This window comes from Hippocampus zosterae, chromosome 3 (genome assembly GCF_025434085.1).
Source record: "Hippocampus zosterae strain Florida chromosome 3, ASM2543408v3, whole genome shotgun sequence".
NCBI lineage: Eukaryota > Metazoa > Chordata > Actinopteri > Syngnathiformes > Syngnathidae > Hippocampus > Hippocampus zosterae.
Genome location: NC_067453.1, coordinates 20,019,521 through 20,133,292, shown reverse-complemented (window position 1 = coordinate 20,133,292; position 113,772 = coordinate 20,019,521). Strand labels below are relative to the sequence as shown.

Genomic DNA, 113,772 nt, shown 5'->3' with positions numbered 1-113,772 from the left:
AGCGCGAATCTGCTCTCTCTGGCCTTCGGTGCGCATGAATTTTCCAAGAACTGGCCCCGCCGTCGTATGACTGAAGTCGGAGACCTTTTGTCTGCGGAAATCATAACCTCAGGCCTGCGTCGTTGAATATGTAGCAGGGAGGCTGTAGATCAGAGATGTCACAGCCTCTACCCGCAGGGCCGGAGCCAGTCTGTTCTCACCCCAACCGCTTCCCTTCTCTTTAATTGGTTCAATTAGTTAAGTATCCATATACATTATGGTCCATGCATTTTTCATGACTCCGCTTAACGCTCTGTTTCAACAGAACAACTTCCGGCTATGATTTGCCATTTGGATGAATGTCAAGGAGGCTAAATGATTGCGCTAATTGAGTAATTAAAAGCAGATGTTGGAGCGAGAGCCAACAGCATACACTCGAAACACTTTGCCCTCCAGAAATCCGACAGTGTTTTTGACACCCCCGTTATGTATGCTTATCCCAGAGGTGCCCCTATTATAACTACAGTTTCACCCTCGTGATTATTCAGTTGAAGTCTTTGCTATTGAACCACAAATGCTGTTTTGATACCATTTGGACCATGGGAAATGGTCCGGAAAAGAAAAAGCCCATCACGCTGCCTAATGGCCAGGAGTCGGAGGCAAAGCGCGACTCCACCTATCATTCTTACCCCCCGCTGTCCTGTGGTGGGACGCCAGCGGTCTCCGCGAGACTCTTTGGAAGGGAGATGATGCTACGTTGAAAGTAATTAACGTTGGAATCGAGCCAGTAATGGGAATCGGTGTGCCATCAAATCGCCAAGGTGCGCGGTGTTATTTCCATGGTTTTGACAGCCAAGGTGATTGGAGCATTGCTGGGAGGGTTTACAAAGTGCCGATCAATAAATAACCATTTTCCTATTAAAGAAAAGCCACTTGGACATTGCCATTAGGTAGCGATTGCTCGTGGCTCTTTGGTTGCGGACCGGCGATGACGCGCTAATACGACGTCGGAAGGTTTGTGTCATTAAGCCTTTCATGCACAAATAATAATAGCCCACATCAGTTTTTTTTTCCTCAAGTGTTTTTATTAGTCTTTAGGCAGGAAAAATAATAATAATGGCAGTGGATGACAAGACTCATAAGGGTCTATTGTCGTGGTTGATGCACAACTGTGACATTATGATTAAAACAACATATGAAAAGCTGACCAATTTTAATAACCGCTACCCCCGAAAAAATAACGTCTTTTCCTTTGCTACTTTTCTGCCTTTTTAACATCCGGTCATCGGAGGGCAGGGTTGGGGTGAAGTTGGGGATGCGCCGATGCCACTTTTTTTTTCAGACAGAGTGCTTACATTTGAGTCGTTGCCGATACCAAGTTCCGATACTTGGTCGTGCCATTTCAAAGTTCATCATCCATTTTGCAGTGTGTCATTTGCAGTCTGCAAACAAAGTGTTCTTTGCCTTTTTACCTTCAAGTTTCGCCAAACAGCTGACATATACCGTAGCTCTTGCTGCATCTACCTACCCGGACGACAGAAACAACAAAGCGTATGCAGGAAAAGTGGCGAAGATTGAATGACTGTCCGTGTTTTATGTTATGTGTCATCTTATAATGTGTTGTTATTTTATCTTAAGAAACCTGCCTCGGGACTACGGCTGAAAACGAGCATTTATGCTAAGTCCGGCGCATTTACACTGTTGCGTTGATTAATGTACGCTGTCCCACTGAAATAAATACAGAAATAAATATTCATTCAGCTGAGGAGCAAACAATCGTTTGCAAAGGGATTTCGAATGCAGCAAAAGTTGCACGTCAGAGGTTGTCAGGGTTCATTCAAGGTCGCAAATGTGCGGCAAACAGTCGCGGGACAAGAGAAGTCACTACAACTGTAGGCGAACATCCGGTGAAGTTTTTGCGAACATTTGCGACCTTGAACGAACCCTGGCATACTATGATGTCAATGCGCTTTTTTTTTGCCCTTCGTTGGCAGTTGCAATCGTCCGCCCCTCAGCGCGACAGGAGCTTTCACAACTTTGTGTGCCTTTGCAGCAGTGGCGTGCGGTGAGGTTCATGGTTGGTGAGGCTGTGACTCCTTTAGTGTCACATTTACAAATATATAAAGCAAAAAAGGTCGCTTATTCAATTGGCTAAACATTATATTTGCCACATGCAGATATACGGCAAGCAGCACGAGCCAGTTGCATGTATCTACCCAGTTTGTGATGATTACGCAATGCAATGTGCATTCAGAGGTGAGGCTCTGCCTCACCTGCCTCCCCTGACCGCACGTCCCTGCTTTGCAGCTTTGAGTGAGACCAGGTTTATTTTCGTAATCCAAATTAGCCCTTCAAACTCACATGTGCGAATCAGATGTGTAAGGAGTAACTGGAGGGGAGGGGGCGCCGGGGTAGAGGACATTTTGATGACAAATCTCATTGTAATACATGTCTGGACCACTAGCGTGGCTAATGAACTTAGTAATTACTCATCAGTGGTTGGGAGGGTTTTCGCCGGGGCGATGAGAGCAGTGGCTGCTGGGAGCCACAGGAATGAAACAACAGGCAACAATCAACACAGTGTCTGCACAACAATCAATCATGCCTGTCAGGCCCTCGCAATCTCAATCATTTGTTGTCGTTTCTCCCCAAATGGCAAACCTTGTAAAATGTACCTAACGCCGCATTCCCAAAACCAGCGTTGCTTGTGTACATCTGACGATATCCGCCTGCCCGTCAGTCCGTCCATTTGTAGAAAGCCGTTTGGCAAAGACTCGTAGAGAATTTGGATCCCGTAACGATCCGTTCTTATCTGTCCCCCGTCTCTGTCGAGCAATCCCAAAAGTGTAAACACCGTGCTGCTCGTCGTGTCTTTCCGAGCATCCGTTAAACGGCGCTGATATTTAAATACGATTAAGAGCGGCTTTGGTGAGTAACGCTGGACTATTCACAGGATGCTCCTTTCTGCCGAGCTCTAAATCGTGCTTCTTAATTCCCAGAGCCACATCTCAATCATTCTCCTTGCTAATTTGAGAGTCACCCTCATTTCATTTTAAACGATTCATTTTTGGCAAATTTGTAAATGGCCCCGATGTGTGTGCGCGCTACAATTTAGTCAATTACTCTTTCAGACGGCGGGACTCCCGGGACCCGGAACGTACACCGCCTGGAGGTACCATCTCAATAATTGTTTCAGAAAAGTTGGAAATGAATTGCTAACGCTCTGTTCCACTTATTGAAATGTCAATTGGAGCCAAGCCACCTTTTTTTTCCTCCCTTCCTCCTCTCTTCACGGAGGTGGTAAGAATGCCACCCATCTTTGTGCTCTCTAATCGTTGCTAACACAATAGAAGTCATTTTCATATCCTCTGAATTCATATCCGAAACTCCATCTGCCCAATGAATATCCCCATTGGAATAATGCAACAGGGTGTGAGCACATTTCTGTTGTCACTCCGCGTTAAGAGACTGACGCTTCCTTTCTGTGAAATACTCTATGGCTTGACTATATAAAGTACGTGTACTTAACTACTCATTAGTCGTTTAAAATTAAGACATGTTATTCATCCAAATGAAGTTTTAATGGGTGCTAATTAAAAGGAGAGTCCGTCTTTATGGAATCAAACAGTGTGACCCGTAGACCTCAATTAATGAAGTTATTATTAGGCAGTTTGGCAGATCTGGCTCTTGCTCAAGTGAAATGTAAAATATGTTTCTCCTTGTTTCTTTTTTTTTTTTTTTTGACACGTCACAAGGTACCCCCACCCAAGCCCTGAGCCAATTAATCCATACCGATGAGCCTCGTGGCTAATTAATCAAAGTGAAGGGAAGCGTGTTGCTCTCAGGTAAGCTTTTATTTAGAACTATTATGCATTACTTGTCACTTCTCCCCTGTAAACAGAATGCACAATGAGAATTTTATAAAAGTATATGTACGCTGCTTCTTTCATTCATATTTTCACATTGAAAGTAATCAAGATGATGGCTGCTGAATGAAATGACTATAAGTTGATGTCATGTGGAAAGGACTTGATTCAATCATTATTTAATTCATAAGAAATAAACTGTTTGAATCCTCCGTGCTCGGATATTCTATATATTCTTCAAGTAATTTAACTCGACCACGTATTTTATTTTAAAAGGGGAGAATGAAGATGTTTTTTTTCGTTCCCCTCCTTTTTTATGTATTTATTTATTTATTTTTCAACTCATCAGCAATAGAAAATAAAAATACTTTCACCGGACACTTCATAAGGCACACCTGCACGATTGAATAAGATCCAATTAACCCTTTCAGGGACAGTGGTGGGCTGTTGAGTTGTTAGCGCGGTGACATTCACAGTGCAGAGTTACCGGGTTTGATTCCAGCCTTCCTGTATGGAATTTGCATGTTCTCCCTGTGCCCGCGTGGGTTTTCTCCGGGTACTTCGATTAATTCCGAAAACATGCATGGCATGCTTATTGAACACTCAAAATCGTTTCGAGGTGTGAGTGTGGATAGTTGTTTGTCTCTGTGTGCCTTGCGATTGTCTGGCAACCACTTCAGGGTGTCCCCCGCCTACTGCCCGAAAACAGCTGGGATAGACTCCAGCACCCCTCCCCCTGTGACCCTTATGAGGATAAAGCTAAAAAAAGTTCCGAAAATGGATGGATGCATGGAATGGGGAAGCGGTTACTGCAGTGGACAGCCTATCATGTTATCAGGTTACAGGTTATCATTATTGGTGCATGAAAGGGTTAAAAAAAAGGGATGTTTGCAATTTTGCCCATCGCATACAGTTACTGCTTGCTTCAATGGATGGCAAATAATTGATTCATTTTGTTTCGAAACAACCAATCACAATATCAATCCAAAACAAAAGTTGGTGTTTCGACCGTGGAGAATAAACATGCATCCGATGTGAGTGCGTGACTTCAGCGCATATAAGTCTGCTCCGATTACTGGATGGGTGATTCTGTAGTTCTGTGTGTAAGACCTTCAGCTCTATTCTATAATTAACTTTTGCCTGCGCCCATCAGCTCCCATTCCAGACTTGATGTATCCGCGGTGAGTGTTCCGGGCAAGCAGCTTGCCATTCAGTATGTATTAAGCTGTCAGAGTGGGCCCCTCTCCCAAGCTGCCTGTCTTCACTGAACAAGCCAGCCTATTAACTCCTATTGACTGTGACACACATGTCCCTCCAAAATGAGCGGTTCCGTATTGATTTTTTTTTTTTTTTCGCGAGCGCTGCCCACTTCCCCCTTTCGTAGCGCCGAGGGTGAGATCTTTATCCTGACTGATTGTGTATGTTTGTCGTATCAGAGTAGCGCCGCTGTGCAATTGCCATTTCGGGCCCGCGTGTGCCCCCTCCCCTCCTTGTACGCAGTCAAGTCTCAACGAGACAATTAAAAGGCCGGACTCCCCTCCCCGCCTCCGCCCCTCCCCGCCCTTGTCCCCTGTAACACCGCGGCCGAATGGAACGGCAGACCTTCAACGCTAGTTGAATGCGGCATCCGACTTAAGACGTGACATCCCACTCAAACCGACACTGCCGGCTCACGATCAATGGCGCTGAATAGAAGGGGTTCCGTAACCCCTCCGTGAGACGCTTCTCCCGCGGCGCCGACCGAAATGAACTCTGACAGCATGTATCGATGTCATATCAAGCCCCTGCCATTGAGAGAAAAATGATTATCCGCCGGTGGAATCTGTTATTGACACGCTGCGGAATAGCTTCCCTTGGCCATGGGGGATTGATTGACGCAGTTTATGGGGTATAAATATTTATCTAATATGTGTCTAAAATAGATTCGTCTTGTTTAGGCGTGCAGCTGGCGGGTCTACGTCGCGGCCCGTAGAGGACCATCAGCGTCTTGGGCTCTCAACCATAACTCCGCCGCAACCCCCCCCCCCCCCCCCCCTTCCCTTGCCTTGTACGCTTTTTAAAGGCAGCGTGAAATTGCTTGGTCCGCTTGAGATTCTGTCTTGAAGCTAATAGTCAAACATGTTGTAATTACATTTTATTGCCTCTTAGTCTACAAAGTCGAGATGGCTTCGCTGCGGTCATCATACCGTAAATGCGCGTCGACTTGACCATCAAACGGAGGGCCGCCACAGCCGTTGCCACGAGTCGAGTTGAGGAGTACGCAAATATATTATGAGCACAAAAGATGCAGCGCAGCTGTAAAGAGGAAAGTACACCACTGTTTTTTTTTTTTTTTTTGCAGACATCCAAGTTCAGACACCAGCAGAATTGTGATCCGACACTCTTTGATTACAGCCATGCTGCTCCCAATATTGTTATGTGTAATTATGTCCGTTGAGTTTTTTTTTTGAAAGATAATTCTTTATCATGTTGGGGAATAGTGAATGACCACGGAAACGATGTAGTAAACTGGATGTATGTGGATGAAGCCATTGAGCATGATGAGCCAGATGCATTGCGGAATTTGCTAAGCTGGTTTTTGGAGCAGGAGGATGTCAATGTAATACCAATCGTGACTGAAATTCCTCCCAGCTGCAAATAAACACACATTTTACCAGTGCCATCAAGACATGTGTTGCCTTTGAAGTTCTTGTCAGACAGCTTTCAGCAACGTCAAATGAAACATTCCAACCCACCGAATCCATTTTCTTCGTGTCTGTCACATTCTTCTGTCTAATATGTCACTGTTATTGTTGAGCAAATGTTATATTGATCCCCAACCTCGCTTCCAGCAGCTGAACTTGTGGTGACCCGCATAGCTGCTCGGGTGCTTCCTTGCCACTTTTGGCCTTAAAACTTAACCTTTGCTTTTTTTCTTTCTCACCGAGTTGACATTCACATTTATATCCTCGTGAAAGGATGCTCAGGAAAACGTTTCCAATGCATATACAACTCATAGCAGCAGCAGAAGCAGCAAATACTTTTCCCGATCAGGAGCCAAACGTGACATGCGTTGTATGATATTGATTTTTGCTCAAGCACACCACGGCACCGACAACCCCCCACCCCCCGCCCCATCCGTGATGCACGACTGCCGTGTTGCGAATGTGACAGGCTGTCACCGGTCAAGTACCGCCGTCTCCCATCCTCCGCTGTGTCTCTATTACAGTCCGACGGCTCTTTGACGGACTTATTGACCAGCTCTCATGCTCGTTACTCAACAGAGGAGTTGTTTGCTGTGATTGATACCATTGCGGCCCTAACGCCTCTTTCGGCCCCCCCACACCCCTCCGACCCACCCACCCTCTTTCGCCTTTGCAAATCCTATCTGTGGCTGTAAAGCCATGAGTGGGTTTCATTAATGGCCTCTGCTGTTTATGACACCATAATTAGAGTTGAGGAAAGGCGCCTAACTACCGCAGTTCCACCATACTGAGAAAGTCGATAATGCAAGCCCAACAACTTCTCACGCAATTGAGCACCCCTAGAAAATCTATAGTGCTCTGCTGCTCTCGGCCTTTATGGCGCTTGTTGCAGAAGAGCTTTCCTGATTCCTTCGTATTTTGCCCTCCACTCTTAAGTAATCCAGGAGAATTGATTACTAACACCGACAGTATTATTTAGCTTCAAGTCAGACGTGTGGGGCTGCCGCCTGGGTGTGCGACATTGTGTTCGGTAGAAGGGAGGCCGAGCATTTGCGTGCCCTATAATTTGTTTTATGCTATGCCTCATGTTCACGCTGGCGTGTTTCTTAAAGAAAGACAAAAAAATGTAGTCGGGACAACCACTACAGCCTGTTTATTTGTGTGCACCAGGTCAGTGGGGATATTATTTTCGATTGCTTTCCCAGAAAATAATTCTACCAGGTGCTCTCCTGGGCATGACTTTATGTATCGGTCAAAGATCATGTGTAGAAGAGATGGGGAGCGGTTTGAATACACCTAAATACAATTAGCTTTTTACTCGACCATCTGTCTTTTTAATTAAAATTACACTGTCATTCAGGGTGGGGGGGTGGGGGGGGACAAAAAACAGGGAGTTCTCTGCAGCCTGAACTTTGATGGAAAAAAAACTACACTAAGCAGCCCACATTAGATACACAAGAAATTTTATTGAAATATTGTCCTTCCAATGATTAACAGAAAAAAATGAATTCTCCATTTTAGATCTATTTATGATTGTGCTTGCAGTGCGATATAATTTTACTGCCTTATAAGCTGAATTTCTAATAACGTTGCCCGTTTATAGGACAATTAGGTTCACAAACCTGTCTCAGCGTGATGCAGTTTAATTCTCCACCGCTGCACTTCAACAGCAAAACCGACATTAGTGTAATCACAACTAATGACATCTATTTTATTTCTTGCGGAAAAAACACAAAGTGAACCGTGGACCCGCTTAATTATCCCTTTCGTGCACCCTGTAACCCAATAACACGATACGCTGTCCACTGTAGTAACCGCTGAAAGGGTTGACGTTTATTTTTTTGCTTTAAAAAAACAAAAAACGTTTTGAAGTTAGTTATTCGCATTCTAGAATTCCTCAGTGTGTTGAGCAAGAGCCGAACAAGCGCAGGTAGCAAGGAAGACGTGGTCAGATGATCCATCATAAATAAACCAGGCCTCGCGTCAGAATTGCTAAGAGGACGATGCCGGGACAGGACGTTCCCCTCGGAGACCCCGCACACCCTCTGGCTGCCCTTCCAGGGAGATTAAGTGTTAGACGCTTGGACACCAAGCTGCGCTTCAGTAAAGGTAAACCGAACTTGGCTCATATCAGTTCACCATTTGACTGGAAACCCAACCTCTGTGACTGAATGAACCAAGTGTCATCATTAAATCATGACCGTTTCCCTTCTACCGCACCCGCAACTCAAACCGCAGCAGGAGAGCGGCGACAGGGCCTCGACTCTGCCAGCCTGTGACGGACGACAGCAAGTCCGGCAGCTCAAAACATTTCTGGACTCCACGCTCGCCACGTCACCTGATTCGATCTTATATTTACCTCATCCTCTCACAGTTACTCCATCACCAGCCTCGCTTACATTTTCACACTAGTCACATTTGAGAAAGGATGCTTGGAATCGAGTTCGGCTCCACTCTAGCGCTGACTCAAGCGCTCAAGCGCCGAGCTTATCCTGTTCAACAGCAGATATTAGGGAGGGTAGTTACAAAGGCCAGACTTTAATTTGACCTCTGCCTGCCCTCTTCCCGCGTGAGGTGGCTCAGTGAAGCAAGCTCGGTGGTTTGTGCAGTTGGTGATGAATGACTGTATTTGTTGGGCAGATTGTTACAGTTCCACACTAATTGAGGGGGTCGAGACAAAGCACCAACGTGGTAATTGAGTCACTTGACTGTGGCTGTACAGCTTCATTCGTTTGACCCCAGACTGCTTGCCTTCCCCAATCCCCACAACAGAACAAAGTCCTCCTTTTGTCTAGCCGTTCTCAGCACAAATGATCTTGAAGTATGGTCGTAGTGGTTGGAATGACACAATTTTTTATGATTTCCACAAGTTGACGTTCAATACAGTGGTACCTCTACTTACGAACGTCTCTTCATATGAAATTTTCAAAACACCTCAAGAGGAAAATACTGCCACTTGTTACGGAAGAAATTTCAAGATACAAATTAAAAATACAGTATGGGCTGCTACTCGCAGCTCCGAGTTTTCTTCAACACAACATAAATGTAGATGCTCTTCCATTGGCTATTAGATAGTATCTTCCTGGCATCCCATTGGCTAACGGGGACCTACGTGTGTATGTATGTAGATGTAGATGTATGTGTTTATGCAGCGTCCCCGTCATTTGCCCCTCGGGCCATGAGGTGTTCCGATAGTTTTACGTAAATGTGAATCACCCAGAAAAAGTGATCGCTCACTATGCTGATGTTTGCCTTGGACATTTTTGAAGGATTATTAAAAGCCGACAAAATCAAACACCCTTGGATCGGTTCGTGACAAAACGTCAGGCAAAAACAACTTCTGAGAGGAAACATGAATTAAAGAGGGAAAAAAAAACGATGAGGACGCAGTTAAAAGTTAAATGACCATCATTTTTAGTCTTTTCTCTTGTTTTTTTTTTTTTTTACATTATGCACAAATCTCATTTATTGTGCAATCATCTAATTGTAACATAGAGTTGTTAGATATCTTGATGCATTTTTATGCTTTATAAAACATTTCTGTCTGAAATTCGCATGCTGGGAACGGAATAGGGCATTTGCATGGAAAACACGTCTCTACTCACAAAATGTTCGCATTAAATTTCTTCCAGAACCAATTAATTTCGTAAGTAGAGGTACAACTGTACATTAAAAATAACGAGTCAAACTACACTTCGAAGCAAAACAAGACACTGTTCCGAGCAGTAATAATAATAATACATTTTATTTATAAGCGCCTTTCAAGACACTCAAGGACACTTTACAATAACAAAAAACACAAAACAATACGGGTTTGGCAGCGGCAGCTAAAACGCGCCAGCGCTCACTCAACCCGAAGGTCAAGAAGAAACCACAGGGGAGGGAGAGAGGGAGAAAAAAAACCCACGCTGGAACTACCCTCATTTTGAGGACAATTTGAGTGAGGCAAAAAAACTCCAGCATAAGCATATGACAGTTACAACAGGTCACAAGACATAAACAATGAAGACGGTGAATCAAGGGAATGTATGAGGGAGGGGGTAATGGTGGGGGACTAGCTTCCCTGCATATTTTCATCAGGGGAAGGTCGAGATAGCAGATGTTGTTTTGGTAGCAGGCTGCCCAAGAATTTAAGACAGCCTTGAGTCCGTGGCTTATGTCTCTTTAGTGGCGTCGATCAGCCAAATCCATGATTTCAGTCAGTAATTGAACACGGATTCCAGTTTTCTCCAAGTTGTTGTCCATCCTGCAAACCCGCAACAGTTTGTGGTTGAGCACAGTCTGAGTGTTGGACATCCGCGTTATGCCATCCTTAGACCGGCGGCCTCGTCCAATAGAGCCACTCCCGTCGGTTGAATTTTCGATAGATCAGGAAACTGCTCACACCAAACAGCAGCATACCTGTTATCGGAAGGCCGAAAATGTAGATGTCGTCCAAATCCTCAACGGACAGTGTTGACAGGCACACCGTTCTCCGCTTCCTCCAAGGATCTAGGGTGCACCCAGCAGCAAAAGTCCCCGAGGGGCAAGTAGGCTCCCCACTGCCTGCTCTTCTCATCGAGAAAATGTTGTCGATGGCATCGAGAGACCAGCCAACCAATTCCATGTTTGTTTTTGGGATGAAAATACGACAGGAGGCTAGGAAAAGTCAGACAAAAGACCGCACAAGGACTGAGTGGCGAGCAGGGAAGGGTGGGGTGGGGTGGGGGACAGCGCAAAAAGCAAAAGCGTCCACCTTCGTCGAGAGCCAAGCAAGAAGTTGGTTCTTACTAGCTAGCTAGCGAAATCAATCTTGACACCTATGCTAACCGAGAAGGTATGCTTCAGTCCTGTTCCTGTCATACAGTCAGCCCCAATTTTGATTTTGTGTCCCACATGCGATGTCTGAGCTCAAATTTGCCACGGTGAGAGAACGAAAGTAAATAATATGACATCATATCTGCTTATCGTTTATCCAATCGACAAGAGATATTACAAGCACTATGGCAATAATGAGAGATCCAATTTAACTCTTTCATGCAAAATAGTAATAACCTACATGAGGATTCTCTCGCTCAAGTGTTTTTAGTAGTCTTTAGGCATAAAAAAAATAACAATGCCAGTGGATGGCAACACACACAAGGGTCCATTGTAGTGACATTAAGATGAATGAATATCAGAAAAAACAACGGTCCACTCTAGTAACCGCCGTCCCCGAAAGATTTAATAACAACTTGCATCCAAAAAGACCCTTTGAAGAAGTTTCCCCCCCCAGTTCTTCAGAAGTGAGCTCATACATGAAACCGATTACACCCAAACAGGCAGTTATCATATTGTGAAATAGTGCCTGTTGGCAAACTGTGCTTGAGCTCTTGATTTGGCACAAAAACGGAATCACCATTCTTGTTTTTGAACGCAAGTGATCCCACAGCAGTCCAGATGACTGAACTTGATTCCTCATGTCACTTGTAATCATATAAACGCACTGAAAGGACTTGCTTGGCAGAAACCGGGTTTTAAGTATCAGCGGTGATCCTTGCTAAATTATTCACCGGTTGAAGTATAAGTCACTTTCCTCTCCGCGGAATATTAAATGATGTCCTTCCAATCCCTTTCCCCTCCTTTTTTTTTTTTTTTTAGGAGGCTAAAGCCTCACGACTGCACTCTATTATTGGTACCGCATGTCACTAAAGTAGAAACTTCTGCGAGGTACTGTGTTGTCAGAAAACACTTTAATGGTGCCCTTTATTTGCTTTGCCCCCGTAACCGGCACTCATCCGACATTCTGGCATAACACCATCCATTTACAGCGAATGGCCTTTGCATGTGGCCAGCTGTGAACAACTAAACGAGTGCGTACGAAACGTGTGTAAAAGCTTACAAGGACAAATGCGGTTTCATGAGTGCGGGCCAAAGGGAACGCGGGTAGTTAAAACTGAGAGTTGGTGGTGTCGGTGTCCCTCGTTGTCTGACACTTCGGCTGCACCTTTAATCCGCAACCTGCCGCTAAAACTACTCTGATGGTCTCACAGGCTGCAACCCTGCGAGAATGGGATTGATGGAACACATTAAACTCTGAGCTTCATCCCGCTTCAACGCTTTTACGCTCTCCATCTTTTTTTTTTCCATGGCATCAACATGGAAAAACAAGACGCCGGGAAATGGGATCAACGAGATTGTCGGCTGGACTTGCGCATTTATACATGAGTGGAAAACAGATCAGATCTTTTGCTCTACCGCGGCGCACGTCCGTTTGAGTCTAATCTCCCTTTGCCATGGTTTTAATGCGCAGAAATGTTGTAATTACCATTTGCGCAAATAAGAGCGCGGCTTCATTGATATGCCGGAGCTGATAAGGCGGGCGCTTGGCAGCCAGACAATTGCCGAGGCCGCTGGGAGTTCACCGGCAGCAGGACGGTCCTGCGTCGGCCGCCGGTGCCGAGGAGCAACAAAAGCGGCCTGTCATTCACCGCGCACCAAACGTTTGTAATTAATTTTCTCCGCTCTCCTCTGAGTCCTCGCGTGGCAATGTTGACCCTTTCGATTTACTCATGAATTCAACACGGTACTCGGTCCTGACTGTCAAAGAGTCAAGGGGTCGCGTTCCCCGGATGGGAGCTCCACTACTTCGCCAGTGTACGAGCCTGGGGAGACATGAATAGAAATGTGCATGTGCATTGAGAGATCCTGTTTTCATGAAGATGTCATCGGTTTCCATTTGTGGAATGCATTATATAGATTTGTGTTCATGAAAGTAGCAAAAACAATTGTTACTTGGAATATTCTCTTGTGATCTGGTACTTTTCAGTATTTGATCATTGGCAAGCAAAATTACAAGACTGCAATAACTAGAATGATACTCAGTAGTGTGCTAACCTACTCCAAGGTCAACAAATCTTTTGCTTCAAAAAATAAAAATAAAACATTAAAATGACTGTGGTGCGTAGTTGTCTTCCACTCCAGTCCTTTAGGTGGCAGTAGTTTGTGTTAAAAAGTGAGCGCTGTAAATCATCACCTACATTTGACCGCGATGCAAGTATGTCGTAATAACGTTGTCTCCATTAAAAAATGTATATATTTTTTCTGCAGATTTATCAGCATCTGCCCAAATTTTAATATTTCAGTTACTACAGTAGACAGCTTACCGTGTTATTGGGTTACAGGGTGAATGAAAGCGTTAATGGGTTGTTTATTAGCACAGTGCTACCATTCTACAAGTGTTTTTTTTTTTTTGCATAAGCCAATTTTATTTTATTATTTTTTTGTAATGCTGCAGAGAGTGGCACGTTCATCTGACTGTTTCAAGCGGCGTAGGTTCAGTTCCGACTTCGTGACAACGCTTGTGTGTATGCTTGTCCATCTCGAAATGGGCCCTGCTACTGACTGCCGACCAGTCCAGAGCGGGAATCTGCTTTTTGCCAAAATTTAGCTGGGATAGACTCCAGCTCCCTGCGAGCCTGAACAGAACAAGCGGTCGAGAAATTGCACGGATTTTTTAAAAAATTAAATGATTAAATTAAAAAAGAAAAGAAAAAATCCAAACATTACTCTTTGCAGCTTACGCTTAGCCGAGACTTATTGGTGTCCAAAGTTACTCGGCAGCCCACGGAGAAGAGTTAAGTGGCGCTCTCACTCGCGGCGCATGTATACAAATCTGAGGGACCTGTGGATTAGCCGGATCAGGGCTGATCAATTTGCTGCCCGGCGCAAAGCCAGTCCGATTCGGATTAATCCGCTGAAGTGGTCATACCCACATGCTTGATAAATCTCTGGCTCCTTATGTTTCCCCTTCGCACCCGACGAGGCTTAGAAGGGCTTTCGCAGATGAAAGGAAGATGACTTGTTATATTTCAGGGGCCATGTGCCAACACTGTTCGAGGATGCCTCCTAAATAAATAGTCCATACTCTTCCTTCAATCTTATTGTCCTCCACCACCACGGGGGGTGTTAAATCTTGCCTGATTTACTAATGGCTGCGCTGTTGATTGAAATTTCCAGCAAAGTCTTCATGCAGGTTGCAGTTTTTCGTCTCAGCTTCCCAGCGTGTGAGATTTAGGCCCACTCGAGGAGGTCTCTTCAATCACATTGATCAGAATGGAGGGTGCGTTTTGATTTAATCCCCATCACTTTGATTATTTGTCTTCCGTTGAATTTATCTGGGGACCCAAGTTTGTTTTGAATTTCAGTCTGATGTTTCAATATAATGCAGTGAAATAGTCACGGGGGTGTTTCGTTTATCTTCGATTACGTTTACACGAGCAGCCTTTGGAATCCGGCTCTGCTGGTTGGGTACGCAGTTTTGCATTCTTCAGATGCAGTCGATCAAATGCTGGACCTTTTTTTGCTCACAATTAATAGAGGTCCTCAGGAGGCCCAGAGCCTTTGGGCTTGTGGAAAGACTGTATGAATCCTCAGGCTGCTGGGAAGATGTGGCTTCCTCCCCGTCACTCACTTTTGTCGCTATTCCCTAATGTTATGCTTGTGTGTGTGAGTGTGTTTGTGCGTGTGTGTATTTGAGCCCACTGCCCCAAGCATGTCTCGTTTGAGAGTGCTGTCACTCCCTTCTTCCTGCCATGCATTAACACCCGCCATTATCATGCTAATCTGCATTGTATGATTACATGAAGTAATTTATGCACACTTCTATCTAGCAGTGGCTACGCGGGGACGCTTGGCCCTATTGTTGATTTGTTTTTTTCTTGTGGTGGTGGTGAGAGTAGGGGGGAGGGGGGTAATCATTATATTCCACATTCATCAAATTCCTTTTATTTCCTTTTTAAAGATGCTTCATCTGCACTTTTAAAAACTTGCCCTCTTACTTTATGAAGATGATGCTCTCTCCCGATGATTTGGGGACCTCTGCCTACTGAGAAAGTAATCGCCCCCGAAATCTCTCAGTGAGCATGCTGCTTTGGTGTTGGCGAGGAGACCATGATTTGAGACGCCTTCCGCATCGGAAATGGAAAGAATGTTTTGTTTTGAAAGCAGAGGGCAGGGGATGAGCTCTCGTCCTCATTTATTCCCAGCTAGTGGAGTAATTAGGAATGCAGAGGGCTGTTAAATTAAAACTGAATTGCACTTATTAACATTTTAACTACCAACCCCACCCTCTTTAGACACTAAACAAGGACAGTTTCAGCTCTAATATGCCTGAAGAATCCCGCTGAGGCGACTCTTTATGTATCCCTAAAACAAAGACGTTCTTTAAAGTAAGATCTCCCTTTTGTTTAAACAACCGAGCATTTAACATTCAACGTAATGTGCCAAGGCGTCCTCCGCGCTGTCAGGAGACACACCGGCGGAGCTCCTCAAACTCTTTTGCGTAATGGAACACTATTTGTGGTCAGATTGGATAGCTAATGGTGGTCCCTTTGAGGGTAACTCTGCAAATTAAATAGCATGGATTCACATCTGTCAGACAAAACCAGGAGGCTCTTTGTAATCAATGACCCAAACCAAGAGAGGCTCCGTGGGTGGGACGGGATGGGGATTGGGGGGATGAGGGGGGGGCAGCAAGCGTAAGAGGCCACTGGGGACGAAGGCAACTCACCTGCACTAACAGCCACTGTGCTGGGCCGGTGCGGACGGCTGCTACCGGAGAGGCGCCAACGCCAGCGGGGTTAATGTGCATTTATAGAACAGGTCAAACGACTTAAGCAAGGCGCTGATTTATAATGCAGGAACGCAAAGTGACTAAACTGTAAAGGGAATTCTTGTTTTGGTTTTTGGTTTTTTTCTGTGCAAACATTGCCGTCGGTGTTGTGGTAAAACGTTGAACCCCATTAATTTTTATCACTCCCCCTCTCTCGTTTCTCTCCGTCTTTAAATTTTGTTTGGAGGAGAGACTAGCGAGACCTCCCGCTGCTGTGGAGAATTTCCTCTCGTTGTTAATTTTCCCCGCTCCATATGGCGCCGCAGACACTTCACCTGCAGGCTGTAGCAGGCTGGAGCGAGGCCGCTCGGCAGCCAGCAGACGTCCTCGGGCTCAGCCTGTCATTTACAGTACGCGGGTCCGTGCAGCTGTCGGAAGTCGCGGCGACGTCGCTTCCCCTCACCTCTACGCTCCCGTGCTATTTCGCAAATAGGGCGGAATGTGAAAACCCGGGCTAGTTAAGATAAAAGCCTTGCAATAAAAGATAGAGTGACTTTGGGAAAGTAACGCTGGAAAGCATCCGGGGAGTTTGCGCACCATGTGTTCATGTGCGTGTGCAGCTTGCCTGTGGCACAGCAGCGCAAGAGGCCCCTTTTCATTGTGGCTTGTCATTGATTAGAGAAGGGTCTTTAATTCCGTCTTACCCCATGTTGTGATTCATTTGCATGGCGTGTCAGGAAGTAATGGTGGTTTCGCGCGGAGCTTTGCTCCCAAACTCTTCAAGATACGCTGCCTAATGTACGCGCAGCCGCTAGCAAGACCGCTTTCTGATTCATCGTGTCCCTTACAGTAGCGGTTCCCAACCTTTTTTTGCCCCGTGGACCGGCTTAATGTCAGACAATATTTTCAGGGACCGGCCTTTAAGGTGTGATGAATAAATACAACAAAATAATATGATATGACCCGCATGAGAACTGTGGTATTTTCATAACATGATAATAAACACGAACCATGACACGAGGATTGTCCTATCTGGCCGCAACACTCTCTGGTCGCTATGGCAACATTTAAAAACGTGCCTTCAAAATAAGATACAGCGTTCATACAAAGTGCATGAAAAATACGACTCACCATCGCCACATATTATGCAGAGTGGGCTTGGTGCGTGATAATCTCCCGCTGGGATAAATCCATATTTTAAATAGGACATAATACTGTCTATTAAATGTAGCCTGCTTTTTCTTAAAAGTTGTAGGCTCCTCTTCTGTCTCCTGGTCGGCTTTTCTCCTTACCAAAGACGGGTTTTTTTAAACTCATTTTGCTAGCTCCTGGGTTTCATTTTAGCGGTAACCTATCACGTGGCCGAGAAGCGCGCTTTGCCCTGCGTCAAGGGTGACATACTGTAGACCACGGGTGTCAAAGTCAAGGCCCGGGGGCCAAATCTGGCCCACCACATCATTTTATGTGGCCCCCGAAAGCAAATCAAGCATGTCAAGTTCCATGATACTTGCTAAAGTCTCAATCAACATTTCAAATTGTCTTATGTAATCCACAATAACAGTCATTATTCTTGAGTTCTGATTTTAAAACCAGTTATTCATCAATTTGTTGTGCGCTCTATGTGATTTATCCGGTTTCCCAAAATTCATAACGGTCCTCCCAATGTGGACCGCAACAAAAATGAGTTTGGCACGCCTGCTGTAGACGGATGTCACAGAGAATCAGGCAATTTTTCAAAATGAAATGTATTTCAGATTCCGAAATAAATAAATGGAAGTAATGTAAGTTATTTCTTCTTTCTGTGCGGCCCAACACCAAAAGACCCACGAACCGGGACCGGCCCGTGGCCCCGGGGGTTGGGGACCACTCCCTTACAGTATATTTGTTCATTTCCTCATCAAAATTCCTGCTGCCTGCTTGTACAATGACACTTCACCAGAGCGAAATGCTATGGACATGAATCCATATTTGGACATATGATGTAATTAATCGACAGTGTTCAGAAGCTGTTCCTCTGTGCTGTGGAAGTTTGATTGGGACGAGCAATGTTTGTGTTATTTCGTCATCCCACAACCCTCGTGAGGATGAATCGATTCGTATAACGGACGGAATGCGTGAATCACCTTACATTTGTATGAATTGCGTATCAAATGTGAGTCCGTCTGTCCAGTGGAATCTACCCATCCATCCATCCATCATTATCTGAACCGCTCATGCCGACGGGTGTCGCGGGCATGCTGGTGCTTATCTCAGCCGTCTTTGGGCAATAGGGGGGGCTACACCCTCAACTGGTTGCCGGCCATATTTCCTCAAATAATGTCTGAAGTCATTTAAAAATATTTTTAAACTACACAGAGTAAGGTTTTTCCATGAGAGAAGACCTACTGTGTCTGTACAACATTTTTCAATGTGTCAAAGATCACAACTGCGTGAGCGATCGCGGCAACAATCGCACGCCTGTAATCATTTCCAACCTTCAAGACTCTAAAGAGCTCTGTGCCCCTCATCATCCAACCGCGAATCTTAAACGATTCCAGCTCGCAGAGGTCTCCTTTGTCATTATGTATGAGATGAGACGTGAGGTTAGGGGAAGAGACTCGTGGGCCGACGTGGACTTTTTGAGCAAACTTGGGGAAATGTGCTGCTAAAATTTGTCAACCTCTTGGGGGAGGCCGCGTTCGGGGTCGCAGCTAAATCTGTGCGCCACCGGCGTAAGGCCAAGCGACCGCACGGACGAGCGAACGCCGAGCCAACCTCGGGAGAGCTCAGGGGCAGGACATGCAGATTTCGGCGTGCCTGTCGGACGGTTTGTGGGATAACAATGAAGGTGAACAGCGAGGTGGCGACCTCGCTCACTCTCTTGTTCTACTTTATTCTTAGCCCCTGTGGAAACAGAGGTCATTTTTACCTCAAACGCTTAAAGGGTGTTCAGAATGCCTAGCAGACAATATCTTGCAATTCGCATATTATTGAAACTATATTCACTTAGGAGATAAAAAGATTTTAACTCTTTCAGGGACAGCAGTTACTACTGTGGAAAGGTTATCAGGTTATCATTTTTTGTTCATGAAAGGGTTCAGAGCAGATGCGTGAATCTGCTGTGTTTAATAATTTCAACTCAATTTGCAGATTCTTACTTTCAAAGGCATCCTAGTTGGTCTTCTGGTCTACTTTAGTGCTTTCGAATATTTTAGGAATAACTTTTTATAATTATAATGTACACGACACAGGTGACCAAACTTCAATGCTGTCAGAGGGATCATTGGAAAATGTGAACGAATATCAATATAAATAAAATATTGCTTACTGATATCTATACATGAATACCATTAATTGCTAATTATCACATCATACCTACAGCCCGACTGTTTTTTTTTCTTTTTTAATCCTGATGCTCTTCCAATATTTAGCATCAGGCACTTTTTTTAAAATCCCTCACCCAAATAAAGGTTATCTTATCTTAAAATAAATTATTTTGCTCCCTTAAAACTTAAATCAACCTGTGAAGTACAGGCAGGCAAAACATTTAACTGTTTTACAATACTTTGTCCTTTAGTGTTTGTTACATTTTACTACACAAATCAAAATCGACTGAAAAAAAGAAAATGACCGATTTTTTTTTCCCCGCTTGTTTAAGAAGGGGATGCTTGAACAACTTTTTTTCCTTTAACCCTTTCATGCATCCTGTAACCTGATAACATGATAAGCTGTCCTCTGTAGTAACCGCTGTCCCTGCAAGGGTTAAATGTACCCAAAACTAGCGCAGGCTCATTCGGTAATCATAGTTTTGGAAAGGAAAGGATCTTCAAGATGACTTTTTTTCGCAAAGATCTCTTGCACAAGCTCAACTAGCCCGTGTGAGCAAAGGGCGTTAGTTTGTTAGTTAATTACTGAATAATTACACCTCTGTCTATCCATATATCCACTTTTGCATGCTGACAATGCCCCTGCATTTCCCTTTTGTGATGCACAAAGGCACCTCACGTACCCGTGCCCGCAGTCATAATAGACATGGGTCCAAACATCATCAAGTCTATAAAAGTTACAACCATCGAATTATTGAGAAGCGATCCACTACCAAAGTTTCTTTTCATATTCATCCCATATATCAATTTTCCATTACGCCAAAGTGTTGTATCAACATGCAATCATGTTAATAGATCTTACCTATTGTGAGTCATGGCTCATTCAATTGATAAATATGTAAATTAAAATGTTTTATTGTTGATCGCCAACATTAATCTCATTTGGATGTATTAAACCAAATTAAATGGGAAAAAGTGTGCCACATAGGTATTTTGCAAAGTGGGGCGATTTCATTTCTGAATTAAAAAGGAAATGAGCAGGGCACGTTGCTTTTTTTTTTTTTTTTTAAATGAATGTTAATGAAAAATGTTATTGACTCGAACAAATGGAAAATACACCTGGAAATGTATATTAAACCTTTCCAATTTCTTTCTCTCCGTAGTTTGCAATTATAGTTGTTTCAGCAATAGCGGGGGGAATTAATTTTGCGTGCAGACTGATAATGTTAGCAGTGTCGAAAGAATAGGTTATTATGTTGCACAGCGAGTCTCCGGATATTTACAAGGACGGGCAGTGCAAAGCGTTATTTAATTGAAAGAACGGATCAATAACGGCTCTTGCACTTTGTCAGGAGGAAGGCCTTGTGAAATGAGCAAGTCATTTACTGAGCACAATTTTGCGCGCGGTGCAGGTGTAAAACGATCAAGTCCAAGCTGGGCCTCTTTCAACTGTTCACGAGGTTGTTATTTTAACAGCTTCTATTTCTCTTCATTGTGGAACCTCAGTTTACAAATGACACTGGTGACAATTCGTTTTCTCCACCAAAATTTTGGAGGATGGTATAGCTCTGTTCATAATTTTTTTGTTGTTGTTGTTGCTAGAAACAATAACATCAGTTTGAACAGTAAATATATTGTCTTTGTAGTGTATTCAATTAAACATTGGTTGAACATCAACATAAAGGTGGAGTGCCTTCAGGGAGGAGATCTTGCCCCAAGCGGAAGAGTTTAAGTATCTTGGGGTCTTGCACACGAGTGAGGGCATCCGGAGGGAACGAGAGATGGACAGGCGGATCGGTGCAGCGTCTGCTGTGATGCGGACTTTGAATCGGTCTGTCGCGGTGAAGAAGGAGCTGAGCCAAAAGGCGATGCTCTCTATTTACCGGTCAGTCTACATTCCAACTCTCACCGATAGTCACGAGCTATGGTTTCGTGCAAGAAATGTATTGCTCCAGCTTGGTGGCGGACAGATTGATCCCTCTTTGTGCGTGGAAACTCTGATCCTCGTACATTTCCTCCCTGTCACTCACTTTTGTACAGTATACATTTGTGGGGGGGGGGGGGGGGGGGGGGGATATGGAATAGACCAAAATGGGGGCATAAACACCAAACAAGGACGGATGATTTGTCGATCTTGTGTCTCATGCTCAGATTGAGATATCAAATCCAAATATTTTCAACCCACATTGAAAATAGAGACCTTGACCTTCCTGTTCCAATACTTCCGAGAAGGACTCAGCGAGTCCTAAATTTTACTTTTCTGTGATGCACCAGCAATCTCAGTGTTTGTCCGCGAAGGTTTTCTGCTTTTCTGACCTTTTTGTTGTTTTATTGTTATTTGAAACTTTGCAGAAACTCATTTGTTTCTTCTCCGCATGGATAGAAACAAATTGTAGTTTTCCCTCACTAGTTCACAATCCAGTTGCTCATTGCAGCTGGATGTTTGGTAAATGTTTTCTCTCGTCTACATTTCACTCATGCTTCATTGCTCTCACACCATCAATGCCTATGTTGTTTTCTGTGTGTGTGTATGATTATTTTTTTAGCTATATCTATATACTGTTGAAAAATCCGACCAAACTGGCACGCTTCCCACTATGTTAATTCGTGTGCTAATTCACAACACGATTTCACTTCAACTTGCAAGCAAATGAGATTTTAATTGAAAATGAGATCCTCCGTGGTGACTCTCACCGGAGATGTGCAGCATGGGAATGATGCTTTTCACAGATTGTTTGAGGAAACAAGGATACTTTTTTTCCCCTCCTCCTCCTCCTCTACATTTGGTTCGGAGGAGGCGGAGGACAGTATGTTTTCCTTGGCAGAGGTTCGCGAAACCGCGCTGCGAAATTAACATTGCGCTTCATGTCCTTGTCTGTGCGTGGAAGAGGTGGGCTATTAACATTTGTTTGTATTTTCATTATGCTAATGGTGTTAAAACATGCCCACAGATTGCCACCGGTGCGCAGTGATTTGGTCTGGCTGATCATAAAGTGTCCGAGTGGGTCATTTTGATTATGACGCGCTAATTATGTGGTGCCTCTCCTCCTCTCTCCGTTCCTTTCTCCTGACCGGCACTCTTAATGGTAAGCTTTTATGAGGAGGGGAAAATAGCGGCAAAAGATGTCTGCCTCGTGTTCCTGTCGGCGATGTTGCACTCATGCTTCAGTGCTTCCTTTTAAACTTCCTAAATTGTGCCCCACAATAAATAGATGCCCAAGCCTCTAACTGCCACTATTAGATTAGATACCATTAGATGTAATAGAAAAGTCTCCCCTTGCAATATTTTCATAAGAGTTGGAGGCATTTGATTAATCTGACCGCATTTTATTGCATTAATGATTTTTTTTCCTCTTTCTTTTCCACTTTGCCGTGAAGACATTGTACACAAGCTAATGCCTTTCCCTCGCTCCCTCTCCGCTTACACTCATTCATCCTCCGCCGTTATTGCAATGCATTGTTGATGAGGTGAGTCGGCGTCTTATGTGCTTTCACTCCTAAAGTCATTCCTAATGGAGTGGAAACCTTATATTTTGTTTCCTAATGAAGCACAGGAGTGGCAGACAGCTCCGCTTGGCCTGTCCTAAGACTGCCTGCAGGTTGGAGCCAGCGGCCTGAACCAAGCTGCTCTCAAAGAGACCGCGGGGGGGGATAGTGTGGGGGCGATAGGGGGGTATCATAGCCCAGGCCAACAGTTATATCTTACAGGCAGCCAGCTGCAAAGCCATAGATATATATATATATATATATATATATATATATATATATATATATATATATATATATATATAATTGTAGTTCAGGTCTTTGAAATAAAATAACAAAACATGTTGATTTGAATGGAGAAGAATCCATTCAGCAACTAAATGGTCTTCAGCCGGATGACAGGAAACACATTCAAACCACCTTAATTCCTTTGAGTTCCTTTGCACACAATCATTATTTTTCTCTAAAAAGGGATTTGGTAGTTTTTAAAAGCAAATCAAAATTGCCGCCAGGCAAGAATTTTTTTTTTTCCTGTCCTCGACTACAGTGAAGACTCCAGTAGTGGCAGGAGCAAAGCTTCCGCTGCACGGTTTGTCAAGATCCGATTTTCTTTTGAGAAACTTGCCAAGGAAAAACCTCAATTGTAATTTAGTGCCCATAAAGCTTCTCACGCCGGCTGAACTGCAAGCGGGGACAGAAACACTTGCCCGGTGTCATTTTTGCAACATCGCTCCAATGGCAATTGGCAAGCCATAGGCAAGCGAATATAGCTTGTTTATAAAATTACTACCAAGCCAAAGTTCTTAATTGCTGATGGTCTCTTGTCTATCCGAACGAAAGTCAGAAATGATTTGAGTGTGTTGTTTACAGAAACACAGAAAATTCCACTTGTGGGCATGTTTTCTAAAGTTGAGTTTTCAGGCTGCAAATTATGTGAACGAACGTATTTAAACCGCACTCTTGGGTTGAGATTAAATGCGGTTAGCCTCGGATCATTTTTGTTTGTCTAATTTTAGCTCATTAGCCTTTCTTATCTAATTTTAATTTTACTTTATATACTTATACCTAACCCTTTATAAAGTTGAACCATTCCCGCCGCTCTACCGCATCTTAATTCAGTCGCCAATTTTACACACCTGCCTTGTGCGTATACTTTGTACTTTGGAATAAAACTGCAAAATAACCGTGAATGTAATGGAGGCAAAAGTGTAGTCAATCTAGCTAAACAACCAAACATCTGTTCTTATTTCTGCCAGTAGAATTTTTTTTTATCAAACTGTATCAGTAAATGTACGACCATTTCAAATAAAAGCCAGCATCTCTAGTTTGCTTTTATTCGTATTATTATGATTCTTTGCTTTTCTTGTGCTCTACCCAATTGCTTTTGTTTTTACAGCGCAGTAAATTGCGCAATAACTTTTACCGTAGAAATGGTGGACATTTTGGAACGCTCTCCGTGGCTCCGGGTGCTATTTAAGCAGGCCCTGAAGTGAGCTGCACGCCGTGCAAAAGTAAGCTGAGCTATTCTGAGCCGAGGTTTCTCCGCAAGGTCACTTTTGAAACAAAATGTCTCCTTCCATAATCTAGGTCACAGTACATTCTGCCTCACTTTTCCCAAACTTACTTCCTTCCGTCCTTCCTTCTTTCCCTCCTGCCTCGCCGCTTATAATTAAACACATACAATTAGCCCAAATTTAATGGGATTTGAGAGCCACGCTTTTATTTAAGAGGTAATGAATAATATTTTAATTGCGTGTGTAACTGTGAAATCTAAATGTGCTGCTATCATCATGTGTAATTACTACACCGCAGTTCTCAAGAATGATATCCTGATGCGATCAACAGCTCTCCGGAGCAGACTGCCATCCTTTTTTTTTCTTGTATGCTTCAATCTGTGGCGTAGCGGTGACAAATTGTGAAATAATGCAGCTGGATAGACACTCCTAAAACATATGTGCTGTGTCCTATTATTTATTGATGTCTGTAATTAATGATACAATGCATGCCGCTGAAGTAGTTTGACCTCTGAACCAGTCATTACTCAGAGTGTAGCTGCATCAATCAAACTGTGCTTTTCTCACATCTATTCCCGTACACCCCCCGAAGGACCGACGGAGCACCCACTGTATCCTCATTTGTATTCAGCTGACCAAGGGCCTCCGTGCGAATGATTTAGCGCTCTGCATCACACACAGAGCGCATGAGGGGTGCTAATATGAGATTTACAAGCAACCGCTGAAGTTCATAACAAGGCCTAGAGCTCCAAACAAAGCCACTTTGTACTTCCGCCAAGCGGAAAGCTGTTGTTTTCATCGCCGGCTGTTTGTTTTGTTGCTTGCCAGGATTTGGTGGGGCTGAGCAAGTACCCTAAATGTTGCTATTTCCAAGAGGAAACTGCAAGCCACCCCACCATACAAATGCTGTAATGTAATCTTGGAAGCTGTCTATGATATGAACATGCACACAAAAGTATGGTACTTGAGAGGGTTTTTAAAATTTTTTAAATTGGTCCCTGTAGGCACAAAAGCGTTACTTCCTGTGCAGCTTGGCTGACAGAACCTTTAGTGTTTGCCTTGGTGCAGAGTCACAAGCTGCCCTATTGCCGTGTGGTGTTCCACAGGGTTCAATTCCGGGGCCTCTTCTATTTCCATTGTAAATGCTCTCTTTGGGTTACATCTTCAGGAAACATGGTATTTCCTTCTACTGCTCTGTGGATGACTGTCAGATCTATGTACCGCTGGGCAAACAAGATGCTTTGTCATTGAGGCATATTTTATCCTGCCCAGAGGAAGTCAAGAACTGGATGACACTGAATTTCTTGAATTTCAATGAAAACAAAACAGAAGTGGTGGTGTTTGGTCCCAGTGGTCCTTGTACATGCCATCCTGCAGACTTTGGCCTCCTGGCTCCTTTTCTTAAGCCACCAGTCTTGAACTTGGTTTCTACTCTCTTATTATTAATTTATTGTTTTATGGTTTGTTGTTGCATGAATTATTTTTGATCCCTGTGCAGCACTTAGTATACAGCAGAGGTTGTTTTAAAATTCTCTATAAATACAATTGAGTTGCGTTTTGTTTCCTTTTGGTGTTGGAAATTAGTTGAAAGCGACACTCATTGTTACCCCAAATCTCATGAGAGACACACTTGCCTGGTAGATACTCTTTTGAAGTTGTTTAGTTCTGTTTTGTGTTTGTTATTTATTGGGCTTCAGTGTACAATATTTACAGGTTCCCCAATGGAATGACATATTTTGAACTCGGGCAGCAGCCCAGCCACAGGTGTGAGGCTCATGTTATTTGCCCCTATCGCCATTGTTATGACCTTATATGAATGCCTGCCATATTGGACCCACTGCAGACCTCGCTGGCAAAGCCTCAGGTTGCCGCATGCTAAACTCGCGTCCCACTCCGTAAAGCATTTGAGAAAACGACATGGCCATATAGTGTATTGGAATAAGTCATTCAATTGTTAATTTAAATGGCTTAATACATCACTCTGAAGTAAAAGAGCGTCTTGAAAAGCTGAGGTAAGGAGCGCAAGAGCCGCAGGGAGATGCCAAGGGATGTTTCTTTAATTCCAAATGAAAGTGAATCACCTCGCATGTGACGCTGCCAGGCTATTCGTGGAGGGCCATGACAGGATTGGTTCACTTTCTCAGTTCTTTCATTTCACAGCCCCCCCCTCACCCCAGATGTTTGGTCTTGCTCAGCGTAGTCGTCTTCTATCGTCCTGCCTCCAGCCCACTGTGGTCCGTGTTGTGTTAATGGGTCAGGCGAATCTATCAAGGACAGCGAGTTGGGCAGTTTGCACATCGGGGGGATAATTACGGGGTGATTGGTGTCCTCACGCTTCCTGCTCTCACTATCTTTGTCTCCGCTGTGTGAGCTTTACACCTTACAATAAATGCACACAACACGTCTGCCGCTGGATGTCTTCCCTCTTGCCTGTTCCAACCCCGGGGGCCTCGTTTGTCGACACACAAATTGCAGCTTTCTTCACTATTGGATTTTATTTTTAATGAAGGGCAGATAATTGCAAACTGAATTTCTCCACCCCTGCTATAATTAACCTAACCTTCTCTCATGGATAACTCATCATACCTGCCTTCCTAGCCCTGGATATATCATCACGTCCTTTCTGGGTCATGATGGTACAATCTCACCAGCCAAATTTAGGACATTTACGATTAAGTCCGAGCTGACCCTTGAGATATTATTTGATATGTAAGCAACTGATACCGCTTTAAAATACACTTAACATGTTTTATTGATGATATCGCAGATATGGGGCAGAATCCTCACATCTCCAAAACCATCGCTTTTAAGGAAACACCCAAAATGCCAAGTTTATTGAACCACCAACATTACATTACCAAAGAGAATAAGCCATTTTCAACACTTAATGTTGGAAAATAATTTACGAAAATGATGTTGACCCGGGCGGCCCGTTGGTCCAGTGGTTAGCGCGTCGACCTCACAATGCAGAGGTTTGATTCCAGCTTTGACCTTCCTGTGTGGAGTTTGCATGTTCTCACTGGATCCTGCGTGGGTTTTCTCTGGGTACTCCGGTTTCCTCCCACATTCTAAAAACATGCATGGCAGGCTGATTGAACACTCTAAATTGTCCCTAGGTGTCATGAGGAACAACCACAACGCATGGTTGTTCGTCTCTGTGTGCCCTGCGCTTGGCTGGCAACCGGTTCAGGGTGTCCCCCGCCTACTGCCCGAAGACAGCTGGGATAGGCTCCAGCACCCACCCCCCCTGCGACCCTTGTGAGGATAAGGCGGGTCAGAAAATGGATGGATGTTGACCAATCGTTTAGATTTGTGGGAAAAAAATGTGAATTTTACCCAATTTGAATATGGAAGGTTTTCAATCCAATGCGGTGATATCTATTATTAGTATTATTGGGTACATACACCTGCACAAACAAATGAGTTCCAGTACCAAGACAATAAACTTCCGTTTTGGTTGGCCCTGAACTGCACATTTTTACATTTGTTTGTTTTTCGGTGCTTGAATTTTTTTCGTGCCCATTTGCGCAGGTTCTTTAGGGAACACCGATTTAGTTCTTGTCTCAAACGTTTGTAACATACCTTGGGGTGAAATGTTACATGATGGAATAAGACAATTATTTCAGATACAGATTTTTTTTCTTTTTTTGTGTTTTCAACTAAATTGGTGTCATTAGGCAGAGTGCCTGACTTAAACACAACCCCGAAATTTATCATAATAAAATGGTACAAAAGCTGCGATGTTGCAGGAGATTCAACAAACAAGAATTCATTCTTGATGGATAACACACACCGGGTTCAGCATCTGAACGTAAGCTTTGGAGGTTGTGTGAATATGACTTAACCCTTACTTATTCTTTGCCAATTCATTGGTGCTTAGCAAGTCTTTCCCAAATCTGTTACACCAAGTACCGCCTAATTTTTTTCATTTTTTTAAGTGCTCCGAGTGCCACCATTACGGTCAACACAGAAATACAGGAGTGTAGTAGGTCTAAGTCATCATGAATACATTACCACAAAGAACCCTGATGGAAATTGTCTCAACATGATAAAGATTTATGTTCAACGACAAAGCAAGCCATCATCACAAAATAATCGGAGAGAAAAAAAAACGTCCTTACCCCCAAATTCCCTCACACATTTTGCTGTGTCGGCTTCATGGCACTGCTTCTTCACATATGGTGGACAAAGTGTAAATGTTGCACAGTCTTCCGCAGTCTTCTTTTTATTAGTTTCCCTATACCCTTTTTTTTCTTTTCATTTACAATTATCATTTTTGGAGTCTATGTTTTGAAGTGCCTCCACTCCCCTCACCTGGTCAATCTGTGGTTCTCTATTCAGACACACGAGCGCGTCCTTGCTCGGGGTAACTGTCAGCAAACCGACAGCAAGTTAGGCCAGTGCTCCGGAGATTTCCTCTCCACGGACTTGCAGATTGTTCAAAGCGGAGGCTCTCACGTCAAACTTCAAATCCAACGGTGGACACCAAGAACTCATTGAGACTCGCCACCTCCAGACCCCCCCGCCCCCCCCACCTGAGTGGTCGAGTGCCCAGACACGGCGCACACTTCAGGCACCCCCCCCCCCCCCCTTCTCCATGTATGCATATGATCCACCCAGAGCCATTCCATCTGTATGGAAATTTGGGCTCCACAGCTGGAATCCCGCAAAGCACTGTCATCTTTCTAATAGTTATTATCTCTTTGGGCTGCTCCCTCTCCAAAACCCCTGCAATACAAGCACATCACATCTTTATGGTAATGCCCTACAATATAGCCCCGAGCTATATGGTGAACAGACCTTTGTTATCATTACGATAATTCCCCTTTCTCACTTGACTCCTCATTACAGTGCCCATGCCGCTTCGGCTTGGATATAGACAAATTCCCGTGTCTTTGTTTATTCCGCTCATCAAGTGACCACGCATGCACAAACCTTATAGCTTGTGAGATTCGAGTCACGTGTCAGTATAGGCGCAATCTTTTTACTTCCGCTTTTTGTTTTCCACACAGAGTTTATCTTGTGTGGTTGCTTTTTTTCCCGATGACTTTAAGATTTCACTTCAGTTTTTTCTGTGTGCTTTGTCATTTTATTTCTTTTAGGCTCCAAGGAAAGTGAACTTGGTTCTGGCCATGGATATTTCATCTTTCAAATCGAGACTGATTTTACATTCTAAATGTACATCAATCACTGTTAAGAACATCAGGCACACCTGCACATTCTAAAACGATTTTGCTCAAAACAGCTTTCAGTTTTCCATAAGAAATATAATTCTGTCAGGCTCACTTTTGATTGATACCATCAGGCATATCCACCAAAACCATATACCAGTACCGTATTTTCCGCACTTGCAGGCACTTCGGAGGCACACCTTCAATAAATGGCCAATTTTAAAACCGTTTTCATATCCCGTTTAGGGCACACTGCATTATAAGGCGCATAGAAGCCACAACAGTGGCTGCGGTTGCGTTATTCATCCACTAGATGGAGCTACAGTAAAGGAAATACAATACAGCTTTATTTATATAGACCTTTCACAACGGCTGCAGCTGTAACAAAACGTTTTACAGAATATTTAAAACACTACGTCCAAGAACTCAGAATATCCATCCGTATAGAAGGCGCTCTGTCGGCTTTTGAGAAAATGGGATGATTTTAAGTGTACTTTAGAGTGTGGAAAACACAGTAATTTAAGGTTATTCGTTAGTCAATCATGGTTGAAGTGCATTATTTACATCAATTATTTATTCTAGGGTGGCCCGGTGGTCCAGTAGTTAGTGCGTCAACCTCACAGTGCAGAAGTAGAGGGTTCAATTCCAGCTCCGGCCTCCCTGTGGGGAGTTTGGATGTTCTCCCCGGGCCTGCGTGGGTTTTCTCCGGGTACTCCGGTTTCCTCCCACGTTCCAAAAACATGCATGGCAGGCTGAATGAACACTCCAAATTGTCCTTAGGTGTGAGTGTGAGCGTGGATGTTTTGTTTGTTTCTGTGTGCCCTGCGATTGGCTGGCAACCGGTTCAGGGTGTCCCCTGCCTACTGCCCGTAAATGGCTCCAGCACCCCCCACGACCCTTGCGAGGATCAGCGGATCGGAAAATGGGTGGATGGATATTTATTCTTTTAAATCAGTCAAAGTAGCCGTAAATATTGCAGTTGTGGTGCATTACTTTTCATATAAACCTGACTTTAGTTGTCCTATGTACAAGTTTAAGGCATGATCCACAAGATTTATGTTTCTCAAATTATAACACATTTTGTACAGTGTGATGTGTAAAGACACCAGGTTATTTATGCATCTACATGGCACGATAAGGTTCAGGTCAGCCGTACAAAAATGAGGCCCTGGATCGCGTCCGCCTGTGTCCTTGCACGTCTCCGCCAAAGCCCACGTGAGGTGTCTGCCTTTCACAAAACAGTAATTGCAGCGTGATGGGCACAGCTTGTCCTGTGCAGCCTGCGTCCCACACTTGAAGGTTCCCCTCATTGTCACACAGCCTTTTAGCACCTTTGTTCCTCTCTCTCCCCCAGGACCACACAGCTCACCACTGGCAGATGAGTCCCACTCTGTGACAAAGGGGTCCCTGCGCTCAACCTCATTTGATGCAGTGATGAAATCCCCCCCCCCCCCCCTTCACTCATCCTTACCGCACAGCCTCATTCTCTTGTTCACACACAAGCACAAGTGTGACGCACACTTTCTGAGAAGAAGCATTCCGTTTAGCAACAGAGGGTGTTGCAGGGACGCGCGAGGGGTCAGGACCCGTGGGTGGGCTTTTAGAAGGCAAACAAACATGAGAGCAGCAGAGAAGTAATGTCTTGTTTACACATTAACAGACACTTAGCAAGTCTCCGGCGGCCTCATAGCTGCTGTTGCTGTTGTTGTTTTTTGGGGGGGGGGGGGGGGTGTTGCTTCCCACACAAATCAACACGGGGGGGGGGGGGGGGGGGCGGAGCTACGTGGTGGCCATGGTCACTCTCTTGTCAGCCGTACATCTAGGGGAAGATTTTGATACCTGCGACTTGCCTGCCATTTTCAGATGAATCCAATGTTCTTTGATCCCTTGATACACTGCCCCAATTCATTTATATTAACTCCATAAATTGTCTAATGATCTGAATGCAAACCCTGAAATTATCTATCTTTAGTAAAGAGGATTTGATTCTTCAATGGCCTAAAAATGAATCAAGGACATTCATCATCATGTCTTGCAAAATTAAATAGACTCAAATGAGCTAAAATTTAGCTTTCAGCTGTTGTCCCTTTGCCAGATGTTAATCGAAGCTTCAATACAAATACACAATGGACAGGCCATAAGGCATCACAGAACAGATGAATGAATAGAGCAGAAGTCTTAAAATAAAAGTTAATTTTTAAAAATCATTTTAAAAGATAAAATATCGGGACAGCTAAGGGTCGTGTTTACCTTGTTGGGCATCAACAAGCCAGTCCTTTGGTTTTTATAAACATATTCTTACATTCTGGGGCGGCCCAGTAGTCCAGTGGTTAGCACGTCGGCTTCACAGTGCAGAGGTACCGGGTTCGATTCCAGCTCCGGCCTCCCTGTGTGGAGTTTGCATGTTCTCCCCGGGCCTGCGTGGGTTTTCTCCGGGTGCTCCGGTTTCCTCCCACATTCCAAAAACATGCGTGGCAGGCTGATTGAACACTCTAAATTGTCCCTAGGTGTGAGTGTGAGTGCGAATGGTTGTTCGTTTCTGTGTGCCCTGCGATTGGCTGGCAACCGATTCAGGGTGTCCCCCGCCTACTGCCCGAAGACAGCTGGGATAGGCTCCAGCACCCCCCGCGACCCTAGTGAGGATCAAGCGGTACGGAAGATGAATGAATGAATGAATGAATGGATGAATTCTTACATTCTGTGTCAATCCAATTTTTGGCGACGCCCCTGGTCAGCAATTGATGCATTTGGATTGCGACTGCCAAAAAAAAAAAAAGACAAAAGGTCAACTGCAATAACTCATCCATCGCTCAAATAGCTGCGATTTGACGACAGCGCACACGTGGACATTTATTAGCCAGCAGCCCTGTAATTGTCATCTCTGCTCGCCTTCCGCTGTTCATTTTTGTGCTCTCCACTAAGGCAAACACGCACTTACCAAAGTGCATCTTTCTCACACTATCTAATGAGGTGATGACCAACCACTTGTTATAATTGCTTCAGTCTCAAGCTTATTAATCATATGTAGAGTTATTTAAGGGTGCATAAATTAATCTTAGATTAAAAAAGCCTATCAAAGCCTCAAAACAATTAAAGAGTAAGGTAAGATTTCCCCTGGGTTGACACTTTTATTTTAATAGAGTGTTCAGGTGATTATCATACTTTGATGCAACACTGTGATTAATGCAGGCGCACTTCGAAAAGAGCTGCTCTCTCTTGCACAACAAGAACAACAACCAAAAAAAGGTAGAACAAACCAGATAATGACCTTGCCGACTCTGTTCATCTCACTGCTCTGTGCGAAAGCTATTTTGTATTTGTGTGACAATGCTGACTTTTGAATGCACAGAAAGCACCAAAAAATGGATGAGTCGATGTTGTGGACAACCACCAAGACATTTGAGTTGTGTTCACCAGCATCCATCACATTTTTAATTCATCTGGAACACGTTATAAGTAGCTGAAAGACTCACATGTTGCTTTTTGAGATTTTTTTTTTGTCTCTTGAAATTTTAAGTCGATATAAATGGCTCTGGGAAGAATATAGAATATTTTAATAGAGCAATTATTTTATTTCAACTGTAAAATAATAATGATCGCATTAAAACCGACATGAAATATGATTATCCCACATTATTCTTGTTATTTTTACAACTTGTATTTTGTTCTGTTCACATGCGTTCCTTTTTTGATTATTCAACCGTATGTTTATCGACTTCTTGCCATTTGTTGCACAGCTCCGACCCACTGCAGCACCCGTAGCGACGAGACGAGTCTTGTTATCTTCATCAACATTATAAACGATTAACTCGGCTTCCATTTACTTTAAGTTGTTAAAAGGAGTGCGCGGTTTGCACCGTTTCCCATTGTCTCTTGGTAGTTTACATGCTTTCTTTCAAATCGTGATCTTAAGAGCAGCTGCTTGTCACTGCGGGGGCGTGCGATGCACGCGCACTGTGACTCCGTGGGAACACGACATGTGACGGGGGGCCCCAATAATGCTTAACCCGAGAACTGGCATAAAATCCTAATTTGGGTTTCGTAAATGCAAAATAAAAATGGTACGTACGCAAACACACTTACACGTTCATTCGTGTGTGTGCGCGCGCGTGTGTCTTTCGCAGTTGAACGCGCAAGTGGTGGAACTCAAACCAGGCGCACACATGCAACGACGGTGGGAGGGAGGCAGTGACTGGAGTGAGTGAGGGAGGCAAGAAGGCGGTGCACGGAGTCCCATCACTAAAACAAACACCCCAGCAGCATCCGACACACTCCTCGCCTTTTTTTCCCACCCCGAACGCGCGTGTGACCGCGGCCGGGTGGTGCACGACGAGAGAGGCGCCGCACCAGCACTGAACAGGTGAGTTTTCGCAGGACTTCCTTTTGTGCTTTAATTTTGAAAGAAAAATTAAAAAGTCAGTGAAAAAAAATTGACTCTCGGGGAAAATGAGTATTTATTAGGGGAAAAAAAGCATGCGCTTAAAGCCAAAGTGCTTCAAGGTCTATGATCATCCCGCAGCTTGCACTCTCCGGCAACATGGAAGCCATTCCAGCGGGCCGCGACTCCAGCTCTTCGCCGGGCTCCAAGCAAGAACTTTCCTACCCGCCGTCCAACAACCTGAAGCCCAACCAGGTGGGCGAGACGGTGCTGTACGGAATACCCATCGTGTCCCTGGTCATAGACTGCCAAGAGAGGCTGTGCCTGGCTCAGATCTCCAACACCTTGTTGAAGAACTACAGCTACAACGAGATCCACAACCGACGCGTGGCGCTGGGCATCACCTGCGTGCAGTGCACCCCGGTCCAGCTGGAGATCCTCCGCAGGGCCGGCGCCATGCCCATCTCATCGCGGAGGTGCGGCATGATCACCAAACGCGAGGCCGAGAGACTCTGCAAATCCTTCCTGGGGGCTCACTCGCCTCCCAAACTGCCGGAAAATTTCGCCTTCGACGTGTGCCACGAGTGCGCGTGGGGCAGCCGCGGCAGCTTCATTCCGGCCAGGTACAACAGCTCCAGGGCCAAGTGCATCAAGTGCTCCTACTGCAACATGTATTTCTCCCCGAATAAATTCATCTTCCATTCGCACCGCACGCCGGAGTCCAAGTACACGCAGCCGGACGCGGCGAATTTCAACTCGTGGAGGCGACACCTGAAGCTAACCGATAAGAACAGCCAGACGGATGTGTTACACGCGTGGGAGGACGTGAAGGCCATGTTCAACGGGGGCAGCCGCAAGAGGACGCTGCCGGGCTGCGGCTCGGAGTCCGACTCGCCTCTCAAGTCCCGCGCTCCGAACCTCCACCGACAGTCCCCCGAGATCCCCGCCAAGATGCTCAACTGCGAGGAGAACCGGCTGAGCGCGCCCCCGCGCAGCTACCCGATCATCCCGGTGCCCAGTAAAGGCTTCGGGATCCTGCAGAAAATCCCGCCGCCGCTCTTCCCGCACCCGTACGGATTCCCGGCGTTCGGACTCTGCCCGAAAAAAGACGACGGCGTCGTGGGCGAGCCGAGCAAGGCGAGCCTCCCGGGGGTCCTGTGGTCCGGTACCAAGGACAGCGCCTACCCGTCCTTCCCGGTCTTCTGGCCCGCTGCGGGCCCCCTCCCCATGCCTCCTTACTCCCCGGGCCCGCCGCACAAAGCCCCGCCCGACATGCTAGCCCTCCACAGACACGCCGACGTGGACATTTCCGAGTCCACCACCGACACGTCCAAAGACAGCCTGGCCGACAACGACCGCTGCTCCAGCACCCAGTCCGCGCGGAACGACGACGACAAGTCCGGGGATGAGGCGAGGCCGCTCGAGGGGCCCGCCCTGGCCCCGCGCAAGGCCAGCTACGTGTCCGCCTTCCGGCCCGTGGTGAAGGACGCGGACTGCATCGCCAAGTTGTACGGCGGCAGGGGAGCCTACGCTCGAACCGGCTACTTATCACCTGACTTTTTAAGCGAGAGCTCCAGTTACCGCTCCGTGTCTCCGTGCGTGGACAGCGAAGGCGAGGCGGACGTGGACGTGGAGACCAGTAAAACGCCCGAGGACGAGGAGCCTTGCAGACCCCTGTCCTTGATGTGTCCCCGAAGCCCCCTTGGGCTCACCCACAGCGTGTCCCCGAACGACCCGGACTGCAAGGTGGCCTCGCGGGAAATAGATCTGCTCGAGTCCCAGAAAGTGGGGCCACGCGTGGCCCCGCAGTCCTGCGAACGAGAAGTGCAGAGCAAACACTTAACACCGTTTAGCCAAGTGAGTTACCCGATAACACGACTTTTGTACCCCCCCCCCTAAAAAATCACATTGGTAAGCGTAATTAATTGACTAAATAAGAGCTTTGTTTGCAACACTTTGAATTAATTGCGTGTATTCCCCCCCCCCCCCCCCCCCCACACACACACCCAATCCTCCCCATAATTTTTTTTTGCAGGCTTACACACAAGAGAGGAGCGAGTTGCAACCTCGGAGCAGTCCTTATCATTTCAGACCTGCAAGCTACCAACCTGCGGAGCTTTCAATTCATGGTCAGACATCAACCGAATCAATTAATTTAACAGAACCAACCAACCGATCAATCGGGGGAAAAAAAATCCAAATCCTTGTTTTTCCTGCAAGATGAGACAACAAGCAAAGAGGAGCCGTCGTCCACGGTGGAGGAGGTGGAAAGCAAATCTTTACTGGAACAAAGCAGCGACGAAAACCAGCAAGAGCAGGATGAAGGTACGAGCAGAGAGGGAGGATTTCTACAAAAAAATATTTAGTTTTAATTTTTTCTCACCGTGGTAAATTAAAGTGTGTGCGTGTGTGTGTGTGTGTATTTATCCAGACGAAGAGTCAGCAAGAGCTTTGCACGCACAAAGAGGCATTCGGACTCTTGCAAAAGGTAGGATTAGGACTTTTTATAATAATAATAATAATAATACATTTTATTTGTGGGCGCCTTTCTAGAAACTCAAGGACACCTTACAACAAGCAGTTAAAATCACGAGTACAATGTTGAAAACTACATCAAATAAGATAAGAAAAAAATACAACAAAAATAAATAAATAAAAATAATGGCTTTATGGTCTGAGTGAATAGGCTTGTCGAAACAGATGTGTTTTGAGGCGGGATTTGAAATGTGTTATAGTTGCAATATTGCAGCTGCTGCAAAAGCTCTTTATAAATAAAGATGTACGTATTGTATGATAATTTGTATGATATTTTAGCATTCACTGTTATTTTTAACTTGATTTTTCTAATGATTGTGATCATTTTAAAAGCCGTTATTGCTATTTCTGATGTTTCAGTCGGTTCATTTAACATATTTGGCACCACCTTTATTTTGTTTATCGAGCCACGAACTCAAATATTTTCAAAACTTTGAGGCAAAAAAAAGAAACGTAAAGAAAAAAAATATACATTTGTGCTACCACAATGGTCTGCAATTTGCGTGAAGCTCAATTTCAAGCTCATCACATAATGTATGTATGTGTCTTTTTAGAGGAACTACAGAAGCAACTATTAGAGCAGGTCGAATTGAGGAAAAAACTGGAACGTGAATTTCAACATTTAAAAGGTGACCCCCGCCCCCCCCCCCAAACACACACACACATATATATATATATATAAGTGGAAACCTGAATATCTCTACTTAATTACAAACATTTTCCCATTTTGTGAATTAAAATGTTTATTTTTGTGCTTGTCTTGTGCTGCACCGTTTCTCTAATATTGTGGCTCATATTCACGATATTATTGGATCCGCCGTCCGTATAGATGCAGTTACATTTACGCAGTTTTTTTTCAACACCTCTAGGTTAAGACCTCAGTCTAGTGCCAATCTGTGGATGAATAGCTTTGAAAAGGGATTTCAAGAGCAAACTAAAATGTGGACTCTTAAGTGTTTTTCGTTGCAGGTGGCTATTTCATTTTCGCCTTTAAGCCACTTCAGTAACATCGTGCTCAAATGTCGATCAATTCTTTGCACTCTGCGAGGGTGGATATTAGGAATGAGGGCGAATAAAGCAGTCCACGGTGGCTGAAAGGTGCGCACGATTGCATCCATGCAGGATTTGAACAACTCTAGACCCCTCGTACCTGCAGTGACCAAGGAGCGGCGCATCGTGTTGTTTGGATGGTCAGGGATGATTTTACTGTCGGTTTTGAAACGGCTCACCTTTGTCCAGCAGCGAAAATCGACACCTTAGCGTGCATGTCTATACACAACATTTTCCACACTCTTCGCTTGGAGCTCATGTTTGACCTTGACAATCGTTTACTTTCATCATATAAAAAGTGCAATTTTCCTATTTAGCCCCCCCCCCCCAGTATGTGTTTATATGACTCAAAATATAAACACGAAACACCACAAACACAGTTTTTAGGCCATTGCTCAAATACATCCCGATTCATTCCACCATATAATAATAATAAGAATAATGATTATTCTTATTATTATTATTATATTATTATTATCATTATTATTAATAACAACACTAGTAAAGTATAATCTTGTTGAATTCTCATCTATTTCTATCGTTATCCTTCCGTGATTTTTCTTTATTAACTTAATTTGAAATTACATTGAGTGTGAAGAATTCATTGTTAAACGTACTCAGATTATTTATTCAATCGTCATCTCCTACTATGTGGTTAAGATTGACTGTATGACATACTTAATATATATATATATATATTTCTAAAGTGGACAAATTGCTCCTGTTTAAATATTTATGAACTCCGCCTTTCTGAACTTTGTTGCTAAACGAAACAGCAGCACATAAAGAAGTCAACTGTCCTTTGGATGCCTCTGATTTTTTTTTCACTTTAATACTTAAGGAATGGAAAATCAAGTATTTCTTTACTTCTTTAAATTGTTTCGTCTTACAAACCGCGTCCCATTTTTGGCTATAAATCTAATGTGCCCCCCCCCTGCTCCCCCCAACATCTTCAGATAACTTCCAGGATCAAATGAAAAGAGAACTATCCTACAGGGAGGAGATGGTCCAGCAGCTGCACATCGTCAGAGGTGAGAAAAATAAAATAATCCAGTACCGGGGATCCTCCATTCACGATGTTTCCTGACATACGAGGTTACGAACAGCGAGCAATATTTTGCAGCATAGTCAGAGAAAGACACACTCGGTTACCACCGGACTTCGTTTTTTTGTGTAGAAAAAGACGGGTGACTTTATTAGTTAGTTACTCACTGGGGACGTAGCCATCATCGCAAGAACATAACTCCGTCGTAAATCGAGGATCCCAATTAATCCAAGTGATTTTGAATGATTTGAAGCCCAATTCATCAATTTCCTTGCATCGATTGAGTTTGTAGCCGAGCTACGCATTTTGCACGCTGATTTAAATCTAAATGTAAGTTGAAGGGTTCGTTGTTTTTAGTTGATAACTCTACCTTACGAATGACAAAAGGAGAGATGGAATCTTTTAATGCGGTTTATTAAAAGGGGGAAAAAAGACGTCTGTACCGTATCACGTTCGAGAACACAACTCTCGTAACTAAAATCACTTCCTGCTTCGCTTACTTTAACAGCCAATCAGAACCTATCAACATAAAAACATGTCTAAGCAATTATTAAACAACAGAATATAATTTAGGTATGCTTAACATGAAATAATATGATGCTCAAGCATAAAATGATAATTAATAATATAACATAAGCTGACATAAAGATCCACGTATGTTTCCGAGTTTTTTACACGGACACGGTTGATTGTTGGCTGTCGTTCTTCTCAGAAGCTCACGACGCCTTGCACCATTTCTCCTGCAAGATGTTAACTCCTCGCCACTGCACGGGGTCGTGCACCTTCAAGTCTCCTCTGCTCCCACCGTGACGCACGCAAAGACTCAAACTCAGCGTGGAAACTTCCACTCCACGCTGTGAGGAATAGACTCATTTGTCGTTGTGTATTTTATTTTAAAAACAATGTGTACTGTCCAGCATTTTTTGTGACGCTCTCCTTTGCTTTCAACGGAAACCATTGATATTTATTATTTGTGGCAACGTGCAATGATAATGTATGTATCTAAGTTGTAATAGTTAATAGAGGTTGTTATTTCTCTTATTGATAACTTATTCATAAAGTCTGGTGGATTTTTTTTAAAACTTACATTTGTGGTTCTTAATTGTCCTCACGCAGGCCGGTCGCTGACTTCATTTTGGACATCATGCACTTTAAATGAGTGAAACCATGACAAGACTATTAGAATTATTTGCTGCGGAAGACGTGACTTTTGAAGACTTGCAGACAAGTTGTTAAGCCCACGACTTTCTCTTTTAAAGCACATATTCGATTCAACTGTTCATGTGGTATTTGTTTACAGCCCCCCCCCTCCCGTGAATAAATCGTTTTATTAAAGCACGTTTGGATTGTTATACATACACAGCATAATTATGTATACATATTGACGAATTTAATCAATCCAAGTGTTTTAGTTTTAATTGCTTATTTCACTCTTGGTTGTATCAAGAGTGAAATTTTATGACGTCGATATGGGGTCCTCCGTACCGTCACAACATTTTGAGGTAACTTCTAGTTTTCGCATTAGTGTATGTCGTCACGTGACACGAAGGCACGCTCAATTACCACTTAATTGCCTTCCTTAGATTTTTTTTCCATTATTCAAGGCCTAGATGTGTTTTTCCAGATATTTTCAATGATTGACTCCGTTCCGATTTACATATACATAATCGTAAACCGAGGAGGTAATATTCCAAACACAAAACGGAATTACAATTTACGATGAAATAATCATTTCAATACTTGAAAAATTTTTGATTTTTGAAATATTCGTATTGCTCCTTATCCCCCCCCCCCCCCAATTTTATTAAAACTACATGCATAAAAACGTCTGCAATGATGTGATTTATTTGCTGATCTAAGATAAAGCCGCACTCCTGCTATACTGTCAATATTCAAATAAGGTTTTCAGTACAGTAAAATAACGACTTTAAATTGCCAAAGATGGGTCAATACACATTAGTAGAAGTTCATGTGTATTATTAGAATTTGAGTTGGGAAAGACTGAAATTTAAAAGTATTTTAAGAGAGTTACAAAAAGCAAATGGCACCGATTCGGTGAAATGACCACTTTTTTCTTTTACTGCTTCGACCAACTTCAATTTAGTTAGCCTGTATACTTTTAACAACACGAGGGACTCACCATTTTATTGTCATAATTTTCTAAAAAAAGCCAGTAATCTAATAATAACTTGAAGTATACTTTTAGAGCGACAATCATACCAGCCTTCGAATGGAACGTGAGGTATAGCGCGGTTCGTTTACATTGAGCAACTACGCCCTCTGTCGTCCGTTATGCAGAAGCGACACATCCCCCGAGGACTGCTGTTGCGCATGCGTACACAATGTCACAAGATGGCGGAGAGTACGGAACTGAAGGTAAAGCGAGCCCCTCCACTAGGTTGACAAATAGGCGCTTAGCACTGTCACGTTTGAATTTCAAATAACGGAAACACCATCTGTCGACAATCATGCGGCCAACGGCGATTTGATCAATCCCCGTACATCCACAAGAAGAGGACAGACACCACACAAACTGTTCGCTGGCAGACTAGCCTGCTAGCCTTAGCTTTGTTATTGTTGCCGACGATTCTTTAATCATCTTGTGCTGTGCTGTTCTCGTGCAGATTGCACGCAGATCCCGTCTCGAATCTAAAAACGAGACCACAATAACTCCAACGCCTTCGAAACAGACGCACGGCAGCCAGATCCCACTGACATTACTCGAAGATAAGCAGCCACACTGCTATATCTTATTCAAACGGGCTCTGTCTATTCCTTGGAAGCCAGTTAGACTTCGCCATAGGTAGCGTTGTTTCTGTGTAATTTGTGTGGATTCATGACGGGAAAACATCGCCATCCAAATATTGTTGGCTAGCAAAAAATTTTAAGGGTCTTTAATTTAAGACGAAGTAGAAATGCTGAATATATTTTCATTTCCTCGCCATCAGTCGGCTGGTTAGCCTAGCTAGCTTGTGTGTTATAAACGTCGTTTCCTGACAGATTACTGTTTCTGGCTGCATATTTTTACTTTTTCAAATTCCTCGGGGTGTTTGATCAGCGTTATGCGTTTGAATGGCAATTTGGACAGCTCGCTTCAACTCGCTAATTTCAGATATGTTATGATTACAAATGACACTGGTGCAATGAATTGGTGCTCCTTTAAGTCCACAAACCGTTAAGATATCATCTTGACTTTACCTCAGGCATTTACCTCAAATTATATACGTGGGTTAGGAAGGCAAAGCCAACTTGGTGTACTCCAAAGCCAAATGTAATCCATATTCGATTTTGATTTTTTCAAGATGATGTATGACATTGAATGACTTCTATGCTAAGGTCAAGTTCTTTCTCGTGTTACAACTAACGGTGTAGCTTTTTCTTAACTAAACCACGATTGTCAAATGTTAGGTGTTTATGCAAAGTACAAATTGGTAGAACAAATGTCCCAGTCTTGTTATAACAATACAGCGTGTGTTCTTAATTGTTGCATGTGTTGAAGCTAAAAGCTTTGAGAAAGTAGATTCAGTCTTTCTAAAAGAAACCATCTCTTTCTAGTTTTGTCTCTTCAGAGTGCTGTGTTGGTTCCTGTGTGAACATTTAAAAGTGAGGCTTTCACTCTGCTAGTCGTATAAAAAGATAAACATGTTTTCTTTAGTTGTGACAGTAATATTACAAATTTGAACATAGTATCTCTTTCTCCTTGGCAAGTGTAGGAGAATGTGTTCCTTAACTTGACTTGCTTTTCCCCCAGCAAATGGTAATGAGCCTTCGAGTTTCAGAGCTGCAAGTCTTGTTGGGTTTTGCTGGACGAAATAAGCACGGGCGCAAACACGAACTTTTGACCAAAGCGCTGCACTTAGTAAAGGCTGGCTGCAGCCCTGCCATGCAGATGAAGATTAAAGAGCTCTACAGACGGAGATTCCCAACAAAAATGGTTTCGCCGGTGGACCTCGCTCTGCCCGGCGTCCATTCCGCCTCCGGCCTTCCTGCGGGCCTCTTTGACAGCCATGGTTCCCCCTCGCCGCTGTTGCCTGTTTCATTGCTCGGCCCCAAGCATGAGCTCAGTCTGCCTCACTTGCCCTCCACCCTCCACCCCGTTCACCCCGATGTCAAACTGCAGAGATTGCCATTCTACGATGTGCTCGACGAGCTCATTAAGCCCACCAGTCTGAGTGAGTTTATGGCTTGACATATTTCTGCTCAGTGATGTCTGTAGATTTTCCACCGCACCAACTATTGTCACCTTTACTTGTTGCAGCCTCCGACAACAGTCAGCGTTTCCAGGAAGCTTGTTATGCCTTCGCTTTATCGCCGCTACAAGTTCAACAGATCAGCAGCTCCATGTAAGCAACACACTTCTTGCTCTTGTTAATACTGTCTCAGTGAGCAACAAGACGCGATGAGGGCTGAACGGAAACAAACTTAACATTTGCTGTTTCCTTTCTCTCTCTTTTTTTTTTCCTCCAGGGACATATCGGGGACCAAATGTGACTTTGCTGTTCAAGTCCAATTAAGGTACGAACCAGCGAGTGAAGTGTTTTATCTTTACGTTAAGAAACAATTACAAGAAGATTCATTTCATGCAACCAGGAGTCTGGTTGTCAAAACTGGGATGGCAGCGTGGCATGCATTGGCCAGCCCCACACTGAGTCACATGGCTGAACCCCGACTGAATTATGGGACGGTTTGCAACCTTGGGCCACTGGTTTTACTGCAATTGAAAGTTTGAATCACTAGTACCAATGTCGACATGTCTAAGAGCCAATCAAAAATTCACTTGAGCTTGATCTTGACCAATTGCACGGCTGAATGGTATTGTACACACATGGAAAAATTGTTGTTACCCCTCTGTTAATGGAAGAAAAAAAACATGAGTGGGAGCAAAAATATCTTCAATTTGACAAAAGTAAGACTACGTAAAAAAATATCAAGTGAAAATTAACTCGAATAATAATTGCTTTTCAATTGGGGGTTCAACAGAATTATTTAGAAACAAACTCAAGAAACAGGTCACGGACAAAATTCATGCCCCCCCCCATTTAAAAAAAAGATTTAAATACCATAATTTGACCAGAGGGACTCGGTCTTTTCCACACGAAGCATTGACCCGAGGAAGCAAAAAAGAGAGAGTTGTCGCAGGAGATTAGGAAGAAATAATGGAATGGTAAAGGCTATAAGACCATGTCATCTCTAATCTTTGATGGCCATGAGTAAGTAGGTCACCCTTGTGAAGAAAAAAATTCAACAGCATTGCTCTGTAGCTTCCTTTTTTTTTTGCTGTTGTTGTCTTCTAGGTTTTGTCTGTCAGAGACGAGTTGTCCCCAGGAAGATCATTTCCCTCCAAATCTGTGCGTGAAGGTGAATGGAAAGCCGTGCAATCTCCCCGTGAGTTCAGATTCTCCATCCACAGACGCCGTTTGTTTATTTAAGTCTTACTCACCCTGAATCTGAATCCGAGGAGTATGAAATGATAGAAATGTTTTTTTGTGCAGGGGTATCTCCCCCCCACCAAAAATGGAGTTGAACCAAAAAGACCCAGTCGCCCCATAAACATAACCTCCCTTGTGCGACTGTCCACGACAGTCCCCAACACAATTGTTGTATCGTGGACTTCGGAAATTGGGAGGGTAAGAAGGACATTGGAAAGACGTTGTGAAACAGATGTTTTGAGGACGAAGTGAGTCACCTCAGCATGACCCCTTTTTTCACGTCTCTTGCCAGAGTTTTTCCATGGCTGTTTATTTGGTAATGCAGCAGTCGTCCGCAGTGTTGTTGCAACGACTACGAGCCAGAGGAATCAGAAACCCTGACCACTCGAGAGCTTTGAGTAAGTTTATTTGCCCGAAAACCCCTCCAAATGAATTCACATGATAGCCAGGATCTCAATTGTCTTCACATTCTGAACTGATTTTGCAAATGTATTTGACAAACCATATTATATAGACATACGAAATTAACCTTGTCATTTGCAGTCGTATAAAATAAAGGAAGAGCTTCAAACTATTTTTGATTTAGCACCAGTGTTCAATCATGTGACCGTGAACCTGTACAACACACTGTATATATATGTGTGTGTGTGTGTATATATATATATATATATATATATATATATATATATTTAAATATACACTTTTTTCTTTTTTTTTTACACGTAGTATGTAAAACTAAAGAACTGAAAGAATGTGGTTGCACAAGTGTGCACACCCTGTCATTACTGGGATCTGGCTGTCTTCAGAATTGACCAATCACGTTCAAATTCATGTTAAATGGGAGTCAGCCATGCAAAACAAATGTCAGGAAAAGCCTACTACATAGCGTATTGGAGGTTAATCAGGTTGACGCCCATTTAACTTGAATGTGAATGTGATTGGTTAATTTTAAGCAGCTGCATCCCAGTATTGGGAGGGAATCCACACTAGTGCAACCGCATTGTTTGAATTATTTCAATTTTTAATAATGCTTTGAGTGCTTGAAGGCGATTCACCAGTTGAGCATCTTACCGCCCGTCTCTCAAAGAAGTTTTTTGTGACGTGTTCATAAAGCATCCATTGCCTGTAAGAAGGCAGGATGTTTCTGCCGCAAATACATTTATTTATCCAGGTGTCCCGCTTGTTTGACTTTTGCCCACAATAATCCAGCACTTGCCACATCCAGCAGCCTCTGAAAATGTCTTCTCTTCTTGAAAAAACATTCAACCCCGACTGTACGTTTGCCAGTCAATATATAAACATTCTTTACTCTTTCCAATCCAAACCACATGGCCTACTTGCTAATTATGCTTCATCCTCTCCGGTCCAGGACTCTTGATACTCAGCTTCTGTTGTTGTCGCTTATCTTATTCGTAGTGTTGTTCCCTTATCCGTTTCCGTGTTACCCACCGAATCTAAAAAAAATACTGAAAGGCAAATATTTGTCCGTAAGAATGGGTCAAAATCTGTTTTGTGTGTTTTTTTTTTTTTTTTTTAATTAAAGTCCTTTGCCAGGCTGATCAAATCTGAGCACATGGGAAGCTCGGCGAACTCGACTTGCAAATGCACGCGCTGAGCCGATGTCATATAGCTGATGTCCACAATTAGTGGCTTATATTCTAATTGCCGCACCAGGCCTTGTACACTAAAACATCCCCCGAGACGGAAATAGCCATTGAGACTTTTTACGATGAAATCAGATGCTTACCTGTGTCACAATGTTGGAAAAATATATTTAAAAAATGTCTTCATACAACTAAAATCCCTTTGTCTGGTCCTCACTGCAGCGGAGCACTTAAGTTTATCTTCATGCTTTCCTCTCTCTGTTCATCTTTGCACTTTTCTGACTCTCGTCACAGTCAAAGAGAAATTGACAGCTGACCCGGAGAGCGAGATCGCCACCACTAGTCTACGAGTGTCTCTTCTGTGTCCTGTATGTTGAACTACTTTTATCTTCAGGCTGCCAATACACATGCTATCACTGAGAAGTACACAATATATCAAGTAATTTAATATGTGTCGTCGTTGTTTTTTTTTTTTAAGCTTGGAAAGATGAGGCTGACAATCGCATGCCGAGCGTTGACATGCTCCCACCTCCAGTGCTTTGACGCTACGCTTTATATCCAAATGAATGAGAAGAAGCCCACATGGGTGTGTCCAGTGTGTGACAAGAAGGCGCCATACGAGCACCTTATTATTGATGGGTGAGCACCTTGTTCACAGCTGTTGAGCGGCGCTATGATGCAATGATATTAATTGATGACGTTTGACTAGTGCTAGGCAATGAAACGGTTATCTTTTACTTCAAGTCTATTTGTCTTTTTTTTAGTGGCTTCTTTATTCCTGTAATTTGATTTCTCTAAATAGTCTCTTTATCATTTAAAAAATGGATATTGCCATTCAATATGTGATTATAATATGTGACTATTTTTTCAAGGTCCTCTTCCCCAGTTTGTTTTTTAACAAAACACAAGCTATCAATTAATCTATATTAAACCTTTCATGCACCCTCTAACTTGATAACATGATAAACTGTGCACTGTAGTGACCGCTGTCCCTGAAGGGATTAAATTAAACTATGCCAGATTTATTATTATACATACCGGTTCAATGTTTTGGTCTTGGAGATCATGTTTACACCCAAAATACCATGAAATTATATTTATCTACTTCCATTAGACTTGTAACATACGAAACACTGGCTTGCAGTTTTTTAGGCCTTCACCTCAACAGCTCTTTGAAAATTCTGCCAAACAAGTGCGGTGTAAGCAGAAGTCAGTAAGTCATCAATCAGATTACAGCTCTAATGCAAATAAATCTGCGGCTTTATCACTTCCGACATTTTCACGCTTGATGTAACAACAAGTGAAAATGACAGCCAACATAGAGAAGACAAAAGCGCTATTTTGTTTGCAATGTTTAGTGACTTATCCTCTATTGAACTTTATTCAAAAAGCTACAAGCCAGTTGACTTCCTGCTAAGTAACACAGCACATGAGTGGAACCTTTTCACATTGTTATTCATATGACCAGAAGGGACTTTCAGGCAGTCAGTGAGTCAATTGTGCCAAACATTTCTACATTGCAAAAGCAGTGCTTTATCGACATGTTGGAAACTTTTGACCCGTGCTATATGAGGTCAACCATAAGACAGTTTGAGGGGCCGCAGAGTTACTCTTCCGCTTATTTATGCACTGGCTCAGCCATGCAGTTTGAAGACTCATTTTCTTATGTTGACTTAGAAACATTTTAAATGTCTATTTATTTGTGATTGTGTTTCCATCCATGGTGTGTTTTGACTGGGAGGGAGCGACATTTTTTTTCCGTAGTGGACGCCAAAGAAAACAACATTCTTTTCTTTCTATGGAAGTTGATGCAGGTTAACTCATTCAGTACCAGGCAATTCTAGACCAAGTCTGAAAAGACGTTTAAAAACGTCTTTGGGAGTGAATGAGTTTTAATGCCGGGACAAAAACAACTGTTCTAAAGCGTGTTTGGTATAATAGGAAATGAAACAAATCCTCCAAGGGAAACGAAAGAGTGTTGAGGGGGGTAAAGTGATTTGTTGTTTGAGCAGTTGTCATGCTGAAAAGGAGTTTGTTTTCCAGCATCCTCCTCTTTTTTACAGATTGTTTATGGAAATCCTGAACAGCTGTTCTGACTGTGATGAAATTCAGTTCAAAGAAGATGGAAGTTGGGCGCCCATGAGGTCAAAAAAACAAGTGCAGGAGGTGTCTGGCCCCTTCTATGGAGTAGACAACGGTGCGTACGTACTGCCAAGGTTTCCAAGCTGTGTGTATAGCTTCTACATGATTCACACATAAAGGTCTTCAATCAAGCTTTATAAAGTACGTTTTTTGGGCATATTATAAAGTAAGATCTTATGATTGTAAATGGTGCCGAATTTCAAGCTAAACTGTCTTTAAAAAAAAAAGTGATCACACAATCACGATAGTGGAACCGTGCGGCTTTATTTGGGTCTCTTCAGGGCAGATAAGAATAAGAAAACCTTTATTCGTCTCACAATGGAGAAATTCCCAATTTGCAGCAGCAAAGTTAAAGGAGGAAAGTAGAAGAACAAAAAGTATTGTATAGGAGCTGCTGTAAAGGCAGCCACTCTCGTGTCGCCATCTTGAAGTCATCATAACAAAATAATACAACACAACACATAAGACACAGACAGTCATTCGATCTTAATCGCTTTCGTTTGTTTGAAGCAGTTATAGATGATAGAGGAGAGAGATGCAAGTCACTTAGGTGCTGTCACAACTTTGGACAACCTCGGACATTGGGAACAATGTTGTCTTCAGTGTCATTTCAAAATGGAATCAAAAAGTCTTGAGGGACCCCCATATGAGTGGAATCTGTGTGACTTTGCCGGCTCTCTGTGCGCAGACGTGCCTAAAACCGAAAGCCATGAGCAGAAATGCGGGTCGGCCAATGAGAAGAGTAAAAAAGTCGATGTGATAGACCTGACACTGGACAGCTCGTCGGAAGATGAGCTGGATGATGAGCCGCCTCCGAAAAGGCCTTCGCTGTCGCCCATCTCTCCGCCGCCAACAAAGGGGTCGGTCCGCAAGCTCCACGAAAAGCTTCTCGTAAGCTGTCTTTGCTCCAACTGGTGACATGATGCGACATTGTTCCTCGCAGAGTGCTGAACCTTCACAACCAGACGTCACCGGTGACGAGAGCTCCCAGCATGCCCCCCTTAGAGACCAGCTACATTCCTCCTCCGCCACCACTCATTCAGGACTACCGCCACTTCTATCACTCAGCTAGTGACTTGCCAGGTAGGCCCCGGCACTCGTTTTCAAAATGCAACTTGTTGCACACTCGTTTGTTTGCTGTAAGTATTCTGAGTCTGTGCCGGAATTGTTTGCGTTATAAAGTGCGCAACAACCTCGTAGGTCATACCAAGCCATATTTTTATTTCTTTTTTTTTTTTCTCCCGGAGCAAACAATGAATGAATAATAGAAATAATCCCTTCCGGGTGAAACTGACACTTTCCTACAACTGTTAAAAATGCATTGGTAATTTCACACAATCAGGTAACACCCATCGTGACCGCATGTGAAGTTCATCACACTCGCCGCGCCTGGCCTACACACACACACACACACACACACATACACACACACACACACACACACACACACACACACACACACATATATATACCGTATTTTCACGACTATTCGACGCACCGTACTAATGGCCGCAGTCTCATTAATGGGTGACATTTCTGTATTTTACACATACACAGGGCGCACTGTACGAATGGCCGCAGTTTTACAGTGGTAAAACATACGCCAGCTTAAACATACGGCATGCATGCGCGCACTCTAACACGTTAGCTTGAAGCATACGGTAGCATGCCAAGACGTACAGATTAGCTAAAAACACGTTTTTAAAAAGGCAACGAAAGCAGAACTGAGTTCGGGTGTATTTTATTTAGCCATCGTACAATGTTCTCACGTTTATCGATCAATCATCACCCAGAAATCCATCAAAGTCCTCATCCTCTGTATCAGAAGCAGAGGACTGCACATCTCAGTTGTCATTGAATGCATCACATGCTAGTGTGAGTTGCTACGCATTGCCGAGCGGAAAGGAATAGCAACAGCAAAGTCAACATTTCTCTCGTGTGAAGCTTTCCCACATTTGAAAGTAAAGAACAGAGCGAAACATGGTGGCAGCGCGTGTGTGTGTAGAAAGAATTGAACAATTGTGCAAGTACCGTAATCCATCAAAAACGCCGCGTTCCCTCTCGTTCTTGCGTATTGTGGTGTAACTTGCCCAGCGCTGCCTCTCACTCTTTGTAAAGTTGTGTTTGCCATCGATCATCCATTGTTCCCATGCCGTTTGCAACTTTACTTTGAACGCCCGGTTGATGCCAATGTCCAGCGGTTGGAGTTCTTTAGTCAAGCCTCCGGGAATAACGGCAAGCTCATTTGCTTGAACTTGTTTTTTCACCGCTGCTATGAGATGGGCACGCATGCCAAAAGCATAACCGGTGGCTTTAAGTTTGAACTGAGCTTCGTAGGCGTGTCTTTTTGTCGAATTTATTTTCAGGGGTTCTTAGAAACCAAAACCGGAGTTGTTTTGCAACAATGCACATTGCCACACGCTATACAAGTGTTGGTACTGGCTTGAGGTGTCCACTTACACGACCACCCTTCACCATTGGCGGACTAGCTTGCCTGTCCCTCTCTCTCTCTCTCTCTCTCTCTCTCTCTCTCTCTCTCTCTCTCTCTGTCTCTCTGTCTCTCTGTCTCTCTGTCTGTCTCTCCCTCTCCATATATGTATATATACACGCCCACCCGTCCCTGATTGGCCGACTTCTTTCCCGCATGCCTGGCCACAGTCACTTCCGCCTTTTCTCTATATAAACAGCGTGTCGGCTGTCAGTCAGATTTTGGAACTCAGCGCATATAAAGGACGCTCCGCACCATAAGGCGCCCTGTCCATTTTGGAGAAAATTTTAGACTTTTAATGGCGCCTTATAGTCGTGAAAATACGGTAGAGAGAGAGAGAGAGAGAGAGAGAGAGAGAGAGCTCTCATTGAAATACATTTCAAATATTTTGCTTTTCATGTCTCTCTTAGTCAAAAAGGTTCCTGACCCCTGCACTCTATAAATGGATAAATAAAATATACATATATTTATTTAAAAAAGAAATAAAGCCGAGCAACTGACCAAAATGGAGCTTTTTATTCGATTCAAAATTGCAGCCTTTGCGATTTGAAAGTTTCATTCATTCATTTTCCGAACCGCTTGATCCCCGCTAGGGTCGCGGGGGTGCTGGAGCCTATTGCAGCTGTCTTCGGGCAGTAGGCGGGGGACAGTAGAGTGTTCAAACAGCCTGCCATGAATGTTTTTGGAATGTGGGAGGAAACCGGAGCACCCGGAGAAAACCCACGCAGGCCGGGGAGAACATGCAAACTCCACACAGGGAGGCCGGAGCTGGAAGAAAGTTTCACTCATCAGCTCTAGTTGTCAATGTGTGGAGCTGCCTTTTTTTAATGCATACTTTTTTTTTCTTTTTTGCAGATCTAAATTTTTTCTCCTTCCTCCAAGGCGACAATCAGGTAACACCCATCGTGACCGCATGTGAAGTTCATCACACTCACCGCGCCTGGCCTCCATTTTCTTCTTCTCTTCTGTTTCAGCATTACAACATGGTGATGGCTGCCGCTGCGGCCGCATCAGCCTCGGCGTCAGAGGACTCGGACCTGCTACTCAACCGCTACCTGCCGTATGGCTCGACCCCCTTGTTGCGGGATCCGCCGGGCACGCCGGGCAGCAGTACGCTGGCAGCCACTAACGGAGGCAGCAACAGCGGCAGCACCAGCAGTTTGGTGTCTTCCAGCAGTCTGCGGGACAAAGACCGAGAACGCGACAGGGACAGCCACGCCATCTCGGGATTGTCGAGGTCCTCGGTGGAGGCGGCGGCGGCTATTTATGGCTCAATATCTGACGTCATCTCTCTGGATTAGATCCTCACAAAACTGATGCACAAGGGAGACATTGAAACAAGATCTTTGTAAATACGGAGAGTTGAAAGTATACAGTACTATGTACAGAGAGGAAAAATCTATTTTCAATTTACTTATCATGTATATAAACTTAGGACACTTCCTGTCCAGTTGGTCGCTTCAGTTCAATATTTTCTGTGAATACTGAAGACTTTTTCACACCTCTTCATGTGGTCCTTTGATTATATTGTACCTTTTGTACTTGGTTTTTACAGTTTTGTTTTCAATATTCCATGTCAATGGCATTAGTTTATTAGATTATGTGCACAGAACCCTCATGAGGTGAGACCTTATGGAACATGACATTTAGCATCAAAAGAAAATGGGCATTGTCGCCGGTGTTCACAAAGACAAGTTGCAGCAAATGAGGAAAAAAGGGTAACTTTTTTTTCTAAAAATTGCACAGTTTCTGTTATAAAAAAATGCAGAAAGTCTTTTGCCATCACTGTAGACATTCATGCTATGGTCATGTTATTTTAAGGACTTATTTATAATATAAGTTATGTTTGAATACTGTTATGTTTTTTAAAAAGCATTCCCCTTTTCTCAAACTGTTGCCACTAGAAATACAAAACAGGTCCTTCTATGTTGTTACTTTGCTCTTGCTTGTCATTTTGAGTGAGATCAAACTGATTTTTATCCATCATGAATTGAAGCTAAGAATATATAATCAGTATTGTAGGGAAATTCTTCCTCAGTGTGTGTGTGTGTGTGTGAATGAATGGTTTTGACCAGTAAGCGGGTAGAAAACAGAAATGTACATGTTTTCTTCCGCCTTGCTGCTCTGCATTCATTTTGCATTCGATCAGTGTCAGCAAAGTGAAAAAGACTTACTCTCCGCTCAGATTCATATTTAATTCAACAAATAGATGTGATGCGTGCTTATTTGTTTGTTTTTGAGCACTTGCTTTCTCCTTTTAGGCTACACAGAAGTGAAGCATTAACCAGTAGCAACCACTCTGAGAGCAGTTTGTGTCTGTGAAAATGAAAATTCTCTCAACGCTCACCTGTTAAATGGCTTTTCGTTCGCTTTGAGAAGCCATACGTTATTTTGTGATTTCTTTTGTCAACTTACAAGATATTTTGGGACATCATCTCCACACCCCGTTGTAGCCCAACTATTGCAAGTCAACATGAACAGATTTCTTTCCCCTCAACTTATGCTTACAATTACTATTATTTATTATATATTTTCAGCATTTGTTTGATTGGTGGCTATGCATTTCTGTCATTGTATGTAATATTTTTTTTGTAATGATATAATTAATGCTATTTAAAAACTGTCATTGTTGCTTGACATGCATTGTAACATTTTCAGTTTCTGTCCGTTTTACCTATCAGATGATGTCAATAACTCTCAATAGAGGCTTTGAGCATTTTGAACCGCTAAGAGGTCTACTGTGCTGTTTGATATTTATAAGAATTAAACAGGAAAATGTGTCTGTTGGATTGCTCATTTATTTTAAAGGGAATGGGCGGGGGTCAAGATACGAATCACAGGCCAAGTAATAATAGGCAAACTGACAGGCATTTCCAAAGAGGGGTTCAATGTCCGGGCAACAGCTAAATTCAACTTAATCACTGCCAGTATTCCCATCTGCTCTGGTAAATTATGTAGTTTCAGCCAATTTGTTCCAAAAATGGTTCTGAATGACAGGCATATATTTATTCATCAATTTATGGCAGTGATCTACGGTGCTCTATTGTGAGCGACAGAACCATTAATTGATCTTTCGTTAGATGGTAAGAGGCACAATAAACCTGATGTCATCCATACAACAAAATAAGTAATGGGTTCCTACTAGTATATCAGATTTTTGTGCAATTTAACTGGCCCGCATTTCACAATAAGTCAATTTGTAAATTGAGACAAGTGTTAATTGTACATTTTCCCTTTCAAAACGGTGGTCGCATCCATTTCAACAGAAAAACGAAATTTCCTTTTTCACGCTCATGGTGAAACCAAATAAAATGTAAACACAAATATTCCAGAACAAGATATAATTTACCTCAGAACGCACAGACAAAAATAACCATTCTATAATTAACCATTGTCGCGCTATGCTTGGTCGCGTTTAATGACGTCAGAACATCGGTGATGACGTCTATAAGTGAGCGGCACCGTTTCAGATTGGAATGGGAGCTGGCGATTTTTCCCCTATTTTGATCGTTTAATCCGTGAATGGCGCCGAAACAGGACCCGAAACCTAAATTTCAAGAAGGTATCACGCTCCTTGCTTGCACCTAAATCGAACTGTGATGATAATCAACGTCCGAGTGGGTGGATTGGAGCTCAGACATTAGCTAACATCTCCATCGCTGCTAGCCTTCATTGTTGCTGCAATGCACACAGCGCTTGTATTCATGTCTTTATTCACGGTATCATCTTAATTTGTGTTAAATTACACAATCATAACGTCAAAACCAACTTATTGATCAATTGAAAAACGTTTTCATTTGCAATATTTCGACCCCCTGCCTGTACAGGCTTTCCTGAGATAACTGCTAGCTGAGCTTGCCTAAATAGTCGAGGTTGGTTGACGTGTGCGCAACTATTACTGTGCAACAAATTTATTGTCATTACGTCATTTGTGCGCTTGTTTCCCTCTCAAAATGTGATACGTTTTGTTTGTCTAAAGCTAATTGATCTACTTGTACAGATTGCTGACCTGTATGTGAATGAATGTGTTTTCCAGGTGAAAGAGTGCTGTGTTTTCATGGGCCATTGCTCTACGAAGCTAAGGTACGTTTCCACAGCACTGCTTCTTGAACGTCTCCTTCTCAAAGTGTAACGATGATGTCTCTCTGCAGTGTGTTAAGATAAACGTCAAGGAGAAACAAATCAAGTACTTCATTCATTATAGCGGATGGAATAAAAAGTAAGGGAATCGGTTCACGTTTGTATTTTGGTTGGCATAAATGCCTCGTTGTCTTATTTGTTCTCTCTCTTCCTAGTTGGGACGAATGGGTTCCTGAGAGTAGAGTGCTGAAGTATGTGGACAGCAATCTGCAGAAACAGAAAGAGCTTCAGAAGGCCAACCAGTATGTCCCTTCAACAATTTTTCAGTTTTAAGACTTTCAAAAAGCATACACGGTGGTTAAAAAATACATTTATGTTCAAATGTGTGTGCCCAATGTTATGTGGCTGTGTTCAAAATTAACACATCACATTTAAGTTTGTGTTAAATGGAAGTCGATGCACACCTGTCACCATTTAAAGTTCTTCTGAAAACCCCCAAATAAAGTTAAGATATTATCCTTAGCTACAGTATTCCTGTTTTTGCTTTCCAGCAGAGGCCTAGACATTTTGTGCTAACACCAAGTGCTATTTGGAACCGTTCATAATTTCATCCGTCCACCTTGTGTGTGGCTGAAGCTGAAGAAAAACGACACACGTCCATGTGTTGCTGTACGAATAGTTTACTTTGGTGATGGGCAGTGTTGTGCCTGCACCAAACTTAACTTTTGGAATTAGTGCTGTGTCTTACAGGTTATAGGTCACATTAATGGTGTAATTGGTTTTGAACTATTTTTTTGTTAGTGTCACTTTATTGTATCACAAAAAATTATTTTTGTCCACGCTAATACCTATTTTACATTACTTTTTTTTCTTACATGAGTATTGCATATATAAGTTTGCCCGTGTTCATCTATAATAGCTGTGGTATTTATTTGTCGCCCTGTCCAAAAGGTTGCCTTTTTTTGGTACTACAAAACTACTGGTTACTCTAAAATGGTTCAATGATTTTGTTGTTTACGATGATACTAGTGCAGCGTGTTATACCGGAGACAAATTCCTTGTGTGTTCTACATACTTGGCCAATAAAGATGATTCTGATTTTGTCGCTTCTTTTCCTACCATAGAGACCATTATGTTGAAGGAAGAATGAGGGGTGCTGCACCGAATAAGAAGATACCTGCGACTTCACAGAAAAACGACGTGTGAGTGCAACATTCCCGACGCTTATTGGCTCTCCTGCTTTGCGTTGCCAGATCATCATTTTACAGTTGTATTTTTTTGTTCTATTACAGGAAAACCAAAAAGAACAAACAAAAAAGTATGTGCCTTTTATGTCATGTCTTGGAGTCAATCATGTCATATCACTTGTTCCAGTTTGTCATGCTGGTGTCTGTTAATGTAGACTAACATCAAAGTGTTTTTAGTAAGTTATTCCGGAGCTCTGTTTTGATTTACCGAATCTGTTTTACAAATATTCGTCACCTGCGGTGGATATAAGTAATGTAAAACAACCATGACAAATTACATTGCTCAATAGCAAATTTTAATCAGACGACTTTGTGCTCCTTAATGTACTTTTTGACGCCTATTTAAAAATGTCTTTACTTTATCCTCGCACATGAAGTTTTTGAGATATTTTCATGTTTTGGATTCAAGATTGACCTACAAAAGCGTGCGCATAATGGATTTCAACAGACATTGTAAATTCAGAAAAAAAATTGCACCTGTTGCTGAATCCAAGCCTTGCTTCACAAGTATGAATAAATAAAAAAATATATTATTATTTTGAAAACATGATTTGCTGGAGACAAATTTGCAATCAGTGTAAAAATTTTAAAAAATTGACTCAACACTTGCTGACCAGGAATTGTATGATTCTATTATTGTAATTGTTATTATTGTCCATATTATTGTTTATAATTATTATTGTATTTAAAGGCGCTGGGTGCATCTAATACTTGATTGAAGCATATTAATTATATCATTATCAGCTCTTTTGAGCTTCTGGTTTTACCAGATTTCGAAATGAAAAAAGTATTTTTATTCAAAAAGCCACGCACAGACAGCATTCTTTATCAAGTGATGGCACATCCTCGCTTGGAAAAATTGCACAAGTACCCGATTTTGAGACCATTTCTTGTTTCCAGCCAGTCTTTAACTCAGCCCACAGAATTTCGTTTGGCCCTTTTCCACCTGAGTCAAATCAAACCAAAAAAGATTGTCTGACAATTTCTATTTGATATTACGAAGGGAGAGTTAAGTGTCTTTGTCTGTTGTAGCTCCTGGTCCAGGAGAAGGTCCAAGTTCAGGAAGTGACCCCACCCACCCTCCACGAAAGAAGAGGGCTCGTGTTGACCCCACTGTTGAAAGTGTATGTTCGCCACTCTCCTATACGTTGAAGTTCGAGCACATTGTACTGTGTTTATTTATGCTGTGATGGGAAAGACGTGCTGTTGGCTGTCTCGTGTAACATCGTGTAACTTGATCTTGTTTGGGCAGGAGGAGACCTTCATAAACAGAGTGGAAGTAAAAGTCAAAATTCCTGAGGAGCTGAAACCTTGGCTTGTAGATGACTGGGATCTGATTACGCGACAAAAACAGGTTAGTGGTGTGTTTATTTGTTTGTATCTTTGGGCTGCTGGACGGGAACAACTGAATTGACTTGCAGTCAGTGACTCCCGTCAGTGGGAAAACGGTGACCCCTGGTGTTCTTTCTGGGGAACAATGTTTTAAGGCCTCTCTCGCTCTCTCGCTCTCTCGCTCTCTCTCTCTCTCGCTCTCTCGCTCTCTCTCTCGCTCTCGCTCTCGCTCTCGCTCTCGCTCTCGCTCTCGCTCTCGCTCTCTCTCTCTCTCTCTCTCTCTCTCTCTCTGTCTCTGTCTCTCTGTCTCTGTCTCTGTCTCTCTGTCTCTGTGTGTGTGTATTAGAGCTGTCAGTTTAGCGCGTTTTTATTGGCATTAATTTAAATGAATTTTAACGGAATTAAAATTTTTCTCGCAAGATTAACGCGGCACACGTCACAAGCGGATGTTACGATGCTCTATAAATACACCAGAAACAAAACAACAAGCGCGCTGCAGAAGTCCACGCCCATGTCTGTTTTACCAGACACGGCAGCTCGAGACACCAAAAACGGAAACTTAAAGAGTTTATGAATGGGAAGTTTACTTTTAAAAAGTTGCCAGATTGCTCCACTGACAAGACCAAAGTTACCTGTTCTTCTCTCTCTAAATATAGCATACAGGTACACGATGTATGCCACTGATGCGATTGTTACTTGTTTGGAACTATTTTGTGTGGAAGGTTACAGTGTTCTGAGCTTCTCTGTGTTCATCTGACAGTGACGGCGCGCTGTAGTGGTAGCGACCTCGCGAAAATAAAACGTCTCCAGTGTTGTCATCGAACCAAGTGTAGTCATCCGAAATGAGGTCTACACAAAACCATAGAGAGACTTCCGCGCAAGAAGGACCAACTCAATCAACATAGCCCGACTGTGTTAGGGGGAGTGAAACCCCCCTCTTTCAGAATGGTTTGCCCCAGCAGCAAGGGGGAAGTGCTTGCGCTTGTTTGTACGGCCGGCAGTTTTGAATACAGCGGCACATTGCGAACACTGGTGTCTCGTTATTCTCCAACAAACATGCAGAAACAGACTGCTGTGTTCAAAGCAAACTTGAGAAAAACGAAGTATGCAACCATGGTTTAAATCCACTATAGGCTGAGTACTAGTTTACCTTAGATGTGCACTTTATAATGTTATATTGCTCTGTTTTGATTTCATTAAAAAAGCTGTTAAAGCAGCTGTTGTGTGACAAAATATTTTTTTTCACTGTTGTTGATGGACAGTGAGATGTGTGACGTGTGAGAGATTGTGTGAACAACTGCTCCAAGTGAAAAATGTTCATGTAAAATTGAAATTGTTATTTCAGTAAATATTTGCATTTGGCACATAGAAAACTGATTCATGATTCCAAGTTGATGAGAGCATTAAAATGGGGAAAAATAGGACAAAAAATGTAAAAGGAAATTCTGAAACGATAAAAAATGTGTGAGTAATCATGATAAATTTTTTAGTTCATTTGAGTTAATTATGACAGTTGCATTTTTAATTAGATTAAATATTTTAATCGTTTGACAGCTGTGTGTGTATGTGTGTGTGTATATATATATATATATATATATATATATATATATATATATATATATATATATATATGCATACACACACACACAGATATAAATGTACAGGATTGGAAGTGTTTCAGGTCCCCTGATGAATATTGACCATTTTTGCCTCGAAACACCCATGCGTTGTCATTTTTGAAAAATGCCCTGATTGTGTGCTAAAATGCATATCAAATGTTTCGCCTTGTTGCAACGAAACTAAGAATGTCTAAGAATACTTTGACATGCATCCTAGCTCAAATGAGAGCATTATGTCCCCAAGTCTGAACCGGTCAACAACCTTTTTCTGAAGACTTAATTTCACATTAGCCGCTAACATTGTCAAATTCAACAGATATTAATGTCCAGTTATTTGTTTTCCTGCGTTGCCAGTTCTATCATTGGCAAAAAGGATTACCTGGAACTTTCAAAATGGCTGCAAAAAAAAACCTCGTAGTGCAGTATAAAAACACTGCAATTCTATACTATTTGTTATACTCTGAGCTTTGAAGTGTGTTATTTTGTGTCTTTGTGTTGTGTGATTCTTTGACATTGTTACTGTCTCAGGTTTTGTTTTTTTGGGGGTGGGGTTCTCTTTTTTTTGCTGTCATTTTGAATATTCACTTCAGTCGATTTGGGTCTCGTCGCCCAGTGTGCTGTGGTTCCGATGACCTTTTAATCCAATAGCACCACCCTGTGTTTGTTTTCTGTCTCCAGCTCTTCCATCTGCCTGCTAAGAAGAACGTAGATGCCGTGCTTGAAGATTATGCAAACTACAAGAAATCGAGAGGAACCTCTGACAGCAAGTAACGCCTGTTTCTAATCTTCCTCTACAGAGGTTTGCTTGTTTTCTTAAAGTGCTGTCTGGAGACTTAAAGGTTCTTTGATCTTGATCGCTCCAGGGAGTTTGCGGTGAGCGAGGTGGTTGCCGGCGTGCGGGAATATTTCAATGTCATGCTGGGCACGCAGCTGCTCTACAAATTTGAGAGGCCGCAGTACGCAGACATCTTGGCTAACCACCCAGATACATCCATGTCGCAGATCTATGGCGCCCCCCACCTCTTAAGGCTCTTTGGTAAACCATCTTACACAACATTACTCCCTCTGTTATTATCTGCTAGCAAACTAGGATAGCATTGTTAACATGATTATCTGGGGGGGTTACTGTCTTAATCAATTATCCTCCCATATTGTTATTTACTGTGCTAAACCTACCTCTCATGATACGTACTTCGATCATTCAAAATGATGATGCAATATGAATTAAATTGCATAATTCTAGAAATCCATCCACCAGTCACTTCATGAGGTGATTCTGGTGATGTGAATATCCAGTTATCCAATCACATGAGAGCACTTCAATGCATCGGGGTGTGTAAACAAGCTTGAGAGGACCTGCTCGTGTTCAAACTCGACGTGCAGAAGCACACAGTGAAGTAATCTGGGAGTTGTGTCTGTAATTTGTGGCGGGATTGTTTTTTCAGAAACAGATTATTTATTGGGCAAGGAACCATAAGAAAAACTGTTATTATGAAAACAAAAGTATCATTAAATACAATGAGTAAAAAAGTACAATTAAAGTCAGTTTCGGACACCTTTCCTCATTTTATTGAATTAAACAGACTATCATTTGCTAGTTTATAATAGGTTCAAGTCCTGTCATGTGCTGTGACTGTTTTTCCGAGGTTTCAAATATTGTAGTAATTTGATAAGTCTCTTAGAAATATTTAAACTACTCGCCGGAAGTTTTAGAAACAAGCTTCCAATTGGAAAACAAGCCAGGTTAGTGTCAGTTCTATTTGAGAACGTGTTGTCGGCACAATGGCCAGTCTTGTGACGTGTGTGCATTCAAAACATTCCAAGTTGAAAGACAATACGAGAGGACTGGAACCTGCACTCCTCCTGTCTGCTCACAAAGATGCACAACAGAAGGTTGGCAAATGCCCGTTTTCAATTTCTGCTCCAAGATCTGACCAGTTGGAACTGACTTAGAATCCATCCATCCATCTTGCTTCGTATCAACACTTGAGCCGCGGTGATGTCGTGGTGACGTGGTTACCGGGTTGCGACCATGTCTCATCTGTTCCTTGACCATGACAATCCTACACGGTCAACACATTTCAAGAGAGCCCCTTATGGAATGTGCAGGAAAATTTGCATCAGTATTTTTGATGCTGTTCAATCTGATATGTGAGGCGCTTCTTGATCATATTGTCCCCTTTTGGTCTTGCAAGTGCGAATCGGAGCCATGCTGGCTTACACTCCCCTGGATGAGAAGAGCCTGGCACTGCTGCTCACCTACCTGCAAGACTTCCTCAAGTGAGTTTTTTTAAATCTGGCTCATCACATCAGCTCTCGCCTGGACTACACTGCAGACACATGACGCTTGTCTCTTCGTTGCAGGTACCTCGTCAAGAACTCTGCGACGCTCTTCAGCGCCAGCGACTACGAGGTGGCCCCGCCGGAGTACCACCGTAAGGCCGTTTGAACTTTGTGATTAGGAGAACTTATCGTGGATCAGGATGAGTGGATCATTAAGGAAGTCTCGGACCAACTGGTCAAGTTTCTTTCATTCGGAAAGCTGCTAAGTACGCTCTCCTTGTATTGGTATGTTTTTTTTAATACCACCCATTAGTTTTTACGACCCGTCTTTTGACAAGGAACTTCAACATTTCACCTTTTGGTTCTTTGTTTTTGTTCACATACAGTCATTGTTTTCTAATAAAAGTGCTTCATTTCGTCACGCGTCTTCGTTTGCTCTCTGGGACTTCCGTGAAAGATTTTCTCAGAATCCAAGTTTGTTTGTTGGCTGTAACACTTGAGTGAGAATGAGATAAACCGGAATGTATTTCGAACTGCGGTATAATGTGGAAGTTCTCCGGCAAAGCAAAATGTCAAGGCGAATCACATTTCAAATGGGTATGTTGGTTTTTGGCACGTCAAAAGTATAAACTGCACGAACAGCTCCGGATCTAGCAATCAAGTGATGATTTCTCCAACTTGAAAAATAGCCTCAATGCGATAATCCTCTCAGAACATTAATTGATCTCTGATGGTTTGCGTTGACCGTGTCACAGTGCGCTGTTGTTGCCAGCAGATGTGATGAGAAGCATGTGATGCTGCAGAGAGAAATGTCAAACTCTCGGATGTTTTGCAGACACCAGCCTTTCCCTCAATTGCAGTGATGTATTTGACAAAAAAAAACAAAGATGGTAAATGTTTGTTTTTAGACTGATTTGTGGTTTCGTCAGTGCTGGCCGACTTGTACTTGTTAGAGCCAAAAGCACCATCGGAGGGATGGGGTTACTTAATACCATTTCCCCCATCGGACTTAACAAAAACCACATGTAACCATTTTTTTTCTTTGTATGCCAGATGTAGATCACTAAGACTGGCCTGAAGGAGACAGTGATTCTCTTTATTTTCCAAATTTATATCTTTAAATTAGTACCACTATCATAGACAGTTGTTATTTCAAGTACTTGCTCCTCTTTTACTCTTCAGATTTGGCACATGCATCTTAGGGATGCTCGGATTGAGCAGCGATCGATAATTAGCGGTCGACAATGGTTAGTCAAGTCAGTTTTATTATCAAATATGCTCTATGAGCAACATACAGCGCAGATGAAATTACTTTCCTCTTTCAACCACAGTGCACACAGGTAGTGCATTGAAACACACACAGCTAAAAGTAATGGCAGCAACCTGAACTACATAAAAATACATAGACAAAAATATGTAACAACAAACAGCATTTCAATCAGAATCAACTCTGAACTTCGATTATACCACTACAAAAGGTGTTTTTTTTAAGCCATTGAAAAGTTGACTTGCTGATGTGTTTTCACTTGTTTTGTTGTGATACAAACCCAAATGCGCTTCATCTTCATTTCACAAACTGATGTCCAAACATTCTCCTACAGGATTTTCTAGGAAAGAGCAGAATTTATGGTTCCATCAATCACAGCAAGTCATTCAGGTCCTGAAGTGCCAAAGCAGCCCCAGACTATGTGTAACTGTTTGCATGAGGTCGTTTTCCAGAAAAGCTGTATTACATTTATGGCAGATGGAACAGGATGCATAGCTTCCTAAACAGTCCGCCTTTCTTTTTGTCAGTCCATAGAATATTCTCCCAAAGGTGTTGGGAGTCATATACAGTAAATGTATTTTGAAAAAGTAAGATTAGCCTTGATGTTCTTTTTGGTCTGCAGGGGTTTTCGTCTTGGAACTCTGCAATGAATATCGTTTTTGCCAGGTCTCTTCGTCATTGTTGAGTCCTTAACACTGACTTTAACTGAGGCGAGGCAGGCCAGCACTTCTTTAGATTATGTCCTAGGTTGCTTTGTGACCTCTTGTATCAGTTGGCACTTTGCTCTCATGGTAGTAATTTCTCTTCGCTTAGCTGCTCCAAGACAGATCTTCCATATTTTTTTCCCTTTGTGGATAATGTCTCTCATCGCGATTCGCTTGACTCTTCGAGCGTTAGGATTTACTTGTGGTTATTTCTCATCCATTCTTAAAATTCTTTAGGTAATTTGGTTGCAGCTTTTCGAGATCATTTAGACAACTTCATTTTGTTAGACTGGTTCTATGAAGGTTATTTCTTCGTTGAGCAGGCCTGGATGTAGTCTCTGAATTCTATCCATTATCTGATCTGCTTCTCCTCAGGAGGGTCGCGGGCATGCTTTTAGCCTATCCCAGCTGTCTTTGGGCAGTAGGCGGGGGACACCCTGAACCAGTTGCCAGCCAATCACAGGGCACACAGACAAACCATCCATTCACACTCACAGTCGCACCTAGGGCAAATTTAGAATGTTCCATTCACCTACCATGCAGCATGTTTTTGAAATGTAGGAGGAAACTGGTGTAACACGGAGAAAACCAGCGCAGGCACGGGGTGAACATGCAAACTCCACACAGGCCCAGAATCGAACCCTCCACCTCTGCACCGTGAGGCCGACATGCTAACAAGTCGACCACTGTGCTGCCTGATCTGTGAAAACGAACTACAAGATGTGATTAGCCATAACGAGGAGCTAACTAAGTCAGTGGTTCTTAACTTGGGTTCGAGCAAACCCTAGAATTTCGGTATATCAGTCTCAGGGGTTCGACAGAGCCTCTGCAATGGAGGTTAAGACCGGGAGTTATGACGCGCCCCCTTGGCCCTCGCTGGCTGGTTCATTTCGTGCACAATTAAACACCTTGTACTTTCTTCTGCTACTAATTGTGTTGATTTTTTTCTGTTATTAATGAATGAATGAATGAATGAATGAATGAATAAATGCGTTTGTAAAAAATCATTTTTATTTGGGATGTTGTGATGCGAAGCAGCCACTAGATGTCAGGATTTCACAAAGCGTTTTCACGACTGAATTCCGCCGTTGTCTAAATATCGACATCATGTTTTAGTGGAGATCCACATGCGTGCACACAAACCACCAAAGCGTCATTGCAACACATAAAACTGTCATCCATTCCTCGGCTCCCTCCAAGATGCATCAATTCGACTACGGGGGATCAGTGACAACCGCAGCACCAGAATGTTGTCACTTAAACTGACTGATGGAGGCGATTTGTGCCTCATATGATTCCTCAACAGCAAATCCATCTGCTCTGCACTCTTTTTGAGGTGAAAAACCGCCAGCGTTTAATGTGGTACTGAATGTTTCCCCAGACTGGGAGTTAGTGGTGGACTAATTAGATACTGGGCAGCGAGTCTTAGCCGTGCATGGCTGCCAGAGCTTTGTGTGACTGCATGTCATTAGTAGTGGAAAAGTACACTCTCCACAAAGGGCTGCGGTCAGTCGGAGCCACTAAAACATGAAAGAACATATCCCGCTCTTCTGGGGGAAGGAATTTGCACAACATAAACAGCCTGTAAAATGGAAAACTACATCTGTGTGTATTTGTTTTGCTGAACGGCGGCCAGCGTTGGCAGTTCTCGCTGAAAGTCCTTCCAATAACAGTTCAGTCCAAATAAAGGAAAGGGCTGTTTGATCCATCTGTTTCCAATGCAAGCGGTACAGTATCGAAGCGCTTTCAGAGCCCAGGATCTTGCTCGCTGGGAGGCTAATTCATGAAAGCTTTCGGTAGGCGTTGAGGCCTTTTCTCAATTAGCTTTGCCGTCACGTTTTGTGAGCTTGCGTCTGCTGCTTGTCTCTCATGGCACATGCTAGAATAAAATACAGATATTACTGCCACGCTGACTTGTTAATGTGTGTTTGTGATCAGGAAATCTGGACGGACAGATACTACTGCTGTGACTACAAGAACATATTTAATTGACACTATTGCCAATAGTGTCAATTCATATACCGTAATTGGTGAGTTTCCAGTGATGGGAAAAAAGACGTTAAACCACCACGTGTTCTTCAATTTCTAGATCAGCTCGTGAATTAAACTCTTTTGAGCTATTTATTGTTGTCATTGTAAGTGTAACGTCCCGGTTTAGAGGCTTAATGCTTAACAGTGGTTCATGCACTCTGGTCTCTGTTTGTTATGTCTAGTTTGTGGTGACGTCATTAGAAGGCGCCGAAGAAAAAGCCATAAGAGAGACCGGCTTACACGAACCACTGTCCAGCCCACACAAATGTACCTTTTGTCGTACCGACAAAAAAAAGCCGATGAAACAAGGTTGGTGTGATAATTTTTTTCCCATGACTATGTTCAACAACCCAATTGTTTGAACCGAGCCGAGCTACAAAAAGCGAAAGTCTGAGTAATTAATGCCCCTCGAAAAAGTTTTCTAATTGCTTATAGATGCCACAGGATGGCGGCAAAGCATACATTAAATCTCTCAACTGGCTTCGATATAGAGTAGTTTCTTGGCACGAGAATACTATAAGATCGTAAGCACTACGCGAAACTCCTCAACTCTGATCAATATATTTCATTGGTGCAAAGCAGTACTTTTGTATCAGAGCATGACTACAAAAACAGCAACTGTGGAAAGCCAGGAAACACTGTTATTATGGTTGGAGTTTGCAATGACAATGGCAATGCAATTGCTGCCTTATTTGACTACATGAGCTGGAGAAAATAAGGAAAGACCTCTCAGTATGAGACACTCATCGTTGGGTATCCAGTGAAGTTTGATTCTCCTTATGACCTGCAGAGGGCAATATTGGCTACAAAGTACACTGTGAAGCAAGTTAGTAGTTTATTGAGTTGCCTGGTTTAACCCCATAAAACGAGGTTTCTAAGAGCAATTTCTCTCTACACATGATCACTTTGATGTGTAAAATTATAGAACCTGCTTTTCTTTTTTTTGGTAGTGATTAGCTTACTTACGGTCACATGATGGGATGGAGCCTACCTCATCTGACTTTGGACAAAAATCGGGGTACATCCTGGACTGGTTGTTGGCCAATTACACGACATATATAGAAAAACAACCCTTCATAGTCACATTCACAGCTGGAAAACGATCACAATATCCCCATACTTTCTGTCAAAGTCAGCAAAGGCCCTGTACTCGGATGTGTCAAAAAGATTATCCTCCTGACTGATGATCCATTGGTATGGGGTGTGTTGAGATGATTTTTTTTCTCCCTCCCCCAGCTGCATGGATTTGTAAATGTTAAAACTGTTCAAAATTTCAAAGATATGAGCTAAAACCACTTCACCAGGTCACCCGATAATAGTGCAGTTATTGTTAGATCAACAGGACAACTCTCCCACTGTGAAGAGTTTGTTTCTCATAGATCAGATAATGTGCTTTTCAGGTTCACGTTACACTGTGTATTCCAACCTAGAATTGTGAAGTCAAGGTCCATAAACGGCGACGTGATCCCCGCCCGTATGACTGCCAACATGCATATGTGCAATGGCGTGTACGTCAGATTGGAGGCTGATTAGGACATTAGGAGTTCTGAGTCGTGACATGTTGTCCAGCCGTTTCCTCGGTCAGCTCCGGCTTGAGTGATTCAGCGTGACCTCGCCGAGCCACGGCGCTGCCCTCGATCTTCTAACTATTCTCCTTCCTTGTTGACAGCAGCTCACGTCGGGGGTGCAGCACGCTGACCTCCTGCCAGTCTGCGCAACGGCGGAAAGGTAATGAGGAGAACTTCTCGACAGCTCTTTGCCTCGACTGACGCACACACACATAAAGTATTAAAAAAACGTTGGCAGACTTGATGTGCGTGTGGGGGTTTCCACACTTTCATCACTCCCGTTTCCCCTGTGCATGTGTTCATTTGATGTTTTACTCTCCCTTCAAGGGTTTTTACACACTATAATCACTCCTCAGGTGTGTACTAACATTTTATGTGTTGTTTTTCAAACGCAGACTTATGTAATGGAGGATGGTATGTCTCTGGGAGCAGAGCGGTCTGGGTTTTATTATGATTTAAGAGGCAAGTCACAATACTGGTACTGGCACATTGGGACATCTTCCTGTTACCACTTCAGGAAGTGGAAATGGAAAAACAAATGGAGAGTTGTCGTTCCTCCCCCCCCCCCCCATGGAATACAGTAACTTTTGTGACTGACTCACATTCTGTGTTCCAGTTAACCCCCTCCAACCCCCCACTAGAATAATTTACACATCTCTTAATGTACCTTCCTAGGAGGGAAAAGTGTCCTTTCACAAATCGACTGACGTATGACGCACAAATTTTGTTAATCAGGCCAAATTTAAGCATTTCCTCCCTCTTCAATTGCAGGATGTCTCGAAAGATTATCTGGAGCAATTAACATGTGGTGGTCAAGAGTGATTTTCTTTTTCTTCCTCCCGCCCCCCTCTATGATCTGCTCATGAACACCATCAGGGCCAACAATCGTAAATGTTGAATAATCCTGATACCTGCTGCTCCTTCGAGATTAGTCTCAGTCCTATAATAGATATGTAGTTTCGGTGATGAGACTTGTCCTTTTAGTGTCACAGGTGAACTGGGATCCAATTTTGGGTGACAGTAGGCATACACTGGTCGCCAACCAGTGTTGAGGGCGGGACAAACAATCATGGACATTCACCTTTAGGAAAATTTAGAGTTTTCAATGTTCACGGGAGGAATCCAGAGTAGCTGGGGAAAAAAATCAGTACACAGGAGCCCAAATTCAAACCTCCAATCTCAAAATTGTGAGCCAAATATGCTAACCGCAAGTGCGGCGTGCTGCCAAAAATCACTTATGGTGTTAAAAGTTGATAGGTGGCGATCTCGCTTAAAGCACACAATGGTTGATGATGTAATATGACTAAGTATGTCCTAAGGATATCTCATCCACCCCTTATTGACTAATTAATTGAGGGCACATGTCCTAATAATTTTATTTCCTCCACACAGTGTCAGTTGGATGTCATAAGTGAATTAAATTCTCCCTCATTGGTGGGTCGGTCTAGATGAAACAGAAATGGCACAGTCAATTAATCATTAATCCAGCATCTGCTCGTGGCGCCGTTTGAGAATCCCCTCGGATGTTTAATCACCTGATAGCGTTGTGTTGGAACATCACACAAGCGCTGTTGGACTCGCTGTAGCATCATTGAGCTCAAATGTTTTGATCCTCCTCCAAGTATGCTCATTGGATATTCACCGCCATGCGTGGAGCGTCGAGGGCCGCCGTGGCGATCCCACCCACGGCAACGCTCCATCAGGACCCGTGACTGAGGAGGATGTTGTGCATACGCAGCCTTGACGGCATGCTTAACCCAGAAGCCGAGCAGGGACAGGAAGCAGTTGACTTTTTTTTTTTCCCTGCCTGGGAATTTCCTCCTCGCCGTCAAGTGTGACCTGTGGTCAAGATGGAGGGGAATGAGGCTTACTGTACGTGTAGAAGTTGTCGAAAACTTATCAGAGGGGATCCAGTGGCCATTAGCGGCAAGAACAGCATCAATTATTTGCACTGGCAGATGTTCACCGAGGCAAATATGCATGAATGCCGAGCTGGCAGGCCTCCCTCAGCCTTCAGTGTGCATGCAGGAGCAGTTGTTATGCTGGCTCGTGTACAGACAGCATTCATCTGCGCTGCGTTGTCAGTGCCGCCAACCACTTTGGTGGAAATTATTTCACCCCTCAATAAGAGAACCGTGGTGCTCTATTACATTTGGCGGTCGGGGCAACATTCTTGGTGGGTTTGTCAGCACGTGGCCGCCCTCCAACAGTAGGTCTTGTGTGCTTGCACCCCTCTCCTCACCCCCCACGCTTTAACCCACAGATGAAAATGGTACTCTCGACGAGACCCCAAATGAAGCCGCTAGCCTGCCCGCCATCAAATAGCGGGTCGGAAATTGTGAATAATAATGTAAATATCACGTTGATGACGGACTCGTATTTGGAGGACGCGCTCATGCTGTAAGTGCATATGACTTCTGTATGAGTAGGAAAAAAGGTCAGGTTCAAGCTCGTCTAACACAGCCTGTAAAAGCAATCAGGACAAGATCACATCATTTTACACGTGGCAAGTCTGGACTGTAACTGATGTGAATGTAAATTCGTTGGCATGTTACGGTGCTGCATTTCCGTAGATGGAGAGGATGACCAGTGGGTAACTAAGTGCCACTTAAGTTGGCTAATGTAAAATGCAATGCAGTATTATAATCTTTTGCGTGTGCACATTTCACAAGACTTTTATATGTAATCTGCTCATTTTCAAAGTTAAGGATTCCCTGCCCAGTCACGGTGCTTCTTGCGTAAGGCGCTCTCCCCGTTGCGAGCTGCCAATAACAATAGCAAAGTTAGCATGAGACAAACGATGACTATTAATGGTGTGCAACCAAGACTTATGGAGCTTTGCTACAAGGAGGGGCTACGCCTACTCAGCGTTGTCATCTTTGCGACTTTCCTGAGCCCTCTCGTGACTATTTTTGAAGGATAGCGAGGAGAAACAATTCTAACATGCTTTGTGGTGGTCTGAGAAACTTCTGGATACTCTGAGACGCCCACTCAAGCAGGAAATGTTCAGCCCTCCCGTCCAGACTGTAAATGAATAGCAAGTGCTCAAAGCCGCTGTTGGCTAATTTTAATCTGCCCAACTGTTGTTGTGGAGGTGGTTGTGATGCAAATGACTTCATTAAAACCAGGCAAGCGCCGAGCAGCTCGGAAAAAGACACATTTTCAGAAATGCTGATACGAAAGATTAACTTGGTTGTTTAATTTCACACTTGATAGGTGTGCAGGCTCTCCAGAGACCGAGCTAGCTGTATACAAGCCAAAAAAAAAAAAAAAAGGGAAATGTTGACCTCCATTTTCACAGATGACTGTTTTTGTTTCCGTCGAAACTTCTATTTTTGTCTCTCAAATGCTTTTGTCAAAAACAAAGAACCACATCGATGCCATTTTTCAGAACAGCCCTTTACCCTTCATATAACCAGCATGATAATGCCCTGCGAGACTCATCCCTTTTGCTGCGCTCAGTATACCGGTATTTGTCTTCCATTCACAAAGTCGTTGGTAGTATTGACACACAGACGTTTATTTGTCTGTCCGATCAACAGAGGTCATCCCGCACTTTGTTTGTTTGCCCGGTCAATTGCGTCCACTAACAGAGCACGCTAGCCAGGAGATGTCAAAAAGGGTTTAAGCACTCATCAGGGGCCCCTCCTCCCTGTCCAGATCACTGGGTCCTTCACCCTCAATTCCCCGATAAGATGTCTGGAGTCGCTCCACAGACCTGTTGCTACTCGGACAGAAAACAGCCCTCGAAGGAAGGAAACTCGGGCAACTGTAAATATTTGGCCACCGGAGAGCTTTATGGCGTTTGTTGTAAAAGGAATTATAGCAGCGGGGAGGTGACGCATGGGTGTCAGAGGCCTTGAAGCAGCTCGTGTTTACAACATCGCCTGGGAATCCTCCCACGACTCTCGGCCAAGCCCGGAGAAGTCAACCAAATAAGCACTTGGGCGCACGGAATGCAAACAGGTTGAGGAAAACAGGTGTGAGCATGCTGCCCTGCAGGCCAATTGTGCTTCCAAGTGTGTTCACTTATTGCGGTGACTCACAGGCAAGACAGGACCATGTCCTCGCTGTGACTGATTTGAAGCATTCGAGTGGATAACATACTGTTATTTGCTCAGTAAACCCGCAGGCTGTGCAAGACTGTCAACAAGACTGTAATAAGACATTTGGAGTCACCAACGAATTTGAATGAACAGGACATATAAATGACAGGACCGACACGGCTAATAGCTTAGCATAGCGTGGCTACTGGAAACAAGGAAGTAGTAAGCCTGGTCTTTTTGGAGTTAAACAGGATGCAAAGCGATGATAATTGCCATGTGAACGTGTTGTTCCACTTTGAGCAAAGCTGGCGGCTATGTTAGACAAGGTTCATGGCAGCCTGTCTGAAATTTTATTCATTTGCTGATTAAATGGTTGTTGTTTTTACAAACAATTGTAATTGTTTGACCTCAAACCCGTGCCTCCATGCTTATCACTCGATTACCGCTTGGCTAGTTGTGGACGACTCATGAGGACAACATAAGGCATGAACATAAAACACAGCATGTGATGCTAATTGGCCTTGCTAGCTAAATCTAGTTTCAAATCTAGCTGAATCGCGCACACACACACACACACACACACACACACACACACACACACACACACACACACACACACACACACGCCCTGATGAGAAACAGCCTAAGCGGTGACTCACAGGCAAGACAGGACCATGTCCTCGCTGTGACTGATTTGAAGCATTCGAGTGGATAACATACTGTTATTTGCTCAGTAAACCCGCAGGCTGTGCAAGACTGTCAACAAGACTGTAATAAGACATTTGGAGTCACCAACGAATTTGAATGAACAGGACATATAAATGACAGGACCGACACGGCTAATAGCTTAGCATAGCGTGGCTACTGGAAACAAGGAAGTAGTAAGCCTGGTCTTTTTGGAGTTAAACAGGATGCAAAGCGATGATAATTGCCATGTGAACGTGTTGTTCCACTTTGAGCAAAGCTGGCGGCTATGTTAGACAAGGTTCATGGCAGCCTGTCTGAAATTTTATTCATTTGCTGATTAAATGGTTGTTGTTTTTACAAACAATTGTAATTGTTTGACCTCAAACCCGTGCCTCCATGCTTATCACTCGATTACCGCTTGGCTAGTTGTGGACGACTCATGAGGACAACATAAGGCATGAACATAAAACACAGCATGTGATGCTAATTGGCCTTGCTAGCTAAATCTAGTTTCAAATCTAGCATGTGATGCATGTGATGCTAATTGGCCTTGCTAGCTAAATCTAGTTTCAAATCTAGCTAAATCGCGCACACACACACACACACACACACACACACACACACACACACACACACACACACACACACACACACACACACACACACACGCCCTGATGAGAAACAGCCTAAAAACTGAGGCATGCGACGTACTTTTGCAGCCTGTTAACTATCGTAGCTCACACGTACCGTTTTAAAGTGCTTCCCTGGGCCCTCCGAGATTCCTATTCTTTGCTCGTGCCCTCGGTGAGTTGTACACGAAGCAAACTAAGAATGAGAATAACGTCGATAAAAGATAGAGCACAACAGTTCTGATCACAAGCTGCAATTGCAGACTGCTGAGAGTTAACAACTTCCGGTGACGTAATCACGCGCCACCGTAAATTCAAGATTTACCTGCTTTATTTTATTTTAAAATATTTTTTGGGTGAAAATGAGACTGATAAGATGATTCGGCTGCAGTGTACATTAACACAAAAATATACCACTAATATTAACATATTAACATGTTAATACATTATTAACATGTACAAAGACACACACTCGACACTCCTCGGATCTACTTGGGACCTGTCTTAGATCTACCGGTAGATCAGGATCTACCTAATGAGCACCCCTGCTCTAGGCTAATTTCTTTCTTCTCACCCGCCACTGAGCAACCGATGCTTTTTATAGGTCAGCCTGTCTGACCAGGTAGCTGAAATTGTATGGTCTAAACTCATCGGTTCTTATCAAAACATTTCAGATGAAATTGGAAGAAGTTGAGAGTACCGAGGGTCAAGCCCATTAAACGGAGATTGTGACAGACCTGGCAAAGTACTTCTGGATGAGCGGACAATTCTTAAATCAACCAAACATGGATGTTTTTGGAATGCGGGAAGAAGACAGAGTACCTGGAGAAAATCCACACAAGATTGGCTCGAATCCCAACCCTGTGAACTGTGAGGCAGATGCACTAACTGCTTTTGTCCCTATCGTGAAATTATGCCCTTTGGTGGAGGGGGGGGGGTGGCTTCTGTCGTTATCATCTACCTCTGCCTCTCTTTAGTTTCCCCCTTCTTATCCATGTTGCATGAGGCCTTATCTGTATCCCTCTCATCTCTGTCCCCCCCACTCCCTCCCTTCAGGTCTTATCTCCCCCGTCTCTTTCATCTCCCTACCCGGACATCTCGTCCAATGTGCGTCCTCCCTCCCGGCTTGCTTCCCAAAAAGGTCAGGTGGCTGCCTCGTCCCAGATTGCCAGAGGATTGGGATTCCTCATTATCCTGTTAACTGTACATTTATCTGACAAGACAGGGGAGAGAGAGGGAGAGAGTGAGAGAGAGCGAGCGACCCCCGGCATCATTAAGCTTTAATGGACAGCCTCGAAATGAGAGGGAAGCCATAAAAGCGGGAGCCGTAGCAGAGTCTCTCTTTAATGTCTCTGATCGCCCTGACAGGATTATTAATCAGGAACTAAAGGAATTTAAAACCTTTGCTCTTGGCTCCCTCACTTAGAGTCTTTAGCTTGCACCATTACATAGCAAGCCAGGGTCAGGAGGGCCGCAGCTAATTGGTTCTACAGGGTTTTGAATAACAATGAGCTGAGCCCAATTACTGAACTACAGAGAGGCGGAGATGAGAGCAGGAGGGTGGAGGAGGAGGCCCAGCGGAGCGGGCGCAACGGAGGACGGTGGGCGGAGGAGGAGCGGCTCCGCTGTCTCTCTCCTCCTCGGAGTTGGGATATTAATGAGATCAGTAAATGAGTGCTGGCAGACAGTGGGGGGGGGGGGGGGGGGGGGGGAATGGAGAAGAAAGAGCCGCCACGGCCCAGCAAGACGGCGGCTCCTCAATCGCTATTCCATTTGACTTTCCCCACCAAACGCTTCACTCTTTTTGTCCCGCATTTTCCTTTCTCTTTGTATCTCATGTTCATTTATTAGTGATGTGTTTTGCTTTGCGCCAACATGGGCGGGGGTGGAGGGTTTGGGGAGCGGTGGGGGGGAATGCGTCCCTGCGGTCCTTTGATAGCGCGGCTGTATCGCAGCCTGTTTTGTAAAGCCTTTAATGCTGTCTGCGGGGCTTTCTTCTGCACTGATGGCCAACACGGTTCGTCCCAGCAGTTTAGACGAGACTGGCTTATAAATCTGAGCTCATTCAAAGGCCGGGATCCTCATTTTTCGGGCCCCTACTGCTTTGCCCGGGCATCAAGGCTTGTTTTTCATGCTCTTACTCATCCCACATGTCATGTAACTGTGGCTGGATGAGGCTGCACACTATCAGCACTTCGGTGCATCACACACTGTCCCCGCTGCTGCTGCTGATGATGATGAAACTGCTTTAGCAGATTTTGCAGAGCTCATTTGTTCCAGCCGGCAAAAGAGCTTCTCTAGCGCTTGAAAGGAAATCACGTGCTTCCGCAATTTTTTTTTTTTTGGTGGCGGAGCGTCCTTGAAACGTCTGTATCACCGTTGAGGTGTAATACTTTTTAAATGGGTCTTCTTTCAGATTGACGAATTTCTCCTCCTTCCGAGCATTCACGGCTTTCAATAAAAGCCGCCATTATGCCGCCACCTCCTCATCTGCTTCTCAACTGCCGTTTCGAGTGTCGCAAATTGGAAATGAGATTTAAATATTGCTCGAAACGGATAGCTGGTGTTCACCCAAGCCCTGTGCCAGCCAGCCGATATTCACTGTCGTCGCTGCGCCGCGGCCGGCTGTGAGATGTTAATTGCTGCTAGCAGCGGGTTTAGCCCTGACCTTTCCACATCGGCAGGCAAACAAAATTCTCTGTAGCCTCACACGCCTTTTGTCACTTGCTCTTCACGGCCGGATTTCTCCCAGATGAGACGGATTCTCTTTGCTTACACTTTTAATCGGCTATAGAGCAGCGGCGCAATACTCCAGCTGGAAGGAGGAGGAGATAAATGCCTTCTTAACTCTCGACTGCAAATGAACTATAAATGCTTGAGCTGGATTGCTGCTCATTCTTCAATTATGCAAGCCACCATCTGTGTTTTTTTTCCCCCCATACTCGGCAGTGTCAAAAGAAGCGCAATATATGCAAACATTGCCGCCACGCTAGATTATGATAGCGTCACCAGTCAAATCCAAGAAATGATCAGGACACGTGAAAGAATAGCATCCGTGTTTACGCTGCGAGTTGAGCCACGCGAGCATTAAATGCGCGGCGCACATGGTTTGTTTATGCCGTTCTGAATATTCATCTGCAGTGATTGATTGGCTTCATGTAGATTTGTCATGCAAGTACCCTTTGAAGTTCCTCCTCAGCAGTGTTGGCATGCTGAGGACGAAGTGTCGCCTCTCATCATTGTTATTAAAAAAAAATGGTGAACTGCTAATATATTCTCAAGTCTTCACTCTCTCGTATTTGCATGCTGTAACGGTGTCGGGGCTGTACTCTCCCAAGAGTTTATCATTATTTCACATTTATTTTGTTTCCCTAATTACCTAATTAATTCCGTTGTTTTGATTGCGGTGTTTACCGTGCGCTCGGTGGAAGTGTAATCCGGTAGTATTTGTCTGTTTGAAGAAGAAGCGCCCTCGCTGAATTATTCATGCGCCGCTTCAGCGACATCGCAGCCGTTTAAATGATGAAGGCATTCGTGAAATCATTACTCCCTCACGAACACACACACACACGCACACACACACACACACACACACACACAGCCGAATATCACATGTCACGGGACCAACTGAGCTAGCATGAGCCTTTGTCTAATCGGACACCATCATGTAACCTTTTACCCCCAGCCCCATTGTGCTATACACTTGCTATGTGTGTGTGAGTGTGTGTGTGTGTGTGTGTGCAAGAAGGAACATGGACACTTGAGTGGACCTGCAATCCCCCCGGAGTGCTGCTGGTGTGTCAAATGCCGCTCACCGATTGCCCTTTGGCGTGTCATGTGGCGGCACTTCACACCCTCCGAACCGACCCTGCTCGATTGAGAAGCAGCGCGACCACTTTGTGAGTGTGTTTAGTGTGTCCACCGTGGCTCGTCGGTTTATGGCGCAGTCAGCTGGAACGCGCCGGTGTCTGTCACTAACCGACACTCTCACAGATGTAAAGTCATTATTATTGTCAATATTTGGATAAGAAACCCGCGACCCTCGTGAGGATAAGCGGTTCGGAAAATGGATGGTTTTTTAGATGGATGGTTAACAAACACTTCCAGGGCAGTATTATAAAACAAATGAAAAATGAGGTGGTATCTGAGGGCAGGGGTGTAGCCAGAAAATTTCCAGTGGGGTGGCCAGGGTGACACAACACATCAGAGAGGAGTGGCCACGTGTGCGTGCGTGCATCGTTGTTGATTATCCTATCCACAGTCAAATAAAACGAAATGAAATTCGCATACACAGAACAATGCCCTTAATTTACAAGGTAACGCCATTTTCTTTGCCTTTGCTTTTGTGTACCCGGAGTCTCACTTCTGTCTCAAGCTCTGATTCGCTGGGAATCTGAGTGATCAATTGTCACCAATGGCCATTTTGCATACTGCGATCAATGGCTCATTCATTCAAATCGTAACTCAAGAGCACAATAATGCAAAAAAAATATTTTCAGTCTTCCGAATTTGATTTTGCAAATATTGCCTCATCGAGTAATCTTCATGAACATGTTTTTCATATCCAAAGCATTGTATACCTTTGAAAGGTAACTTGCCCGTGCCCATATGAGGCCAATGTGCTAACCAGTCGATCACCATGCCACCCTACAATATACAATAAATCGATATTTATTAATGAGGACACGCACTCTAAAAACGGAAGGATGGCTGTACCACTCCTTCCCGTCGATCTGATTTGTCTGCTTACACTGCGGTCCCATTGGCAGATGGGCCATTCATATCTGATTTGTATCCATAAATGATTTTGGAGTTCGCTGGCTCTGATCCATGCTGTGTAAAAATAGTCCAAGTCACTGGAGTACCTTTTTAAAAGTTAGACACAACCGGATGGCTTATAGTTTATTGATCAAATGCCTAGATTGTGCCTAGAACTACAGAAATAGGCTCCTGCTGCATTTGTGCCGGTGCCGGAAGAGTACTTTCCCTGAGGGATGACAAGGAGAGAAGCGTTGGCGGCTCTCAGGAGGTCTGTTTATTGTGTTTACCATAAAATCCTGAAGGACATGCAGACACTGTCGTCATCGGTGGTGCATAGAACACATTCTCCTGCCTGAGTTTTTGCTTCTTTTTTTTTTTTGCCATCTCATTTCCTTCCTGCGAACCCTTACATGACAAGTGAGGGTGGCAGGCGTCACTTTTATGCATTTGCAAGAACCACTTTGACATCTCTTAAGGGACCACACGCCTCTTCTACGTTCATTTACATGAAGAGAATCAATCGACAGGCATTATTTGTTCGCGGCTTCTTTCATGGCAGTCCCTAAGGGTGCCATTGTCCTTAAAATGCACAAATCACAAGCACTACCTATGCTTTTTAAGGATGCTTCTTTCTTTTGATGGGGGCCGCCTTGATGGACGTTATCTGCTTGCACGACTCCAGGCTCAGACAAAGCCCCGAGCATACAGAATGTACCGTTTTATTTTATTTTTTTAATATTGTGCGTGCTTTTCTCTGTGTATCCAAGTAGATTCCCTATTCTATTTGATCCAGCCTAAACATACATCTTTAATCTGTGCTGCAGGCTGTGCGTAAGACGGCGTGTCATTGCAGCTCCACCGGGAAGCCTACAGAGGGCAGCATAGCAAACGCAGCCTTGCCTCTCTGCTCCATTACACCTGCAACCACCTGCCACACCTCCTGTGTCTTTATTAGCACACTTCTTCATTGAGTCACACGAGGAAATAAATAAATAAATTAGAAAAAAATAAAAATAAAAGCCTCCACAAGATGATGAGGAAACCATCACGGGCCCTCGGGGTGTTCTTCTGTTTGTACTGACAGAGGACGAGTAATGCTAATTGAGCGTTCTTTGCATAATTAGGGAGGGGGGAAAATTATCATTATTATTAGTGGCGGATCGCCAGACGTGGGGTAATTTTAAGTTTCCCAGCAGGGTGGTGAGAAAAAAAAAGGGAGAGTCTTTCAATGTTATTCCTGCCTTCTTTTGATCCGGGCTGCATAATTCATCTAAGATACTTAGCCTGAATACACTTTAATGATGATGACATGTCCCAGTGTGATTTTTTCCAAGTGTTTTAATGTACTGCCTTCATAGCAGATGTGTTTGCTGCGGTGAAACGCGTGGACGCCACATCAAGCTCGTCAACTAAATCGAGCTTTCATTTATGTTTAATGAGCCTTCACTTTTTTTGACCTCACGCTGGGTGGTATGTGCTGTGCTTGTGGCTGCTGGGGGTGTTCTCGTGCATGTTTAGTCACATCATGGGTGAAACCACCGAGGGACTGATAGCTGATGAAAAGCATTCAGACACATCAAAATAGAAGGCTAAACTAGAGGCTATGCTGCCTAAGGCTGAATTTACACTGCCGGTCCGAGTGGCCGATCGTCATTGAATGCCTATCTCCAAATATATTTACATATGCAGTAAATTTCAAGTGACATATCCGATAAGGCTGCACTTAGAGTCACTGAACACCCCGCGTACATACGCTTACATTTTAACTCCTCAAGCAGCGGCACGAAACTGGCATTTAGTTGGCTATTAACTAACTAACTAACTATGCATTAGTCACTAGCCGCTAGCTCATGACAACTGGCAGACTGCTTTTCAAATGCAGTTCCTCATCTCGGTTGGGTCTCTCATCTCGCAAAGAACCACCGTGACCAATGCATCGGCATCCCATCTAAACACAGCATAGGTCAGGGTTTTCTCAAACAAACTGAACGATCAGTGCAAACATGTCCCATGAGGACAATATTCTCTTGTCACGTCACTTACTCCAAACCTCGAAAGTAGCCTTTTCCTGCATTAGGACTTAACGATAGTTTGTGCTGCAGTAAGTACTCCTATCTGAGTCTTTACAAGGCACCAGGGATTAGGCCACAGTAGCACACTCATCTCATTTGCGTCAGAGCCCGGGAAGCGAGCACTCTAAATACGCTCTGCACCAACACCACGTACGAGCTAGAATGGAGACGAGGGCTCTCCGATGTCAGGGGCGCGCACGGCACCCACCCCCCATTGTTTTCCATCGACATGGCCGCCTGCTTCTCGGATGCGGGAAATGTTCCGGGGCTTCAAAGGTTGCCTTTTTATTTTATTTTTTTAACATGCACCGCCCCACGCCCACAAGCGCACAGATTAATATTTCAAAACAGGTTTCTCTGCTTGCAGCCCGCCACGCGCCTAGCCCCTCTCACCAACACAGCCCATTCCTCCCTATTCTAACACCTACTCTCCTCAGCCCTCCCCACCTGCCCGCTCTCTCGCTCACCCAAATGTGAGATTTTCTTTTCCACGTCTCATGTTTTGCTGCTCCCCTCCATCCAGTCACTAGTGCACTATGTTTTATGGATTAATAAGATATGATCCTGTAAGGTCCAGTACCAAAGCAGTGGTGAGAGGTGTGTTTGGAGCTGGGTGCCGTCTGCAGTTGAATTTTAATGAGTACCAAGGGGAATAGCCTGTCTTTTTTTTCCACTGAGGTGTCCTTCTGGTGCCTGGCTGTGAATCACTGTCACACAAACAAGGTATTTCCCATCATGCCTCTGTTTTGGCTCACTAACGGCAGCGAGTTGTGGCCTCGCAGGCACACCCGCTCCACTGTCCTAATTGAACAGATGATCTGCCAATTTGTCATGTTTATCTTCAGAGGAACGCCAGCCCCTCCCCTTATGGTGCAGGTGTTAGCAGAGCTTTTTTTTTTTTTGGTGATGACAGATCTTGTAGTCATTATTGAATAATTCATTAATGCCTTTAGATAGCATCTTCAGCACTTTTTTTTGTATCCAGCGCCTCGTAAGGGAAACCTTTTATTATTATTCCCTCTAGCTGACAGCACAGCGTATGATAAAAGATAATTGCCCAACTCGACTCAGCTATTGATATTGAAATAGTGCTGAAATTATGCGACGTGGTTTAAAGGTTAAATCAAGGTCATTAGCATAAAACTGTGCAGGGTAATTAATGTTCCTAAAAATAAGCATGAAAATAGAACGTAAACCATTTAAAAACCTTAAAGGTTCTTGTCAACTGAAAATAAATGTCTTCTAAATTTAAACCAGAACAGAGAAGTTGCCAAATTTGAACCAGGCCTGATCATCATGAAAATTCAAGCATGTCTCTCCACTCTCTGTTAGGGTTTGGATGTGACCCCAATAGCACGACAACAGGCAGGTATCGTGGAAGCCAACACTTGGCGTTTATTTAAGAGTCTTCACAAAATAACTCGGGGAGAAGCACGAGGAGTCCACAAGGAAATGTCCGCACAAGGAACATGAAGCTGCAGGAGACAGCAACAGAGTCCACTGGTGTGGTCACGGCACAAACATGGACTGGGGAATGGTCTGTGAGTCAATTTGTACCAGTCCAAACGAGCAGATATGCAACAGGTGCGTGATGAGCTGATGAGTCTCAGGTGTGAGGTGCAGAGCACCCTGGCTGACGAGGCTGCCTGGCTGGCCCCTCCCGAACACTCTCAGCTTAATGCATTGAAACCATGACTCGCTCAGCTGTCAATCAAACACCAAATGTATGGGGAAAAAATGGATGCTACCTGTCACATCAGACTTAATATTTTTTTTCTTTTTTACCTCGCTCTTCGGCCTCTTCTCCATCATATGCGTACACTCACCGCAGACCTACAATGAGGCGTTCTAAAGTGGTGACACCAATCCAAAGCCTCCGGTCCTCACACTGGCTGTGAAATCAGACTTCACTCAAATATCATCTCTACAACCTGGAAAATGGATGCAAATTCATATTGCACAATTTACCTGGCTCTTCCGCCAGTCTCTATATGCGCGCACTCGCGTCTGACAACGACGCACTCTTAAGTGGCCGTGCTAGTGGACTGTCCATAGGGAAAATGCATTTTTGAGGTCTAGGCATAGCTAGCTAGCAAGCTGCATGTCGGAGGGGAAGGGCTACAAATACATAAAGGTTCAATGTTTTGGTTTAGCCATTTATAACTCACCTAATTTAAGGTAATTACACAATAGTCTGCAGCATGTTTTGTCCGCAAAAAAAAATCTTCCATTCAAGGTAACTTGAATGTGTGGTTTTTCGGTGAAATACGTAATCATCCATCTATATGGACATTTTATGGTTTCAGATGAAGAGTGGACGTAATCAATGTCTCCTGTCATTTCTGCTGCCGTTAAGCCATCCCTACTTAGCCCCGTCTCTGTCACTATGGCGACCAGGGTGGGGGCAGATGCAGGTGGTGGGCTGCAAGCTGTAAGACGTCATGGTGAGGCGTTTGATTGAAGCCGCACAGACTTGTGTACATCTGCTTCACTGCTGCTACACTGACGCAAGGCAGTGAATACCAAGCCACTCCGATCCTCTGTGAGGATATCATACCTCCGTTTGCTTGTGTACGCCATAAATCGACAGGTTCATTTGAATAGCATACCGTATGAAGGTAATATTTCACACTGTCAGACCATTTGTAAGATACACTCACCATTTACGCCTTCACAATTGAATGAAATTCAGTACAGGCGCCGAATGAAAAGATAACAATGCACACTTTCTGTCTGTTTTGCTTTGTTATGGTTGTCGTTTGCAGTGACAGATGATTTATACTAAAAATGTCTGTGTGGCTGAAGGTACTGAAAATGTCTGCATTTTAAGTGTCCCCAACAGGACAGTGAGGACACCTCAAAATGCCTGTGAACCTCAAAACGTCTTTGATGTCATGCCTACCGGCTCAAACCACAGTTTCACTGATTGACACTGAATTTTCATGGGCATTTCCATCATGACAGGAAATGTCTAAAATGTCTGAAGGACCCGTGCACAAAATAAAACAGGAAGTCGGCCATCTTGGGTTCAAGTGGTCATTTTGTGTGAATTCCAGGGCATTTAACTTCGACCGATTCAATCTGGGAGGAAAAATGGGAAGACCTTCTGCGGACCCCAAGTTTATAGGGACCCTATAACCCCCCCCCCCCCCCCATCGACAAAATGTCATCGAGTAAATGTTGGTCAAATGTGTGGAAATATTTCACCAAAAATGAGAATCCAAGTCTGTATTTAAATACAATAAAAGGACAAGTTGAATAGAAAGAATGAAACACAAAAATGCTTAATTTTTGGGAGCTTGACTATGATCGCGTCTTACAGCACAGTGAATTGTGGAGTATGGAACACAAGATGAGACCAGTCAACTCGTTGAAGAGAAAAACCTGCACAAGGCTCCCACTGATTTGAAAAACTGCATTCAGTGTAATGGTGAGTCGTATTTTTTCATCATTTGTTTTGGTTTGTTTCGATGCGGTGACTGAACTTTTATCACATTACAATGTATAGTCAAGTACATAAATATCTTTCGGTGTTCCGAAGCAAACCATAACAAAACCTTGTCGTCTGTAAATTTGGTTTTTAATAGCCACCGGGTAGAACAAAAACATACACATGACATGGAGACTCACTGTAATTTCCCTCTAGCAACCCAAGCTAAACTGAGCTTTTGACACACAAAGATTTTGGTCTCTCACTCAAAATGTATTACCTGTACAATACTTCCTGGACACCAATTACTACCTTTCCAATAGCCAGTGCATTGCGGCTATCTTGTGGCATTTTAGGGCATTATTGAAAAAACACAAAAATACATGAATCTCTGTGCCGAAAATTGCTGCTGGAAAAAAAATAGATTCAATTTTACAGTACAATATGATTCATCATTATTTATATAGCACTTTCACAACAGCTGCAGCTGTAACAAAGTGCTTTACAGGACAGTTAACATAAAATAACAAAATATAGTAATTTAACACAACACAACACAACACAAGATATGGGCAGTCAGTCATGCAATCCTAACCATACTCCAGCATACGCCTTGCTGTTTGAAGCAGTTATCGATGAAAGAGGAAAGAATTAATGTGTCTTTTCACCAGTGGATCAGAGACATAATGCTCAAAATGTGCTCATGTCTGCTACAAGTTTGAAAGTAAACAAGAAGCTGTTGCTTCCATTGACGAAAAAGAGAGACTGGTTCACCTCTCCTGTCCCATATAATTCCGCTTCAATTCCAAGCACCAACTTCCAGGTCCAAATTTTTGGAACAAGTTACATTAAAAAATGTGAAAAAGGTGAAGCTCTGTGGATATTTTCCATATGCACTGTGTCTGCAGCGACTGTGTGGGGTTTTCTTGGAGCCTACCGTGTTTCTCAAAGAGATCTTTGAGCTGGTCTGGCCTTGTCGTCAAAAGTGATACATGCGGATGACTCCGGCATGTGCTTCAGGACTAGGAGCTGATGAGTTGTGCAGAAAGTGTTTCCACAGGGTCATAAGGGGGCAAAGGCGGGGGTCCAAGTATGACGACAGGGAGCCACGAGTCGCTATCGGCGTGCTCTTGACTTCGAGGCTTCTGGTAAAGATCAGTGACACCGTCGCGTCTCCTCCAGCCTCTCCTGTGCTGCACAAAGAAATCAGATCTTGTCTTCGCCTCTGAGTACTTGAACACAAGTTCTTTTTTCTCCAGCCCAAATTGTTACTGTGATTGCTGACGGATCGATAATGCGGTGTCCTCTGCCAGCTCGCTCTGCTGGCACAGGAAGCCGGGGTGTAACATTGACAGGCCCCACAGAGGCGACAGCTTCACTTACTGGAAAAAAGGCTCTCCATTAGCTTGGCCGCCCGGCTCTGCTGCTTGTCATTGTTATGCTAGCGAGACTGTGACATTTGCGTTGGATGGGTGGCAATTGCCTCCCTATTCATGCTTCTCGCAGCACTATTTGAATTTTCATCAACTTTGACAGACAGCGCCCGCAGAGTTATCATCAAGAGAATGGAATCTTCTCTGACCTGAAATGCCACAGTCGCCTGCCAATGTCCCTACGGGGGCGGCTGATAACAGCCAGAGGCGCTCCCGCAGCATTTCCCCGCGGCCCTCGCCCTTTAGCTGTTGTCCTTCGACTCTGAGGTTAAATGGCGCAGCTTTTCTCATAGATTTTGAAGAGGCCTTCTGATAGGCCGCCTCCTCTCCTTCTGACCCTCGGCTCAGGAAGTGGCACTCATATCCAGCCGCACTTCAGGCTCTTTCCTACTGCATTGCTCTTAAACCCAAACACTCATATTGACCCATCTCCCTGCTTTGCTCTCTCTGCCCCTCCCAGCGTTTCCTTGTTTCAAACTATATTGCCTGCCTGCTGCTATTGATTGCAAAAGATTGGGTCCTGGTAAGTGCTCCTTCGAGTATACTGCTATATTAAGCCATTTCTTTTCAGGAGCAGATGACAGTGCTGGGAAGGTTTTGCTCGTTTTTAATTGCTATCCTCTAAATGTTAATTGATTTGTGTACCAAATGTACAGAGGATATAAAAATACCGGCCTGTTTTGCTCATGTGTAATTGATAGCATCACTGTGGTCCCGGGGGACTAAATTGGCTCCTGAGCGGAACGCAGCAACAGTGGAATGGCACTCAGACCTTTGCTAAGGCCAAAAAAAACATCTTGCCAGCGAGAGCGGTCGCATTATACACCAAATCTTAGTGACTACTAAATATGGCATGTGAGTAAAATGAAGCAGTAAACAACTTGGTCAACAAACTGGAGATGACATGTTTGTGAATTTATTTAGCTGCTAATAAAACGTGATGGGGTGGCTGGTGGTGGTGGCGCAGGGTGTGGGGGGGGGGGGCAAGCAGCAGAGTGATGGAAATTGAACCTGTTTATTTTGAGGCTGTTGTACCCCACTCCTGTAGGTGGTGGTAAGATGCATTTATATGTTTATATACAGTAGTTTGTATTTATTACTTAGCGCTAATGGTATCTCCAACTAATAAACTGCAAGCCATTCATTTATATATGGACAAATTACAACTGAATGCGCTTGAGGAAGCATGGCCGGCCACAGGAGGTGCTACGACAGTTCTACACTGCAGTCATCGAATCAATCCTGTGTTCTTCCATCACGGTTTGGTTTGGGGCCGCCACAAAAAAGGACAAAATCCGACTTCAACGGACAGTTAGGACGGCAGAAAAAATCGTTGGCACCGCCCTACCCACTCTTGAGGACTTGCACACTGCAAGAATCAAGACAAGGGCACGGAAAATCCTCCTGGATCCCCCGCACCCTGCCCACCACCTTTTTCAGCCACTCCCCTCAGGCAGACGCTACAGATCCATGCGCACCAAATCCAGTAGACACTTAAACAGCTTCTTCCCTCTAGCCATTAACTCCTTAAACAGTCACTGACAGTCACTCTTCTTGCACCACAAAATGGTACTTCAAAACTAGTGGTTACTCTAAAATGGTTCAATGATTTTGTTGTTTACGATGATACTAGTGCAGCGTGTTATACCGGAGACAAATTCCTTGTGTGTTCTACATACTTGGCCAATAAAGATGATTCTGATTCTGATTCTGATTACAAGAACACAATCACTGCTTATTAGAACAAGTATGAGAACACAAATCGTTAAAATAGACAAAAAGGAACCAATAGGCAAGCATAGATTACATTTATGGAGCGAACACGATACTTGCTGTTTGCGCTCCTATTTGAAACCAATCGACACCACTTCCAGTGCACTACTTAGTGGACTGAAGCTAACTTCGCGATCACTTGTAAGTTTTTATTGACGTGTTTTTGTTTTTTTTTTGGTGTGGCCAGCGTGTAATACTGTATAGTTAGAGGAGTGTTGTTTCTAGTCGAATATTAAATTTTAAATTATTCCTGCGTATGGTATATAGTTACAGCGGTTACTATAGTGGACAGCTTATCCTATCATCAGGTTACAGGTTATCATTGTTCAGCCAGAGACTGTTACACCCGCGCTGCAAGAAGGAGAGATACCGACGCTCGTTCCTACCGACTGCTGTCAGGCTGCTGAATAAAAATAACAACAATAATAATAATAATTAAATGATGTGAAAGACAATTGTAAATAGCACTGCGATTTATCCATTTTGTGTTTATATTGCACTTAATTGAACGGTGTTTGTTGTTTTCTTTTCTTCTTTCTTCTTTCTACCTACATTCTTGCTGCTGGAGGCTGTAAATTTCCCCAGTGTAGGACAAATAAAGGATATCTTATCTTATCTTATTGTTGGTGTACAAAAGGGTTAAGTTATTGTGACATCTGCTGAGATGCTAAGTAACAAAGCAGTGCAGTGAGTGCTCATGTAGCTTTCACTGGCCTGCTGAGATTAGACAATGTGCAAGTGTACTTGTATTTTATATATATATACACACACACACACACACACACATACTGTATCGTAAAGCCAGATTGCTTGGAAGACATCTCTAGTCACGAAGCCTTTCGGTGGGTGGTATTCCCGGTGTCCCTAATTTTGTGGTGGATGAGTGTGCAGTAGACGCATACTTGTGGTCTTAAAGTGGATCCGTACTCACGCCACGTATGAGTTGTTGGCATCGATGAAGCTCGTGTTTCTCCTGATGTCCGTGCTGAGTGTGTTTGTGCTGCACAGTCAGAAAGTCCGAGCGTGTCAGCAGCAGCGGGCCTGTTATTGCACATCGGGCTGTTTTATGGAAGCCACCTCACCTAAATGCTCCATTAATCTACTCTGTCTGCCCCGGCTTCCATTTCCTGCCCTGTCACATGCATGATTAAGACCAGCTTGATGCATTCGTCAATACGCCGCAACATGGCGGGCGGCGGGCGCTCGCACGGTTGTCGAGGTGAGGTTTAAAGACGATACAGAGACAGGCGCGCATCGCTCACTTGTTCGGTAAACACGCTGTGCGGCCTTGAAGAGATTACTTGGGGAGACATAACACAGCTAATTTGTTTAGAGCAGTGTGGTCATCAGTTGTTTTCAATGGATTCAGCGTACGTGTTTATTTCGGTCAAGTGATTCCCATTAGATAGTGACTGTCTGTTCCACTGTGGTGCCTCTCAACTTAGAGCTAATTTGCTAATGGCACAGCCCTTATTAGAAGGCAATTATTATTAATTTCCAGCGGCCGAAAGCCCTTAAAGCCCACGCTTTCCCCTTCTCCTGTGGCCAGTGTGTGTGCCTTTTTTGCATGTCCGTGTTGTCTATATTTGAGACGACTGTCATCCGCCTCCCACGGGCTGCGAGCCAAGCAGCATTGTCATTATCAGTGGGCCCGAGGCCTGGTAAATGCCATTATTGCATCTTGAGTCCTATAGGGAATAAGCAGCGAGACGTTTAATTTCCCTAACAGCCCGGGAAATATTTGTTGCATCACCAAACCGGCGCACGGCAAACATCTATCGCCGCTGTGCAATTAACGACACGCATCATTTACATAGAGCTCATTTTCATAATGCTCCTTTTATTATCGGAGGAAGAAATTAACCCAGGAATTTATTTACACACCCACTGCAAATGGTAACAGTGTGCTAATTGGCTGTCAGATGATTAATAAGCTTATGGCACATGCTAATGAACGACGCACTTTGCGAGGTGCTCCGGCATTGCGCTGGTGTTCCAGCGGCTTAATTAGACAGATAATTATGTCACTTGTTGCTTTGACTTTCAAGTAAATACAGTGAAATCTGGAAAAAAAATATTGAAGTGGTTTGCATTCCCACAAGCTGATGTGAGGACTCGCAATTTATTATGTGTTAAAAAACTGACACTAATTGCTCCAAGACCCTCTGCTTCTCCGACTAACGACCCAATTAAATTGTGAACCAGTGAACTTTTCACGTTTGACTTTGTCATCCACCAGAATGCGTTTGCTTCGCTGTGGATTTGAGTAATAAACAATAGTTGAATAATTACCATCGCTGGCTGACTACCTTTGAGGGCAGGCGGAACCAATTAAACCATGTGAAAGTTGCTCGAAAAGCCGTGAAGCTGTATCGCTTATGTGCGACGGCATTCGTTCATCTGTCAGGAGTTTGGACTATGGAAACGGGGGTCAAGGGTCAAGTAGGCAAAATATGAAAATGGCAACCAGCTAATTGGAGACATGCTAGTCTGCTTTCTGGCCATTGTTGAGCTGTCCTTGAGGAAGGGAACCAAGTCAAAAAACGTTTTGTGTCGTGTGCAACACAAAATTTATATTGCGGAGTCCAAGTTAAATTTCACCTTCAAGGATTTGAATTTGGATCATAATATCATTGGGAAAATGGTTATGTAGTATAGGAGGTAGGAGGGAAGTAAAAGTAAGACGCTCTATTATGCTTAAAACGCCATGCTTGCCTCATCAAGTCAGGGACCCGCATACATTCAATTCATACAATAGTGGCAAATGTTAGCCTTTTGTTTGCACTTAAGATGATGTCTCTAAAAGGATGTCTCTAAAAATACCTTGAGCCATTATCCTTTAGTTGTGGGGAGTGTTAAGAGTGATTTTTTTTTTTTACCCTGACCAGTTTGGTTGAAAAACAGTAACTGTAAAGCCTGTTCAATATTTACAATCACACTCATGAGTGTTGAGTGTTTGTGTGAATTTGCCACTGCGTTGTAGTTACCAGATTAGCTAAGAGTTAGCCTAGCTTCGTCCATGTTTTTCTTTTCTTCTTCTACTTATCTTTCTTCTTTGTCTACCCTCTGGCACCACAGTGCCTCTATCAGGTAGCACTTGGTACTACGACAGACAGCTTTTGTTCAATACTGTATATGTCAACACAACTACTGTATACTACAAGTGGCAAGTGAAATATCAACTGAAAGTTTATACACTGCCAATATTCAGTCATTTTGAGTGCTGTGGGGACTTACAAGCTGTATTGAAAACGTTTGCTTCATTTTGCTACTGAGTCATGTAATCATCTTTTAAAAAATGATTAAACCAGTTGAATTTGCACTGATTACACAGCATTATGTACATCATGCTCGTGAATTTTAGAGGGATGAGGCTGCGCACTTTGGTGGTTTATACATTCATTATTCATCATCATGTTGCATCTTAAAACACTTGAGTCGCACTTCAGCTCTCTAGCGGTAGTCCTGAAGTGTAGACTAAACACTTTGTCATGACAAAGCATCGCAGGGCAGACAGGGGTGAATCTTGGGATGTTAAAACAGAAAAAAAAATTTTAAAGCACTGCGTCTGAAAAATAGCTACAGATGAATGGGAAATATGAAGATTGACATTTGAAAACACAAAATGATGATCTTACTAGATTGCGATGTCGATTTGAATTTGATTAATAGTTCACAGCCCTCCTTTCAAATTCCCCAAACATTCATGTTTTGGTTCCATGAACTACATGAAAGCATCTTGAATATATCAGTTGGAGTGTCTACCATTATTTATAATTATCATGTATTTATGATTACAGGCTATAATTAATTTCTTTGTATTTAAAACTTGAGTCCCACTGCCAACAGACAGAAAACTATGGTGGAGGGAAAAAAAAATTACATCATCGTTGCAGCATCCCTTGGGAGGTTTTTGAATGGCCCTATGTTTCCTCCGAACATAAAGAAACACTTTGTAGATAATTACCGCAGTTTGTAACTTTTCTTACATAAGGCCCAATTTGGAGCAGCTCGTCCTTACAGGGAGTTTGCTTGCTGTTTTTGTTTTCCATCTGCTGCGTATAGAACAAAAGACAGCGCTTGTCTGTGATGCCGGATCCTCTGGGAGAGCTGGCGATGAATATTTGATGTAAAGCCTGCGTTTTATTGCCTACACACTTCTGAGCAGGAGTTCTCATTGATCTGGTGTTATAATCACAGGCTAAAAGAACCCCCCTCCCTCCACACCACCACCGCCACGCCAAACAATTCCCTGATTAAAGCTTTGTTTGTTTGCTCACTTCACGAGCAAGTCAGATCCAAACAGAGACATTGAGGAAATCCCCCAAAGGAGCAAAGGCTGTGAGTGGGGTTGGGGGAATGGGGGGGTCTTGGGGGTGAGTGGTTGGGCAAAGCTGCCCGCCCCCACAGGCCGTTGTCAACACCATGTGTGTGGTTCTGTTGCAGCTCATTAGCGATCAAACTGAATGTAGCAAGATTCAACCCACAGAGACGAGAAGCTCTCTCCGTATTTTCTCTATTTTTCCAGAATCGCTCCGACACTCTGGCTCAAGCTACCAAAAGGTTCAACACCCACTGGTGACGCATGTACGCTAAAAACCCGGGAGTGTTGCTGGAGAGAGACTACGTTCCTTCATGATGCTATTTTGTTGTTCTGTAAGTATAATGGAACCTCTCAGGCACAACAAAAGCCGAGATCCACCGCATAATCTTTATCTTTTACTCAAAAACGGTGCTGATGCAACGCCACCATCTCCAGGGATCTGTTCATCATGAAAAGGGGTTTTACAAACCTGAATTTTGTTGACGAGACCTGATATGACATAAGTCTCACTGTTCAATAGTCTAGCACCAAATATTTGTATGGAAAACTCTCCAAGCGTTAAATATTGACCAATCAAAAGAAAACAGTTGAGTATGATCGTAACTTGGTGTGTCTTCTTTTTCTGGGTTGACGCCGTGTTCTTACGCCTCATTGAAGTCTATCACTAATTTATGCAACACATAACAGTAAAGTCAGAATTACAGTCTAGACATAGCCCTTTGTAGATCGCTGTTCTGAGGTCTCGGTGCTGACACCTCAACTTCAAAGTGCAAAGTTTTGGGCGACATAAGAGATATGTTTTCATAGAAAAGTCCAACACTGAATGGTGTAACCTCGGTTGCGTTTGATTTGAGAGTTTCTATCTCATGCATTACTAAATTCTTGCACAGCACTGAACCACACATCTATAAGTATTTTCTTTTCATATTTCAGTCCAGCGTGTTTTTCTGCTTTCTCTGATATTTTTCATCGTGACCACCGCATGCCATTTCAATTCATTCCGCAGATAGTCGAGCACCCAAACTGGCAGCCGCTGTCATTTTAATGAGCTTTCGGCCTTCCGTCTGGCCTCCATTTGTGAGCCAAGTTTCATCTCAACAGCGACAAAGATGCGCCAGTCCTGAAGTTCATTCTCATTCTCTTGCAGCTTGCCAATTATAAATGTGTCTGCCGGCAAGTCGGCTTCCTTCTCCCACCTCTCCAACCTTTATTATCCCTTAAAGTGAGCGAGATTGCTTCGCGCCCGTCTCGTCTGCTGCTGCGCTCACAACCAAATGCGTGAGATTACTTGTGTGTGCACGAGGACTGTTTGGACTAATAGCAACTGCCGGGCTGCACCGTGCGTGCTCATCACCTGGGGATGTTCTTCCATGGAAGTGAGCTCACACCTTTGAAATTAAACTTTTTAGAGCCAGCCCTTTATTTTTTTTGGGGTGTGAGGGGCGTTCTTGCCCCACCTGTAATCAGTGAATATCTGTATTATAGAGACATACGAAACAGGTTTCAAATTATTAAAACACACTTAAAAAAAAAAAAGATTCCTTCGCACTTGTGTTCATAGTTGAGTGCTTGAATTTAAAAAAACATTATAAATTGGAACACCAAAATGTTCAACTAAACCATACCAGCGTGAAAATAGCTTGAGGCTCACGCATCATGTGAAACACCTTAGATGTGTGATCTAAAATAAGCATTAAACAACAACCGCTACTTTTAACATGCACAAAGCAGCAACGCGTGCAAAGTACAAACAGAGCCTACACCATCACCCAGAGGAATATAGTCCCCGTGGTGCGGGAAGTGGAGCTCAGTTGAAGGTTGGGGACCTTCTCCACCTCTTCTGGTTGCTCTTAATTGCCTTTCATCTCTTGTAGTGGATCTTACTGTAAAAATACATCCACGGCTAAAGAAGATGCAAATATGAAACCGCAGTAGAAATATAGCAGAGGAATATTCTTGACTTTGTCGGTTAGGGAATACTCACAAGGTTTTGTCAGGATGACATTTGTTTGTCACCTATGGACGACGCCTCATTTATGTTTTCTCGTATCAGATTAAATATACTGTCTTCACGCATGTCCCACTGATAACCATCTCGGGCATTATGATTATTATGGCAGCAAGGACAGAAAGCTAGGGAGAGTGAGTAATTAAATTAGCCCCGAATGGCTAATTGGATCAATTTGGAAGGCAGACACTGTCAAGGATAAGTGTAATCATGTATGCAGCGGCAATCTTTTTATTGCTCAGACTTGTCTTGTAAAAGACAAGGTGTGATAGGGAGGTTAATGTAATTACTGTCCAATTCTCTCACTCAGTGTGCACAATATTGCTAATTAATCTAAGATCTCTGGACTATAATGAAGCGTGACAAGCCAGGTAATTGTGATTATGCTATTTGGGGGCGCGTTTGAATGTTCCGCCGATTCCACGCACGCTGCAATTAAATCTCTTCTTCCTCCCACTGCTCTTGCTTCAAAGCATTCCGCGTAAGGAAACGTGGAATATTTTCCTCTCACCTGTGAGGCTTTTTGCTTTTCAGCCCAATAAAGGTGTCATTCACATTCCACGCAAGACAAGCTTGCCGAGGTGTAAAGCTGTGTAATGAGAGAGCGAACAGAGCATTCATATTCATTATGATCGGGTCTGCAGGAGGGGGTGTGCGACACAGCTGCCGTGCATGCTTTATGGGCGCAGTTAATAGCGCGCTGACAGCGGGGGCCATCCACCAAATAAAAGCCACAGTAGTAGTCAGACCGCTATTGATTCTCCCCTGTGTCCTATTGATCGCTGACGTTTTCACGTGGCACAGAGCCGCTAATCTGCCGTGTATCACAGAGACGCCCACGGTGCAGCCCATTGACTCTGCTATCAATAGGCTCAAAGCTGGATATCATTAAATCCTCATCACTTTGTTTCCCTGCCGGCCGCACACCAGTGAGCACGAAGCGACCTCTCAATAAGCAGCGCGCTCCGGCTTGTTTATGGCCCTGACATTCACTGCTTCTTTTGAATAGGCCTGCTCGGCATTGCATCTGCTATTGACCGTCGCGGCCCCAGAGTGGTGTTGGACGCTCTTGTATCTCATCTCGTGAGAGTGTACGTTGAGGTCAGCGATGAGCCGAGTCAAGGCTTTACATCAGAAAAATCTCATGGCACTTGCAGCGAGTGAAATATGACGGGAACCCCGGGCATTCACTAGAGGGGGGCATCAACAGCAACAATTTTGTTTACAATTTGCAAATGTAGTACATTATATAGGTGGAGAGTATGGTGACAGTGCACTTCGCTCAACTCACTTTCACAACAAGCAGCAACAATTCTTCAAAGTAGAGACTTGAAAAGCTGTCTAATGCCACTCCCTATGACATTTACTGTCAACAACGCATAAAGTAATAGAACTACACATTTTGTACTAAAAGCAAGATCATACTGTAATTTTGCATTGATGGCGTTAACTCGTTAATCACACATAAGGGGAAAATGCATAGGTGTGTCGCATTTACATGGCGGTGTTCTAATGCTCTAAGCAATGGATGTTTGAACAGCACATGTAGACACTGCAGTCAGCGTAAATAACTAATAGAGCAGCTTACTGGGTAACATAAAGTAGTTGAGTGGAACTCGTTTGATTGTATGACTATTTGCCTCCAGTTGCACACACCAGAAGTAACCTAGTAATACATATTTTTGTCAAGTACAATATTGTCGAGTGCTATTTTTCTCATGAAAAACAAATAATGGTGTTTTTATCGGTTACTTTGGGGAGTCTGGAACAGATTAATGGCATTGACATTCATTTCAATGGGGAAAGATGATTTGTAACTATTATCTGGAGGTGAAATGATGTCAAACTGCACCGTGGTAAACAGTATAGTGCTGGTTTCTCAGTTCGACAATGCACTCTCATTGTTTCCAGTTTTCGTTACCAAGGTGACGGGCTCCTCGGAAGTGTTACACCGATGAGGAACATCTTTCAGTGATGACAGCATGCGCCAGTGGGGAGAGGCAGAGGGGTGGGGCACTCACAGGACAAGGACGGGAGGCCAGGGGATCTATGGTCTTTAAGATGTTGGGGGCGACAAGGACGGGTGCAGGAGAGCGCCCTCCACGGCCCATTAGAGACGACAGCCCCCCGCTGAGAGCAGACAGCATGACAAACAGCCTCAGCTCTGATAATAGTGCTCCTGATCAATAGGCTGTCCCCTCGCCACCCCCCGGGTACAAGCATATCCACCACCAGTGACCTTGTGTCATTCTGTATGCGAGTGTATGGGGGGGAGGAGAGAGAACTACACTATCAAGAGAACCACCATAGACTCAGATGGAACATCACGTCGCGCCTGTGACCACTCAACCTAACTTTATCTATATGTCTATCTAGCCTCATGTTGAATGAAAGATAACAAGGTTCCATAATTATGTTTGATCTATCGCTCTAGCTACCTGTCCATCTATCGATACATTTTTAAAATCCATTCCAGCCTCTTTAAAAAGGCCACTAAAATTTAAGACTCAGTAAACTGCAACAATATTAGTTGATTTTGGCAGAAGATAAAGAAAATATGCCTATGAGTATTGTTACATTATTTGTGCACGTGTGTCGATGCACTATTCACGTTCAAATATCCATTGGTTAGATTGCAATCACACCGTAGCTATTGATGATATTCATTAGCCAGTCAACAGCATTTTGCATCGTGTGCTAGCATTAAGCTAGTGGAAGGCAAACTTGCGTGGTGGTTTTAAATAGAGAACACGAAAGTTTATCTTTGATGTTTAGTTTGACAGTCAGCTAAAGGGGGGGGGGGGGTGTCATAAAACAGTTTAACCAAATTAGAGTCAATCAAATGCACGGTAGCATTCAGTCATCATGTTGCTGCAGTTACAATTCAATTTTTATAATACGTAAAGCACACAAAATGTTTTCAAGAGCTCAATTTAAACATATGATGGTTAGCCACAATGCGGTCAGTTACGTGTCGTCGGGGGGGGGGTTAACTGACAATCTTTTCACTGAAAGAAATTGCCGAATCTGAGCCAAGTTTCTCAAGACATTAATGGATGCTACAGCTTCTTGTTGACTTTGAAACTTAGCTTGGAGCTGATGTGTGCACATTTTGAGCATGACGTCTCTGATCCACTGGTCAAAGGAAATTTTAATTCTCTCCTCTTTCATCTCAAACTGCTTCAAACAACAAAGCGTGTGATGGAAAAGTGGTTAGAACTGCATGACTGTCTGTGTTTTATGCTATGTGTTGTGTTTATTATTTTACTTTATGTTAACTGTTTTGTTAAGCGCTTTGTTACAGCAGCCGCTGTTGTGAAAGCGCTATATAAATCGGCATGTATTGTATTGTATTAATTGAAAGCATGGCATTAAAGTAGCATTTCTGCCTTGTTGGTGATGTTGAACAGCAAACAATAATTTACAGTCTCTTTGTCAGGGCCGCGTAATTCATGTAAGAGAACGAGGAGGAAGAATGTTTTATCCACACGTCTCGTCAAATAAAAGGGGAAGCGGTAGTAGTTAGCAGTGTTGCTTGAGTAGGCGGATGCGTGAAAACATGGACACACACACACACACACTCACACACACACGGTGTATAGTTGTCAGTCAGCGATCCAAGCGCACATGTCTGCTGTGAAGTCCTTTCTTCTCTACGTGTTATCTCACAGCAGCAGTTGCGGCTTGAACGGCGCGGAGACATCCTGACTCGCAAAGTGAGACTGCATCTCTCTGGAGCGAGCCCACAAGCCATAAACCGCAGGCGGCGGCTTCTGCAGGCCGCCTCGCTGCGACTTCAAACACTAACAAGCTGGAATAACATTTTGCTTGGGGTGGCTTCCCTTGACGATTCCCAGCTGCTGGCAAGCTGCTGGGAGTAAAGACAAGATTTATTACAGGGCCTTGTTGCATTGGGATAAAACCTAACCGCATCGTATAGGACTTGTGGGATCAGAGAACACGCCATTACCGCTCCTTTCTCTTTAGATCAGCGCAAGATCCGGCCTGGAATCCATCAGTTGGAAAATCAATTTTCTTGTCTCAGCTCGCTTCTTCCTGCTGTCAGGGCTTCCTCTGGGTCGCGTGTGCAATTGTACTGACACTTTGGCTTGCTAGCGCCGGCGCTTTTAAACAAAGATTCCCTTTAAATGATGCACCGCAGTCATCGTAAAAAGGGATTGGAAATGCTGCGCTCGGCTTTGTGAAGCACTTTCTTTTACACGCTTTCATAACAGGAAATGTGAGGCAATGATGAACCCGAAAACAGCCTCCCTCCGGGCCATGACTACGTGAGGACATGCACTGTTTTTTTTTTGCAACTTAAATTGCTGTTACAGCCCCCAAAAATTCAAGTTGTGTGTGTGTGTGTTTTTTTACAGCGTTGTGTGCACGAAAATGTCACAGTATTGGAAAAGACATTGATGGTCAGAATGTTCTACTCGTGAGCCCGAGTCACACTAATTACATTTGGCTAGTAGCATATCGTATAAACACACTTTCCATAGTTTCACGTAAACACATCCACATCAAAGAGTTGTGATGCGAACGAAACAAGGAAGTGGAAGCTAGTGCAGTTTCAACCTTCCAAAAAAAAAAGAGAAGTGAGAGGAAAGTATAAGATGATGTTCACTTGCACAAAAATCTGCTGTCGAGAGGTGTGTGTGTGTGTGTGTGTGTGCGTGTGTGTGCTTGTGCGGTCAGGCCAGGCATCGGTTCTGCTTGGCAATGAAGCAAATGTATGACAGATGCATGCTTCTTTTCTGTTTCCTGCCATCACCTTGACTTCATTTTGTAATTGAACACAGCAGCCTAGTAGACGTGGCCGCACATGTCCGCTTACAACAACGGGATTGCATGAAAAAGTAATGAAGCACTTTCCGCAGAACATGACAACAGCAGTAGATGCTCGCCGGCTACGTGATGTTTAGGCCGGCCTCGCCTTCCAAATTGACACAATTCAGACCACCCACGGCGACTCCGGTATGAGGCGCAAAGTGAGCCTCTTCGACCAGATAAATCTCTACTTTCATGAACCACATGAGAAGGGTCTACATCTGCACAACATTTCAGACTATGTTTGGACGCGGTGCAGCTTGCAATTACGACCCCCGGAGACCTGGGAGGAGGTGGAAATTAGGTGTGTGGGTGTGCGTGTGATGGAAAGTCATGTGAAAACCGCAGCAGAATGAGTGATGGAGGCGGGTTCTTGTTCCCGAGAAGAACACCTGCCGGCAACCTTTTCCCACAACAGCTCTAATTGGAAAACTCCTCGTCATGTATTCTGGGAGTGAATCATCCGTGTGACAGACTCGGATTGTTACTTCCAATCCAAGGTCGCGAATTTAGCTGCCTGTGACAAATTACATAAACACAGAGGAACCCAAACACAGTCCAATCCAGGATCTTGCGCCAACTCCGTCCATCCATCTTCTCTTGTCTTCTCCGGTGACTTTGGGTGAGAGGTGAGGCTTGGCTGTATTCTGGACTGTATTGAGCCGACAGTATCATTTATTGCCCCAGAATGGAAATGCGTCAGAAAATCAGACTACTGAGATGAAAGAAACTCTTCATTAACCCTTTCAAGGACAGCAGTTACTACAGTGGACAGCTTATCATGTTATCAGGTTACAGGGTGCCTGAAAGGGTTGAAAGAGAAGTTGAAGTTTTCTTTACAAGAATACATTCTTTGCTCCACCACCTGTCCAAGACATTGTGATTAATATTGCATTTGCGGAACATGAATGAAGGAGCAAAATCCACTTGTTTTTATTCATCACAGGGGCCGGTCATTTTGCCACTTACTGTTGTCTGAAAACAACGTCACAATGATTGAGGGCTCAACTTGCGAACGTTACAGAACCGAACCGAGAAAAAAGGTGAGCATCTTTAACCGTTGAGAGCTTTACACAACTAATTTTTCAAAAAGTAATCAAAAGGTAATTCAGAAATTACTTTGCACAGCAATAGAAATAGATAACGCTCCTGTTATATTTGCAAGAGGTTAACTAAAAACTCTAACCATTTACATTTGAAATGTAATCATCCCAACAGTGAACGTATACTTTTTATCATGCTCATCTAAAAACAGATAAATAAATACTTCTAAATATTTATATTTCATTATCAATACTTTTTATTCTTTGTGTGTGTGTGTCTTGCATACATTTTGATCTTCATCTGTTAATACTACTCGGGACATGTTGCCCAGTTGGCCACATCGCACTGAGCAGCCACGTCAGACGTTTGTGTACTACTTTCCTGTCACAGAAAATGACATTTCTAATTGTGCGGTGAGCGTCGGTTGGTCCTATGACAATGATTCCAGTTTGGATTGTGGAAAATTGATGGAAAAAATTCTGACCTCAAGGGAATTCCAATATACTTGAGTGACTTTGCACTCCTAGATGGTAAACCAAGAAACTCCAAGACACGGAGATTATCTGGAATGTGTTCTTGATCCAGGAATTCATTTTACAAGAGAGATATAACCCAGAATGCTATTAGCAACCCATGTGGGTTCCACTACCAAATTTGCCAATATGCTGTAGATTAAGAAGCACAACTATCAGCTACAAGCGTGATGGTTTATGATATACAGTAGGTACACCTACGCAATCTAATGATAACTAAGGTGTGTTATTCAGCAGTCTGAAGTAATTTATCCTCATTGTCATATCAAATATATGCCCGTAAATATTGTTACATTGTCTGTCTTTGTGTGCTGTTTCATCGTTGTTGTTCAAATTATCCATTCGTTAAAGCGTTATACCACGGCCAGATGCTATTTGTTAGCTTCTCTCTTGTGTTTCCTGTTATATATTAGTATCAAGCTAGTGAACGTAAAGGCAAAGGTACGAAGTTGTCTAAATACAGAATGAGTAAATTTCTTCGTTTGATGATTACTTTGACGGTAAACTTAATTAGGAGTGGCATTGATCAGCTTGAAACCTCTTTTTTGAAGATTCGTCCTGTTTGGCCAAATGGCTACATGTTGTCAAGTGAACTGTAAGATCACAGTGACCAGACATTCATTTTCCGTACCGGTTGATCCTCACGAGGGTCGCGGGGGGTGCTGAAGCCTATCCCAGCTGTCTCCGGGCAGTAGGCGGGGGACACCCTGAATCGGTTGCCAGCCAATCACAGGGCACACAGAGACGAGCAACATCCGCGCTCACACTCACACCTAGGGACAATTTAGAGTGTTCAAGCTCCGTGAGTCGTCACCTTACCGTGGTGGAGGGGTTTGTGTGTCCCGATGATCCTAGAAGCTAAGTTGTCTGGGGCTTTATGCCCCTGGCAGGGTCACCCATGGCAAACAGGTTCTAGGTGAGGGGCCAGACAAAGCACGGCTCAAAGACCCCAATGATGATTACGATAAATGGATCTCGGTTTCCCTTGCCCGGACGCGGGTCACCGGGGCCCCCCTCTGGAGCCAGGCCTGGAGGTGGGGCTCGTTGGCAAGCGCCTGGTGGCCGGGCCTACACCCATGGGGCCCGGCCGGGCACAGCCCGAAGAGGCAACGTGGGTCCCCCTTCCCATGGGCTCACCACCCATGAGAGGGGCCAAAGGGGTCGGGTGCAATGTGAGCTATGCGGCAGCCAAAGGCGGGGACCCTGGCGGTCCGATCCTCGGCTGCAGAAGCTAGCTCTTGGGACATGGAATGTCACCTCTCTGGCAGGGAAGGAGCCCGAGCTGGTGTGTGAGGCAGAGAATTTCCGACTGGATATAGTCGGACTTGCCTCCACACACATCCTGGGTTCTGGTACCAGTTCTCTCGAGAGGGGTTGGACTCTCTTCCACTCTGGAGTTGCTCACGGTGAGAGGCGCAGAGCAGGTGTGGGCATACTCATTGCCCCCCGGCTCAGTACCTGTACATTGGGGTTCACACCGGTAGACGAGAGGGTTGCCTCCCTCCGCCTTCGGGTGGGTGGACGGGTCCTGACTGTTGTTTGTGCATATGCACCAAACAGCAGCTCAGCATACCCACCCTTTTTGGAGTCCCTGGAGGGTGTGCTGGAGAGTACTCCTGCTGGGGACTCCCTTGTTCTGCTGGGGGACTTCAATGCTCACGTGGGCAATGACAGTGAGACCTGGAGGGGCGTGATTGGGAGGAACGGCCCCCCCGATCAGAACCCGAGTGGTGTTTTGTTATTGGACTTCTGTGCTCGTCACGGATTGTCAATAACGAACACCTTGTTCAAGCATAAGGGTGTCCATATGTGCACTTGGCACCAGGACACCCTAGGCCGCAGTTCGATGATCGAGTTTGTAGTTGTATCATCGGATTTGCGGCCGCATGTTCTGGACACTCGGGTGAAGAGAGGGGCGGAGCTGTCAACTGATCACCACCTGGTGGTGAGTAGGCTCCGATGGTGGGGGAAGATGCCGGTCCGTCCTGGCAGACCCAAACGTATTGTGAGGGTTTGTTGGGAGCGTCTGGCGGAATCCCCTGTCAGAAGGAGTTTCAACTCCCACCTCCGACAGAGCTTTTCCCATGTTCCGGGGGAGGCGGGGGACATTGAGCCCGAGTGGACCATGTTCCGTGCCTCTATTGTTGAGGCGGCCAATCTGAGTTGTGGCCGTAAGGTGGTTGGTGCCTGTCGTGGCGGCAACCCCCGTACTCGCTGGTGGACACCAGCAGTAAGGGATGCCGTCAAGCTGAAGAAGGAGTCCTATCGAGCCTTTATGGCCTGTGGGACCCCAGAGGCCTTCGGTGGTCGCCGAGGCAAAAACCCGAGCGTGGGAAGAGTTCGGTGAGGCCATGGAAGCCGACTTCCGGACGGCTTTGAGGAAATTCTGGTCCACCATCCGACGTCTCAGGAGGGGGAAGCAGTGCACCACTAACACTGTGTACAGTGGGGATGGGGCGCTGCTGACTTCGACTCGGGACGTTGTGAACCGGTGGGCAGAGTACTTCGAAGACCTCCTCAACTCCACCAACACGCCTTCCTTGGAGGAAGCAGAGCCTGGGGACTCTGAGGTGGGCTCTCCTATCTCTGTGGTTGAAGTCACCGATGTGGTTAAAAAGCTCCTCGGTGGCAAGGCCCCAGGGGTGGATGAGATCCGCCCGGAGTTCCTCAAGGCTCTGGATGTTGTGGGGCTGTCCTGGTTGACACGCCTCTGCAACATCGCGTGGTCAACAGGGAGAGTGCCTCTGGATTGGCAGACCGGGGTGGTAGTCCCTCTTTTTAAAAAGGGGGACCGGAGGGTGTGTTCCAACTACAGAGGGATCACACTCCTCAGCCTCCCTGGTAAGGTCTATTCAGGGGTGCTGGAGAGGAGGGTCCGTCAGGAAGTCGAGCCTCAGATTGAGGAGGAGCAGTGTGGTTTTCGTCCCGGCCGTGGAACAATGGACCAGCTCTACACCCTTAGCAGGGTCCTCGAGGGTATGTGGGAATTCGCCCAACCAGTCTACATGTGTTTTGTGGACTTGGAGAAGGCGTTTGACCGTGTCCCTCGGGGAGTTCTGTGGGGGGTGCTTCGAGGGTATGGGGTACCGAACCCCCTGATACGGGCTGTTCGGTCACTATACCACCGATGTCAGAGTTTGGTTCGCATTGCCGGCAGTAAGCCGGAATCGTTTCCAGTGGGGGTGGGACTCCGCCAAGGCTGCCCTTTGTCGCAGATTCTGTTCATAACCTTTATGGACAGAATTTCTAGGCGCAGCCGAAGCGTTGAGGGGGTCCGTTTTGGGGGCCTCAGTATTGCATCCCTGCTTTTTGCAGATGATGTGGTGCTGTTGGCTCCTTCAAACGGGGCTCTCCAACTCTCACTGGAGCGTTTCGCAGCCGAGTGTGAAGCGGTTGGAATGAAAATCAGCACCTCCAAATCTGAAACCATGGTCCTCAGTCGGAAAAGGGTGGAGTGCCCCCTCCGGGTCGGGGAGGAGATCTTACCCCAAGTGGAGGAGTTCAAGTATCTTGGGGTCTTGTTCACGAGTGGGGGTAGGAGGGAGCGGGAGATCGACAGGCGGATCGGTGCAGCGTCTGCTGTGATGCGGACATTCTATCGGTCTGTCGTGGTGAAGAAGGAGCTGAGCCAAAAGGCGAAGCTCTCAATTTACCGGTCGATCTATGTTCCAACCCTCATCTATGGTCACGAGCTATGGGTCGTGACCGAAAGAACGAGATCCCGGATACAAGCGGCTGAAATGAGTTTTCTCCGCAGGGTGTCCGGGCTCTCCCTTAGAGATAAGGTGAGAAGCTCAGTCATCCGGGAGGGGCTCAGAGTCGAGCCGCTTCTCCTCCACATCGAGAGGAGCCAGATGAGGTGGTTTGGGCATCTGATTCGGATGCCTCCTGAGCGCCTCCCCGGTCATGTCCCACCGGGAGGAGACCCCGAGGAAGACCCAGGACACGCTGGAGAGACTATGTCACCCAGCTTGCCTGGGAACGACTCGGGATCCCCCGGGGAGAGCTGGAAGAAGTAGCTAGGGAGAGGGAAGTCTGGGCTTCCCTGCTAAAGCTGTTGCCCCCGCGACCCGGCCCCGGATAAGCGGTAGATGATGGATGGATGGATGGATGGAATCAGCCTGCCACGCATGTTTTTGGAATGTGGGAGGAAACCGGAGCACCCGGAGAAAACCCACGCAGGCCCGGGGAGAACATGCAAACTCCACACAGGGAGGCCGGAGCTGGAATCGAACCCGGTACCTCTGCACTGTGAAGCCGACGTGCTAACCACTGGACTACCGGGCCGCCGCAGTGACCAGACAAGACTCATAAATACATTTTAGATGGAAGATAATAATGTTTTGTTTTGATGACTTCCTGCATGTTTATGCATTCATGCCTGTTTCTATTTACAGTTTTATGCTGTTCTCAAACCAAATTAGAATTGCTCTTCCTTAGCGGAGATTCGTGCTCCGCTGACTGCCGTCTGAGTTTGCTCCGTTTTCTGCGCAATTTTGATTTATAACTGCAAGTGTGGGGGGGGGGGGGGGGTTGCACTAAAAATAACAAAGGAGCAGAAGCAGCACTCGTGTTTCTCTGATTGTATTGATTTCTTCAAGCTGTGCCCGGCTTTTGCGTGGCTTGGGGCGTATTTTATCGAGAGCAGTAAAATAACAAAGGAGATGGGCTGGAAGTTCTCCATGTATACCAATCAGAATTTATAAATTGCTCCATTACCTTTATTTCCCTGGTTACTCTGGGAACATTAGCAATTATTCTCTCATGGGCCTGGCTCATAAAACTAATAATGTGATGATTTAGTGCCTCGGGGCACAGTGCGGGCCGGCCTAGCCAACTCCTATCCATTCATCTTATCACCTATTAGTTTTATTTTGGTGGGACAAATTGCTTAGCCAGAATATAGGTCAGTTTGTGTCCTCCAATAGAAAGTGCTAACCATGTAAGCGTGCACGTGTGTTTGGAAGAGTGGCAGGAGCTGATTACCATTCAGGTTGCATAGTGGGAGGTTGCCGCAATTATCTTTCTTGGGCACCGTGACAAATTGCAAATAGCCAAGGTTCCAAGCGTGTTGTCTCCGCGCGTTTGTGCGCCGCCTCTGCAAGTGTGCTGCCAAGCGAAGTCAAAGTTGCTTTCTCGTGGTGCCACGTTATCATGGAGATGGATGTCAGGGCCCGGGAGCCGAGGGGGCTTCTGTTGTCGCGTGATGGATCCGTCCTACTGTCCCATTAGCGGCACCCCCGGGAGCCAAAGCGCTGGAATCTGTGGAGACAGACCCAGATTAGCTCATAAATCACCGCCCTGGGGATCGGGGCGAAACAGTGACATCATCACTCTGAGACGCTCTGTGCTGTGATCTGGCTGACGCTGCGGTCCCGCTCAGCTGATGCGAGTTGACAGCAGGCATTGCCGCAAATCATTCCCACCACAACTGTCAAGAGGCCTCAACGTCTTTATCACGTTTGTTTGTCATCTGTGTGACTTAATCTGCATTTTAATGCAACAGCGGGGGATGATTCTTCCGAGTTGGAGTTAAGCACTTGATATCGAGGTTTTTACAGTGATCCAAAACTGACGAAAAACCATAATGCAGCCATCAAATTCTCAGTTCATGATTATTTGCTAAAAACAATAAAGTTTAGCAGTTTCAAAATGTTGACCCAACAACAGCAAATACCCCACCCAGCATTGTCTCTCTACCCTTTTATCTAACTTACCGGTAGGTTACTTTTAACCCGACTGTCTTAGGAGTGTAGCCAAAGATACAGCTGAAGCCGTGTGAGCAATAATTTCACTCTTGTTGCCTCATGATGAAAATATGAACAAAACCACTTGTAGGAGCTTTTTAAAAAAACGTCTGGACTGTCAATCAAGGTTCTATGATAGTTGAACTCTACAAGGCAGGATTGTCAAATTCATTTTTCGACCGGTTGTCTCACATGAGTGTGGAAACCAGATCAATGGTTAAGTCACCACAATTATTTAACTTTGATTCAGAAGGGATTTTGTGAAAAAGTATGTACGAATTGAGGACAACTTTTTGTTCTGCCAAAATAAAAAGAACAAATACATTTTGCAGGCATCACGAAGTAGAGCCCCTTTATTTGCTTTAGTGGGCTACATAAAGTGATGCAGTGGGCTGGAAACAGCCCCCCGGGCCTTGACACCTGGGCTGTAATGGATTCATTGCAATTTCCTTTATTTCCTATGGGGCAGATTATTATTATTTTTTGTCCATCCATTTTCTGTACAACTTGTCCTTTGGAGGGTCTAGGGCAGGCATGTCCAAAGTCCGGCCCGCGGGCCAAATCCGGCCCGCGGTCGAATTTCATCCGGCCCTCGGCCCCCGTCATAAAATCAGTGCCGTCTGGCCCGCAGGTTGGGCGCAATGGAACACGTGTTGCATTGACTGAGGTCTCGTAGACTGGTGAGTGATGTTTCATAGAGTACTACTTCCCTCTAGTGGCTAAATGAGTAATAGCATTCACTAAATGAGTAATAGCATTTAGACACTAGAGGGCATCACTCACGAGTTAACAAGACATCACTCCGTGTTTATATTGACTGATATGTCATATTTCAAATTCCTGTTTCAAATGAACCAAAAGAAATTCTTAAGATTGTTGAAATTAAAATAAAAATGGAAATGTGAAACAGACTGGCTTACTAAAATTTGTTGAACAATATTGTTGTTAAGAATGTCAGCCAAGGTCGGCCCCACCGACATTTTACCACATAAAATCTGGCCCCGTTGGCAAAAAGTTTGGACACCCCTGGTCTAGGGTGAGCTGGCGCCTATCCTAGCTGACGATGGGCAAGACACATTCACACCTATGGACAGTTGAGAGTTTGAAATGAACCTCACAGGCGTGTTTTTAGAATATGGGCACGATTTGATCTCAAAACTGGGAGGCGCATGTGTTAACTATTCGTCCGATGGAAGTTGTTCTTGTCTCAGCAAATGACAAGTCATCCAAATTCGACTGCGATGGAATCTATATATCCTATGGACAAAAGTATTGGGACACATGCCAATTCATGATGTAGCGCCGTGGCTAAACCCCCTGAGAGTGTCATTTTGCATTTTTAACGAGACATTTTGGCCTATCTTCAGTGGCGCTGACTGCAAATTCCATCAAATAAATGTCATGAGCCAAACATCCTCTGACCTCACAAAATTCCCATGGACACACTTTACCAAATGTATGCCGAAGACAGCTGCAGCATGATATTTTCTTCCATGTTCACTTCCCGAAAATGTAATAGGCAGGTGCTCCAATAATTTTGACCATAAGCCGTACTTGTGCGTACACGCTCTGTGCTGCCACGCTACAAAGGCTGCTGTGTTCCTTCTACAACTTGGTGGTAAGTGGCTGTCTGTGAGGCCCAGTGTGTAGTCGGGTCTGTAATAAGGACCGTGGAGGCCTCCCTCCCCCCTCCCTCCCTACCACATCCACACACTCACAGCTCTGTGGTCACACAGCTGGCCCTGTCTGGCCAACCACTCCAACCTCACCGCTTCCCCTCGCTGGGTGGGATGACAGGCGCGCGGAGAAGTGAAATGAGGGGGTTGGGCGCCCCCTCCCACTTCCATGTACATACAGTAAACACATGGAGAAAGGAGAAGTGTGTTTTTATGTTTCTTCGCGTACAAAAAAAATAAAAAATCTATATATATAAAACAAGCTCACACTGTCTCATTCAGTCTGCGGATCAGGGAGGTCACACCAGCCTCACGCACACACAGCTCAACACGACCCACGGAGACGTTTATGCAAAGTGATCAATGCTGTCCGCGCTTATCACTGTCACTGCGCTCAGTGTGGAGCTGACACCGCAAACAAACACTGCGGGGGGTGCCAAGCAGTTTGGACTGCATGGAAGTTGGCAGTTATAATTCGGCTTCCTTTAGGGACTCACACGGCATTGGGAGAGGGAGCTTGAATTATTTGTCACACGAGGCTAGTCATCCAGGTCCCCGAGACCCTGTGGCTGGACTCTGTCCCCTCCAGGCACTGTTGATGTAATCCGCCCAACTCAAACTTGCATTTCCGCAGATGCGATAAGAGAGCCCACGGCCGACTGATTTGCTGCTATCAGAGAGCCGGCCAACTTTCCTGCTTCTCTCGTGTGTCCTGTTGTTGAGTCACAGCAAGGCACGGCTAAGCGATGACATCAAAGGGCCACAGTGGCCCAAAGGCGACTACATCGTCAAACTAATTGATGGCTGTCGCAAGTTAACTATAGAGCAAATTTCTACTGTCTCCTGTGCTGTTGTGATATAGGAGAAAGGGTGGAGCTATTTTAAACGCCTTGGAGCATTTCTAGCAGATCCTTTTTCAAACCAAGTCAACAGGTTCACTCTCAGAAGCATGGCCCTGAATTTAAAACCTAGCTTTGAATATACCGGTATATATATTTTTTTCAGTGGAATTGTTTTACCTTACTCCAAACAGTCTGTTCGCTTTAGAATGTAGTATTTTACATGGCTGGGCTGCTTTCAGCATATGTGGATGTTGATTTCTATCTATATTTTTTTCATCCCATCAGATTTTAGCCGCTATCGTGTATGTTGACGTGTCAAGCTAATCTGCGCAGGGCCTTTGAAATCAGGAGAGATGGCAATGTGATTGCTTGATTACTGATCAGATTTCAAATTATTTTACGTGGCCCTGGATGACATCAGCATTTTCCAGTCCTGTGATTGGTTGGTTAGCGCAAAACTCATTGCAACCAAGTCCGACTCGTGAAACACATCTAGTGATCTGCATACATATATTTTTTTTGTGTGTGTTGTGTTTCATTTGAAAGTTTTAGGTTTTTACATTAGATAAATATTGAATATATTGCGTTTTTAATCGTTTTTTTAAAATATAACACCGCTGGTTCAATTTTGACGTAATACTGGAGGATTAAGCCGGGTAAATCCCTGTTGAAGGAATCAAATACTCAACCCGTCGCTGATTATTTCCAACGAAGGCTTAACTAAAATTGCAGAAATGGAAAGACAGCAGTAATGTTCCAGTTCATGAATAATACTTGGTCATTTAAAAACATTTCTATTTCAATGCACCATTACAATTCCACCAGTCATTTATGTAGGTGAAACTTGGAAAATGGCGCCTCATATAATCCAACAAAAGAGCCGCCAAAAATTCTCTCAGATTACCAATGTAGAGATATATGGACACATTCCGCTCATATCAGGGTACCGACATTTCTCTGTGGCGATGATTTGTCCCCCAGTTGGTGGGAAACGGAAGAAGGGAAGACCAAAAAAGACGTAGTCATCAAGGTTGAAATGGGACATTATTCAGGAGGTTGCAGCTGACAGTGCAAATTGTCAAAAAAGCGTTGCCCAATATGCCCCCAGAAAGACCCAATTCCTGTTTTCAGATGTTCCAGTTTGTTGAAAACTATTTGTGTGATAGTGGCTAGGGGGATTTTCCAGTGGCGCTCAGCGAGTTGAATGCTCTGCGTTATCCGGTGGTTAAGCATGGGAAACATGAGGAAAGGTAACGTGGTCATTATGAGGGAAATGATGTGCACATTTATGAAGGATCTTTGGCTCGCTTGCCCGAGGAGCCGTTATAATGATGCGGAGGCCGCCAGAGTCATCGCACGCAACCGCAGTACCTCTGCATGAGGCACCCTCCACAAAAACACGCTCGGCTGGGCCAACGGGCCGGCTCCGCGGCTCCGGGTTATGCGGCTTGCCGACCTAAAAGCGCGGGGTCAGTGCGGGGGGGAAGCCATCACACAAGAACCACAATTGCAGTCCTCAAACATGAAAAGTCTCTTTTTTTATTTTTGACAGACTGGCCATGTTTAATGGTGGCTTGTGTGTGCTGCGTAAACAAACAGTGAGGCCTGGGCTCGTACGGGCAGCCAACAGCAGCAGCTTCGGCGGCCAGCTGGATTACAGGCTAGCACGGAGCCGCGGTTAAGATGGCACTCGCTCGCGCTCGGCCGCAGTCGGTGCATCCCGCCCTTTAACAGCTTCGTGGTGACTTAACATTTCCAGATGTCAGAGCTTAGACCGCAATCCCGACTCACTTAGGTGTCAAGATATTTCCTGCCTGATACGTACTCTTGTTGACTTTGCCCTCCCGCACATGATGGACCAGTTCATAAATCTTTAAACACACAGTGTTTTCCTGTAGACATGGATATATTGGTTTGATTTACGTTGTTAAAAAGCAGCCTCTGTGTCTGCTTAGTCCACAATTAAGAGGATTTACATGCTTATTTAATGTCTATTTTACCCTCTTTTCTCATTTATTACACGCACCAACTTTCTAGTTCATTAGGAAAATCTGCATAATCTTTTGAGATCCAATGCAGGAATTTGATCGAAAATCTGCATTTGCAGAGGTATTAGGGCTTTTTTTCCATACAGGTTCGGATATTTGGCAGAATAAAATTCTGATACCCAATTCATTGAATGAGGATCAAGCGGTTCGGAAAATGGATGGCTACCAGAAAAAAAATGTTGTCCAATCACATTTATTTTGAAATTCCCCAAACTATGTGGACTACTCCAAAAGAATTTTTTGAAATTCCACTACATTTTTAAAACACTTGAATACTAGGCTCAAATACATTTAAAATAACTCAAACAACACTTTAACGCGTTCATTAAAGTCTTATAAATAAAATGCTAACAGCATTTCAAGACAAAATGTGTTTGATAAAAATTTCCCTCTTCCCATAAAAGTGCTTGCACTGAGGGAAGCCATTTTCTTACTTTTTCTAACCCCTACAAATTTGGTATCATTGGAAAGCCCTGAATGTCCTCTTTAGAGTAACAATATGGATGGATGGATGGATATATATATATATATATATATATAATGAATAAAAGTACTTTTTGGGGTTCAATAATACCTAAAGCAAATACAAATATGATTTACAAGCAGAACATTTGACTGTTTGAAAATACTTAGTCCTATCATAACTTCACAACAGAGAAAAAACTGATAAAAATCGTCCATTTTTTTTGGGGGGGGGGGTTAAAATCTTATGTTGTAATGTATGAATGTGGAAAAAGAAAAAGAAAAAAATCGCCCAATTTTTGCTGATTTTAAAGGTCAAGCCTCGGTACTAATGCTTTGTTATGATCGACCGAGGTATTTATTCACAATGAACATTGATCCTATTTATTGCATCGAAGAGGAGCCACAAACCTTTCACGAAAGTCGATGCGTAAACATTCAACCGGAAACATGTCACAAAATCAGGCAACAGATGAGTAAAACCATGTCTATCTTCATGACCCATATGTTATTTATCCTGCTTGACAAAAAATACAAGTACATTTTGTTTCTGTCTTCAATGAAAGTCATGTTGTAGTCACCGTCAGTGATGGGGAGGTGCCGTAGTTCCTTCAGTTGACAAGCTGCCACTGTCGAAGATTCTACATTTTCCATCGGTGTGAATGCGAGTGTGGATTGTTGTTTGTCTTTATATATTCCCTGCGATTGGCTCAAGATGATCTGTGACCCTTTTGAGGTCAAGTGCCATGCAAAATGAATGGATGGAAAACAATCAGCTCCAAGCACGATGTAGTACAGCTCTGCTCCACCGCAAGAGACAACCACTTCACGGATCATACTGTTAGATTAAATTTTCATGCGGAACGCATTACAAATAAATAAATAAATAACGAGCAGATAGCATCAGAAAGGGCATCCGGCTTAAAAACTGTGCCGAACAAATCATGTGAGGGACTTGCTGAGGCCACCCATGACACGCCCAAAGTAACAAGAGCATTTTTTTAATACATTGACTGCCGAGGATGTGAAAAAGAACCAAGTGTCATCATTGAATAAGATGCAATGCTCCGTAATACTCCGAAAAACTGTCGCAGATTTCGTCTATCCAAATTGGTGCAACCAATTCACGCGTAATTAACAAAAAAGACCCTCCGGCTTTATCACTTCGAAATGCACCAATAGTTTGTGTCGAATCATTTTCATTTCCAATTGTTTCATCCCCCATTACAGCTCGCGCATATCTCGGCCAAATCTTGCCCTAAATTGCAAATGTAAAACAAAGTGCAGGTGTCGTAGATGCGGTAGGACAGTAACAGTCGATAGTGGCAATCAAGACAGAAATTTGATATACCCTTGAATTGGATCTCAGGAGTCTGCGTACCTAATGTTGCGACCAGTGACTATATTGGAGTCATTCTGGGCTTATTAGCGTGTTTGCGCCGTTTCATTGGGCCGCCTGAGTCGTCCTGCTAATGACGATGAGTTTAATTGGTACCAGCAGAACCCTCCGCATGACTGTAACTTATTTAGCCGCTGTCAGCAGGTCAAGCTACGCTGCACATAAACACATCTCATTAGTTCTCCGTCCTGTCCTTTGTCTCCCGCTCCAGCATGCCGCGTACGATTTATCTCCATTTATTTGAATTTCACACATAATGAGATTCTTCCAGTTAGGATGGATAGGAGCGAGGCTGGAACGCCATTAGTCACTCTCGCTGTGAAGTCGCGGATAAATATAAGCGCTCGCCGGGATCTTGTCCAACTCCACGCACAAAATTAGGATACTGTGAATCTTTGTTTTTGATAGCCTGCATTGATTATTTCTCTAACCGGCAAACATAATCCACCCCTCCCATTTTTATCGCGCTTGTCCTCGTTCGGCTTGCGGGTGAGCTGGAGTCTATCGCAGCTGATGTTGGGAAATTGCACGGCAGACAGCACATCATATTTGAACAATGAAAACCTGTGAGTTACTGACCTGTTACAATTATTTACAGGAGTACTGTAACTGTAAATATACCATAAACTAGCATTCATATGATTTAGAAGGCACCACAACAACTGATTTGATGACAAAAAAAATAATATATAAAAATACAACAAAAGTTCGCATGCACGTCCACATGGAGCAAAGACTCTACATACCTCCCACTAACAACCCAAGCTAAACTTCGATCTTCACAGACATACAAAGATGTTTGTCTCTCAGTCAAGATCGATCATCTGTCCTTAACCAATCACTTTTTTTTTAAAAGTCAGAATCGTGGCACAATCTTATGGCATCTAAAAGCGTCATCGAAAGAAAAAAGGTGAATTCTTGAATTGCGAAGCATCAATAAATGGGGTGTCCCGGTGTATAGACACAAATACAAGTTTATACAGAATTTAGAGTCTTCAGATAAGATAAAACAATAATCTTTCTTTTTTTTTTTTTTTTGCAGGGTTTCCGTTGATAAAATCATTGCAGTAGAGGCCAAATATTTTTCTTAACATTTATATGTACTTTAAAGCTTCATGCATACGATACCAAAATATATGCATGTGAGGTGCAGGTATTATTTTTGTACATTCAGTGTTGCCATCCTGACATTCTACAGTACTTTAATGTCTGTGCCTGTCTATCTGTCGCTGAATGCGTGTGACTTTCAAAGGGCGGCAAAAGCCTTTTGAGGGATGTCGGAGTCAGCAAATGAGAGTGTGGACTCGGCGCGTTGTTAACTCGCCAAACCGTTCCCCACTCGGTGTTGAGCGACTCAGCGGCACGTTGCGTGTGTATATGTGGCGTGTGTTTATTTTTTTACCTTGGTTCCATAAAGTGACTGGAAGTGTGGACCTCTCCTTGATGGTGGTGGTGATCACTCCATTCGCTTGAATTTCATTCATTCATTCATTCATTCATTCATCTTCCGAACCGCGTGATCCTCACTAGGGTCGCGGGGGGTGCTGGAGCCTATCCCAGCTGTCTCCGGGCAGTAGGCGAGGGACACCCTGAATCGGTTGCCAGCCAATCGCAGGGCACACAGAGACGAACAACCATCCGCGCTCACACTCACACCTAGGGACAGTTTAGAGTGTTCAATCAGCCTGCCATGCATATTTTTGGAATGTGGGAGGAAACCGGAGCACCCGGAGAAAACCCACGCAGGCCCGGGGAGAACATGCAAACTCCACACAGGGAGGCCGGAGCTGGAATCGAACCCGGTACCTCTGCACTGTGAAGCCAACGTGCTAACCACTGGACTACCGGGCCGCCTCGCTTGAATTTACACCACAAAAATGATAAAACAGAAAATAACCTACACCTCTCGATGGTTCATTTTTGGGGCCTCATCGAACATCAGGAGAGACCAAAACGCCGGGGGCCCCTCAATCTCACGTTCCTAAACTGAATTTGAGGTCCAAGTGCTTCCGTGTGCACAACATGATGCCACTGAATGATGCCACTGTTACTTTGACAGCTCTCAACCAAAATGCATCCCTTGACCCCCGCAATCGAATAGCAATGCCCTCTACGAAGCACCAGGGATGGTTTCTTTTAGCCATCGCCAGTGGTGCTTCTGGCTGTGTGTAAGTAGTCGAATGGCTGCAAATCCCACAGTGGAGGGATTTATGGACCTGCAGAGGTGCGCTTTCCCTTTGCCTTCCCAGAAAGCCGCGTGCATCACATGTAAATGTGATCATTTGGCGAGTCAATTATCCATCTTGCCTTGGCTGCAGCTCTGTTTGGTTGCTGACAGATAGAGCGATACCCCCCCCCACCCCCCCGTTGTCGCCCATCTCACCCCCCACCCCCCAGCTTTGTTTGATCCCTGACAGGCGCAGCTTGTCACTATGTGCCGGTGAAACATCCCTAATCAAAGAATCTGTCGGAGCGAGCCAGCTCGTTCCGCGGGGCTGAGCATCACCGCAGCCTTTCATGTCGTGCGGCTGAAGGGAGAAAAAAAAAGGCCGAGTAGGATCTTCGGCAGGTACACTCTGCTCTTTGTTTACGCGTTGTCCTAGCAGTTGGGATACGCAGATGGCCAACAATTATTTCTCTGTGTGCGCGTCGCTGCTAGTGGGCCACCATCTTGTGTGAGATTGGTGTAATCCTTTGTTATTTATGATTGTCTGGGATTTTTGGATCAAGATTGAACACAATCTGTTGAATAACACCGAGATGAGCGCCATGCAGGAGGGTGTGGAATGAAAGGCAAACAAAGAGGGAGAGGGTGCACGTAGAAATGAAGACGCAACGCTCACTGTTACCGCTGCTCCTCAACCCAGCACACTTTAATCCCATTAACGCAGACTAAATAAACCATTTGTTCTAAATTTGCCACTGGTGCTGTTTATGCTAATAGGCCGCTTGCTGGAGGCGATTTCACAAGGCATTTGTAGGGCACTAGCTAATAATTAGATTTAATAAGGAAGTCAATTTCCATCCTCATTCGAAATAAAAATAAGAAGCTTCCTCACACGCGCTTAATTGTTGATTTGGCCGCGCTCACTCTCTCGGGGCTTCTGACGTTCATGTTTTTAACCCTTCTGCGTCCTTGTGTGAGGATGCCACACCACCGGTGCGGTAAAAAAAAAGTTCTGTATGGTTTTATCATGATAAATTTCATGTTACAATGTGATAAGATTGTCTTCTGCATTCAGCAAAACAAAATGAATTGCTTCCGGTTCAGCTCACTGACAGAGCACTATGTGGGTCTTTTTCAATCATATTTTTGTTTATGCTGTACTTTACAGTTTATGCTGTACTTTACAGTTACACAGCTAGTAACTTTGATTTGTAAGGCACAACGGGATGACACTTCAAGGCTCCACCAGTCACAAGACCAAGAGAGAATTACTTCAGTTTATTTTGTCGAATGCAGAAGTGGAAATGATCACACTCTAACTTATGACATTAAAATGTGAATTTTATGGAAATGCCATTCATCTGTTCATGCCTCCCTCAAAACAATGTTTTAAATATATTTTTAATGACAAAAAAACCCATTCTACATACAGTAACGGCATCTATTAAAAGAAGTTAAAAAGAACTCAACCGTTTTTGTC

The 113,772-nt window shown here is 44.1% G+C and overlaps 3 protein-coding genes across 5 annotated transcripts; all 3 read left to right on the top strand.

Annotated features, from left to right (window-relative positions):
* The first annotated feature begins 33,706 nt into the window (after positions 1-33,706).
* Positions 33,707-39,919, top strand: skor1b (SKI family transcriptional corepressor 1b). 2 transcript variants are annotated; one of them, XM_052061882.1, is made up of 8 exons: positions 33,707-33,936; positions 34,096-35,811; positions 35,990-36,083; positions 36,175-36,279; positions 36,386-36,442; positions 37,044-37,118; positions 38,496-38,570; positions 39,300-39,919. In XM_052061882.1, exons 2-8 carry the CDS (start codon positions 34,114-34,116, stop codon positions 39,392-39,394), a joined length of 2,199 nt encoding a protein of 732 aa, XP_051917842.1. In that variant the 5' UTR covers positions 33,707-33,936; positions 34,096-34,113; the 3' UTR covers positions 39,395-39,919. The 2 variants fall into 2 exon arrangements, with proteins under 2 accessions (XP_051917842.1, XP_051917841.1); XM_052061881.1 differs by having other exon boundaries at positions 39,297-39,919.
* Positions 39,920-40,894: 975 nt separating this feature from the next.
* Positions 40,895-111,879, top strand: pias1b (protein inhibitor of activated STAT, 1b). 2 transcript variants are annotated; one of them, XM_052061890.1, is made up of 14 exons: positions 40,895-40,960; positions 42,336-42,756; positions 42,843-42,927; positions 43,052-43,099; positions 43,879-43,969; positions 44,077-44,211; positions 44,306-44,411; positions 45,912-45,985; positions 46,096-46,256; positions 47,681-47,814; positions 48,448-48,619; positions 48,703-48,842; positions 51,103-51,140; positions 51,222-53,027. In XM_052061890.1, exons 1-14 carry the CDS (start codon positions 40,916-40,918, stop codon positions 51,546-51,548), a joined length of 1,977 nt encoding a protein of 658 aa, XP_051917850.1. In that variant the 5' UTR covers positions 40,895-40,915; the 3' UTR covers positions 51,549-53,027. The 2 variants fall into 2 exon arrangements, with proteins under 2 accessions (XP_051917850.1, XP_051917851.1); XM_052061891.1 differs by lacking the exons at positions 51,103-51,140; positions 51,222-53,027 and adding an exon at positions 111,656-111,879.
* On the top strand, positions 53,652-61,225 carry morf4l1 (mortality factor 4 like 1). The gene is made up of 12 exons (XM_052061911.1): positions 53,652-53,809; positions 54,284-54,330; positions 54,399-54,466; positions 54,543-54,629; positions 55,452-55,529; positions 55,620-55,645; positions 56,607-56,698; positions 56,827-56,928; positions 59,204-59,292; positions 59,389-59,561; positions 60,721-60,805; positions 60,890-61,225. The coding sequence occupies exons 1-12, from the start codon at positions 53,770-53,772 to the stop codon at positions 60,972-60,974; spliced, it is 972 nt and encodes a 323-aa protein (XP_051917871.1). The 5' UTR covers positions 53,652-53,769; the 3' UTR covers positions 60,975-61,225.
* Positions 111,880-113,772: the final 1,893 nt, after the last annotated feature.

What these genes read in the sequence shown, in the direction of transcription:
- skor1b (XM_052061881.1), top strand. Translation starts at nt 34,114, where the DNA reads ATGGAAGCCATTCCAGCGGGCCGCGACTCCAGCTCTTCGCCGGGCTCC. An exon ending in ACTTAACACCGTTTAGCCAA is followed by an intron (nt 35,812 to 35,989) that starts GTGAGTTACCCG and finishes TTTTTTTTGCAG; the next exon opens with GCTTACACACAAGAGAGGAG. An exon ending in TGCGGAGCTTTCAATTCATG is followed by an intron (nt 36,084 to 36,174) that starts GTCAGACATCAA and finishes TTTTCCTGCAAG; the next exon opens with ATGAGACAACAAGCAAAGAG.
- morf4l1 (XM_052061911.1), top strand. Translation starts at nt 53,770, where the DNA reads ATGGCGCCGAAACAGGACCCGAAACCTAAATTTCAAGAAG. An exon ending in GAGCTTCAGAAGGCCAACCA is followed by an intron (nt 54,630 to 55,451) that starts GTATGTCCCTTC and finishes TTCCTACCATAG; the next exon opens with AGACCATTATGTTGAAGGAA. An exon ending in CAAAAAGAACAAACAAAAAA is followed by an intron (nt 55,646 to 56,606) that starts GTATGTGCCTTT and finishes TGTCTGTTGTAG; the next exon opens with CTCCTGGTCCAGGAGAAGGT.
- pias1b (XM_052061890.1), top strand. Translation starts at nt 40,916, where the DNA reads ATGCGTACACAATGTCACAAGATGGCGGAGAGTACGGAACTGAAG. An exon ending in TGACCACTCGAGAGCTTTGA is followed by an intron (nt 44,412 to 45,911) that starts GTAAGTTTATTT and finishes CTCTCGTCACAG; the next exon opens with TCAAAGAGAAATTGACAGCT. An exon ending in GAGCACCTTATTATTGATGG is followed by an intron (nt 46,257 to 47,680) that starts GTGAGCACCTTG and finishes TCTTTTTTACAG; the next exon opens with ATTGTTTATGGAAATCCTGA.